At 41.4% G+C, this 128,394-nt stretch overlaps 7 protein-coding genes across 11 annotated transcripts in view; 5 read left to right on the top strand and 2 right to left on the bottom strand.

The window, feature by feature from the left end:
• Nucleotides 1–11,989, bottom strand: part of nav1a (neuron navigator 1a) — a 162,405-nt gene extending 150,416 nt beyond the window's left edge. For 4 of the 5 annotated variants that reach the window (XM_084069045.1, XM_084069048.1, XM_084069047.1 and 1 more), the window contains exons 1-2: nt 11,878–11,989; nt 6,417–6,650 (exon numbers count right to left, since the gene is read on the bottom strand). The gene's annotated coding sequence lies outside the window, so the exon portion shown is untranslated. Of the gene's footprint in view, nt 1–6,416; nt 6,651–7,289; nt 7,412–11,877 lie in introns of those variants that run through there. The other variant, XM_084069046.1, reaches the window with a different exon arrangement.
• A 6,261-nt stretch (nt 11,990–18,250) lies between these two features.
• csrp1a (cysteine and glycine-rich protein 1a) lies at nt 18,251–32,048 on the top strand. The gene is made up of 6 exons (XM_084068037.1): nt 18,251–18,530; nt 27,300–27,409; nt 28,845–29,013; nt 29,634–29,763; nt 29,883–29,979; nt 31,596–32,048. Exons 2-6 carry the CDS (start codon nt 27,301–27,303, stop codon nt 31,670–31,672), a joined length of 582 nt encoding a protein of 193 aa, XP_083924163.1. The 5' UTR covers nt 18,251–18,530; nt 27,300; the 3' UTR covers nt 31,673–32,048.
• A 3,427-nt stretch (nt 32,049–35,475) lies between these two features.
• Nucleotides 35,476–40,572, top strand: phlda3 (pleckstrin homology-like domain, family A, member 3). The gene is made up of 3 exons (XM_084068271.1): nt 35,476–36,251; nt 36,472–36,783; nt 39,403–40,572. Exons 1-2 carry the CDS (start codon nt 36,018–36,020, stop codon nt 36,742–36,744), a joined length of 507 nt encoding a protein of 168 aa, XP_083924397.1. The 5' UTR covers nt 35,476–36,017; the 3' UTR covers nt 36,745–36,783; nt 39,403–40,572.
• Nucleotides 40,573–54,955: 14,383 nt separating this feature from the next.
• tnni1a (troponin I type 1a (skeletal, slow)) lies at nt 54,956–60,061 on the top strand. Its single transcript, XM_084068783.1, has 6 exons — nt 54,956–55,003; nt 56,420–56,551; nt 56,829–56,918; nt 57,907–58,083; nt 59,276–59,401; nt 59,533–60,061. Exons 1-5 carry the CDS (start codon nt 54,995–54,997, stop codon nt 59,378–59,380), a joined length of 513 nt encoding a protein of 170 aa, XP_083924909.1. The 5' UTR covers nt 54,956–54,994; the 3' UTR covers nt 59,381–59,401; nt 59,533–60,061.
• Nucleotides 60,062–64,077: 4,016 nt separating this feature from the next.
• lad1 (ladinin) lies at nt 64,078–77,569 on the top strand. Its single transcript, XM_084068425.1, has 14 exons — nt 64,078–64,272; nt 66,196–66,453; nt 67,665–68,034; nt 69,871–69,944; nt 70,694–70,874; nt 71,849–71,947; nt 72,287–72,330; nt 72,446–72,488; nt 72,671–72,714; nt 73,095–73,161; nt 74,144–74,284; nt 74,527–74,616; nt 76,376–76,499; nt 76,722–77,569. Exons 1-13 carry the CDS (start codon nt 64,238–64,240, stop codon nt 76,469–76,471), a joined length of 1,542 nt encoding a protein of 513 aa, XP_083924551.1. The 5' UTR covers nt 64,078–64,237; the 3' UTR covers nt 76,472–76,499; nt 76,722–77,569.
• Nucleotides 77,570–82,892: 5,323 nt separating this feature from the next.
• On the top strand, nt 82,893–91,945 carry tnnt2a (troponin T type 2a (cardiac)). The gene is made up of 9 exons (XM_084068433.1): nt 82,893–83,024; nt 84,079–84,142; nt 84,631–84,747; nt 84,861–84,938; nt 85,377–85,487; nt 85,706–85,815; nt 85,949–86,039; nt 86,538–86,578; nt 91,649–91,945. Exons 2-9 carry the CDS (start codon nt 84,086–84,088, stop codon nt 91,680–91,682), a joined length of 639 nt encoding a protein of 212 aa, XP_083924559.1. The 5' UTR covers nt 82,893–83,024; nt 84,079–84,085; the 3' UTR covers nt 91,683–91,945.
• Nucleotides 91,946–94,101: 2,156 nt separating this feature from the next.
• On the bottom strand, nt 94,102–123,191 carry pkp1a (plakophilin 1a). Its single transcript, XM_084069336.1, has 15 exons — nt 122,838–123,191; nt 118,762–118,883; nt 108,919–109,161; nt 107,687–107,880; nt 107,099–107,228; nt 106,173–106,380; nt 105,063–105,231; nt 103,688–103,805; nt 100,851–101,018; nt 100,564–100,734; nt 99,713–99,866; nt 99,004–99,190; nt 97,975–98,059; nt 96,709–96,803; nt 94,102–96,493 (listed from the first exon to the last, which is right to left on the bottom strand). The coding sequence occupies exons 1-14, from the start codon at nt 122,983–122,985 to the stop codon at nt 96,729–96,731; spliced, it is 2,172 nt and encodes a 723-aa protein (XP_083925462.1). The 5' UTR covers nt 122,986–123,191; the 3' UTR covers nt 94,102–96,493; nt 96,709–96,728.
• Nucleotides 123,192–128,394: the final 5,203 nt, after the last annotated feature.

The following is a 128,394-nucleotide window of genomic DNA, read 5'->3' as shown; positions in this document are numbered from 1 at the left end:
ACACACACACACACACACACACACACACACACACACACACACACACACACACACACACACACACACACACACACGCAGACAACGCACCCTGCCCCTCTCAAAAAAAAAAGAGGAAAAAAACCCACATACTCTTAACTCCGCAATTCCCTTCCTACATAGCTAAAATCCTCAGTGTTCATTTATCCATGAATTCCCAAGAGTGTGCTAACCAAATGGACCCCTGCCGTACATTTGCTCACTCTCAAGAGTTAAATTAACCACTCAGAATTTTACTACTTTTGACAGAATCAATCTGGGATTATATATCCTCACCTGTGCTGTTTCAGTGTCCAACGATCCAGTGCCTCTCGCCTACTGTAACCTCCCTGCACCCTGCAGTCACCAGCAGCACCCACAGCACCCTCCCAAAGCCCTATAAACTGAGCTCGTCACCAACCACCAGTCTCTCTGGTCTCCAACCAACTGCAGGGTGGCTGTCTGTCTGTGTCGACTGGCTGAAGAAGAACTTTAATGTAATATATTATGTAATTGAACTACTGTACCGGAGGGACATGGGTGGAGGAAGTGGACACGCGGTAGACGGGTGGAAAAGGGGAAAGAGAAGCACGCACAGTGGCAGATATCACACCACCACCTGGGGAAGGGGAACGAGAAGCAAATCGATGTATCTCTACGCCATTCTCAAGAGTCGTACACGCAACTTCTAAACGAAACGCATTCCATATCACCTGAATGAAGCACTTGTCTTCCATACCGTACATGCTTGCACCTCTTATGGTGGCTATTTTTAGTGACATCTCCAAGTCACTAAAAACTAAGCTTCAGAGCTCCCAAAACAAACTGATACGACCACTTCTCGGCCTTAAGCCCACGACCCACCTAATTCCAACACAACACGTCAACCACAGCCACAACACTAGTGGGAGCGACCATGATCTGGTACCACCCAAATTTAGAACAAACATGGGAAAATTCTCATTCTACTACTCTGCCACTAAAATGTGGAATGCCCTGACACCATCCATTTACAAGGATGTGTGACACTGGTTTCTTTAAAAAATTGTCCTGAAAAAATGTCTATCTGACCACAAGGGGATGTAAATGTAAGTTTCCCATCTCTCTTTGCACATTTATTGTTTGTATTTGTTGAAGACATGTATTATTATTTCTTTATTCCAGTTTGGAAGTCTCAGCTTCAGTTTGCTGTTTCTTTATGAAAAGAATGTCATAGAACTATGACATGGTAGCATTCATGATGAGTGCACGTGCGTTCACACAAACTTTAACACACACACACACACACACACACACACACACACACACACACACACACACACACACACACACACTTCACATTATGCCCTATAGTATACCGATCTGTGTTGCCAAGAGACATCTTAAGAAGCTTCTTTAGTGAAGCAGAGATTGTCAAATTAAACCTGTCTGATAACACAAGAATAAAAGTATTTACAACTGTTTGATAGCACTGTTTTTGCAGATCTTCCAGTTGCCACACAGCACTGTGTGAAATTACAAACCAGCGCTTTATATGCAGTTCTTCATACACACAGTGTATTCAATTACACTATACTTCTCAGCGGAGGTGAGTGTGTTCCTCTAGCAGGTATAGGGTCTCTACCTGTCAGGAAGTCTCTCCGTACCTGACAAGACCGTTCTGTACTAACCATGGGAAAGTACACTGTCAAATAATACATGCAATAGACAGTCTCAGATGCACATTCTTCTATTTATTGAGAACACTAACGCGTTTCGGCCTCAGCCTTCCTCAGAGCGGGTAACTTTTCAAAAACGTTTTTTTCCGATTCAAAATCTTTTTTTTTTTTTCGATTCAAAAACATATTTTTTTTCAAAAAGCGATGATTCTTTCCCGATTCAGCCGGGAAATCGATTCTGAATCGTCCAACATGAGAATCGATTTTTGAATTTGAATCGATTTTTTCCTGCAGCCCTAGTGGTTGACCTTAAAACTGTTTTGTTGCAGGGAGTTGCAACTTGGTGCATTGCATTGGTGCGGTTTAGCCATAAGGCTGAGGCCGAAATTCGTTCTCAATAAATAGAAGAATGTCTTGCATCCATTATTTTGGAAAGCTGCTTTTTCCACTTTGTGGTGTCTTTTGAAATAAGTTGTGTCTGTAGCTGAGCACCCACTGCCTAATAAAAAGGCATCCAGAGGAAGCGCGTGTTTCGTACACTGTCAAATCCTCAGTGTCAGTTTAACTATTAGAGTATACAAATGTAACCAAACCATAACCGTAAGGATCCATTTTACATTTGTATAGCCTCACAGTTACAAATGGATAAATGAACACTGAGGATTTTACTGTGTACCTCACCTCCACCACATCATCCTGCCTTCCTCACATATTGTCACACACATTATAGTACAAACACACACACACACACACACACTCTCACATGCATACACACATGTTTGTATTACTACTGTATACTTGTGAGGACATAAACAATTAGGCAATTTTATAAATGCCATTTTTGTCGCACACCAAAACTAGCCGATCGACAAGACCACATCAGGGCACCACAGCATTGCGAGCTTGTAGATTTTCTATTCTTAGTGCATGACAGAGGTACGCAACTAAGAATAAATCCGGCATAACTCCAACCACAACCCCTACCTAACCTCTAATGCCTATAATCCTAATCATATGCTTATCCCTAACCCTTTGTTTTCAACCAGAAAAAAAACAAAAAAGTATTTTGTTATGACCAGGAAAGGTGTCTTCACAATGTGTCTGTTTCTTAAATCCTACTATAGTAGGGTAGGTACCCTCACAAAAAACATGCAGTAATCCTGGTCTCTATACTGCCTCCCCCTGGTCAGCCGGGGGGCCTGATGGAGGGGAAAGGAACTGGTTGGAATAACGTGTTCCTTCCACGCGCTATGTCTTACCGGGGAAACTCCCCCCTGTCAGGTGATAAGAAGCGGCTTGCTAGCTCCTCATGCATTGAAGGAGGCATGAGCTCAGTTCGGGGCTCTCCCTAGGCTGGCAGAGGGAGAGTAGCGTCCAGGATTACAAAGGGTGAAAAAATGGGTCAGAAAATCGTGGGATAAAAGTTTAGAAAAAATATATAATAATTGTACTATACATGCTAGGCCCTCACAAGTATAGTAATACATCTCACACACACGCACACACACACACACACACAGAGCTGAGCGCGCCACACACAGAGCTGAACCCGCCACACACTCACTCAGCTGTCATTCGTTTAACTTGGCACTAAAGATGACTTGATCATAGATACATACATAGACACTGACTTAATAAAGTGTTGGGTTAACAGAGACAGATGTGACTCTATATCACCCTGTAAACCATCCCTGTAAACTCCATCTTCCACTCCTGTCCTACTCTCCTTTCTCCCCATCCCTTCATCTCTCGTTCCTCCTATGGTTCCTCCCCCTCCCCCAACCTCCTATTCATCTCTCTCTCTGGAGGACCAGTGGCACGCACGCACACGCACACACACACACACACACACACACACACACACACACACACACACACACACACACACACACACACGTCATTAATGAGCATCAGAATTCCAGTCTGCCTGATAGAATTCCTAGGAGTACAGCTGTAGTCCTATCTGTATGGAAATGTTCAGTCCCTTATGACCCCACTGAGGTCATACCAGACTTCACACTATTAGTTCATAATGATATACAGAGCCTCAGCTGGTGGTGGTGTATTGTGGCGGTGACGTGTGCGTGTGTGTGTGTGTGTGTGTGTGTGTGCGTGCGTGCGTGCGTGCGTGTGTGTGTGTTTGTTTAGGCTGAGGAATTGCTAATAATATCTGTAGCCTATACTAGGCTATACGAGACAGCAAGAGTGAAGGAAGCCAAACAAGAAAGATAACCTTGTGAAATCGATGAACCCAGCAGAGCTAAATAATTCAGAGCGGACATCACAACTACAACAGTGAAGCTCAATGGAAAATCAGTTATTATATACTGTAGTGGTGATCATAATCTAGAACTGCACAAGCAGAGATCACCTCATCTGCTTGAAGGTCAGTTCTAGTTGTAAAGCCACGTGTGAAATAACGTGAAAATATGTGGGGGGTTTTTACCTTTCCTTGTTGCACAAATTGATCTATAGCAGTGGTTCCCAAACCTTTTCGTGTCAAGGAGCCCAAATTAATATGTATATAAAATATATAATATAAAAATATTCAAAATTCTATTTCGATTGTTATTTTCAAATATAGCTGATGCATATAGGGCTAAAAGTGGTTAAACCAAAGCTATATTGGGGGACCCCCCCCCCAGGTCACCTGGGGGTGGCATGGCAGCATGGCAGCATGTTATGTGCACACCTACAATTGATGCTAATGTTCTAAACTTATACCTGCTACTACAGTACATACACTGACTAGGCCAATCTGTATTTATCTTGATTATTTAACCTGTTTCTATCCTTATCTCTCCAGCTCTGACTACCTGTGCGGCAGTAGCTCAGGAGGTAGAGCGGCCGCTTGGAAAACGGAAGGTTTCCAATTGGATCCCGGGCTCCCACAGAGTTTTAGTGTCGAAGTGTCCTTGAGCAAGACAAGGATTTCACTTGTAAACAATAAACATCTGATGTGACAATAAAGCTGATTCTGACATCTTCATGTGACAGAGTGCAAACGAGTCATTCATTAGGCTTCAGTTATTAGCCCTTAAATCTGTGGCTTAATGTATAAATGACGCTAGTATAATAAATTAGGTTTTAGAGGCTTTGGGTGGGGATGACTTAGCTTATGCTAACTCTCAGTGCTGTCTTCAGAGGAACTGCTGGAACATTCTAATATTGCACAACAAACTTAGTCAACCAACCTGTTTGGTCCCACGTGCTGCCTGTGACATGTCTGGCAACGTAATTTTGAAGATTTGACGATTAACTTGTTTTCATTCATTCAAAAAAATCATGGGTTCACCTCAATCAAAAGAATGTCCATAAAACCTCCATTGGTCCAGCAGGACTGTGCTGCCATCTAGTGGTCATAATCTAGAAGAGCAGAAGCACATCACCTTCTCTCATTGCTTGTCGTTAGCCTCAGAGCATGATTGCCTACGTCATTTATTGGCCAAATTGACATTTCTGCCTAACTCTGTTCTCCTAACACTGCTGCTCCATTGTGCCTTATTGCCTATGTCATCAGCTATCAGAGTGCTTGTTACATTCCAAAATGACTTAGGCAGAAAGTGCTTTTAAGCCAACTTCTGGACTATAGGCAGAAATCTTTGAATGTAACAGGCGTTCTGATGAGAACATAATGCAATAAGGCAGGATGAATCAGCAGTGTTAGGAGAGTAGAGTTAGGCAGATATGAATAAAGGCAGATAAACAGGAACCAAAGAAACTTTGGCAAAAAGTATTTTTTGCCCAGGTATTGAATTTCTTCTTTACTGAAAACCTTAAAAATATGCCATACGGTGTATAGGCAATTATGCTATGTTATGAGGCTAACGTTGTGTTGGTTTCTCCTCTCCTCTCCTCTCCTCTCCTCTCCTCTCCTCTCCTCTCCATTAGGTGTTAGGCTAAATTAGCTGAGGTAATGTATTTTTCCTCATCAGTTCAATGAAACTAATCAGCTTAATGAATGCAACTTCTGAACATTCGAGAAAAGGAGAATAGCATGCTAGACACACACAGAGAGAGAGCAAGAGAGAGAGAGAGAGAGAGAGAGAGAGAAAGAGAGAGAGAGAGAGAGAGAAAGAGAGAGATTTGATTTTCCCCTCATGATTGTATTACATTGTTTTAACAGACCTCCCTCTCTCTCCTCCCTATCCCATGATGATACACTGTGCCTGAACGAGAGTTTAGTCTGATCAAATAGCCACACACCCACACCCACACACACACACACACACACACACACACACACACACACCCTCTGACTCATCACAAAATCAATCAAGGCTGACAGAGGTGGGGGGCAATGTGGGACCTGGCAGTAAACTGAAGGGTGTTAGCAATGCGTGTGCGTGTGTGTGTGTGTGTGTGTGTGTGTGTGTGTGTGTGTGTGTGTGTGTGTGTGTGTGTGTGTGTGTGTGTGTGTGTGCGTGCGTGTGTGTTTGTTTGTGTGCGTGCGCGTGCGTGTGTGTTAGTCCAGCCAGCGGCCAGTTCACATCAAAACGTTATTATTTAAACAACAACAATAGTAAAACTGGCCAAGTGTCTGTCAAAGGTCAAAGTGACACCCGATGATGTCAAAACACTGCTATCTCCCATTGACAGCAGTGACAGAAACACTGAACAAACAAATAGTTTCAGTCAGATACCTTAGACTCCAATAACAATAGCATAACAACAACAACAACAATAACAATATGTTATTAATAAATCACATCCCTGATACGTCAGCACTCAGCAGGGACCTACCGGTAAAGTGTTGCACTGTGTTGGCGTGCGGCCCTCTCCTGTGCTGTGCTGAGCTGTGCTGAGCTGTGCCGTTATAGGCCGGGTGTGGGCCGGGCGGGTGAAGGCTGTGGGGAGGTCACACGTCTCTGAACGTCTCAGGAACAATGGGGGCTGTTTTTTCCTGGATCACTGTTGCATCCTCACCGCTGCCGTCCCATTGGCCCGCGGCGCCTCGCCATTCACAGAGACAGGAAGCTGTGACAAACAGAAACACAAACGTCTTCAGCCAATCGGGAGGGGGTCCACTCCGAGCCCAGGAGGTGACTCGCTTTTTCAAAGTCACTTTCTTTCAATGGAATCAATGTTCTCATCTTTTTATTTTTTTTTAGGAAGGAAAAATGTCATTTGACCGGCTGTTCTGTGTGATTGTAGTGAGTCAGATGTATGAATGGGCCATGAATACAGTTGAGCTGAAGTGACAAATGTTTTTTTTCATACAAGCTGTGACATGAAAAGAGTTCACACACTACGCAGTATGATTATGAAAGCACATGGAGACACAATCGGGCCAATGAGTTCCTAGACTCCACATCACTCACCAACTATTCATCGAACACACACACACACACACACACACACACACACACACACACACACACAGACACCTGCATCCATGGATGTGTGTATACACACGTATGACACACAAACACACTCTATTGTGGCACACTCTAAGCATAGGTACATGAATATCCACATATACAGTACACACACATAGAATTAAGCCTGCACTCAGGCGCGCACACACACACACACACACACACACACACACACACACACACACACATACATACACACACACACACACACAGAGAGAACAACAAAAATTCAGCATACCATGAGCATCCCTTCATTCTAAAGGCGTGCAAGCATCCACAACAAATGGCGATGGAGACTTGCGGTGTGCGATCAGTATTCTCAGCTGAGCTATCTGAAGCATGCACACACACACACACACACACCGCCGCATGCTGCACTGACTCATCCAGCCCGCGTAGCGCTGACTCAGGCCGATCGCATCAAGTCACCCCTGGTTACGGGATACCCCTCTCACCCCCTCCCCTATTTATCTCTAAGCCCTGCCCCTCTCTCTCCCTCCCTCTCTCTCTTACTTTCCCCGTCTGCCTGTATGCCTCCCTACCTCCACCAATTAGATCGCTGTTTCCCAAACATCTTTTAATTATTATTATTATTTCAAAAGATTTTCAAAACATTCCCAAATTTTTTTTTATAAATTAAAAACAAATTCAAACATTTTTCAAAATAATTTCATAAATAAATGTAACAAAATCAAAGAAATTCCATATATTAAAAAACCTAAAAACTTTTAAGAAGTAGTGAAAACAGCAGATATACAAGCTTGTAGATCAGCTATTTTCACTAGTTTCTCTCGGCTATCTTCACATCAAATCTCTCTCTTGGGTCTCGAGCTAAAAAGTTGGGGGAACCACTGCATTAGATTACCTAAGACCACATGAAGACACTGTTAAAATATGACTACGCACACACACACACACACACACACACAGGCCCAAGAGCAAAGCTACAGCGATGACGTCCCAGTCCCAATCACAGTGAGTGACACACAGATACACACAGATAAAAGAACACGCACGTACGTACACATCGGCGTGTACAAGTTCACCAAATGAGAACCAAAACAAGAAGTCGACATACGAACAAGCTGAAGTGAAGACAAGCTCCCACTCACCCTCTGCATGCATCAGGATATAAAAGAGAGGATGAGAGAGAGGAGGATGGTGTGTGTGTGTCCTATCTGTCCTATCATCTGTATGCTACTGAGGGTGTCTGGTGGCTCAATCCATGTGCCTGTGCTTCTGTCTACTTTAGCCTGGCAGGCCTCTGGGATGCGTGTGTGTGTGTGTGTGTGTGTGTGTGTGTGTGTGTGTGTGTGTGTGTGTGTGTGTGTCTGTCTCTCGCCAATCGGCCATAACGTCACCTCGCTGTGCTGCTGCCGCAGTACGCCTGCAGCCGTATCCCCGCCCCTGCACTCTCTCTCTCTCTCCGTCTCTTGATCTCTCTCTCTCCCTCTCTCTCTCTCTCCCTCCCTCCCTCCCTCCCTCTCCCTCTCTCTCTCTCTCTCTCTCTCCTCATCACCTTCCCCATCTCCCTATGCAATTCTACTACCCCACTCTCCTCTCCTCCTGTCCCGTCCTGTCCTCTATCCTCTGCTCTATTGCTCTATTCCCCTCTCCCCTCCTCTCCCCTCCCCTCTCCATAATGGACCTGTTGGCCAGGCTCCTTCCCTCACTAAGGAGTGAAATATGAGCCCAGTTAAAGCAAAGACAGATCCATTAGATGGATGAGAACGTGTCTGTGAGCACTTGTGCACGTGCCTGCTGTTATTGTGAGTGTGTGTGTGTGTGTGTGTGTGTGTGTGTGTGTGTGTGCATGTGTGGGACTGACGGGTGGTAATTAAAAGCTATGTGGCCACGTGTCTGACGCTCAGATCCATCAACCTGCTTTCACACTACAACCTGTGGTCACTGGTCAGGGTGCTGCTGCAGGGAAAAGACAGGAGCGGAGAGGAAAACAGGGTATGCTAATGATGTGTTCACGCAACACACACACACACACCTGATGATGTCTCTGTGTTAGGCACATGCTCAGACAAACAAGCATCCCAAAGGACACGCCAAGTGCGTGTAACATCACATTGTTTTGTTTTGATTGTTCCGTTCGCCTTTTGCTTTGGCAATGTAAACGTATGTTTTTTCACGTCAATAAAGCTCCTTTGAATGAGAGAGAGAGAGAGAGTGTGAGTGAGTGAGTGAGTGAGTGAGTGAGTGAGTGAGTGAGTGAGAGAGAGAGAGAGAGAGGAACAATATCGTTGCTGTCAGGCAGAAACCTCTTATCTCCATGTTTTAACTTTTTGTTTTTCTTCGTAAATTAACGTCCTACTTGATCATACTACAGCATCACACAAAAGCATCAAAAGTAGCAGATCTACAAGCTTGAAACGTGGCGCGAAGCGGCACGTTTCAAGCTTGTAGATCTGCTACTTTTTCTATTTTTGAATTTTAATCTTGAAAAGTAACAGTTTTGGACGTATGAGGTTTCAATCCGACAGAGACGTTATATAGAAGATAAGGGAAGGGGAACAGGACTGGGTGGGTGGGTGGGGGGGGGGGGGGGGTAATCATTTACGGAACAATGACATAGCCACGTGTCACCGATGTGTCATCCCACCTTACAAGCGCGAGGAGGGACGGTAGAGTTGCCACCGATGTGACCTTGAACACAGCCTCCCCGTGCAGCGTGCCTGCCTGCCTCCCTCCTCGTAAACAGCACTCTACAAAAAGGCTCATCCCATCGATCCAGTGTTTACTCAGCTCTCCATGTCCCCGTATTATCATCGCATCTGAAACTGTTTATTGGCCAGAGGCAGTATATGGCGATAAAGATACACAGACACACAGCTGGGACCAACACGGCTCTCTCTCTGGACCTCGAGAGAGAGAGAGAGAGAGAGAGAGAGAGAGAGAGAGAGAGAGAGAGAGAGAGAGAGAGAGAGAGAGAGAGAGAGAGAGAGAGAGAGAGAGAGAGACGCCATGGATCTGATAAACATTGATACAAAGGCCATCGTAATATAATGTTTTTGAGTAGGTGAGATTGTAATGAACACTAGGAGAGGAAAGCACCTCAACCTTATTTAAACCCTCTAGTCTTAGAGAACTGTTTCCCAAACAATATTTATTTTATGGGTCGAGAGTAAATGTACTCTTTTTTTTCTGTTTACTACATAATATATATATATATATATATATATATATATATATATATAATTTCAAGAGATTTAAAAAAGTTTAAACAAAATAATCACAACTTTTCATACATTTAAAACAATTCCCACATTTTTCAAAAGTATTTACTATTTAATAAATAAAAGCAAAAATGTCCATAAAAAACGCTTAAGAAGTAGTGAAAATAGCAGATCTACAAGCTCACAGCGCAGTGCGAAGAGACGCGTTGTGAGCTTGTAGATCTGCTATTTTCACTAGTTTGGGTCGCGGGCAAACATCTAATTTCTCTTTTGGGTCTTGAGCTAAAAGGTTTGGGAACCACTGTCTTTAGAGAACCGGACTTGAGTTACAATTGTACTTTGACTATTTCTTTCTGCCTACACAACAAATCTGTTCGCCACAAATCAGCCTATCTACAAGTAATTCGCACATTTTTTAGCTAATGTTCCCCCCAGAATCTGGACGCTGCTGGGGTTGAAGTGGTTAATTATGTAAGATGTTTTTCGTCACCACTTGTTAGACAGAAAACAGGATCTGATTGCTTTTGTGAACGCTCTGTCCCAGACAGACAGACGCACCCATTTCTCTTCTGGTTCCTCACGCCACGGCATCTGTTATTATTTTCTCTTTGTGAGGTAGAATTCATGTACAGTTTCACTTCCACACAGATCTTCGATCCACATTCTGTCCCCGAGCCCATTCTCTCTGTCTCTGTTGTTACTCTCGTATTACTGCTGTGCTGGCTTTACAGTTCTGCTTTCTCACCCCCCCAGGGATGGGGGCTGAATGCTTTATAAAGACTGTGATACTCAACAGGAAGCCATTTGGGTTCAGATGCTCAAAATAAGAGAATGAAGATGCCACCTACTTCTAAATACAGTTACAAGATGTGCAAACAATCTCCTCTTTGAAATTTTCACTGAATGGCCAGAAATTGACCGTGCATTAATGTATAGCAGTGTTTTTTTTTTAAATTCATGTCCCTCAAATTAGAAAGTGTTTGGCTGCCTGTCTGAAAATATTTTCAGCCAGCAGGAACCCCAATACAAGATACAGTAGAGTTGAAGTAGATTAAACTGATTTGAATGCTTTATTAACTAACATTTGCTGGGGACCCTCTGGAACCCCCTCAAGGACCCCTGGGGGGGGGGGGCAGACCCCACTTTGGGAAGCACTGCATTAATATACAGCGTAAAAGAGCTCTCTGGCTGATCACATACACAGTATTGATTATACAGTACATTGACTGGCTCCATGGAACCCTTAGGGGAGCCGGGGTGGGCCAGAACTGTAAACAAGTACCTCTGTGCAAATCAAATCAATGCATATACTTCAGCTGCTCAACCAAGCACGAGAGATTTATGCACACTGTAAACTAATGAACATGACATGTCCCCTCCCCCCACAGAACACAGGACGCATATGCTATATAATACAGTTTACTGTTTAGCCATATAGCAGACGCTCTTAATCCAGAGCGATTTACAGTAAGCAAAAACACAAGGATAATACATCATAATACATCATAATACACAGCTTTGACCCCCACTGCCCCCCCCCCCTTCTCACACACACACACACACACACACACACTCCCCATCCTTCAACCGTACTGTACAGTGAAAATACAATCACATAACTGCCTACCTCAAAATACTCACCAAAAATATCGTCATTTGGCCTCTGCTGCCGGTCTGTCCTTTCAACTCCTCCTGTGGGTGGCAGAATACTTTATGTTGAACCCATGCTCAGAAGCCAGTCACAAAAACACACACTCACACAACAAAAAGACACACAACCACATGATCTGTTGCTTTGTCTCAGCGGTCATGCTCTTGAAACGGGAAGTGACTGAGGAATTATGGGTAGCAGTGTGTGTGCGTGTGTGTGTGTGTGTGTGTGTGTGTGTGTGTGTGTGTGTGTGTGTGTGTGTGTGTGTGTGTGTGTGTGTGTGTGTGGGGTTGATGGGGGGGTTAATGTCATAGCTAATCTGCTGATGTCCCCAAGGCCATGCTGTCCCCCTCTGGGTAATACACTTCAGTCACAATAGGCCACTTGTGCCACACTGTCACCACATGGGCTGGAGGAGGGGCGGGGAGTGGGAGTGGTCAACGTGCTGTTGATCTGCCACTGAGGGATGCTGGAAATTATGGAAAATGAACATACGAGATTCTAAAATAATCATAAATAATAAACACAAGTCTTATACTGTAGATCGCTGGTTCTCACCGTCGGGTCCAGGGACCATCAGGGGTCCTGTAACTCTGAGAGAATGGACCAGTAAGGGGCCATTTGGGATCATTTGCACTCTCTCAGAGTTAAATTCACACAAAGGATTTCACAGTATAGCTTGGGGTCCGAGAGATAAAACATGGTATCGAACAGGAGATCATGTCATGTCAAACTGGGGCTCCTTGAAATTAAAAAGGTTGAGAATCACTGTATATCTTATTATTACAGACGTAATGCTCTGATCGGCGCCACTGGATTTTCCAGAAGAATCCAGTAGATAATAAGTTGATAGAGTATGTCATTGTACTGACTGCAGTACTCATAACTCATCATACTCAAACACCCTGAATTAGTGCTTTCCCTGTGTTTAAAATAACAGCAGCATGTCTGCCTGAGGAAGAGTTTTGTATTCGAAACGCGTTGCTGAGTAGTCTGTAAGACTTTTGTTTAGGCAAATGTGTTCATTTGCCTAAACAAAAGTTGTAAAAAATAGAGCTGTTTGAAGGCATTACAACTATTATTTTGCATTATACAGTGGTCTCCCTCCTCATATGTTTTTTTTTAGTTGGGAGCTTGTAGATCGGCAATTTTCGTAGAGTTGGTGTAGAGGGAGAAAGAAAAAGCCAACGGTCAAGTTGACTAAATATTGAGGGTTTCAAGGGTTAAATGTCTGAAAATAAATGTTTAACATGAATCCAACATATTGGAACAAGTCTATGAACCTAATACAGTATGAAATCTAAGAAAAATGAAAAATTATCCATATCCTTATATCTGCAACACAATCTAATTCAATATGTAGTGGGGGGTCCCTGCTTCATCTCTCTCTCAGCTAAGGGGTCCTTGGGCTGAAAGACGTTGAAGAACCCTGCTCTAGACTTCATGTCACAGGAACGCCTGCATCCTCACAAATATTCATAATTAGTATTTGCCATGCACACGTGTCAACTCCAATCCCTGCCTCTCTAAACTCTCTCTCAGTGCATTTGACACTGTTGACACTGTTTTGACACTGTTTTAAAAAAAAGTGTCTAGGATTAGTGATTCTCAGCATTTTCAATTCCAAATCTTTCGATCTTTTGATCTTTTGTTTATCTGTGGGATCACTATCATGACCTAGATTAGTAGGACTTGTTATGGAAATGGGTGTGACTGTGTTCACTAACGTGATTCACATCCCTATTTAACTTAAACCTCCCCACTGGGCGGCTTATAAACAATGGCATGACTCTGTAAGAGGACTATGTGAGTGCATTTGACACTGTTTTTAAAAAAAAAGTGTCTAGGATTAGTGATTCTCAGCATTTTCAATTCCAAGGACACCCTTGTATCTTTCGATCTTTTGTTTATCTGTGGGACCACAATCCACACTGTAAATTAATTCAGTATTAATTTAGTCTCTCGAGCCAGACTGTTGACACACACAATGACCAAATGCTTCCGTCATACAGTCTGTGCAAAGGTAGCGCTGAAAACCATCCTGGAGTAAAGCCCCCCTCCACTTCCATTTCGTCTTTACAGTTGTGTAACTTTGTACTGTACTGTAAATCAAATTACTTCAGTTTCCGGAACCGGTTTCATCACACTGTCAGAGCTGGTTTTGTGGACTTCACGTCTGCTATACAATTACAATAGCAGCGGTTCACAAACTTAGAGACCACCATAACTCTCAGGGTTACAGACCTGTAAGGGTCCAAGGACCTCACTTTGAGAACCATTACAATAAAATGTCTGCAATACTGTATGTATGATTGAATTTGTGTTTATCACAAATTTTAATGAAGACAAAAATCATTATTATTATTATTATAATTTTTTGTAAAAGTAGGAATGTAGGAAATGTAGTCTATTTTTGTTATTGCTGTAGCTCTTACTACTGCTGTTGCTACTAGGCTAGGTTTACTGTTTTTACTGCTGCTGCTATTGTTGCTTTTGCTTGTAAAGTCTCTCTCCTCTCTCTCTTTCTCCCCCTGACACGATCAAGGCAGATGGCCACCCACCCTGGAGCCTGGGTCTGCCTGACATTTATTCCAGTTAAGGTGCAATTTTTCATTGCCACTATCGCAAAAATTGCTTGCTCAGGGTGGGACAATGTCGGGTCTCTGGTCTATGAGTATCTTGGTTTTGGCACTATAATAAAATGAACTGAATTGAATGTTATCCACTAATAAAACAAAAACCTATTATTATTCTAGAGTGTATACTGCGTAGGCTTTGTTTTGTTTTATCGTATCACACGTGGTAATAAAACTACCTGGTTAAACGTGTAAGCTCTCTCCCTCTTGCCGTCTCCATTCCTTGGCACAAACAAAAGGAAACTGAGATTTATGTGTAGTTCCTGAACATAAAGACACAATCTCTGCTAAGAGGATGGAGCGGAACTATGATAAAAAACAATAATCAAATAATGTACTGTAATATGAGGATATTGTTTTGGGATTGTCACTAATGGTTGGAATTGGGCTCAGGCTAAGACAATGTTTTTTTAGTAAGCTGTTTAATGGCAAGGGCTAAGATTAGAAAAGGTCCTCAGGGTGTGTTGTTCACTGCCTTAACCATTTGCAAGCTGGCATCCCCATTTTGGGCATGTAATTCAAAAATGTTCAAACATTTTGCAGATTTAAAGTGAAATACCATAACTCAGGGCAGCTTGATCTCTGCAGTACGTACTTACCTGGATGTAGTAGGCCTACTCCTCCTACAAGCTAGTAGAAGGATGAAGCACTAAGGAGTCAGCTCCCAGCCTCCCAAGCTGCAGCTGTTTGATACACACACACACACACACACACACACACACACACACACACACACACACACACACACACACACACACACACACACACACACACACACACACACACACACAAATCAAAAAACATTGCTGTAACAATTACAGACATCAACATGTGTCATTATTAGACCCTTTTCACTGCAGCCATTTTGATATACGAAATAGTAGGTTTGGTAACAGGAAAGGTGGCACCAAGGAAGAGTGGGGACCTCGGTGTTAAATTGGCTATTTTTTCCAAAATGTAAAAATATATGTATATATTTGAAAACATGTTTTAAGTAAAGTAAAGTATACATGATTAGAACATGCTTAAACATTCGGCAATTAAGGTCTAATAGTTCTACAATTGCTACAAAACCTGTATATCCAGTTATTTTGGGGCATAAACAACAAGTTGAAGGATAAAATTAAGTCTGATAATGACGTAGGGCAGGCTACCGTGCATGTTCACATCGTGTATATCTTCTATGGACCCCAGGAAGATTAGCTGTCACCGAGGTGTCAGCTAATGGGGATCCATTTAATAAACAATAAACAATGTATACTTGACATACTTAAGACCATTTTTCAAAAAATAGGTGTCCAGAGAGAAGCCCCTAGTGCCCACCTATCCTGTATCCGTAGGTTTCTTTTACCAATGATACTAATTTAAAGTTCAGGTCAAACTCTACCATGTGGAAAAGCCTGGTGAGGAGAGGTTATAGGTCAAACAGCGCATGTTGTTGGCTCAATGTAATCTCTCAAGAAGACAGATTCTGCTAATAAACGGAAGAACCTGTCAGCACCACGGCCATAAACATGTAATGTTGTTGTTAGTAGGAACTAACACAGAAGCACGGCGCATCAGTGTTGCCAGGTTTAGAGAGAGAATCAAGCAACCGGGTCTATGAAAACAAGCCCAAAAGAAGCAAGCACTTCGTAACAGATATTTCAAAATTATTGTTACGTTCCACGTAGTTTGGTTTGGTTGTCTGGGATTCCTGTGTGTTCTTCCCCCTGTCTCTCCTTCCCTCTATCACTCACTACAGGGTTCCACCTCAGCTCATTCTCTCCCCAACCTTCCACCTGAATGCACCTACATTCTCAGAACTAACCAGCTTAGAAAGTGTTCTACAGTTAACCTTCTATGTGTATGCTGCTGCCTTGGGACAGGAAAGACAGAGGCCTCTGTACATAGCCATCATGTAGGTAGAACATTGTTAAGCACACTAGGTAAGGGGTGTTTGCCACCTATGTATTTTTGACGCTAGTCACTGGTAGAGTAGTTAGGTAGGCAGGCTTTTGTTTTACTGTACTAATGATTTAGTTAAGTAGTTAAGCTGTCTTTTGGTTCCCTAGCTGTTTTGTTTGTTATTTTGGCAACACCCGAGTCCCCTGGTAGTGGCTTACTTTTGTTTTGGTTAAGACCTCATGCCCTGTGCATGCTGGATTGTATATATTGTAATTAACACTGTTTGAGGAGTAAAAGCACATAGCACCTTTTGCTCAACCATTGTTTCGTCTCTATTATTTGCACACCCTTTGTTCAACAGCCTGTTTTTCCATCCTTGTTACAAACCCAAACCTAGACCGTAAGGGTTTTCGTAACAATTATCTTGGAAGAATATTTTTTAAATTAGGAATATCTTTTGAAACATTTTAACAACACAAATCTATGGGGGTCTCCCTGGCTTAAAATGTTTTGAAATTGGGGTCTGCAGACAAATACAAATTTTAATGTGAGGGTCCTTGACTTGAAAATGTTTGAGAACCACTGGTTTAAACAACATTAGGAAGCAACCCGCATCTAATAATATTTACAAGCAACTTTAAAGAAAAACAAGTGTCCTGGGCACAGTAAATCAGAGAGGAAAAGGGGGAAATATTTAATCCATCCATAATGTATATATATATTTTTTTTTTAAGAAAATAATTTGAAGAAAGTACAATTTGCAAAGTAGGCATATTTTACTATGCAGTACCCGGAATGGCCACATGATGGCGGCAGAGGTAAACCAGGCCTCATTTTAATGCAGCGGACTGCTTTATCATTCACTCAACTGACCTTTAAAAGTCATTTAAAGACTCCCTGAAGGCCATGAAAGGTCACAATGCAAGAGTGAAATGAACTTGTGTTTATTAGAGGGAAAGCATAGCTGATTTAATTGCCTCATCCGTTTGAACATGTGTCAAGTTTAGCTTTTTGCCATAGATAACAAGTTATAGTCGGGGAACTTCACTCGATAAAACTCTCTCCCAACTTTCTGTGGTGACACAAACAGTTAATAGCCTAGGAGTTATCTCACAGTCGGTTATCTCGCTCATCTCTAACGTCAGAAGCTTGACTATTTGCTCCTGCCTTACTGCTCAAGGCAATGTGCTGAGAAAAACAAAAGCAACAACAAAAAAAAGTCCAACATGGAATTACTTTTATAGTCCTGTTGATATGATGAGATCTAAAGCACTGGTTCTTAATGTGGGGTTCCATTTGTACTTTTTTCAGAGTTATGGGGGTCCAATTTATATCAAATTGCGGGTCCTTGAAATAAAAAAGTTTGAGAACCACTGACCTAATGTATAAACTCAGGTGTGTGGTCTTACCGTTGTTCTCCAGGGTGGGTAGCACAGGCTGCACATTGGAGAACTACAACTAAACTAACAGTATAATATATGCCTCAAAGACCCTGTTTTCCTCATACTCCCATTTAATATCAGTGGTGCATGACATTATTTTCCAGAACCCAGCATTAGCTTTGACTTAGAGGAGGAGAGAGGAACCGTGCCCTGCACACATAACGCCATCTACCTCCACTTCCCTTTATTTGCTTTTACATTGAAATTCTCTGTGTCACTTGCCCTGTTATCATTCACTGATTAGGCATATCTTATCTGCAAGTCTTTCACAAAGGCTTTTACTTCCACATTTATTCCCCAAGTCGGTCCACTCTTTTGTCCATCTTTCTCTCTGTCTCTCTCTCTCCTGAACACACCCTCTACATTCACAGCCTGTGCTGTCTCTCTCTAGTTACAGAGGGAAGCAGCAAGAGCCGCAAGACTCCACCCTCCTCTCACATCTGGAACTGGAGCACAGAGGCACATATAGTACCACCAGCGTTTCAAGTTTAGACAAGTAACTCTACTGCTATCAAAACAAGAACCTCGGTCTCACTAAGAGAAGCTACTTATAGGTTCTTCCACACAAACTGAACCTCACCAAAGATTGGACAACTGATCTCCCTACAGGACTGTTAGGACCGCTTGGACTTGGGAGTCAAACCTCCAACAGCCTGAAACTATTTTCATCTAACACAGGTAGGCACCCCACAAAACCTCTATTGCTTTTACTCAGTCGCTTTCTCTCTGTCACATATCTTTCCTGTTTATCTACACAGGAAACCCAGATGGACAAAAAATAAGTACTTTCTAATTCTTGCCAGTGTGAAACTTTTCAATAAACTAACTCTAGACATCAGACCAGAGTAGACTGTATGTCTTTGCTTGTGCATTTGTTATGAACAAGAGTTCATAGTGGTGTCATACTGTTTTCAAACAGGGACGTTTGCAGTAAAACAAGAAAAAGCTGCCTTATCAGCCAATGTTTGACAAAACCTATTCCTGTTGTATGGTTCTAAGTTTGTAGGAGTAGTGGTCAAATCTTTCTCTGCCACAATGCTGATCACTGGACAGTTTTATTAAATACAGTGCATTCACATCACACTCACACATCACTTCCTGATTTATTTCAAACATTACACGCCCTCCTGGTCTTTTACTGTTGTTATTTGGCACTGCTGACTCCTTTTTTATTTTTAGGATTTATAGTTTATTTAGGTTTTCAAAATAGATTGTAATTTGTAATGGTCCTGACAGATTGCTACTGAACACTTCTGTCCTGACTCCTGACAGATTGCTACTGAATACTTCTGTCCTGACTCCTGACAGATTGCTACTGAATACTTCTGTCCTGACTCCTGACAGATTGCTACTGAATACTTCTGTCCTGACTCCTGACAGATTGCTACTGAATACTTCTACAGAGACACTATGATGTTGACCAAGTATCAGATGGAGAATTCCTGCAAGATACTGAATTTATTCATTCAATAACAACAACAAAAATAGTACAATTTCAGTCGTGTTTGAATGAATTGTTGATTACAATTAAGAGTAATCATCATTATTACCATTATGTCACATCAGTAAGCTCAGGTCAGAGTCACCTCATAAAGGGAAGAGCAGGAAGCCACTGAAATTATTTTGATAACGATCATGAGAATAACTCTTCATGCCAAAGCCTGAGGGTAGACGCAGGTACACAACATCCCCCTGATTCATTTCCACAATGATTGCATTAGAAACAGATATGTCACCTCCATCATCATTAAATTGAAAATTCCACATGAGCATCTGGTCATTAAGGTAGAGTTTGACACCTGTATACTGAGAAGTACGATCATCATAAGCGTTGAATCTGAAATAGTAGACTCCTGTCGCTGGTGCTGTGAAGACACCTTCAACAGAGAAGATTTATATCATCATTAAGAAACATCCTGTACAGCTTAGGTCAAGACTACACAAGACAAAAAAAGAAAAAAAGCAGCATATACAGTAGGATCAAACAAAGGGCTGTTCACAACAAGCACTATAACTATAAAAATTATAGTTTAAAAAATCACACCCAGTGTGAAGTGGGCGGTGTGTGGTCATCACAGTGGTCATCACAGACCCATGACTCACTTAAAAAAAACATAAATGTGTTTTTTTAAAGTGCATAATCCTATTTATAGGGCTATTCACATGTTTCATGTGTTTCGCTAGCCAATCACAGTCCTGAATAGAGTCAGCCAATCACATTGCAGCTAGTGGTCATCACAGTGATGGAAGCTCACTTAAAGAAAATTATAGATTTGCATTGAATGTGTAGGGGTTAGGGGTGTACAATGGTGGCCAATCACGGTGCAGGGTTATGGGGGTACAATGGTGGCCAATCACAGGGCAGCGAATGTCGATGTCCAAACCTCACATATAGGGGCGGTTACACCGCCCAAAAATGGTTCTAACTCAACTAAATGGAACAGTCCATACCACAACTATAACAAAGACAATGGGGAACAATATAATTATAGTTATAGTGCCTGGTGTGAATGGCTTCTTTTTTTTTCCTTTGTGAATGGCCCTTAAGAACATATACAAATATATACTGCATATATCTTTATCTCTACTGACAAATATTAATGAAAATGACATACATAAAATGCAAGAGCGGCCAATAATCTTGGCCAGAGTTAGACATATAATTAACAAATGTTAATTATATTACAGGAGGTGAAATCAGCATCAGTACTGTACCTGTAGTTTTGTTATAGGCTGAGCCAGTGTTGACATGGACTGTACTGTAGATCAGCGTGGTGTCAGTGTTGAAGGGTCCAATAGTTCCGTGCCCAGTCCAACCAGCAGAGAAAGCCACTTTAGTTGTCCCTGTAAGGAAAGTACCTCATTAATCACAATGGCAATAATATGATTTAATTGAGAGATGCAGTCACGAGCCAGAGTGTTTGTTAGCAAAATGATTTGAAAATGGATGTTCAGATTTCATGGTACTTGGCTGGTATGAATGATCAGTAGGCTGCCCTGAAAAACTTTTTTTTTAAAGGTCTTAGGATAAGGTCACAATCAAGGGCAAGGTAATCAGTCATATCTGAGGTGGATTTAGACATAAAGGCACTCTGCCGAGTGCAATCTCTCTACTTTACATCATCATAACAACGCTACCTGCAATCTCTCTTTCCAAGTCCTCTACTTTTTTTTGCCAGACCCAGGGGGTCGGCCTACATGAGGCTTTGTCTGTCCCCCTTTCGTCCATACATGGAGAACTGTCCCCCTTTCGTCCATACATGGAGAACTGTCCCCCTTTCGTCCATACATGGAGAACTTTTATGTCCCTCTTTTCCTCCCCTGTCCCTCTTTTTGATTGGCCAAGCTTAGCGTGACGTACTGATAGCGTGACGCTCTGATCTTATAAAGTACTAGGAATTTATTCTGCAGAACCAGGTTTCCTGGTCTTTTTTCTTCTGGACGTCCATCTCCATCTCGCTGGTTGTTAGTCTTGCCTCCAAAGCTATGATCAATGACACAGATGACAAGGATGACAGTTATGTTGTTCCGTTTTGCAAGAAGTGTTGAGATTCTGCTTAAAATGTATTTATGTATTATTTGTTTGTGGAAATGTCTCTATCTTCACTTGGTCACCATTTTTTTAAATATGACATTTTTAACAAAATAATCAGAAATACCTTCTGCTAATTTGATCAACTAAAGGGAACGATGCCCCTCTAGTTATGCAGTACCCATTATGACCCTGTTGTCAAAGTACCCCTGTGTAGCCATCTGTATGTGTGTCCATGCTCTTATGGAGTTCTGTGTCAGGCATGCCCTATCTGGCCAGGTCATATATCCAGGCCAGTCTATGACATCAGTACTATGACGTCATATAGATGACATCAGGGTACTCCATACAAGCAGTAACAAATTGATCGATATTCTTTGGACAACCACCGACTCGACCGACTCCCTAATCAGTGCATCACTCCCTTGGGTCCTCGGCGATATTCCCACCAAGTTTTATCGATTGGCTGATTGTCGTGATACGCTCGGGATACACTCACTCACACACACAAAGAGATTGGCATAATTTAAAGAAAGATTGAGTATTGTGCGTGCGTGCAAATACCTGCTTTGTCTTTCTCCAGTTGTTCAACCTTGCTCTCACTTTCCATCAGCCTGGCCTCAATGTACCTCAGCTCCACCTTCTGCTCCACCACAGTGCTCCGTAAGACGTGGACCATGTCTCTGAGGTCTTTCAACTCTGTCCAGATGTCTGGGGCGGTGCTGGTGGTCTGTCTGTCTGTCTGATGGACGGTTGTCTCTGTTGTTTCAATCGCCGTCTCTCCCTGAGCCCATACCCCAGACAGGCAGAACAGCAGCACTATGTGAGCTGTGACACGCTTCATGATGAGAAGAACACAACAAATAGCCACGGACCTTCTTTATATATACTACTTGGTGAGAAGCCAAGTCCAAGGTCCAAGGACTCTGATAAGTGAGTCTGATAAGTCTGATAAGCTCAAAACATATTGTGTATTCACAGTGGGCTCTATTAATACAGCGCCCATCCTTGAGCTTTTACGACACACAATTTAGCTGCAGGCATACAGAAACTAGCCTATATAATTTTGACAGAAAACAAACCTGTCGATGATAAATGTGCCACACGTACAATTGAATGTATTGTTAAGTATTTCTTCATGTTGACGTCGTCTGGGCCTGGGGTAGTGGTGACAATGCCACCAGAAGCCAGAAATCATGTCCTCTTCCTCCATGCAGCTGCTCTGTATTTGTGAGGCCCGTGTCCCTCTTGAGCCATGGTCCACGTAGGTCAGCCTTCTTCTCCCCCTCGAGACAGCAAAGAAAAACTAGAGGGTGGCAAAAAAGTAACAACACACACATTGTAGATCTGCTATTTTCGCAAGGGTCCACATTTACAGTGGTGCAATGCAGATGCAAATCTTACATTTTTATCATTTAAAACTTTATGAGTGTACAGTATTAGTACCACAGAATAATAACCAAGATGTGTCAGGTAAACCCTTGACACAGACATGGCTATACAGTATGTTGAAGAATAATAGAGGCCAACATATGTCTACCTACATTAGACCAGTGGTTCTCAACGGACCTGTGAGTCTGTGGGATTTTTGGGGGGTCCCCAGATGACAGTAAAGTGAAATTTTGAGGACTTTGAAGACCTTTTTAATACATAAAACAAAGAGGATTTTTTTTCTTAATTGAATAAATTAAATAAAAAAAGACCATCAACAGTAATTAACAAACTATACGATAAAAACTGGTCAAACATTGGCCAAATTGTCAAATAATATAAGAGAGGCAAAAATTGTGAAAATGGCAGATCTACAAGCACACAACGCCTCGCGTTGTGAGAGCTTGTAGATCGGCTATTTTCACAATATTTATATGTGGAACCGAATCAAACTACCGTAAATGTAATGCCTCAACTCAAATATGATTATTTTGGGGGGTTGCGGCCTGAAAAGGTTGAGAACCACGACCTTCATCAAGCATGCAAAATATTTGTCCCTGGCATAGATTGCCTTATAAAAGCAGCCTGCATCCAAAAGTTGGAAGTCTCAAGCTTTTTGTGGCTGCATATCCCACTCACAATCACTGAGTTTGGTGTCCAACAAATGCACATTAATAAGAAGCGTGATGGTCAAAGAGAGTATGTCCATGTGAAATTAATTTCATGCTCCTGTTAGGAGAGTGTAGGAAAATTATTCCAACTGGAAAACAAATGGGCATTTGTGTTGGTGACAGAGCTCTTACTAAACTAGTTTCTAATTTCTCCTCTCAAAGTTTGAGATGTAAACATCAGCTCATATGTAAAAAGTGAACCATTGAGTAAAGTGAACATATATATAAACACATTCAGCACATTCTCACACGGTATAATATAATATCACATCAAATTAGCTCAAAATAATATACCTTGCTGGTGCCAACAGAGGTGAGGTCATGTTTAATTTTGGGGCATGACGGAGAGTGACGGAGTATTAATTATATCTTCTTCTCTCTGAGTCACAGAATCACGTTTGAACCATTGAATTTAATTAATTTGTCAAAATAAATAACCATCTGGCACAGAAGTTGTACCCCATTCTATTCCACCTCGTTTGTGACACTATCACACACAGCCACTGTCACTGGTGTAAAGTAACTAAGTATATGTACTTAGTTACGCAAAGCGATGATTGTGAGCTTGTAGATCTGATATTTTCAAACGATTTATGGGACAAACTGCATAATGAGTACTTTTACTTTTTGTACTTTAAGTATATTTTTATGCCAATACTTTTGTACTCTTACGCAAGTAAATTTTGAACACCGCAGACTTTTACTTGTAACAGAGTAGTTCTACATTGTGGTATTGATAGTTTTTCTTAAGTAAAAAATGTCAGTACCTCTTCCACCACTGGCCACTGTCGCTGCATGCCACCCCCATTTCCCAGTTCCTCTGTCCTCAGGGTTGGTTCACCTGTGAAACTCACGGCTGTGCCTGATGCACTCATTCCCAGAGTCTATATTTACCCCGTGTTGACTTCCATTCGGTGCTCATTTATCTGTGTGAGAGTTGTTTTTTTCCCCCTAGAAAGCTGTAGTTAAAGGTTTGCCGTTTTGCCAAGTAAAGTCTGCTGTAAGCTTACTCCCTGTTTCCAGTGTTTGTGTTCAGCTCATGGGTCCTACGTGGGTTTGAGCTCCTGACAGATATATTTTGAGGTTGCAGATCAAACTCTCGAACTGTTTTGTGTTTTATTCTTTTGACAGATCTGTACAAAACATATGATAATGTATAATGCATTTTTATCAATTAAAAACTTTAAGCACTATTCATTTTAAGCAAGCGACACAGTCATACAACTAAGTATAAATCAGGCTTAAACTGTAAGGAGTCTAGACCAGTGGTTCTCAAAGTGAGGTCCAGGGACCCTCAGGGTTCGTTGAGGGAGTTCCAATTGGACCGTTACTCTGAGAGTCTACAAAATGTTACCATATGGACCAGTCCATTTGGTAACATTTGTCCACTAAGAGTAATGTAGGTCAGTGGTTCTCAAACCTTTTTGGCTCAGGTCACCCCTGTAAATAACTTTTTCATCCACGTCACCCCTGAATTACATTACATTGTTACTTACTTACAGTACTTACTCCATTTATGTCATATTCCGGTACTTAAAAATGTAAATGTTTCCGCCTAAGATACAGTATGTCATGAGGAAAACTTGAGAGAATATCAATTTCCATTTGGGCAGGTTGAACATAATTCTATACTTTTACGTTTAACCACTTTGGGTGGAACAGTTGTCAAAAATAGCAGATCTACAAGCTCACAAAGCATCGTGTTGCGATGCGTTGTGAGCTTGTAGATCGGTTATTTTTGCCAAAGAGATTTGGTGTAGGTCCTAAAGTGATATGGATCAATTCCAAATATTATCAAAACATGGACTGGTGTCACGGCACCCTAGGGTGCCACGTCACCCACTTTGAGAAACCCTGATGTAGGTCCTTCAAATTAAAAATGTTTGAGAAACACTGGTCAAGAGCAGTGGTTCTCAACAGTTTCAGGCCGTGACCCCACAAAATAATCATATTCGAACTGGGGATGCCCCCCTCCCCTGACAAGCACTTAGAATTGTAGGAGTTGAGGCATTCAATTTAGTTTGACTCGGTTCCACAGATAAATATTGTGAAAATAGCAGATCTATAAGCTCACAACGCCTCGCAACGCGAGGCGTTGTGAGCTTGTAGATCGGCTATTTTCACAATGTTTGCCTCTTTCTTATATACTTTGACAATTTGGCCAATGTTTCACCAGTTTTATAGTATAGTTTGCTGGTTATTTTTTATGCAGTAATGGTCTTGTTTCGTTTCTTTCTTTCTTTTTTCTTTAGGAATTAAAAAGGTCTTAAAAGTCCTTAAATTGTCACTTCACTGTCATCTGACTCTGGTCTAGAAATACTGGTCTAGACAAGCAAAAGAGATCACATAACATAGTAAAAGGTAGCGGGCAGGGAGTTGGTGGGAGGCTTAGCGTAGCAGACCGACAGGAATGTGGATGTGGACACGCATCACAAGAATGCAATGGGAGGGTCATGCTGGGAAACACTGGGTATGGGCTGGATTCAAGGGATCGGCCCGACCCGACCACAGATTTGAACTTATACTCTGAAGCAAGCAGTGGTGTAAAGTAACTAAGTACATTTACTCAAGTACTGTACTTAAGTACACTTTTGAGGATTTTTTACTTTACTGGATTATTTCCCTTTTTCAATACTTTTACTTCTACTCCACCACATCTCAGAGGCAAATATTGGAATTTACTTCACTACAATTATTTGACAGCTTTAGTTACTAGTTACTTTGCCGATTTAGATTATTATCACAAAACATATATTACATTAACCACTTCAGCCCTATACATATTTCGGCCATTTGAAAATAGCCGATCTACAAGCTCACAATGCGTCGCATTGTGAGCTTGTAGATCGGTTATTTTCAAAAGATATGTATACATCATGAACTTGTGAAATGGGACATTCTGCACAATGAGTACTTTTACTTTTGGTACTTTAAGTATATTTTGATGCCAATACTTTTGTACTTTTACTCAAGTAAATTTTGATTACCGGACTTTTACTTGTAACAGAGTATTTCTACACTGCAGTATTGATACTTTTACTTAAGTAAATGATGCGAGTACTTTTTCCACCAGTGGCAGCAAGTCAACATACAGCATGGCTTTCACCCTTTATTTGCAGTACTTTCACTAACTGTTCTACTTGCTTGTCCACAAATGCTAAGAATGTTATTTGGTATGTTGACGCTAGTTTTGATGTTTACCTGGTATCCTCCTAGTTACTTTGTAGCACTACATAGTTTCATATTTACTTGGACATTTACCCTGATAACATTGCTTTCCCTGTCAGTATTTAAATATGTACCCTGTTTGTTGACTAGGGTTCCTGCCATTTACTCTGATCTTGAACTTTGTAAGTTCCTCTGGATAAGAGTGTGCTAAATGCCTAAATAGTAACTACAGCACTAACATGGCTTGTTTCACTTCTTTTTCCAACGCTTACAGTGATCCTACAATTTAACAAACCCTCAATGACTGAGCAGAAAATTACAGTCTGTCCCTGGCTTGACGTAACCACAAGCACAGGCAACCAAATATGGATGTTTAATAGGTTACGATAGCTTGCACGCACACACACACACACACACACACACACACACACACACACACACACACACACACACACACACACACACACACACACACACACCAGCACCATTATTTGCTGTTTCATAGGAAAAACAAACAATGTGCACCAGGATGATCCTTAATATCAATTTATCAATTTGTCACTCCATTTGTAACAGTGTGTGTGTGTGTGTGTGTGTGTGTGTGTGTGTGTGTGTGTGTGTGTGTGTGTGTGTGTGTGTGTCCAGGATGCCGTTGGGAGGAGGAAACCAGTGTGGCTGTTGTCAGAAGACAGTCTACCATGCTGAAGAGGTTCAGTGTGATGGGCGGAGCTTTCACAAGTCCTGCTTCCTGTGCAGTGAGTAAACCCCTCCCCTCTGCTTCCTGTCATTGTCACCGCTGTGACCCTTGAATTACCCACACACACTACATTCAAGTCCCTCCCATGTTCATACTGGACCTTTCATAGCCTCTATATTGTTCCTACATAATTTAGTATGTATAATAGTTATGCTTTCTGAGAATTTATTATGTATACAATTGTAATAACACAATGAAACAACATCACCACATACAATTCCTTGTATGTGCAAATTTCACCTAAACAATTCTGATTTTATTTGGGCTACATGGCAAATTACTCAATGTAACCACTTTCAAACTGGCATCTCTATTTTGGGCACGTCATTGTAGGCAAAATGTGTTTCCAAAATGTCCAAAGCAGATTTAAAAGCTCACAACACGTCACATCATGGTGAGTTTGTAGATCAGCATTTTTTCCCAACTCGTGGTATGATGACGTATATGTGGCTTAAGTGGTTAAAAGTAAGGCCAAGTGACATGGCCAGCACTAGAGGAAAGAAATGAAAAAGCATGTTGGTGAAGGATAATTAAAGGGTAGAAAGTATATAAGACATGGGTTGATTTAGACAGACAGACATGACCCAGCCTGGTCTTCTTTCCCAAAGACTCATTAGATAAAAAATGTGGGTTCATGGAGTTGAGAGCGGACTTGTTTGTGCAGCGGCAGCCGGCAGGGATTTTGTGTGTGTGTGTGTGTGTGTGTGTGTGTGTGTGTGTGTGTGTGTGTGTGTGTGTGTGTGCGCGTGCGTGCATGCGTGCGTGCGGGATTGGAACTGGCCGTTCTTGTGATGGAATTCATATGAGGACATAATACCGTATTATTATTTCAACACTCATTCCATATAAGGCACTGGTTCTCAACCTGTGGGGATATTGCAAGTGGGCCCTCCAAAAATGTATATGATAATGATATAACAGTACTATTTAAAATAAATTATGTAAAAAAAGTTAAGTCATGGCATTTCTTCTTTCAAACCTTGAAAAGTGATTGTTTTTCTTGTAATATCTGTATTAACGTTGCTTTCTAAATAAACATTTTCAAATCAAATCAAATACCGATAACTAATAATTTAAAGTATAATATGCTTAAGTTGATCCAACTTAAGCTGGAACACAATCAATTGATCATTAAAATAAACATGCTCTGAAAATGTGCACGCCCTGATCCAGAAAAGGTTGAGAACCACTGATGTAAGGAATACAAATCGCATCCCCTCTAATGCAAATATCTGCTCAATAATAACACACACAAATACACACAGAACCAACACACTCATACAAGTCATTCAAAAACATGTGTCTGTGTGTTGTTGTGTGCAATTGTGCACGCGCGCGCGCGTGTGTGTGTGTGTGTGTGTGTGTGTGTGTGTGTGTGTGTGTGTGTGTGTGTGTGTGTGTGTGTGTGTGTATGTGTGTGTATGATTGTGTAGTGGTGTGCAGAAAGAACTTGGACAGTACAACAATAGCCGTTCACATGGACGAAATCTACTGCAAAGCGTGCTATGGGAAGAAGTATGGACCAAAAGGCTATGGGTACGGCCAGGGAGCTGGGACCCTCAGCATGGACAAGGGGGAGTCCCTGGGCATCACACACGCAGAGTGAGTAAGCCTCGGTTATACTTAGTTGCGTGCTGGTGTCGTGCTCAGTAAATAGCAGATCTACAAGCTCACAACGCGTCACGAATGTGACGCGTTGTGAGCTTGTATATCTGCTATTTACGGCAGTATAAATCAGCACAGACACGCACACACACACACTTGTATAACTATACTTGTGAGGACATCAAAAGTTTAGGATGCTGATTTTATGAACGCCATTTTCTTAATATTTTGTCATTTAAAGCCTAAAGCCGAAAATAGCTGATCTACAGCCTCATAAAAGCGTTGCACTGCGACCCCTTGTGAGCTGGTAGATCGGCTATTTTCGGTGCATGACACCGACGCCTAACTAAACCCTAAACTTAACCAATGTCTAATCCTGATGAGGAAAACTGAATCTTTTCCTCATTGTCAGCTTATTTTTTTAAACCATAAAACAACCGTTTCTCCTGTGAGGGCCAGGAAAATGGTCCTCACTATGTCTATTTCTCAAATTCTACCATACTTGTGGGGACATTTAGCTCTCACAAAATAGTATTAAAAGTACACACACACCCCTCCTTATCTCATTCTGTTCCATGGCCTAAAATTCCCAAGCTCTCTCTCTCTCTCTCTCTCAGGCCTGCTCCTCATCGCCCCACCAACAACCCAAACCAATCCAAGATGGCTCAGAGGTTTGGGGGCTCAGACATTTGCCCGCGCTGTGGCAAGGCCGTCTATGCTGCCGAGAAAGTGATCGGAGCCGGGAGTGTACGAAAAACACACTTGCATACATATGTATATATATACAGTAGTAGAGTATTATGCTCAAATGCAGTGCATATGCACTTTTCACATCTTATCTGATCTTTTTTTCTATTTGCTTACAGTCATGGCATAAGAACGGGTGTTTCCGCTGTGCCTTGTGCGGGAAGGGCTTAGAGTCGACAACATTAGCTGACAAGGATGGAGAAATCTACTGCAAAGGTACCACAACACTATTATTACCTCTAGTCTACAATGTCATATGCACTAAATCACTGTTTCCCAAACAGTGGGTCGGGACCCATGTTTCATTTGTGTTTCATTTCCTACATTTAAAAAATACACATTATTTCAAAAGATGTAAAAATGTTTAAACAAAAAAAAACAATCAATGAAAAACAATTCCAACAATTTTCTAAAGTATTTCATAAATAAAACCAGAAAATCTAATAAATTCCATAAATCAATTAATTTTATTTTATTTAACAAGTTGTGCAAATAGTAGATCTACAAGCTCACAACGCGGCGCGAAGCGACATGTTGTGAGCTTGTTAAAACGTTTGGGAACCACTGCACTAAATAGTCTACTCAGAAATGTCAGTACACAGACATCACTGTATTCAGATGCCAGGTCATTGTTGGCCTGGCATCCTATAGTGTGTATAGTTTCAATGTACTGTAGGCTGATGATAGATTCTTGGTTTACGTATGTATTAGCTATTATTAGATTATTGGTTTACTTATGTATTACTTTATTATTAGATTACTATTTTTATGCATTTGATGTATTATGTGTATTATGATGTATTATCTTGTGTCCTGCTTACTGTAAATCGCTCTGGATTAAGAGCGTCTGCTAAATGCCTAAACTGTAAACTGTAGACTCTACAGTTTACAGTTTAGGCATTTAGCAGATGCTTTAGCACATTGGTTCTCAAAGTGGGGTCCGGGGACCCCCAGGGGTACTTGATGGGGTTCCAGGGGGTCCCCAGCTAAATGATGGACACTCTCAGAGTTAAATTAACATTGATTTTACAATATGAATTGGGGTCCCAGAGACAGAAATGCCATTAAATGGGGGTCTGTAGCCCTAATGCATGTCAAACTGGGGGTCCTTGAAATTAAAATGGTTGAGATCACTGCTAGAGCCGTAAAAAAAACTTCTCTTATTGGGGTCCCTGGATTATCTTTTCAAATGGGGGTCCGCGGGCTAATAAGTGTCAATTTGGGGGTCCTTGACATGAAAAGGTTTGAGAACCACTGCTTTAGCAGACGCAGACACTACAGTGTAGACTCTACACTGTAGAGTATGCTGCCACCTACTGCTACTGTTAAAATATTGCAACTCGCATGGCATCAAAGGAACTCCTCCTGGTGTGTGAACGCTGTAGACCAGGGGTAGGCAACCTTAGGCACACGTGCCAACATTAGCACAGGGGAGGGTTATCACTGGCACACTGGCATAAGTGTGAGAGAGAGGGTTTTTATTTAAAAATCATTCTACATTCATTCAAACTCTGATCTCTGACTGGAGAGGGAGTCTGGCCGATAGGTGGGGTTATTGTTGCCCCCAAAAGTCTAATGGTCATTACATCCTGATCAGTGAAAGAAAATGTTTCGAAATGGACAATCAAGTATCTGTTGGAAATATTTTGGGGTGTTGTTGACATGGCACACTGACTAAAATTAATAAAACATGGCACTTCATCTCAAAAAAGGTTGCCAACGCCAACCCCTGCTGTAGACACTAGACAGCATGGAGGATCTGACAACTACAGGTAATGTCAGGAATTTATATCATCATTCATTTCATGACCTCACCTTTCATCTTCTTCCAGGGTGTTACGCCAAGAATTTTGGTCCCAAGGGATTTGGATTCGGGCAAGGCGCCGGAGCACTGTCACATGCTCAGTAGTAATGGACATCGCTCTCCTACCACAGATGTACATGCCAGACAGCCCTTCCAAAAATACTGCACTACTATCACCTACCTAAAGAGGGCAAAGGGACACCATAACAACATGAAATATTACACTTACAATGTAGGCATTACACCAGACATTCACAGCGACTTGATTATTGGTATATTGACCATTGTCATTTCTTTGTGTATTAACTTTTTTTTCCGTTTACAAGGCCTAAAAGCCGCACAATTAATTCATTAATCGCAATTATTTGTATGACAATGAATTGTCAAGTAAAATGTCATGATCGTGACAGCCCTATAACTATGTGTGAATTCAAACATGTATATGGCAGGTCTCTCATGAATATATAATGTGCTTTTTGAACAATAAAACGGAATGATGATCACATTATTTTCCCTGTCAGCATTTAGATATCAGTGTGTGTAAACAAAACTCTCTCTCTCTCTGGCTGTGTATGCAACTACATCCATTCTCTGAGACAGAGAGCGTATGCAGAGACTGGGAGTGACAGAGCGAGAGAGATAGCGAGAGAGAGAGAGTGAGATAGCGAGAGAGAGAAGCATGTGAGAGTGAGATTGTATATAAACATTCCAAGGAAGGACCATGTACTGGGAGTCATTCCATTCATAACAATGACGTGATGCAACCAAAACCGACCTGCCCCCTCGTAACACTGCGGTGACTATGTATGACAAGCATGAGTCAGGCCAATTACAGCATCACACACCTCAACACCCTCCTCGCCCTCACCTTGACTTGTCTGGCAGATCTGAGTTAGCCGGGACTTTCTGGCACCGTATTACATTGGTTTGAGTCGCACTTAAACCACTTAGTGGAGTCCCTCAGGGCTCTATGCTAGAACAGTGTAGTTTTTATTTTCTGTTATTGTGGGGGAAAGCTTTCGCTGAACATAGACGATCGAGAAACTCACAGAGGGTCGCGTTGTGACCTTGTCGATCTGCTATTTTCCGGGGTTTAAGTGGTTAAAGCAGTGGTTCTCAAACTTTTCTGGATCAGGGCCCCCTTAAAAATCTTGAAAGCGGTCAGATGGGTGGGCCGCATGCATTCTCAGGGCGTGTTTATTTTCATGATCAATCGATCGATTGTGTTCCGTCTCAGTGGAACTAACGTAGTATGATGACATCAGGGTATGTCTATCATATCAGTATCACAACCGATCAGTATCACAATGAAAACTCGCTGACTTAATGGACAATGACTACTTTGTGTCTATAGGGAATTAAACATCTGAGCAGACAAAAATGACACGCAGACTAGTTCCCCGAGACTCCATTCTGGGGCCTCTTCTGTTCTCCCACTGGCTCAGATCAGTGGCGCCGGATTGGACCAGGGCACTAATAAAGTCTGATTTATACTTGGCTGCAACTTGCGCAGTGTGTTGCACACGGAAAATAGCTAATCTACAAGCTTCTACAACACATTGCGACACTGGCTATATTTGTAAGTATAAATCAGGCTTACAGGCAACGTAAGAAAACTGGGCCCTTTTGTGACGGGCCTGGTCTGAGGAAGAACTCTGCCCTTTTGCAAAGCGATACATACATTTTTAAAAATGAAGTATCCTTAATTATAATTGCATCTACCCTGTGCAGCAAGCTAACACATACAGAGCGCTCAGATCGATATGAGAACGGCCAAATTGGGCCAATATACATTACAAACATTGCTGCAGAGTTGCAGTTGAAGTGTTTGTTGCTCAAGCCACACTGCGTAAGTGTTAAGGGTAGGGCTAAATAACACAGGGAACTGGCAAACACCAAGAATGACTTTTTATTCCATTCACAGAACGGAACAGAGAGAGAATAGCCGGGGAGTGGAAAATGGTGAAACAAAAACATACAGTATTATTGATTGACGCTTCACTTGCGTCATTTGAGCTGGAAAAAAAGTTGAGTTCAGCTCAACAACAACTGATTTGTACTAGCACGTGACGTCCATCACACGGCGACATGTGGCGGTTCATTCATAAACGTACTTTGTAGCCTCATGTCACTTGGCTTCCGTTGAAAATGACTTGTAGTAACCGCTAGTGTGTAAACACATAAAACCCTGGACAGATCATGTTTTCCTACGTGTATCTGAAAAATCTGACAATTAATAAAAATCAAATATAATATTTAATCTGAAATATTTAATCAAATATTTAAAATGATCTGAATGTAGCTTGTTGACACAACAAAACCTAGATGGGCACAGAGACAGTTAGTTATGTCATCTCATCACTCATAATATTGTGGCTTTGCTCTCTCCTCCCACCACTACCCCCCTCCCTCTTTCCCCCTCATACACATAACTGCACCCATTTGCCTTCTTCAGTCACCCTTGAGCCCTCAACCTCCCACTCACATTCCAACCAGAGAGAGAGAGAGAAAGCAGCAAGTCATATAGAAACACTGAAACAGGTGTGTGTGTGTGTGGGGGGGGGGGGGGGGGGGGAGACAAGATGCTACAGGTTGTGTTTGTTGTCCATAACAAACAGGTGCACATGAGTTCCTCTTAAAGGAGTAGTTCACCCAAAAAATGCCTTATTTTCTATCAATTACACACCCCATCGTGACGTGAAGCCTTGAATTCATGGAGATTTCTTTTTTGTTTTTGTGGCATTCCTGAGCCAATAATCTGATAACCGGGTCATCGGTCAGTGGGACATTCCTGAACCAAATTATTGGCTTAGGAATGTCCAAATTATTGGCTTGGGAATGCGACAAAAACAAAAGATCTCCATGAAATCAAGGCTTCATGGGGTGTGTGTAATTGATAGAAAATAAGTCTTGTTTTGGGTGAACTACTCCTTTAACTTCTATTGTGCAGGGTTGTTGTGGGCTACACAAAATCCATGTCAGCCAAAATAATTTAACTTAAAATAATGCATTTGATGATTCTGTGTGCTCGAGCACTGTGTGTGTGTGTGTGTGTGTGTGTGTGTGTGTGTGTGTGTGTGTGTGTGTGTGTGTGTGTGTGTGTGTGCGCGCGCACGCGCGTGTGTGTGTGTATGAGTGCAAATGAGTTGACAGACAGACAGACACACACACACACACCCCAGTGGTGGAAAGTAACTAAGTACATTTACTCAAGTACTGTACTTAAGTACAATTTTTAGGTACTTTTACTTGTTACTCCACTACAATAATTTGAAAACTTTAGTTACTAGTTACTTTGTAGATTTTGATAATTATTACAAAACATAAACCCACAAACATAACCCCACATTACCCACTTCAGCCCTATATACATTTCGGTCATTTCAATATGGCCGATCTACAAGCTCACAATGTGATGCAACGCATTGTGAGCTTGTAGATCTGCTATTTTCAACAACAACAAAATTATACAATTTATATGTATTTGAAAACTTGTGAAATGGGGACATTCTGCATAATAATGAGTACTTTCTACTTTTGGTACATTTTGATAACAATACTTTTGTACTTTTACTCAAGTACATTTTGAAGTATTTCTGATTGATTGCAGTATTGATACTTTTACTTTAAAGTGAAACAAAAATAGTACTTTTTCTGACACACGCACCACTGACACCAAGCGCGCGCGCGCACACACACACACACACACACACACACACACACACACACACACACACACACACACACACACACACACACACACACACACACACACACACACACACACACACACACACACACACACACACACACACACGTGTAAACGTCACTGTGGGGGCGGGGAGGCGCCAGTGTAAACGGAGAAGAAGGTCCGGATAGGGAGAGAAGAGCCTGGGCATGTTCAAACATATCCAGGCAGACCGGCCAGCCTGCTGCCACAAAACACACACACACGCACACACACACAGGCGTACAATGACACTTCTTTTCCCATGGCAGCCTTCATTATTATTATCGAGAAATTAGGCCACTATCTGCTGGGGGAGAACAACAACAAGAACACTTTACCTCACGTAGGACGCGGAGGAGGAGGAGGAGGGAATATTGACAAGATCATCTGGTGGCATTTAGATCGAATGGATTATTGTTGTTTAAGTTCTCTCCCATAATAACCTGGAGAGAGCAAGAAGCAGAGGACTAGGACTATTGTATCCCCCCTGTCAGAACACTGCTGGGGGGTCCTCACTGACAGGTCAGTCAGTAGGATACGACAGCACTGATCACACAGAAATGTGTGTGGGGAGGAATTAATTGGCGTATTTGACTAAATTGGGGAGAAAAAAGGGGTCATTTGTTTGTGGCTAAGCTCAATTTAGGGGGGAAAAAAGGGGGGGGGGGGGGGGGCACTACGCCTACCTGGGGCTGTGGGAGTGGGAGCGGGACCACCGCCATGTCTTCGCCGGTCAAGGTGATGAGAGACGGGCTGGTGGAGAAGCGGAGCAGCGGGCTCCTCCAGCTCTGGAAGAAGAAGCGCTGCGTCCTGACCGACGAGGGCTTGCGTCTACATAAGTGTAAAGGCAGCGGCGGCGGGGGGTCCGGGGGGCCTGGGGGGTCCGTGGGGGACTCGGACGCTGCCGCTGCTCAGAGCCGCGGGGGTTCCTTCTCCTCCTCCTGCTCCTCCAAGGTAGGCCTGTCACAGTTATTACATAATCACCTAATTTGCAATTATTTGAGATAAATCGCAATATTATTTTTTGCATAATCGTTTCCATGTTGAAAAATGTTCATAACATAAAAAAAATACCAGAAATAGCTGATCAGTCATTTCTTTGTATATTTCAATTTCGCAATTATTTTGTGTGACAATGAATCGTCAACTTAAACGTGTAATAATCGTCACACAGCCCTACTGCTCCAAAGCCAAGGAGCTGCGCTTCGAGCGCATGGCCACGGTGGACTGCGTGGAGTACAAGCGGGGGCTGGTGTACTTCACCGTGGTGATGGCCACGGGCAAGGAGATCGACTTTCGCTGTCCGCAGGACGGCGGCACCGCGTGGAACGCGGAGATTGCCCTGGCGCTGGTCCGCTACAAGAACCTGCAGGCCGTGCAGACCGGCAGGAACCGGCATCTGTCGTCCTCACAGCTGGGCAGCAGCGGGGAGGATGAGGCGCAGTGAGCCGCGACACTCACATGGATCATAGGACACACAGGACAGGTAGGCTACTGTGTAGGTTCTTCTCAAATGTGCACAGCAAGGACCCCCAGATCGATATGTTAGGCTAGTGTTCGTCCGCGGACCCCTAGCCTTGGATCAAGACTATCATAGATGTATTTGATCGATTCTCAATTTCTCACAGTTGCATATCTAAGTCAGACTCATCCATCTATGATTGATAGTCTTGATCCAAGGCTAGCGGACCCACATCTGAAAATACTTTATTCCAGGGACCGCCAGAAGAGAAGCCCCCCCAACATTCCCCCCAACTTTTACACAATTTTGTCAAAAAAAATAAAAAAAATAAAAATAAAATAGATCTACAAGCTCAGAGCTCACAACCCATGGCTATTTTAAAATAGCCAAAGTAGGCCTATATAGGGTTAAAAAGTGGTTACATCTCAAGGACCCCTAGGGCCCCGTCCCTGGACCCCACTTTGAGAACCACTCTATGTTAGCCTGTGTTACCAAAATGCCTTCTGTTCAAAATTGCTGTGAAACCTGCGTAGTAACATAGTCATTCATCCATACATTCTCATGGATTAATGTCCTAGCCGGTTAATTAATAGCGAAATTAAACGGTTCCTCATTTTTCTGGGGACCCCCTAGAACCCCTTCAAGGACACCTGGGGGTCCACAGACTCCAGTTTGAAAACCACTGGTGTGATGTAGCCTATTCATTCATGCCTAAAGGTCATAACCAAGAGGTTTGGGTTTAGACAAGCCCCTATTAAGGCTAATTTATACTCCATAGCACAACGGTGTTGCTTGCCGAAGGAATCGGATATTTATTTGCGGCAAGTGACGGACGGTGATGGGATATACATGTAAATGAAGCCTTACGTTGCTACTGTAGCTCAGATATTCTATTTCCTAGTGGACATTATGTTGCAGCAGTGTGAGCTTCCAAAATAACATCTGCCTTTCCTTCACTTGGCAGCAGAGTATTATTTTTAAACACCCACAACAACTCTCTCTCTTGCACATGTAGCCACCGGTCCTTTAACCGCAGAGAACCATGAGCTAAACGTAAATTATATCCGTCGATCTTGTTCCGTTCAGCTGTTCCAACATTTAGACGTCACCTCACTCCCATCATACATTACAATCATGTGACACCCGGCATGACATTCACAGAGCGGCTGGACGGCTGAATTCCCCTAAGTGTTTCACCAAGAGAGAGTATCTGTGTGAGAGAGTATCTAAGTCTGAACTATGAGCTCACTGCCCGGGAATCCACAGAGAAGCTTCCTTAAGTGAGTAGCAAGAAGTCAAGTAGCCCAAATTAACTTAGTGGCCCTGGTGACAGCGACTTTAAACTCCCAACGGCTGTCTCATTAATGTGGAACTACAACTCCCAAGTGTACATTCTTAAGCGGTGGTTCTTTTCTGGATCAGGCCCCCCCCCACTTGAAAATCTCAAAAGCGTAACAAACACCCATCTGACCACTTAATGCGGCAGCCGCGTGCATTTTCAAGCATCAAACAATCGATTGTGTTCCCGCTTGGATCACTGGAACTAACATCTATATATACAATTTGAATCCTGCGCCATGTCGGTTGTCAGTATGTACGAACGTTGTATGTGGCCAGTGTGACGTAATCTGACATCACGCCAGTGTGACGTAATCTGACATCACACATGACATCACATCCTACCTATAAATTCTAGGATGCCGTCAGATCGCACCAGTTCGACGGCTTCCATAGTGGGTTTTGGTCATTGGAGAGGTGATGCACGTCACCTCTTTCTGAAGTGGGTACTTTCAAAGCCTGCCGTGGATTTAGGAGAGCACAAAACTCTCTCTCACACTGTGAGGTGCCTGTAAGGTGGCACTGCAAAGTGAACGACGCGTCACGCTAGACGTTCGGGCCGCGTAGCGGCCCGAACTTCTAGTAGTATACATTCCTATTTATCGGTATCACAGTGAAAACTCACCTTTCAAAGATTTAAAGAAGAAATATCACGACATATTATTTTGTACATGTTTTAAAATATTAATGTTAGTGTATATTATCATTAAAATCTTAGTGTTCTGTAAATTCTTTGGTCCAGGTGGTGCAGGGGGGCCACTTGCAATACCATCACGGCACACAGATTGAGGATCACTGTTAAAGGGCAAGACCACTTTGATAGAGGCTCGGGTTGTCTAGTTACCTTGCCATGATGTAACTCCAAAGGTGGACAAGAAATCTAAAATAATTGCTCCATTGATTAGAAATTGATAATTAAAAATATGCTCCTCATTGACTTACATTGTACAGTGAAACAACTCTTAAAGTCACTCTTTTGGCCCGTAAACGAACACAAACAAAGTTGATTCAGATAATATAGAACATCACAAAACCCAGTACTTTGGTGATGTTCTAAATTGTCTTAATCAGTTGTCTGTCAGTCTGTTTTACCGTACAATGTAAGTCAACGAGGAGCATATTTTGTAATCAATGGAGCAATTATTTCTTGATTTCTTGTCCACCATTGGAGTAACACCGTGGCAAGGTAAATACACAACCTAAACCTCTACCAAAGTGGTCTTGCCCTTTAAAGCCAGCTGCCCCAACACAAAACTATTAAGTAAAACTCTGTGCTCTACAGTCTGTGTTTCTGTGTACTTTCAGAGGATTACTGCTTTCTGGGACTGGGAGTGGACCAATCGCAGTGGACGAAGGAAGAGGTTCACCGGGACTAGACGACCGCACAAGGCGGAACATCATAGGACATCAGGATTACCTCTTAATATATGGACCACAGGACAGAACCCTGGGGGTACCCTCCCTCCTTCCTGCAAAGCGTGGATTGAAGTGGGAATTTCCATCTTGGTGATTTCTCCAATGACTGCTTTTGAGGTCAAAGTAGAGAAAACTGCAATAGCTAAACATTGAGTAACATAAGGAGTGTGCTTGTAGTGATTGATTGAGTGATTGATTGAATACTTTATTGGTGAGAAATGTAAACAGCACAGTGGTACAGTAAAACATGTAGGCTAAAAGGACAACACAAAAAAGTCCTGGGGACTTGTTTCCATTGTGGACTTATGTATTCAATACTGTTCACCTCCTAGTGCCTTCATCTTATGTTGGACTTCCTCTCTGATGTTTTTTGGAGACATCTCAATCGCATCTTTCCCGTTCCTTTTTTTAAATCAACTATTTTTTCCCCCAATCTTATAAAAGAAATTCTCCCCAATTCAGTATTCTTGTATAATGTATATTGTCACTGCCAACCCCTACTGTTGATCCTGGGGATAAGGTGCGAACAACGACATCTCCAAAACACGTGATGGAGTCACCAGCCACTTCTTTTCAGTTTCACTGTGACATTAAGGAGTTTAACCGGGAGGGCAGAGGAACACGCTATCCCTCCCAGTTCTGATGAACAGACAACCTGTAGCAGTCGCAAACTGTGCAGTGACAGAGATGGCTCTCCCCTGTCTGCTTCCCACCCACAAATACAGTCCGCTGTGTTCATTGAACTACCCAACCAAGCAAGGTGTTACCACAGAGGCGGGGGGGGGGGGGGGGGGATCGAAGCCCTGCACCACCTGAACTCAATCACATCTTTCTTGAAACAGAAGGACTTTGTTTTTTGTTCTTTTCTACGTCTTAATTATAAAATTGTTGCTCCATCAGACTTTTCCGTCTGAGAATGTGTGTTTGTATACAGGACCTCGCTATGTGTTTTTTCAAATGTTTGCACACAACAAAAGAAGCATTTTACTTGTACATGATATTTGCTGAAAATACAAGCCATGGACAGTATTACGATATAATAAAGGTTCATAACTGTAATTTGTCAGGGTTTGCAGCATGTTCAAGCAGCATTGTGAAATGAATCCACAGCTGGAGCTACTAAGATGCTTTGCGTATTGTATATTTAGCTTAACTTGATGTTTCTAATTGTGCAGAATGCTTGCGGTTGTTTTCAGAGGAAAAACACCAAACAAACTATTCTTCCATCTAAACATTGAACTATGAAGTGTTCTGTGTGCGGACTGTTAATAGCTAACCTCATCTGGTTCCAATTGTGGTTCGTCCAACTATGCTATTATAGCCTGTTGAAAGCAGAATGTCTCTCCTGTTCTTGCGTGCATAATGGTGCTCTGCAGCGTTGCCAGATTTTGAAATCAGGTCTATGAAAACAAGCCCAAAATAAGCAACATGAGCACTTCTGCTATTTTCAAAAGAATCTTGAGGGGAAAAAGTGCAAAATGTCATTTTTAAAACATTTTAACAACACAAATAAATCTGGTACAGGGGTCCCTGACACAAATTATAATTCCAGATAATTTGGGGGTCCTTGACATGAACATGTTTAAGAACCACCAACCACCAAATTTGGAAACAAGCCCAAATAAGCAACTACACTTTAGAAAAAAAGACCAAAAAAACGCAACCCTAACAATATTTACAAGCAACTTTACAGAAAAGACAAGCTCAAAGTCGCTTATTATAAGCAGACCTGGCAAAGCTGGTGCTCTGTAGTCTGGCCACCTTTTGTTGTTTATTCTTAGGAATTGTAACGAGGAGCACAGACAGCCCAAAGGCATGTGCACACAAAGCATCCTCCTACGCACGTATGCATACAGGACATACAAGCACCCATGTGCGCGCACACACACACACACACACACACACACACACACACACACACACACACACACACACACACACACACACACACACACACACACACACACACACACACACACCACATGAAACTCAGCAAGGTGTCAATATCCGTAACCAGTGGTGGAAAAATTACTCAAATCTTTGACTTAAGTAATCAAAATATACTTAAAGTATCAAAAGTAAAAGTAGTCATTATGCAGAATTATGCAGAAAGTTATCATATGTCTAAAATGTATAAAAATGCTTTGGAAATAGCTCACAACGTGTCTCGATGCGAAGCGTTGTGAGCTTGTAGATCTACTATTTTCAAATAGTCAAAGTTAGTGTTAAATGGATGTTTTGTAATAATAATCTAAATCAAAAATAGGCGATCTACAAGCCGTCAAAGAGTCGCAACGCAGCACGTTGTGAGGTTGTAGATCTACTATTTTTGGCTAATGTTCCACCCAGAATATGGATGCTGGGGTTGAAGTGGTTAAAGGAGCAGTAAGTGATTTTTATTTTATTTTAGTATTATTTATTTTTATTTATTTATTTTTTCTTTAAATAAGTGTTAAAGGAGACACACCATGAATTTAAAAAAAATATTTGATATTTAATATCATATGGTGTATGTCCCTCAAACCATTTTCAAAAGGTTTGAGCCTAAATCAACACTCAGATATACTCATCCCAAGTCAATTCTCTCAGGCTTATAAAGCACTTTCAGCTGCAATACCAAAACGTCCTGTTGGGCAGGGGGGTGCTGTACTGCGGTACTGAGCAATTCTGTCTGGCAAAATACATGGGCAGAAAGTTTGGTGAGGTAAGCAAACTTGCCATTCTGAGATGGCCTGTTTAGACACGCCCATTCTGAAAATCTCTGAAATGAGAATGAATGACTGAATGTTAACAAAAAATATTTTTTGGGGTACAAGAGACACTGGGGAGCCCAAAAAATACCAAAAAAATAAAAAAAAAGTGAAATTCATGGTGTGTCTCCTTTAATATATTCTGATAATAATCATTGCTATATAGTGTTTGTTCAGGGTCTCCCCATCTCTCCTGCTATATATAATATTATCCAATCAGGAGAGAGAACTCATACAGGATACAGGACAATGTATTTTCTGTTTATTAAAGAACTGGAGAGACGGGAAGACTCCTGTTACTGAACAAACACTCTACAGCAATGATTACTATCTGAATATAGAGCTTTAGTTTTTCAGTAAACTTAGGTCAAGATTTAGAATACGTGTGTATGTGCGTGTGTGTGTTTGCGTGTTTGTGGGTGTGTGTGTGTGTGTGTGTGTGTGCGTGCGCATCATGCTCTCTGTGGTTCTAGAGCCACGCTGGGCACAACCCCAGCACAGGGCCAGGTCAGGGATAAAGGAGTGATTGTGCTGATGTCTCTGGAGAACAGTGGAAAACCCCACATCACATCCACCATCCACACTGCATGAGTCAGCACTGGACCAGCGCCCTGCATGGAGACAAGCAGGCAGACCGGGTTTCGGATCACTGCTATTTAAGACTGAGTGTGTGTGTACTGTGTAGGTTGAATGTGCACACAACACCACCGCTGAGGGGGATGTCTATTGTGTCATATGAGTGACGGTGTATGCATGTCGATGTGTTTGCATTCAGAGAGGGGTGTGTGTGTGTGTGTGTGTGTGTGTGTGTGTGTGTGTGTGTGTGTGTGTGTGTGTGTGTGTGTGTGTGTGTGTGTGTGTGTGTGTGTGTGTGTGTGTGTGTGTGTGTGTGTGTGTGTGTGTGTGTGTGTGTGTGCGCGCGCACACGCTAATAAAATTCCATGGAATTTTCTCTCCAAACATTATGACCTCCATCCCATGGGTCTGCTACTACTACTACTCAGTAGTCTCTCTCTCTCACACACACAGAGAGAGAGAGAGAGAGAGAGAGATCTTAAAAACAGGCTCTTAGCAACGTCCTTTGTTGTTTCAGGGTATTCAGAGTTTAATGTTACAGAAGAGCTGGTGTGAATTACAATCCATTCATTCCAAAATATTATATGCAAAATATTCCAAACACATAAAGTGTTTTTTGTTGAGGGGATTTGAATATTTGGCCATTTCTGCCCAGCCACCTTGACACTCATACCAGGAATGGTACCCAAACATGCCCCGACTTGTGCCCACTGACGTCATTGGGAAATAATGACAGTTACTCGTTCATTTATCAGTTGCTGCTGTGTCCATCTTGACAGAGGAAGAGCGAGTGAAACAGAATGATGGAATGCTGCTTGCTGGCGTGGTCTGAATGTTATACTCTGAGCTTAGGCTTTGACCAGGACTGTTTTCTCTCTTTTATTTGTTCCCAATTTAGTCGTGATGCCAATTTCCGATTCCTCGTGTATTCTAGTCCCTTGCCACAGCTAACTCCTACAGTTGGTCCTAATGAGAGCACAGACCAGTGGTGGAAGAAGTCCTTAAGTAAAAGTAGTAACACCGCAACATAGAAATACTTGAGTAAAAGTACAAAAGTATTGGCATAAAAAAAAAACTTAACGTACCAAAAGTACGTAAAGAAAAGTTTTCAAATAATTGCAGTGGAGTAGAAAGTACAACATTTGCCTCTGGGATGTAGTAGAGAACTATTACGTATGACATACTCAAGTAAAGTAGAAGTACATGAAATGATACTGTCGGACGTATTGCAGGCCAGGAGGCAGGAGCTCTACCCCTGCACCATCCAGACACCCAGCCAGTGTTGTGTTTATTTTACAGATAGGAAGGAGGCGTGTTGCTCCCCCAGACCTACTTACACTAACAGACACATTCCTCTCTGATTCTGCTGGACAGGGCTACTCTCTGCTGTTTAACTGTAGCACCACTAGAGGGCTGTCAGCCCTTCTGTCAAGTACAGTTAATCTGAGTGTGTGTGTGTTGGGGGGGGGGGCAGATTGTCATTAGTGACCATGCATGCAGTGTCACCAAGTCCGCTTATTACAAGCAAATTTGGGTTTGTTTCTCCGTAAGCTCGCTCGCAAATATAGTTGCGGGTTGCGTTTTTTTGGCCTTGTTTCCAAAGTGTAGTTGCTTAATATATGGGCAGTGGTTCTCAAACATTTTTATGTCAAGGAAAATTATGTGTATTTGTCCGCAAACCCCCCCATCTGAAAATATGTTGTGCCAGGAACCCCATGTAAGATTTGTGTTGTGAAAATGTTCAAGAAATATTCCATTCTTTAAATTTTTGTCAAGTTTTTATTTTTTTGGCAGATCTACAAGCTCACAACGTGTCGCACTGCAACGTGTTGCGAGCTTGTAGCTCGGCTATTTTCAATATTTAAAAATTAAATCTTGAATGCATTGTAAATCTCTGAAAACCTTTTCAGATGGGGGTCCGCTGCCAACTACATATACACTTCGGGGTCCTTGACATGAAAATGCTTGAGAACCACTGCTATAGTCACTTCTTTTGAGCTTGTTTTCGTAGACTTGTCCGCTTGCAAAATCTGACAACCCTGGCAGTGACCCCTATCCACTGTCCAGTAACTGTAAGCGGAGTCAACACCTCATTCATCTTGCTCATCATTTGTGTACACGTGTGAGGTTATGTATGTGTGTTGTATACATTTGGCTCAAGCAACTTAGGCAAGTATTTGTCTTTTCCTGTTTACGTTTAATTTTCATCACTTTCGACAAGTCGACCGCCCCCGTCCACCAGCAGCGTCCTAATCTGAGTTCCCAGAAGTTCTCGCATAAAAAGGGAGGGGCAAGAAATCAGCGTCCCATCACACACTTTACCTTCCAACTGCATGTAAACTGCAAATACCATAGCACTGTGTGAAATGTCTCACATTCTCTCGCTCTCTTCTCTCTCTTCTCTCTCCCCTTTTCTCTCTCTCATTCTCTCTTTCTGTCTGTGGTGGTACCAGGACTGCAAAGGGTCTAAAACTGTCCAGTGAATGAGGAATATAGAAATGTAGCCTAATTTCAATGACAATTCTTTACCTTATAATAGTACACACATAAAGGGCAATACGAGGTCTTGTGCATTGGTTAAAATATCCCCATATAATAGGAATCCAGCTGAATTGCAACCGTGAATTCAACATGCTGTATGCTAAATACAGCATGTTAAATTCACGGTTACATGGAGCCAGCATTCCATGTAATAGAATTTCAGTAACTGGACCGATGCCCGTTGGAAATGCATTCCCATCGGGTTATGGACTATCCATTATCCATTATCATAGTACTTAGAGTCCAGGCTATGACATCATGCTATGACATGTGTCGTATTGATGAAATCAAGTTTTTTTTTTGTGAAAAGGTTAAAGCACTATATTCTGATAGTAATCATTGCTACAGGGTGTTTGTTCAGTAACAGGAATCTCCCTGTCTTTCCAGCTCTTTAATAAACAGAAAAAAAAATTCAGGTGGGTTGCAAAATTTCAGCCAATCAGGAGAGTATCCATTTATCAGCTTAATTTTGTATATAGTTTTCCAGTTCCAATTTTGTCTGCTCGTTTCTTTGTGTCATCATTTCCAATTTAACTTGTTTAATCTGTATTCTGTCTGAGTTCTCTATCCTGATTGGATAAAATTGGTAACCTGAAAATGTCTCTCCAGCTCTGTTTATTAAAGAGCTGGAGAGACATGGAGACTTAACCGGTTACTGAACAAACACTGTATAGCAATCAGAATATAGACTTTTAACACTTATTTTAATGAAAGAAAATCACTTACCCTACGAAAAAATATTTAAATATGGAGATACAAGGTTTCTGCCAGACAGCATTAAATTGTCCCTTGGCCGTGCACAATACATTCTCCCATTACATGTGCAGAGCACTCTTTCATCACAGATGATATTCTCAGAACCTTGCACACTGATGGGGTGCTAAGCCTGATTTATACTGAGCCTTTATACTTAGCCTGATTCATAAAATAGCAGATCTACAAGCTCACAACGCATCACAACGCAACACGCAGCTGGTAGATCTGCAACTTCCTGCACGTGACGCTGGCCTGCAACTAAGTATAAATTAAGCACCCCTGCGCCCGCACTACTGTAACGTCTGAGCCAAATGACCAGTGACAGGATCTGTATCTGGCTCTCCGACAACAAACTATCACTACACCTGGGTAAAACTGAATCCATCCTCTTTGGGTCCAGTTCTAACCTTAGCAAGGCTGAGAGTTTCACAATCAAAGCGGGTGATAATGGGCCTCATGCAGAAACCGTTCTTAACACATTCACTGCTAGGAGCTTTCTAATGCTGGTAGGTAGCTTTCTGCCAGCATTTTTAAGCATTCTGACAATTTTTTCAAGAACCAGAGAATATTTATCTCCAGTATGATAGATCCCCTGATGGTTGCTAATCACAGAGGAAATCACTGTGCTTCCGTGAAAAAATAAAAATGTCATTATGACCTCCCATTCTCTTGTTATACCCAGTTGAAAATAGCATGTTTCGCAAAAAATACATAGTAAAAAAAAAGTACACAGGGGCCGAGATACAGGATTTTAAAGTAATAAGTTAACCAGGAAGTGAATGGAGCAGTAAATCTTCGGATCACGTTATCTTGGGTTCTGGGTTTATTTTTATTTTTTTTATCATGGACATATCCGTGAATGGCGGTGAACGGGTGGATTTTAAATCACGGATATGTCCGTCAATAGCTACATTCTGGCAGTGAATGTGTTAAGAGGAAGTTTCTTCTTAAACCTTCTTAAGAAGTTTTTAAGAAGATTTTGGTATACTCCAATGTTTTCTTAGTAGTAGAAGTAAAAGTACTGATAATTGGAAATACTCCAGTAAAGTAAAAATACCTCAAAATTGTACTTAAGTACAGTACTTGAGTAAATGTACTTAGTTACCTCCCAATGTCCCCCCCCTGTATGAATGAATGAACCATTGTAAAGTGCTTTGAGCACTTGGAAAAGCGCTATAAAAATGCAATTCATTATAAAAATGCAATTCATTATAGTTTTATATATATTTCCGGTAACTATCAAATAGTAGTCTAAAGCTACTTATTCCTGCAAAGTTAAGCTAAATAATTAGACAAATGAGCATGAGAATGCTCATTGTAGGTAATTACATAATCTCCCAATTCCCTCTACACACAATTTGCATAATATGAATAGGCAATACAAAGAAAAGATTGACCTACAGTTGTTGTTGCACTTGTATCTCAAATTATTCGTTGGGATCCCAAACTTTCATTATTCCTGTTACTTCCCATAGTTTCCATTTCATTTCCCCAACATTTTGCAACCCTGTATAAGGAAATGATATTCTAGAGCTGGATTGGCAAGGAATATTCCAGACAGTACATTGACTTTTGAGTACATTTTTTGTGATGATTTCAGTATTCTATTTTATTTTATTGCACTGTTGGGTCTTGAGCCCTTGGACGTTGAAAGCCTTCTCTGTTGGATCAATACATCTATCTGTCAATCCATCAATCACTATCACCACGTGACATACATGCCACATTGTCACAACATTGTCCTGGCATCACAGTAAAGTTGAGATCAAGTTTTAACATAGGTGCTGAAACCTAACCATCCCCTGTTGGCAGAAAACAAGGGATAGAAAATAGAAAGAGAGAGAAGAACTCAAACACGATGAGCTCAGTGGAACAGTCACAGGACAGAGGACAAAAAGATGAATTGCCACTTGGATGACTGAATTCACCACGGACATGGTTGTTTTGTGATCACATCCAACAGTGAAATCTGTATGGAAATATGCTTGTGTGTGGGAGGAAAGTTTATTATATTTGACGAAAAGGAACGAAAACAAAGGAATGAACATTTATTAGAAAGTATAGAAACAAAACATTTTCATTTAACTGAAATAAAAATATATAGCTTTACAAAAGAGAAAGGTAACTTTAATACTGAAACTGAATTTGTGTTTTTCAAAGGCTGCATTTTCTGGACTGTTGTTGGTGTCTGTTGCAGTGTTGCCAGATTTTGCGAGAGAAACAAGCGGACAGGTCTATACTGTCCAAAAGTAGCGACTAGGCCATGATCACACACAGATGGGGGTCCGTGGACAAATACATATTAATTTAAGGGTCCTTGACATGAAAATGTTGAGAACCACTGGTTTAAACAACAATAGGAAGCAAGGTCAAATATGCAACTACACAAAACGTTGAACGTGACTGATGTTGTGTTTATGGACGTCTTTAACATTTTTGAAGTAGTTAGAATAGAATAGAATAGAATAGAATAGAATAGAATAGAATAGTCCCCACTTCTTTGGGGTGGTATTTTGTCACATTATGTGTGCATATATATGCACATAGGTGAAATTCGTCCTCTGCTTTTAACCCATCCTATAACAACTAGGAGCAGTGGGCAGCCTTCTCCCTCCATTGGCGCCCAGGGAGCAATTAGGGGTTAAGAGTCTTGCTCAAGGAAACACACGTCGACACATTGCTGTCACGGCCTGGAATCGTACTTGGGACAACCGGGCTAACTAACCACTCAGCCATGGCCGTTTGACAGGTACATGGGTGTCTTTGTGGTGTAGTGTATCTTGTAGACCAGGGCCATATTGCAAATTGCTGTACTCTGTCCTCTACCCTGAGCCATCCCACCCTAGCAAAATGAGCAGACAGACAGACAAACAGACAGACAGACAGACAGACAGGATAACCATCGACCCTACAACTTCTCAGGTCGGCCTCTGCTATATCTACGCCGAGTTTGAAATCAATAGGTCGGCCAGTTCTCCAGTTATGCGGGAGACAGGCACACACACACACAGAGAGAAAGAGATTCCGTGCATGTATAGATACGTAGATAGATACAAAATAAAAACTAGTCCAAAAATCATAGAAAAAACGCAGGGTCCTATAGTCTGGTCCTGACTCGTGACCCGTGGCAGCGGTGGCCTAGTGGTTAGAGGGGCGGCCTTGATACCGGAAGGTCCCTAGTTCGATTCCCCAATTCATCACATCAATCATGAATCACCGCTGAATAGCCCTTGAGCAAGGCTTCCATGCAGGGTCCGGCTGGAAACAAGCTTCGTGCTTAGTCCGACACCCTGGGTAAACAACAAACTTTGCTTTGCTTTGCTTTACCCTGCAGATACTGTGTCATATCCATCTATATGACACGTGAACCCTAATGGCCAACAGATCAGTACAGCTAAACCCCTCTTGAACCATGCTAGGCATCTTGATCTGCCTGTTTAGAGAAGAATTTCATTAAAATGGTTCAGATCCTATCGTGTGTGTGTGTGTGTGTGTGTGTGTGTGTGTGTGTGTGTGTGTGTGTGTGTGTGTGTGTGTGTGTGTGTGTGTGTGTGTGTGTGTGTGCACGCGCGCGCGCGCGTGTAATAAATAGTATCAGAGGTTCAAATGAGAAAGAAAACATGTAATATGGTAACAAGGTTAACCCTCTCACTAATATGGGACAGGTGTTTTATATGTGTGACACATTTGTATGTGCACTCACACATGTGCGTGTGTGCGCGTGCGCACACACTCTCACACACACACACACACACACACACACACACACACACACACACACACACACACACACACACACACACACACACACACACACACACACACACACACACACACACACACACACACACACACACACACACACACACACACACACACACAAAATACTTTCCTTTCCGGCCTATATCACATTTCTACTTCACCCAGTTTATTTTGGCACAGTCCCGGTTCCACAACAGCCCTCAGCCCAATGCCACCTTCCTCCATCTTGCCATCTAGTTTGTGTATATTTTAATTTCCAGTCTTTGGCATTGTCCTCTTCCTGCCAGAACCAGAAAACCCAATGCCCCAGACTTCATGTCCTGACCCGACCAAGCTACACAGGCTCTAAATGCCCTTTTTTTAAAATTGATTGAAGTTTTTATTGACAAAGCGTGTGTACACATATATCTGTCAAAAGGATAAAACGCAAAAATGCTTGAGAGCTTATTTCCATTATGGTCCTTTTAATGCAAATGTTTGTAAACTGAGTGCCATATAGCGGAGACGTAAAGAAAGATATAATCCATAATAAGTACCGTCATACAATTTTAACGTACTATGCAAGTATAAAATAGCAAAGAACAACAAGGGTACTGCAAAAGGAACGTGTTACAACTCAACTAACCCCGTCCCCTGCTTTATAGACCGTTTCTGACTGACAACAGTCAATGTTCCAGATCCATAATGAACTTAAGTTCTTTTTCTTGGATACCAAATGAAAATGCCATGTTGGTAAGCCGTTAGTTTAGCTAGACACCAGCAACAATGCCCAGTAGTTACTGTACTATGGTGGGGGGAAAAGGGAGAAAAAAATGATGTTGTAGACATCTCTCTCCAAAGCCCCAGCCCTTCCATTGTTACCTAACATTACCTAAATCTGGTCGATGACAGCTAATGTCGTTATCCCTAATTAATAAGATAATATTAACCACCCAACAGCCGCCTGGAAAGATTTAGGCTGGTCTCTCCTGGCCACTCCGCAGCATTTGGATGAAACCATCTAAAACAGTGCGAGGGACAAATGAACACAGGAGGATTTAGGCAGATAGAAAAAGACGAGTGAGACTAATAATAGCCTCCACTGACAGAAGAGAAAGGGGTGAGAGAGGTGTGGTTAAATAGGGGGACACACTCATCCCTCATCTGTCCCATCGGGCTCCTCCTGTCTTTTGTCTCATCTCTCCATCTCTTCCTCTCACTTCTGGTTGGCCCGGATCAAGACTACTACAGCTTGCCTTCCTGACACTGGTAGAGTATCCTTGAAGTCTTGTGAGGCTGTGTGAATGTGCTGCATCAAAGCTAGACATGATGTCACAGGATGTACAGTATACAGGGACGTCACAGGCTCTCAGAAGGTGGGGGGGATGGACTTTCGGTGGACTATCACTATACCCCTTATTTTACACTTAGATCTGCAATTTTTGAAAAATCGTGAAAAACATTTGTAACTGTCAAATGTAAACACATTTTGTATTTTCAAAATGTTGCGTTTTTTGGGCAGATGAAATCACGGATCTGTGAAAGTGAGGGTGTCGCGTCGTACGCACAGTGAATGGCCGTGACGCCCCTGACAGTATACAGTATTATGTAGGCTAGTAGGCTACAGATTTCAAGATGTGGTCAATAGGTCATCCCTTTGCAGACTGCTGTAGTTCAGTGTACTGTATATCTAGGAGGAAATTATTTGTTTTGCATGTTTGTGCTCATTTGTGCATTCTAACTGATGCTGGTTGTTTGGTTTAACCTTTTGATTGGATTAACTATGTCAAATGTAATCAATGAACTACAATAGTAATAGCAATTGAATAGTAGCCTAATGCAGGCGTAAGACCATTGTGTTTGTATTGTGTTATGGGTATAATGCATAGTTTTCTATGCATTTCGGGGGTTTTGGGGGGTTTGACCCCCAACAGTTTTTTTCAGCCGCACGGCTTTGCCGCCCGCCCAGGATAGGTGTCCCTTATTTTAATCACTGGGAGTTGGCAACCCTAACCTTGCCATACCTTAGCTTTTGCTGAACTGACGCCACTGTGTCAAAGGCATGTAGATGAGAGCCATATAATTTGATGCCTCTTGATCTAGTGCTCTAGAGTTCTTCACAAACTGAACAAAAGCTGGTCCAGTGATAATTGTAGCATCAACAGCGCTGCATTACTGTAATCCCATGATGACGGTGAGCAGAATTTGCCAAAACGCTGTTTCAACGTTCAAACAATTGGTCCTGGTTACAGATTGCAGAGTTGGCTGCACCATTGAACTCGACCGTGACAGCCCAAAGCGACTACAGATAAATCCCCAGTGAGCCTATAGGCACCCCAGTAGACCACAATCCCTCATGTCTATCAGTTGTCCCGCGGTCTATTTGGGGAGACCTGCCACTCTAAATTCCTGTCCCCCCCACCCCCCTGAGATAATCGTGAGGAGAAAGATGGAGATGAGAGAAGCGGTGACTATCTGTGTGGAATTTTCCTAATCCACTGAAGCAGCCCGTAACCCTCGTCCTGCCTGGAGGTTATAGCAGGATGTGATCCATTACTGGACACTGACTAGAAGGAACAGTAGAGATGTACCGATACCATTCCGATACCCATAACTTGTGTATCTGTTGCTACCGAGTACCGATTCCGATACCAGTGAGTCATTTAAACAAATCTAGGACAGTGGTTCTCAAAGTGGGGGTCCAGGGACCATCAGGGTTCCTTGAGGGGGTTCCAATTGGACCCTTACAGGTCTGTGTCTCTGAGAGTGTACAAATGGACCAGTTATGGTGGTCCGTGAAACTAAAAGTTTGACACTTATTGGCCCGCGGACCACCATTTGAAAAGCATTTTCAAGCATTTAAATTTCTTGGACCCCCAGTTTGACATGTATTAGGCTACGGACCCCCATCTAATGGCATTTCTATCTCTTGGACCCCAATCTATATCGTAAAATCAATGTTAATTTAACTCTGAGAGTGTACAAATGATTCCGTGCATGTATAGATACACAGACATTTGTACACTCTCTGAGTTACAGACCCATAAGGGTCCATTTGGTTCCTAACTACGATTTAGCTGGGGACCCCCTGGAACTCCCTCAAGGACCCCTGGGGGTCCCCGGACCCCACTTTGAGAACCAACGCCCTATATTATCTAGGGTGAACATTCAAGGGGAGCCGTTCAAGGTTCAAGGTTCAAGGTTCAAGGTTCAAGGTTGTACTTTATTGTTACATCTTGTGTACAGGTACATAAGAGTAAAACGTATTTTGGTTCGGCTTCCTTCAGACAATGCAGCAGCAACTATCCCAAAAAAAAAAAATCATTTGATGACCGGCAGCGGTTCTGGTAGGAAACACAAAGCTTCTCCTTTGTCTCTCCTACCGGAACCACTGCCTACCGGTCCACTGGTCATCAAATTATTGGCTTAGGAATGCGAGAAAAACAAAAACGTATCCATGAATTCAAATCTCTGTGGGGTGACTAATCGATAGTAAAAAAGTCATTTTGGGGGTGAACTATCGCTTTAAGTGTCTCGCTCAGCTGGACACTTGTTTTGACACATAGACCAGAGTCGGGACGCCACCTTTGTCTTACCAGACGGCCTCTTCAACCACTAAGCTACGGCTACCCCAAACTAAGTATAGGGGTTTAAGTGGTTAAGTGCAGCAACGGCTGATAAAAGAGACAGGGGTTCAGGATAAAGGGAAGGGAGAGAGAGAGAGAGAGAGAGAGAGAGAGAGAGAGAGAGATGTACTAGGATAAGGCTAATTCAATCAGAGGGGGTGAGAGGCATTATTGGAGGTATGTGTTGACATCAGGAAGCAAGAAGTTGGGATGGGAATTAAGTTAAGTGGCTTTAAACCAGGTCCCCAGCTCATGCCTTGTCAAATCTGTTACAGATTAGCAGTCATTGTAATGGTCCTAACATTGTCCGATGATGAACACCAGAAGATAAAAACAGAATGATGAGGGAAATCATCCCCTCAAAGTCATTTCAAGTGATTTTAATTTGTAAAAACACAACTTGAATGCACATTTTAACACTGTGATGCAGCCATCTTCCACATGCCTGCTACATTAGTGTTGTACGTTGTAACTGCAAGAGGAACTGCTTTTAAAATGTCCTGAGATACTATTACAGAACAAGCAGCAGGATGATTTGGTTTGGAATTGTGGGGCGGCTAACAACACGTCTACAATGGCTTCTGTTAAAAGTGTGTTGCTGTGTCAGTGTTCCTTACAAAGCGTGCCCTCTGCACTTGCGGAAAGCATACAGAGGATTGTGTTAACGAGCCAGACCAAAGAACTGAGAATGGCGAGAGTTCTGGGTAATTGGTCTGCTGACAGTTTTTTCAGGAGACTGACTCCAAGTTCACTTCTATGATGAAAGCTCTCTGTCACGCGCGCGCGCACACACACACACACACACACACACACACACACACACACACACACACACACACACACACACACACACACACACACACACACACACACACACACACACACACACACACACACACACACACACACACACAGAGAGAGAGAGATGGGAAAGATGATCTTGTCTAGCGCTCCAGCAGCTGATGAGCACTGACAACTGGTGTGTGTGTGTGTGTGTGTGTGTGTGTGTGTGTGTGTGTGTGTGTGTGTGTGTGTGTGTGTGTGTGTGTGTGTGTGTGTGTGTGTGTGTGTGTGTGTCAGCCAAACATCTAACCTCTCTTGTCTGTCCTCCAGTTTGAAATCTCATCAGCAAGATGCCTGAACAAGTGTGAGTGAATAGGCTTTGTGGTCTTTTAATAGAGCACACACGCACGCACACGCACACGCACACACACACACACACACGTTGCATTTGTCAATGATCAGTATTATGTCTCATACTGTATGTAATTCCTGCCTAATTAATTAATTTTCCTTCTTTTCTTTTACAGGCAAGAGGTAATACACTGCATACAACACAGATGATCAAATTATTTGACATTTTTCTAGCACAGTAATGGAGCTTATTATTTTCTAGCCTTTAGTGAAACTGCATGACCTTTTGTTATAACAACATTCTGTGTCTCGCTCTCTGACCAGGGGAAATCCAAGATCTCAGCATCCAGGAAGCTGATGCTGAAGGTAAGGAAGGGCAGTGAGTGTATGCTGTCATGCTTTCTTTCCACTGTTCTGCAGTCCACTAGTTCAACCACAAGAGGGCAGCACAGTCCTATTCAATGTTCTGACTGACACTAGAGGGAAGACGTAGTGAGCCAATCTTTTACAGTACTAAAAGCAGGAAGGCCCTCTTTAGATTGCTAAACGCTTGAACCCCAGCATTCATAATCTAGGGCAGGGGTCTTCAACGTTTTCAGGCCAAGGACCCCTTGGCTGAGAGCGAGGTAAAGCAGGGACCCCCATTATATATTGTATAGAATATTTATTTTTTCATAGATTTCATTGGCAGCTTCATAGACTTGTTTCACAGCACTATCATGTTGGATTCATGTTAATGTGTATTTACAGACATTTAACCATGTTCTTAAACAACACTTAGTAAACCTGACCTTTCACTCTGTACTTAGCCTGCTCTTTTTCCCCCCTATACTAAACCACTTTGCCGAAAATAGTAGATCTACAAGCGCACAACCGCGAGGCGTTGTGTGCTTGTAGATCTGCTATTTTTGGCTAAAGTTCTCCTCAGAATAGGGATGCTTGGTTGAAGTGGTTAATGTAAAAATCACACAAAGATTTGGCAGACCCCCTGTAGTAACTCGGAGGACCCCCTAGGGGTCCCCCTGTTGAAGACCTCTAGGGGAACACAGATTTTTAGTGTAGACAGAAAAATAAGCGGTCTAAGTACAGAGCCAACTCAAGTCCAGTTTACTAAGTCTAGAGCGTTTAAGTGGTTAAGAGGAGTAGACTACTAAAACAAGAAGGGTAACCTTAACACTTTCTGATTTAACAACAGAAGGTCTATGTGAAGAGGAAATCGTGTTGATTTAAAATTTCATGATCAATAAATATGTCAATCAATCAAATTGATATACGTACCTTGTGCCATGAAACACACAAAAAAATAAAAAGATTTGTAAAAGGGGTGAAATGTTTAATTGATTAAACGAAGACAGAGAAATAATCAAGTAAATGTTTTGTGATTGAATAATAATTTCAGTGATGTATCATGAAGAGCCTCTTTTCTTGAAAAACAATTTTAGGATCTACAGTACCATCATTTGTACAGATTATTTAATTGACAGAAAATGCTCGTTAGTTGCAGGCCTATTTGAAATACATATATTTCTCTTTCTGAAGACAATTCAGTCAGTGCATGCACTGAAATGTTCTGCCTTGAAGAAAAAAAGGTAATTATGTAACTATACTTAGTTGCACGCTGGTGTCTCACACAAAAAATTGTAGATCTACATTACAAGCTACACAAGCTCTACACAAGCTCTCCCAACGCATCGCTTGTAGATCAGCTATTTTCAGCATGCAACACGATGAATAACCAAGTATAAATCAGGCAGTGGAAGATGATGACTGGTGTTTTTACAGAGTCTGATGGTGGCTAAGGCTAAGGAGGAGTTAGAGCAGGAGATTCTGGATAAAGAGGAGGAGAAACACAAGTACCTGGCAGAGAGAGCCCCCCCGCTACACACTAGTGGCATGAGCCTGGCACAGCTGCAGGTAAATACTCATGCCCACATGACTCGTGAAATTTACTTGGTTTAGTCTAGATCAGCACTACTTCTAGCTTTCTATCTTGCTTATTACAGTCCAGGTCTAATTAATTAGCCATTAATTAGACACCGACATATAAAATGACAAGCACACCTAGTGAATCCATATTGTGTGTGTGTGTGTGTGTGTGTGTGTGTGTGTGTGTGTGTGTGTGTGTGTGTGTGTGTGTGTGTGTGTGTGTGTGTGTGTGTGTGTGTGTGTGCGTGCATGTGGGCACGTGTAGGACTTATGCCAAGAGCTCCATGGCAAGATCGACGTGGTAGATGAGGAACGATATGACATCGAAGCCAAAGTCACGCTCAACACACGTGAGGTAGGCTACAACGTTTAGCTCAATGTCACGGACGTGAACAAATGAACACATTTATCTGTAGCCACCATAGAGGTACTTCTGTTTGCATGCACTTGCAGACGTTCCAGTGTCAAGATGAACTGTTTACAACAGTGGTTCTCAACCCTTTCAGGCCACAACCCCCCAAAATAATCATATTTGAACTGGGGACCCCCCACCCACAAGCACTTGTAATTGTAGGAGTTGAGGCATTACATTTAGTTTGACTCAGTTCCACAGATAAATATTGTGGAATATTCTACAAGTTCACAACGCCTCGCCTTATATTATTTGACAATTTGGCCAATGTTTGACCAGTTTTTAGAGTATAATTTGTTGATTACTTTTGATGCAGTAATTTATTTTTCTATTTTTTTAGGTATTAAAAAAGGTCTTAAAAGTCCTTAAAGGACGACTTCACCGATTTTCAACCTATCTTCATATAATTGGTCCTCACTAATACTCATGATAAAATGGTACAATTTGTTTCTACTCGGTCTCTGTCTCAGAGGAGGGCTGTGGACAGTTCAGAGTCCCGTCTACCAGTGACATCATCAATGGGAAATCCAAGCTAATAGAAACTGCAGGCTTTCTATTCCTGGAAAGTTGCAATGCAATAAAAGAAGCCATTGTTCTTGTGTTAATAAAAATCTAAATAAAAAATGTGAAATAAAAAAAAAAATCATGCCTAACGATGATGTCACTGGTAGACGGGTTTCTGGACTAGCCCTCCTATGAGACACAGACCAAGTAGAAAAAAATGGTACCATTTTATCATGAGTATTAGTGAGGACCAATTATATGAAGATTTGGTACTTTTGTACTTTTAAATTTTGAATTCTGGACTTTTACTTGTAACAGAGTAGTTCTACATTGCAGTATTGATACGTTTACTTAAGTAGAAAACGTGAGTACTTTTTCCACCACTGCTCACGTCTCACCAATGAATCTCCCACCCTGGCCCATGCAGATCAAGGACCTCAACATCAAGGTGTTGGACCTGAGGGGGAAGTTCAAGCGGCCTAGCCTGAGGCGCGTGCGCGTGTCTGCCGACGCCATCCTGCGCTCGCTGCTGGGCTCCAAGCACAAAGTGTCCATGGACCTCCGGGCCAACCTCAAGTCGGTCAAGAAAGAGGACACTGAGAAGGTACTCTGTGCAGAACTAGGGGAGCAACACATGATCGAACTGATCAATTTAATCGGATTAAAAAAAGGGAATCGATAATGGATTTGTATACAAATGATCGCTATTGTGGGGAAAATAGAAACTTGGAGATCTGCTATATTTGCTATTTTTGCATGACACCGTTGTACGACTAAAAAGTGGTTAATTAGCCTGATTGATTATAAAAAAAACATATTCACATTTTTGTCAGGCAGAAACCTCATATCTCTATATTTCAACTTTTTATGCTTTGTTGTAAATAAAATGAATGCCCTACTTAATCATACAAGAGTGTCGCACAAAAGTAGTGAAAATAGCACGCACGCACGCGCGTCATGAAGCTATAATCTGCGTCCTCGGGCAAAGTGCCCATGACTTAAGACTCAAGACTCATATAAACATACAGTATGACATCAGTGTTCAAGGTGTCATGGGAAACCTTCACTGTGTGCGTGTTTGCGTGTGCACGTGTGCACAGTATGGCGAGGGTGTGTTCGAGACTATAGCCTACTGTATCTCCAATGGAGGAGAGAGCAGGGCGGTGGCAGGTGTGTGTGCGTGTGCGTGTGCGCGTGTGCGTGTGCGTGTGCGTGTGTGTGTGTGCCATACACGAGACAATGATCCCATTGTACACAGGGAGTATAGAGAAGCTCTTTTGTGACCTGTTCTGTTCAATGGTCAGTGGATGTGTGTGTGTGTGTGTGTGTGTGTGTGTGTGTGTGTGTGTGTGTGTGTGTGTGTGTGTGTGTGTGTGTGTGTGTGTGTGTGTGTGTGTGTGTGTGTGTGTGTGTGTGTGTGTGTGTGTGTGTGTGTGTGTGCGCGCGTGCGCGTGCGTGTTAGGCTCTGTGTAAACCTGTTAAACTAGTGTGATTATGCAGTATTCTCTCCTGGGGGATTCCCAGCTGACAATATGGGTTTCAAACACTCAAGCATAACAATAATTCATATAAACTTCTCAACCCATTAAACTGCCTGCTCTCTTAAAAACATATAGTGTACAAGCTCTACCCCCCCCCCCCCCAAGTTATGTCCCATTTTAGAATGCAATCACCTTCTAACTATGTGACTGTCACTCTTCCTGTCTGTCACTCTTCCTGCCTGTCTGTCTGTCTGTCTGTCTGTCCGTCCGTCCATCCGCCCATCCATCCATCCATCCATCCAACCAACCAACCAGAAGAAGACAGTGGAGGATAGTGATTGGAGGAAGAATGTGGAAGCCATGTCAGGCATGGAGGGCAGGAAAAAGATGTTTGATGCTGCCAAGGGTCCCGCCCAGTGAGACCTATCTTCCAATCAAATGGTGAGTTTTAGATGTAATAATTAACGATAAAACTTACAACTTACTTATAAACCTACAGTAGCCTACCTTTGAAATCGCTTTTTTTAATTTATTTTTGCCTGTTTTTAATCACCTGCCACTTGCTTTCACAGGTACTTTATACAACCCTGCTGACGTTTTGAGAAGATGTAGTTGACGCCATTTTCAAAAGACGTTCCTCTCTCAAGGACTGACCAGCTGACTCTTTGAATGTTTTGCCGTTTTATCTATCAATACGTGTGTCAAATAATCAAATTACACATTGTTGCTGTCGGGCAGAAACCTTATATCTCCATATTTCAACTTTTTTTTTTTTTTTTTGTGAATTCATGTTCACACAAAAGTAGCAAATATACATATCTACAGTATTTGAGAACATTTGAAGTGAAAGTTAAAGTGGTTAACTCTGTCTGTGGGTTTTATAAATATTTAACTAATGAAAACAAGAGCTAGTGACTAAATAATTACATTGGATCCATTGGAATACGGGTTATTTTTTCCATTTCATGAAAAGTAACAGTTTTAGGTTTCCACCCAACTGCGACAACATGTACTTTAATATCAAGATATCCATAATGCAGTATATAATACAGACAGGTACAAATTAAAGGAAAAACCTGAATAAAGGAGCAAAGAAATATCCAGGTGTGCACTGCATGATTCTATACCTAGCATGCTCAGTGGCATGTATAACAATGCTGAGCAGGCCCAGTTGAACTAGACTATAAAGGATCTAGATAGCAAGAGAAAAAGATCTAATGACTCTGACATTGAGAAGAGTCATCCTTCATCATTCTTCATAAGTGTGAGAGTTCATTTGTGACGTACACCAGGAGAAAAGTACAGGTCTAAATGCTTGACTCCTACATGTCATTTTAAAATCAATTCTATATTTCGCTGATAGCCAGACAGTGCAATTGTGCCAAAACAGGAGTCTTTTCTTTGTTCCAGTTAACAGCAGCTGCATTTTGAACCATCTGTAAACAAGACAGGTTGAACTGAGTCAATCCCAAGTACAAGGAATTACAGTAGTCCAGTGGAGAGGTCAGTGGCATCAGTTCAGCAAAAGCTAAGGTATCGCAAGGTTAGGATTGCCAACTCCCAGAGATTGAAATAAGGGACACCTATCCTGGGCAAAGCCGCGCAGCCGAAATGTTATTGGGGGTCAAACCCCCCAAAATGCATAATAAACTATGCATTGTACCTATTATGGTCTTACACCTGCATTAGGCTACTATTTATTTTTGGAGCCAAGGTATGGCACCTGCCCTACCTTGCCATACCCAATTGACGTAATGAAAGCGTGGATAACTGCTACAAGGTCCTTATGTGATAAAACCGGCTTTAATTTGGCTATGGTTCTAATAAAACAACACTACAGACCTTGTGTATGCAGTATATAGTGTATGTATGGCATACTCTGTAGGTCCGGCCACAGTGTAATTCTACCTGGGGACAATAAACAACAGAACGATGACATGATTTTATGGTATTGATCTTGACAGTGTGCAAACGTCAGAGAGTGTTTGACAGATCCACTCACACACTGAAAATGGTGCCAGCTGCAAGGCTGTCCAGTCCAGCATCCTGCCTGCGTTGCTTTACAGCGCTATTCATAGCATCCTGGTGTATTTTGCATGTGCATAAAGCACTCTGTGAAAGGTGCTTCCTTTATCTGGTTATCTGGTTGGATGCAAATAGCCCCTTGTGTGCAGCAGGTGGACAAGAGTCACTCCATAAAGGATGACAAGCTTAGTTGTTGCATTGGGAACATCATCCACAACAGAGCATTTCAGATGAGCTATGTTTCTCTCTTCTTTTTTTACTTTGACAAACAGTAACACCCACAGACATGCACGTAATCGTAGGCACTGGCGCTTACGATAGTCCCCAATACCATGCAAACATTCTGCCTTAGCTCTGGGTAGGGCATGTATTTGGAAACATTACAGTACACCTCCATAGAACATAAAGCCACAATCCGTAAGTCTTATCTCCATTGTCTCCCTCTACCGATGGAAAGAGGTAAATGCAACGATGTCTGAACTACAACAAAGTTGGTGGCGCATCCAATCCAATAACTCTAATGACAACAATATCATGAAGGCTTATTTGACCTTTGAGACAAATAAGTCAATATAACGTGTCCAAAGATGTACTTACAGCACTTTGGCTTTGTATAGGGCAGAATGGATTACCTGCTAAAGCCCAGAACTTGCTCAAAATCCTTGGTGTATCTCTCCAAAGTAAATATTTATGTTAATGGAGAATTACAGTGCAGTTCTTTCTACACCTCCTGACTTTCCTGTCTGTCGGGACACAGATTCTCATCCACATCACAATGGATACGATATCTTCCTCTTCCCTTCATTGGTGAAAGGCAAGATTCAAATATAATATGCTTGACAGATTATGACAGTTGGTTCAACCATTTTGCACGTAATGAACTCATGCCATTATTTTTGGGGGGGGGGGGTAAGAGTATTCAACAGGGAACCAGTAAAATACATTTTGATCATGATTGCTTATGTCATATAAGGAATTAGTCATATAGGAAACAGCCAGCAACTATACACATGTTGCACATGCCAAAGCATGTGCAATTTGTTTTAAAAGAATGATGATGTGCACAAGTGACTAAATAATGTGGAAATTGAACAAGTAGTTTTGAGAATTTCAAGTGTGATCTGAGAAATGTGCCAAAGTGACTGAGGAAAAACTGTAAAATAAGTCCTAGATCGCAGCTTTTGACAGAAGCTTAAAGGACAACTTTGGTTTTTCACAACCATGGTTTATATTTTAGCTTGTAATTAAAGTAAATAAAAGATGAGTGTATTTTTTTTTCATTTACTGCTTTCTATAGTTTTTGCAATGTTCGCGATCTTTTTTTTACAGTGGGCGGGGGCATTCTGTCCGTTGGCTAAATATGTATTTTTTTTACACAATAACTCTGCGTTTTCTTTATCATTAATTACAGTAGCTCTTCTAGCCCCCAATAACTCACATCTGGCCATCAAAGACCATGGGACACATGGGATTGTGTAAAAGACATATTTAGCCACCGGACAGAATGCCTCGCCCACTGTAAAAAATATCACTAAAATTGCTAAAATTATTGAAAGCAGTAAATGAATAAAAAACAACACTCATCTTTTATTTACTTTAATTACAAGCTAAAATATAAACCTTGGTTGTGAAAAACCAAAGTTGTCCTTTAAACCAACTTAAACCCTCTAGACTTAGAAAACTGTACCTATGTTGGCTCTGTACTTGAACTGCTTTTTTCAGTCTGCACCAAAATTCTTCGCCAAAAATAGCCAATCTCACAACGTGTCACAAAGGCTATTTTTGTCTGGTCCGGGGACCCCCCCTGGAACCCCCTCAAAGACCCCGTGGGGGGGAGGTCCCCATATCATTTTGGGGTCACAAAAAAGTTTGAGAACCCCTGATATAAGGAACAGGAAACATCCAATACAGCTTGACGGGAAGGTGTTGAATTGAACCTAAGCAGAGGGCAGAGTCCAACACACCTGTAGTTCCAAGGAGGCCGGGTGTGGCCTGACACAGCACAGCAGAGCAAATAACATGAATCAGACCGTCAAGAAACTTGTACTGGCCAGTCCCACAAATACAGGCCAAAACACACACGAGGCCTCTCTATTGTTCCCTATTTTTAGAAATAGGCAACTTAGAAAGCATATCGTTGCTGTCGGACAGAAACCTCTTATCTCCATATTTTATATTTTTGTGTTTTTTCGTAAATTAACGCCCTACTTGACTTACTACAACGTCACACAAAAGCATTAAAAAAATAGCAGACCTACAAGCTCGAAACATACAGCTCAGACCTACAGGTGGAATAAAAGTAGGCTACAATATTTGGTAGTGGAGCAGAAGTAAAATTATAGAACATTTGAAATGCTTCAGGAAAATAAATATACCTTAAAATTGTACTTAAGTACAGTACTTGAGTAAATGTACTTTTTACACCAGAGCTAGCCTTGATACAAGACTGTTATATATTATATGACAGTCTTGGACTTTATTCAAAATAGTGTTTGCACTTTTTCTCTTTTTGGTCCGTATATCACATAAACGTTCAAATTTCAAATATAAAGTGCTTACCCTATATGTCCTCGGATGTTACAATTATGTACGAGTCCTCAAAAGTACCCGTATCTTCCGTATTATTCAATAAAAAGCATTTTAATCCGATTGGTGGCCATTTTCTCCTTATGCTTTCAACTGCGCGACCCTATCGGTTGGGAGGTGTATTGCACTGTGATACATAATAACTCTATAAGAAAATCGCCTCCAATCGGATTAAAATGCTTTTCATTGAACAATACGGGAAACACGGATACTTCTGAGGACCCGTACATAATTGTAACATCCGCGGCCATGGGGTCAGCACTTTATATTTGAAATCTGAACGCTTATGTAGATGTACGGACCAGAAAGGGAGAAATTGCTAACTCTATTTAGAAAAAAAGTCCAACATCATTATGACCGATGCGATGACCATCTTGTGATCCAAGGCTACACCAGAGAGCCGTATACGGCTCTGCTTTACACCACCGCAGGTAACCTACTACAGTTCTGTGGTCATGTGACCTCCAGCGGGGTAAAGGTGGACTGCTTGTGATTGCCTCCCAGTGAGCAGCCAGTCCGTCACGCCTTGTGTTCAACTGAACTCAAGTGCATCTTGACTTTTATATTGTCTCTCCCTCCCTCTCTCTCTCTGTCGCTGCCAGTAAGATTCCACTTGTCGTTCAGTTGGACTTTATTTTTTATTTTTTATAACAAACAGACCGAAAAATGTCAGCTCGGAAAAACTGGTCGGCTTTGTCCAGGTAAGGTTTTAAAGTCCGTGTTTTATTTTTATTCGGATCTCTTGACAGTTGGCAGACACTATAATATAACCTAACGTAACTGAAACTGAAAGCTGCACACATACAGCCTAAAACTAATAAAATATTACCGAACAAATATACACATTTGTCATGCTAATTCTGTAACGTAGGCTTCTATAGCTGAACAAAGAGAAATCTAAACGAGACATCTTGGCAACAATGTGTCAATTTATCAAGCTGACCATCTAACACATGGCAGCCATTAACAACTGGGTTGTTATATCTGTGTAATAATACACGATCAGGATACTGCTGTACACCTGTACATGGGTAATGCCACTCACTGTCAGTGGTGGAAAGTACATGTACTCAAGTACTGTACTCAAGTACAATTTTGAGGTATTTATTACTTACTACTAATGGAGTATTTCCAATTTTCAGTACTTTTACTTCTACTCCACTACATCTCAGAGGCAAATGTTGTACTTTTTACTCCACTACAATTATTTGAAAACTTTAGTTACTATTTAGTAGATTTGTATTATTATTACAAAATACACACTAACGACTTCAGCCCTATATATATTTCGGCCATTTGAAAATAGCAGATCTATAAGCTCACAATGCCTAGCCTGGGAGCATTGTGAGCTTTTTTTTTTATAAAAAATTATACAATTTATACATTTGAAAACGTGTTTAATTGGACATTCTGCATAATGAGTACTTTTACTTTGGTACTTTATTTTGAGTACCGGACTTGTACCTGTAACTGAGAATTTCTAAATTGCGGTATTGATACTTTTACTTAAAGAATGTGTACTTTTTCCACCACTGGTCACTGTGATATTCAACGTATTTCCACACACGTGCTGCAGAGTCAGACTGTAGCTCTACTGTACAGATATTACCTCATAAAAGATGATGAACGAGTCAAGCAGGTTCTGGCTGGGTAACCGTTAATACTGGCAGGATTAGCAGTGCGTTATGATCTGTAATCCAAAAATGTCTGTGATGTTTCTGTGTAGAGCTCAGCATATTTACATCATTGCTGTCAGGTGAAAACCATGCATTTATTTTTATTGAGCCATTTTCACTACTTTTGTGCAACACTCTTGTATGCTAAAGTAGGGCATTACTTTACAACAAAACATAAAACGTTAAAATGTGGAGAGGTTTCTATATTCAATATTCAGATTGTACATAGTAGGCCTCTTCAATTGGATTTTCACGCTTTATATCTTTGTGATATCCATGATTGGTCCATAAGTATGAATGTGAATGTCATGAACAGCTGTGTCTGATCAATCACCTTTATAATGAGGATAATACTCAATCATTATTTAGAAGTAGGAACCATTCACACAGCACATTAAAGCACCTCAAATTGTGCCACTAATGTAGGCCTACACACTATTTTTGTTATGATTCTTTTTTTTTTTTGTGACCAACTTTTTATTTTATCTTTTTAAAAGCTTGTCAAGGGAAGAGACATAACATTATATCACTATGCTGTATTGACAAACAGTTCACACAAAGTCCCACAATAACTTACAGAAGATTTATCTTTTCAGTATGTAGATTGTCCGTCAGTGGTCATTAATGCACTCATGTACTCTATAGTTTGCCTGCTAGCGATATTAACTTCCTCTGATCTGGCGGCCCTGTGGTTGCAAAACAACCCAGGACGCTTCTATGATTCTTTCTTAATGCTACAATGTTGAGGAACCAAAAAACAAATAATTTTACTCTTGTGTACACATAAGATGTACACATAAGATGTAACAGTTTGAACCTCTGCCATTAGAGGTACACTGTAGCTGATAGATAAGTTGTGTGTGTGTGTGTGTGTGTGTGTGTGTGTGTGTGTGTGTGTGTGTGTGTGTGTGTGTGTGTGTGTGTGTGCGTGTGTGTCTATCCTGACAGCCTAGCACGCCAGTGGACCGTGGAGGATGAGGAGGAGGTGGAGAGGGAGAGACGGAGGAGGGTGAGGGGCTCCAGTAGCACCACAGACCCCGACGATGACCTCTCACCTGACCGCACGCAACCCACCCCCAGAGACACGCCCGCCCCCAGAGACACGCCCGCCCCCAGAGAAACGCCGACCGCCAACAATGACAGCAGCACCCGCCGTGGGACAGAGCGCGCTAGCAGTGACAGAGCCACGGGCCAGGGAGTCAGCAGGTTTGTCAATTCACACCAAAAACAAGTTCTACCAAAACATGATCTTACAATCCTCTGAGCAGCAACGGCATGGTTTGTGACCCGGCTTGTCTACTCCCGCTCTTTCTCTTTCCCTTTCCCTTTCTCTTTCTTTATCTCTCTGTCTACATCTCTCTGTCTATCTCAATTCAATTAAAAATGCTTTAATGGCCAAAACATACGTATAACATAAAACAAGTCACAACATTACGTATACAGAGACAACAAGGGAATAACATGCGTGAATAACAAGTGATATAGTAATAATGAAAACAAGTGAATAACAAACAGTGAGACAATGATTACAGTGATATGCAGCAGTTAGTGAGTTTGTCAGCCAGATGTACTCGGCTCTTCTGTCCACTGGCTGTCCCTCAGTTGAGGGACATAGGGTGTGCTTTATCTCTCTCTCTCTCTCTCTCTCTGTCTCTCTGTGTGCGAGTGTGGTGTCTTTCTCTCTCGCCCACTCCTTTTCAGCTTATCCCTCTCTTTCACTTCACTTTTAATTGTAGCAACAGGGGTTCCAGTGCCCCGTGGGACTACGTCAGTTCAATAGCCTACCATTGCCTGCACATTGGAGAACCTGATACTATGCAACAACAAAAAAAGATGAAAAGTGAAAAGCTGTCAAAAACATCAGTGGCCCTAGAGTCCCTAGAGCAGGCAGAAACACTCTTCAAAGAGTGTTTAACCTGGAGAGAGAAACTGTGAAGCCTTTCATTGCAGAAACCTGATCAAAATGCTGGAAGGGCAGGTCCCTTCTTCTCTCTTTAGGACCAGTGTCACTTACAGGTCATGTTGAGTGTGCAAGCTGTGCATCACTGTGTGACTGTGTACTTATATTACTATACTTCCCACACACGTATGGTAACATTTGAGAAATAGACAGCTGCGAGGAGGATCATTTTCCTGGTCCTCACCAGAGAAATGGTTGTTTTATGTTTTATGGTCATGCCTGACACCCGTGCCTGTAAGTTTAACTCTGGCTTCATGGTTAGGGTTAAAAAATGACATTCATAAAACTGCCTAAAATGTTTATGTCCTCACAAATATATCAATATAAACGTGTGTGTGTGTGTGTGTGTGTGTGTGTGTGTGTGTGTGTGTGTGTGTGTGTGTGTGTGTGTGTGTGTGTGTGTGTGTGTGTGTGTGTGTGCGCGCGTACTTGTATGCATACGTGCATGCGTGTTCAGCGAGGAGCAGACACAGCTGGACTTCATAGAGATGCTGCGCAAGCGTGACGAGAAGCGAAGGCTGAGGCGCATGGAGAGTCTGAGGAGTCAGAAGGAAGAGGATGAGGAAGAGGTGGAGGAGAACGGAGTAGGAGGAGGAGGAGCTAGGGTGGAGTCACTGGGCCACATCGACAAAGAGGAAGGGAAGCGCGCGCCTCCACCTCACGTGCCGCCCAAACCTACACATGCCCAGACCCCAGCCGCTCCCAGTCCCACCAGCACCAGCACCATCTCCAGGACCATCAGCACCACCGCCAGTCCCACCAACTCCACCACCAGTACCATCAACATCACCTCCAGTACCACCACTTCAACCATCGTCAACAGACAGGTGGGACGGGGGTATTAGATGTTTTTCTTTAACTGGTATCTCAATGGCTCTGCTAACTGGAGTAAGGGAGATATTCGCTTTGACTGTGTCCAAAATCACTCCCTTCTCACAATCGTGTACTATATAGTGATTACGGCATTTTGTAGTGGTCTCCGAATATTTAGTGATAACTATTATACCCTATAGACTAGAGTGGACTTATCTTATCTCACAGTGTATCGCGAAATGTAGGCCGATGGTCACAATCACAAGCCCTACATACCATCATGCATTGCGCTGAAATAAAAGTGCTGATGTTTCTCTGGGAAGTTTTAATTGTGCGACAGCAACGACGTGATTAAAGTGACATTTCATTTTCAAATAAAATCATCAACATAAAAATTATATATATAAAAATATATATATTAAAAAAATATATGAAAAATGAAAAAAGTCATGGAGATTAGAAGGACATTCTAATACGTGAGGGGCCGTGATGTTTCCATTACTTTTTTCATTTATTTTTTATATATTTTTTGTTTATTTTATTTTAAAGTGAAATATCCCCAGCGACCCAAGTAGTGTCCGAAACGTGTTTGCTGATGAATTCAATATTGGTCAATAGCCTTACCTTCAGCCAAAGCATGAACGGAAATGTGAATGTCCCTAAGATTAACTGTCAGCGACAAATTATGAGATTCTCACTTGAATCCAAGCTATTAGCATTAACCTTGGCACCTCTATTTTGAGCATGTCACTATAGGTGAACATTTTAAAGAAAATACCCCAGGGTGATGTTATATCAAATGTATACTCGTACGACGGTGTCATGTGCTGAAAATAGCTGATCTACAAGCTCACAAGGTGTCGTACCGCGGCGCATCGTGAGCTTGTAGCTTGGCTATTTTCTACGTGCCGTGGTGTCAAGCTCAGGTGGTTAATTGTTTACTTGGTCATGATGACGGAGGGCTGCCAAAAATTCCACCCCACGGTGCGGTTGTACAGTTAGCTGTTACCCCACGCAGACTGAGAATGGCGTTAATCATTTCCTAAAATCCAAATTACCGCCAACACTGACATTTTCACTTTCCCTGGAGCACCAACTATTGACCTATATTCCCACACAGTCACATACCTCCTGGGGATATTTGCCCAAACAAATCAACACAAACAAATACTCAGACAATTAGACACACACACAGAAAGTCTTTTGTTTAGCCCAGTGGATCTCAAACTGTTTCACGTCAAGGATCCCCCCAAATTGACATGTATTTTGCCGCAGACCCCCATCTGAAAAGATTTTGGGCCAGGGACCCCCATAAGAGAAGATTTGTGTTGTTAAGATGTTATTTTCAAATGATTCTACATTTCTAAACATTTTTCCAAATCTTTCAAAAATAGTAGATCTACAAGCTCACAACGCATCACGATGCGATGTGATGCTGTTTTCGAATAGCGAAAGTACACATGTTTAGCCTACTGTACAATAGTTATATTGCCATACTAAAGTCAAGTCAATATATACTATACGCTACATCCTGTTATGTTACTGAATATGCCTCTACATGATACTTCTTTATGAAAGGCTTACAAAGTTCTTCAGATAATCTAAACATCTATGCAAATAGACAATAAAAGATGGAAACTGTGGGCATAAGGTCATGTTTTTCCACCTTATCTTTTATTACACTTACTTTAAACACAGCAATTCATTATAGCGGCAAATGACTCAGTAGGCTATCCATGTTGGGTTATGTAATAAAAGGTGTGCCCCATGTCTATACTATACCTTGTTTGGCACTAGCATTGGCCTGTAGTTATACTGTATATTTATATGTATATTTCTGTCTTTTCCAGCAGGGAAAAAGAGACTCACTGGGCAAAGACCCAGATCCCAAGCCGCCATCTACACGATCCAATAAGTTTGTCAGGTGAGAAAAACCTGAATTAATTTCTGAATGTCATCTGGATAGAATTCATGGTGCATTTGTGGTTCAGCAGTTTGCTGGTGTGGTCTTTGGCATGTCTGCCAGTTTGGCATCATTATCAGTCCCACAGTCTGACGCATCCAAATGTCAGTGTCCACTCTTGTTTGTGAGTCTCTTTGTGACCTTTTGTCGCTCAAAGAGAATTTGCTTTGCATCCTTGAATAAAAAGAGACGTGTTGAATCTACCAAAATGTGTTACATGCAGACTAAAAGGCTAATAAATGTGGTAATATTTAGGATGTACATGGCAAAATACTGCCGTGCTTCACTGCTTGCCACTGTGCTCTCACACTTTGTTGGATGGACCTGTTTGCCTTCAACGCGTCGCATCGCGACGCGTTGTGAACTTGTAGACCTGCCATTTTCAAACACTTTAGTACTTTTACTTTTGGTACTTACAAAGTACATTTTCATACCAATACTTTTGTACTTTTACTCAAGTAGATTTTGAATTCCAGACTTTTACTTGTAACAGAGTACTTCTACATTGCAGTATTGATACTTTCACTTAAGTAAAACATCTGAGTACTTATTCCACCACTGTTGACAGTACAGTCAAAGGCTATGCTAAAAGTATAACACAAAAAGCCCCAGGTGCCTTGTTTCCATTGTGGTCCATAATGGTCAACTACAGTAATAGCGTTTAAGTGGTTAACATTTCTAATGGATAAAAAATGTTTCTTGCCCTTTAGCTCTGTCTCCATCTCCCTGGACAAGAGTCTCTCTTCCAGTGAGAGGAGTGGGCGCACCACTCCCATGAGCCCCTGTTCTCCAACAGCCTCTCTGTCTCCCAGAGAACACTGGCCCTCTCCCTGCCAAAGTCCTTCTCCTAGAGGCGCCCAGAGCCCTGTGCACAATGGCCATACTCAGGAGGTACTGTGCCACACGCACACGCACACACACACACACACACACACACACACACACACACACAGTGATGGAAGAAGTACTCACATTTTTCAGTAGTATCTGTCTGAAGTACAAGTTCGGTATTCTAAATTTACTTGAGTAAAAGTACAAAAGTATTGGCATCAAAATGTACTTAAAGTACCAAAAGTAAATACTCATTATGCAGAATGTCCCATTTCACAAGTTCAATATATCAAAATCTTTTGAAAATAGCAGATCTATTTGCGAAGCGTTGTGAGCTTGTAGATCGGCTATTTACAAATAGCCAAAGTACATAGAGGGCTGGTTAATTTACGTTTGAGTTACAGTAACTAGTATATAAAGTTTTAAAAGAATTGTAGTGGAGTAAAAAGTAAAATATTTTCCTCTAAGATGTAGTGGAGTAGAAGTAAAAGTATTGAAAACTGGAAATACAGTACTTGAGTAAATGTACTTAGTTTACTTTCCACACACAAGCACACACACACACACACAAACAAACAAACGCGTGTGCACGTACATGCACACACTGAACTTAGTCCAGCAGCCAACTTCACAGATGACATCATTGTCACTGCCCACTAACACACCTCTGTGTTTTGCATGTCATGTCCTCCTGGTGGACTTTGGTATAATTATCACTCAGTGCCTGAAAGACAGTGAAATAATGAAATAGTGCCACCTAGTGGTGACATAATAATCACCACAAGAGACTGCAAGATGCTGAATGTTGAATAGTTCAACCACTTCAACCACCAACTCTAGCGTCCTTATTCTGGGGTGAACATTGAACGAAAATAAACGATCTACAAGCTTACAACGCGTTCCGATGGCTATTTTTGCCTAAGAGATATGGTATGGATTGAGGGGAAAAAGCCCTGGGGGACCCCGGTCAGCTAAGTACTGTATAAAGGTTTTAAATAGGTATAAGTGTTGTAATAAGGTTTTCTGCACCCTAGACCAATGCGACTGGCTCTCCCTCCAATGGCTCAGTCAACATAGAACAGACGACCAGGCCTGCCTTCACCAAACAGAGCTCCAGGACGGCTTCTTTCAGGGTACACACACACACACACACACGCATGCACACATATGCATGCATGCGCACACGCACACACACACACACACACACACACACACACACACACACACACTCTTGCCTATTTGACTATCAACTCAAAATGACGGCAGATTATGAGGGTCATTTGCTTGTGTCATCCCAGCTCCAAGTTCATGAGAGTTGATATATCTGTTCTCAGTGTTTACCAACATTTCCACTGACATGACTGACTGCTTTGTTACTGTACTGTGAGGAGGGATGAGCATTAGTTGTTGACATTCAGAAGACAGCGATGTCTGCCGCTAACACATACTTACACAACCTTGAACATCTACAGATGCTGCAAAAGAAGGAAGAGGAGAAAACGCCACTGCAGAGGAGGTAAGATAAACTCTTTATTTCTAGGGTTCGTTCTGTTCCCCCATCTCTCTCTCCCTCTCTCTCCCACTCTCTCTCTGTCTCTGCATTCATAGCCCTGTGTTTATTTCTATTTTAGCATGAGTGTCCGGCTGGCCTCTAAGAAGTTTGAATCCAACACAGTAAGATATATCTCTAAAGTATATTACTGTGTATTCTTGCCTGAAATAAAATGTAACCTGTAAGTTATTATGGACAAATAAATAGGTTATATTTAAAACATGTTTTAAATATAATGTGCAATATATCTAAATTACATAGATGTTTTACAGTGAATTAGATGTTAATCAACTATTCTCACCAGGAGCAAAGTCCAGATGAAGACAAAACATCTCCTTTCCAGAGGAAGTGAGTTTAAATGTACCGTCCTTCTCCGCATCTCTTACATTACAAAATATACATAATTATTCTAGATAAGACACTGGCTGCTTTGTCATGGCAGGCATCGCCGTGTGCGTCACAATGCAAGCTCACAATGCGTTGCGATGCGGCGCATTGTGAGCTTGTAGATCTGCTATTTTCAAATGATTTGTATACATTTTAAAACTTGTGAAATGCGACATTCTGCATAATGAGTACTTTCTACTTTTGGTACTTTAATTACATTTTGATACCAATAATTTTGTACCTTTACTCAAGTACATTTTTAATTCCGGACTACATTGCAGCATTGATACTTTTACATAAGTAAAGAATTTGAGTACTTTTTTCACTTCTGTCCTTTCCAGCTCCAGACAGAGGATGTCCTCCAAGTCCATCCAGGAGATGATGGAGAGACTGGCCCACGCATCACAGGTCAGACTTTATCATCACTTTATGAGTTTTGAAAATGTTTTGAACTTTCAAAACAAAAGTGTCTGTTTTATCTACAAATACCTACATGGACTGGCTCCCCCTCCTCTAAGGGAAGTTATTCGTAGGAAGAGGGACACGGGCCGTGGCACTAGGTCAGACTCCAGAGGGGACTGCGAGGTCTAACATAGGCGGACGGACCACCTTTGGACAAAATGTCCATCAGAGGTTGTTCGGACTGGAACCGTCTCCCAGTTACCCTAAGGGAGAGCCCCTCAGCCTTCAAAGGACAATTAAAACAGTGGTTGAAAGATAACCAGATATGCGATCACGTATAATATATATTTGATAGACTAGGCCCACTCTAAATTAGTTTTTAATATATGCCTATTGTTGCTTGTAGAATGTAGATGCACCTTGAGTGTTGTTGTTAACTTATGTTGTATCGTTGTATGTCTGTATTGTTTCTTGTTTTTTGGAGGACTACAGGTGGAAAGTAGCTTTAGCTGAATCGGGGATATTTACACTTGCTCATGCGTATGTATTACACCTGTACTTGTGCTCATCAATGTGCACTGTCCCGACAAAAATAAATGAATGAATAAAGAAAGACAGAAATGCAGCGCGTCAACGACACAAGACATTTCTATAAGAGCAACAATGAGTTCTTGTAATCTTACTCACTACTCAATCTTACACTAATAATGTTCAGTAGCTGCTCCGTTGATTAATCCGGAATAGTCTCCCCATTGCGTTACGTTTCACACAAATTCACAGTGAAACGGGCAGCTCTCAAAGCAACTCTTAGCACACAAACAACGCAGATTCTGGCAATCCTACAAAATTGCAAATACCGACCCAGCATCTTTTATTTTTCACGCATAAACAAACACAGTGATTCTTTCTTCTTTTAATAATGCTGTCAGGTTTTGTGATTTGTACAATAATGTAATTATTTGTAATTTGTGTGTGTATGTGTGTGTAGAAGTCTGATGTGACAGGGATACGTTCCCCAGACGTGGCCCAGAGGACTCTGTTCCTCATGGATGAAGTGTCCAGGAAGAGAGGCTTGTTTGAGAAGGACCAGCAGGCTGGAGGCTCCGCTAGACCTGGGATCTCCAGACAGGTACAGTATATACACCGAGTTTACAGCTCTTTATCAGTGTCGCTAACTCCTAAAAAATCCAGAATTACAGCATATCCCTAGTTGAGGTTCGCTCATTTTACATACATGCACAAGCGCGCACACACACACACACACACACACACACTTTTTTAAAACCAGGTGTACAGTACGTGATCCATCATGGATGCATACATGGTGTGGTACGACAATGGCGTGTGGATTTACATCTGTGATGTCATCAGGAACTACGCGGCTTCGCATCAGGAATGTCGGACCGGATCAACCTCTGGCTCAACAAGACCAACCAATCAGGCACCTCCCCAAATCCCACGGTCAGTTGGCCTTTTCTGCTCACACTTTATTCACCATGCAACTTTAACCACTTAAAACCCTCCATTATACTGACTGGAGTCCCCCAGGGCTCTATACTTGATCCTTTCCTTCATTCCTTCTACACCATGGGTCTTCAACAGGGGGCCCGGGACCCCTAGGGGTTCCTCCAAACCTTTGTGTGATAGGAACTTTTTTGTTTTGTTTTGTTACATTAACCCTGGCATCCCTATTCCCGGGGGGGAACATTCGCCTAAAATAGCCGATCTATAAGCTCACACTCACACGCGCATAATGTGTAAACAAACACGATTAATTTACACTTATGGTCAAACAAGGCTATGAAATCTATGAAAAAGTTAAATCTGCAACACAATTTCATATAATATGTAGAGGGGGTCCCTGCTTCATCCGTCTCTCAGCTAAGCGGTCCTTGGTCTGGGAAAACGTTGAAGACCCCTGCTCTACACCAAACCCCTCGCCATGAAAATAGCAGATCTACAAGCTCACAACGCATTGCGTTGTGTGACACTATGAACTTGTAGATCTGCCATTTCTGCAGAATGTTTGCCTACTTTCTCCAAATGTTCGCCCGCCTGTTATGATGACATGCCCAGAATAACTGTAGGCATATTTGTTTTCCAACTTCTGGAAACACAGGACTGTACAGTTATTAGCCTATCGGGATGCTAGGGTTCATCCATTCTATATTTCTGACCTCCTTAACTCATATGTCCCCTCGAGGTCATTGAGATCAGCAAGCAAGCTGCTACTAGTTTCACTGTGGCTGCCCCCCCCCCCCCCCCCAAGCTCTGGTATGAGCACCCCCTCCATGCTAAGCTGCCCCCCCCCCCACCCTTTGATTTCATGAGTTTTATGAGTTTCTATTTGATGTGTTTATTTGTGTTTTTCTTTTTCTTATTTGTGATTTTCTCTGGTTTTATTGCATTCCTTGTAGTCTTATTTGTGTCTCTTTGACATGAAAGCACTTTGGTCAACTCTGTTGTTTTTAAATGTGCTCTATAAATAAAGTTGTTTTGGATTCATGTGGTGAAGGATTCGGGATTCCAGTATGCATGCCTGGGAAAAAAGCATGGAAATTGTAAGTGTAGAATTTGACACCTAGGTGGCAGTAGTACTCTGTCAGCCTCGTTCTGACTGCTCCTGATTGTGGACATAATCAGTGGTGGACAATAACAAAGTACATTTACTTGAGTACTGTACTGAAGTACATTTAGGAAATATTGTACTTTTGACTCCACATGTCCAGGAAGAGACTCTTGGGACTCAAATTTAGAAAAATATATTATAAATTAACCACTTAAGCCCTATTTCAAATATAGTGAACATAGCCGATCTACAATTGCATATTATGAAAATGTCCTAATTATTTTTGGGAAACATTCTAAATTTCAATACAGCAATATTAAAATGTACTTTTGTAATTTGTACTTTTGAATACTTGAGTATTTACTTGAGTATACTGTAGGCCTATACGTTGTCTACCACTGGACATAATCCATGATGGGCAGATATTACCCTGGAAAGGTATCAAACCTATTCTCACTGCCAATCAGTTCTCAAGGCCAATACCCCAGCTGGAACTTAACAGCCATTCCTAAAATAGATTTCCATTAGCTATGCCCATGACTAATTCACACATACCGTTGAGGCCATGTCTAAACAGGTATAATGTCAGTTTTTACTACTAGGTTTTCAGATGGCACAGATTGTCTGAATTCCACCACTTTCTGTCCATAGGACCTGAGAAATGTGGACATCACCACTAAGAGAACCCTGTTTGAGGGCAGAGGGGAGGAGGACGACCTATCAAAAAACGCCACGGGCAAGCTATAATGTGAGACGCTAAATTAATGCCTCATAGGTAAGACCGTTCTTCCAGCATTCCAACATAACTTTATTGCCATTCTATGTAATATGACCCAAAACAAATACAATTCATATTTGCTTTGGTATAGGACTGAGAATAAAACTTGATTAAAGTAATACAGAGTTAACACTGTCAACAGGCTTTACTTCAAGAGTATAAAACATCTATGAATGTCATTAGCCGAACCCATAACTTTGCCCATTTATTTATTTCTAGGGATTATGACTTGAAGATCATAGAAGATGGATAATACGACGGATTGAAGAGAGGAAGATGAAAGAATGCAGTGACTGATCGTTTTCCGTTTTTTTCATGTTTTCTTTTGCTACGCAAGCCTGTGCATGAGCCTGGCGATGAATGTACAGAATACTGTAAAGCCTGATTCACACTTTGTTTTTGGCGTGGTGTCCCACGGCGAAAACAGCAGATCTACAAGCTTGCAACGCATTGCAGTGCAACACATTGTGAGCCTGTAGATCTTCTATATTCTGGGTGGGACACCATCGCACAACTAATAATAGATCACGCTTAAGTGAGGGCAGTGAAAAGGAAGGGATTTGAAAGACTGAATGAGAGGATCACTTTTCAAGGTAGTTTGCCGCTGTTTGTTTGCTTCTGGTACCTTTGCTAAAAGGTGTTTTTTTAAATGTTGTGTGTCAAATGTCAGTGGTACAAATTAGTTATGTGAGTTATGAAAACATTGCTTTAATGTCAGAAAGGAAAGAAAAGAAAATACTGCTGCTGTACACACAGTACAGAAAAGAAAGGAGTGCGTTGACATTTCTTCTAACACTTTTACTTTTACGTACATCGTTTGACTTCAGGTGATTTTTCAAGCACTTTAAACAGGTGAAGGTCTTAACGGCTGATAATTGCCCTGTTCTAATGAACTACAGAACAGGGAATTTTGGGATTGTAATTGAATGATGATGATGATGCTGAGTATCATGCTTGTTTTGTTTTCTTCCTGCATTTTGTTTTAGCCATCCTCAAGATTCTCTCATGAAATCATTCCATAAGTAATGGTCTGTTGGGGGGAAATAAAAGTTTATTGTTGCTATAAACTTCGATTGTAAATTTCTTTCATTGCCTGCCTGTCACTAAATCAATTATGTTTGCTTTAGTGCATGTTTTTCTTGGCATACACAACACCAGAGGTATGTCCAGTGGAGGCAACGTGACTCTTAAAAAGCAGTCGTCTTAAGAGGAGGATGGATGCTGATAAGAGTACCATGCCTGTGTTTCATCTGTGGCAGCATGGCACTCAGTGCTGTGTGTGTGTGTGTGTGTGTGTGTGTGTGTGTGTGTGTGTGTGTGTGTGTGTGTGTGTGTGTGTGTGTGTGTGTGTGTGTGTGTGTGTGTGTGTGTGTGTGTGTGTGTGTGTGTGTGTGTGTGTGTGTGTGTGTGTGTGTGTGTGTGTGTGTGTGTGTGTGTGTGTGTGTGTGTGTGTGTGTGTGTGTGTGTGTGTGTGTGTGTGTGTGTGTGTGTGTGTGTGTGTGCGCGCGCGCGCGCGCGTGTGTGTGTGTGTGTGCGCGTGCACGTGCGCGTGTGTGTCCTTTAGACACAGTGGTGGCACACACACTCCTGTCCGGGGCATCTGAAGTAGCCTTTTTTGGGAATGGTGATAAGAGAGTGAACAAGCTATCTAAGAAGTTATTAATAAACACAATGGGGTCCCAAGAACTCTAGACCACACTATACATTCCGTCCGTCCGACTGTCTCTGTCCCCGTTGCTCACATAAGTTCCTGCTGGTCCCCAGTCACACTGGGCACATCCCAGTTGAACGGACTCTTCTGCTCTGTGACTTTCTCTGTCAGTTCTCTCTTCCTCCCTCCATCCCCCTCAGGTATGTTTCACTGATGTTATGATATTAAGGGTCGATATATAATTATAGAGCATGTATAGACTGTATGGAAAGAGCATTTATTGACTGTATGAATAAAGCATTTAGTGACTGTATGGATAGGACATTTAGTGACTGTACAGCTTACTGCCAATATGAACTACAGCATGAACTGTAATGGCAAGAACCTATCAGTGATTTCAATGGATGTATAGTGCTGAGGGAATTGAGTCAAAGGTTTTATTTTTTCGATAAAAAGAAACATATTGTTTTGCTAAAAGGTTAAAGCTCTATATTCTGATTGTCATCATTGTTATAGAGTGTTTGTTCAGTAACGGGTATCCCTGTGTCTCCAGGTCTTTAGCAAACAGAAAATACATTTTCAGGGGAGAGACACGTATTTGTTTCATCCTATCAGGAAAGCGAACACATTTATCAGCTTCAATTTGATAGCGTTTCAATTTACAGTTACATTTAGCAGACGCTCCTATCCAGAGCCTCTTACAAGGGAGACCCCTGTTATTGAACAAACAATTTATATAGCAATGATTACTCAGAATACAGAACTGTTTAACACTTATTTTAACACACAAAACAATAATCCCTTACAGCAACAAATGGTATAGATTAGCACTGTGTAGAGCTGAGTGAATGGAGTACTTTTTTTGGTTCTTGATGTCCAGGTTTTACTGCTGAAAGACTGAACGCAGACAACCAACCATGTCAGACACAGAGGAAGTGATTGAGGAGCAGGAGTGAGTCAAATATATGTTCTGTGTTTTTTGTTTTGTTTTTTGGTGCATCCTAAATGTCTTACAGTAATAATAATTAACCAATATCACGTATGCCTGTGCAGCAAAATCTGGAACTCTCTGTAAAAAATGGTGTGGATTTTACATACCTTGGCCTTGCCAGACTGCTTTTCGTCATTGTAACTGAACCAGCCTCCCCTTATGAATTTATATCTCTGTGACTTTCAGAGGTAAACATTTCTGTACACTTGTCTTTATTAACAAAAAAACTGTGGATAGACAGATAAGAATATCATATCCTTTCTACGGTATATTATTGACAGTCGACAGATACAGAAGTGTAGTATCTCTGTTTTGTAATGACAGAAACCAATCATTCATCATGTACGTGTCTCTCTTGTTGGCAGGGAGGCAGAAGGTAAGAACTGGAAGCATGACTCACTTATCTATGAGACCCATTTGTTTACTTAGACAGGTGGTTGCTGGGAAAACTCAACTCAACTATCTGTTAAAATGCATACTAGTTAGTTACACAGTAAAAATCCTCAATGTTAATTTATCCACATGTAATGTAATCACATGGACCCGGGTCCATTTGGTTACATTTGTAACCAAATATACGTCTGCATGATGTAGAGATATATACATACATACAGCACATCTAATGCCTTCCTTTGCTTGTATAAGGTTTGGGTGTATAATAAGGTATGTTCCTTAGCTGTAACATACCTTGCCTCCCAAAGAGGTCAAGGCAACAATAACCTCTCTGTGTTCTAGTATAGTATTTGCATTTCCCACTGTTCATGTGACTAACAACAGTACATTCATATTCCTTCTCTGTATGTTCACCTGCTACTTGAATCAGAAGAGGAAGTCGCTGAAGGTATACAGTATATACTGTAGGACAACCTCTCTGAGAACACTGTATATCTAGATTGTGGAGTCACTTGCACATGTTTGAGTAGGCTTTGTTTAATGCCATGAATGACTTAAAAGCAGTCACTTCATTTTCCTTTGCTGTCTTACATGCATGTGGTACTAGAAACCAATTTGGAGCTATTTGTCATTGTTGTGACATCACTGTGCTGCTAGTGATAACTTGTTGTTTATCACGTGCATAAAGTTTTAATTCACGAGGCTGTTTAGTGACTCACGATTGGTTCCATTTGAATCAATCTTGCAAAAGGATCTCTCATCATGTTGCCATGAGGATGGAGATGGGTGTTTTCTCTCCTAGCGAACTTGCTGTTAGGGCTGGGCGATATGACTTCAAATCAATATCACGATTATTTCAAACATTTGCCTCGATTATGATTAATAAACGATTATTTAAAAAAAATTGAAAACAGCAGCACGCCTATTTTCACTATTTCTTTTACACCACCATCGTACAACAAAGTATAATACAGGGTAAGTGGTTAATCGTATGAAACGATTTAGTCGATAACAAAAACAATTAGACTTTTTTGTGCCATTTTGTTAATTTCCCAGCCCTACTTGCTGTACTAATCAAACTCATGCTTTGCCCAGCAGAGGAGCAGGGGGTAGAGGAGGAGGTGGAGGAGGAGTTGGAGGAGTTGGTGGAGGAGGTAGAGGAGGAGGTTGCAGAGGAGGAGGAGGCTGAAGAAGGTATTGCTTTGCTGCTACGTTCACTAATGCTGTTTTTCATTCAAATCTATGATTTCATACGGATGGTCAAAAGACAGACTTCTCTCTCCTCTCTCTCGCAAAGTGCGAGTGCGCACGCGCACACGCGCACACACACACACACACACACACACACACACACACACACACACACACACACACACACTTTAGTGTTATCTCTAATAAATGCCAGAGCTAGGTAGCTCATTCTGAAGTGAGCAGTCAGATATTCTGTCAAGGTCACATAGCACGTACATACTGTACAGTAGAGTATATTACTCAGTCACAATGTGTCAAACCCCACAGTCATTGTGGCATTTCTCTCCCCAACACCTGCCATCTTGTCTCAGAATGTGCAAAATGACGCCATGCAACATCATTAGTGTGAAACAGCCAACTAAAAAGACACACCCGTCCATTTCCGCGGCCACAATGAAAACTCAAGAGAGGTCACTGAAAGGGGAGACGGTGTATTTACTGTCAATCAGTCAGCGAGTCATTAATGCAAAAGCTATCAGTTATCAGGATATATTGCACACACTGTGATCTCATTGCTGTGCATTTCCTTTTCCCCCAGAGGCCCCGGTAGAGGTAGAGGAGCCTGCGGCGGAGGACGAGGGAGCCGAGGAAGAAGAAGTGAACGAAGAAGAGCAGGGTGAAGGTGAAAGGAAGCATTCACATGTACAGCCATGAAATCAGCAGCAAGACATTTTAACAGGATTACAGACACCCCTCACAGCGGTGTTGCTAACGAGACGAGAGTGCATGCCTGAGTCAGACAGACACTCAAATTATCTTCGGTCCGCACGCGCACTGCACTGTGGAATGTGACAGTTCTGCAGTTATATAACTCAGGCGGAGTCGTGCCTATTTTCTCTTCTTATCTGTGTGTACCTGTTTGTCTGTCTGTCTGTCCGTCCTACTAATCCCTCTTGCATTGTTTCGCTCACACTCAATGTTTAGTCACAGTGGCTACAGTCAGGGTTCCCATCAGACTACACCCAACGCGGTTGTGCTCTGAACTGGGAGTAGATCAGTTATAATGAGTCAGTATCGTTTCCCGTTCAGGTATCGCACCACCATACTGTACATCTGATAAGAAAACAGAAGGACACACACCCACGTGTGTGTGTGTGTGTGTGTGTGTGTGTGTGTGTGTGTGTGTGTGTGTGTGTGTGTGTGTGTGTGTGTGTGTGTGTGTGTGTATGCGCGCACGCACACACGCACACACACACACAAAAACACAGTCATAGTCCTTATCATTGTTCTTATGATCTTTCTCCTCTCATCATGTTCTCTGCTCTAACATCTTATCTGTTCACATTCCTGAAAACCAGCACTTACCAATACAATGGTCAATGTACCCCTATGTCTCTACCCCCCCCAAACACACGCACCGCACAAACTAAAGGGCTGTATACTATATCGATATCTACGTCTACCGGTATATCATTCAACACTGTTGTCATCATAAATAGTTTGGTGTGGACTCTGCCATCCACTTGAGTTATAACACTTTTTAAAACAATATCTATATTGCTTGGTGTGTTTCATTTCAGATGGAGGAGAGGAAGGAGAGGAGGGTGGAGGTAATACTGTCTCTATCTGAATGGTGTGGTGCAACAGTTAATCCAAACCGAAGATAATCGATTAATAGTTGATCCCTATTTTAGGCATGTCATTATAGGTGAAAAGTTTCCAAAAGAATAAATAACAGTGACAATATCAGATCTACAAGCTCAAGTGTCACAGCATTGAGCTTGTACATCTGATATGTTCACTATTTTTGCATGACACCATTCAACGGCTCAAAGTATAAAATAGGCCTACTGCTTAAGTTGTTAATACATTTGTTGATATAAAAGATTAAAAAAAAACATGCTTCTTGATTATTCGATTAATCAAAAAAGAAAGATAAAAAAAGAAAATAATGCATAGCTGCAAGTTGCAACCCTAGAATGGTGTATCACAGTTAAGGACTTGTTTGGTTTGGAATGTCCTCATCATGGCTGTGTATACTGCCAGGTTCAATCATCATTCATTATAATCAGTCATGTGCAGGCAACACATGTCACGCTGCATGATTGAGTATGTGTGTTTCTCTGTGTAAAACACCTACAGTACAACTACTGCACAATGTGTGATTAATCTTGTCAGCTCTGTGTGAGTTGTATTCGATTGTCTGGAATGGATTCCCCACATACATGGAATGAATCCTGTCTTTCTTATTCTTATTCTCAGAGGGAGAGGAAGAGGCTAAACCCAAGTTCAACAAGTGAGTAATACTGTAGGCACACACAGACGCGCGTGAATTATAATCTATATAATACCGATAATATTGCCCAGCCCTATTTATGTGTGTATGTGGACTGTAGAGTATGTCTATATTGTATGTCACTCGGTAACCTGTATGTATTGTTCCACTTTTCTTTTTACTGCTGTTACAAACCCAATGTCCTCTGGGTTACATTAAAGCTTTACCTTACCTTACCGTACACACTGACTGTACACGTGTGCATCCCACACATGCACAGACATGCACACACATGCAATTACATAAAGGGTGGATTTTTTTTGTTGACTTCTTTCATTTACATATGTCATCCACGGAGATTAACGACCGGCCGTATTATGTTCTCTCACAGTACATTCCCTTCCTGTCTCTATAGCGCGCTCACATCCTCCATTCACACTCGACAACAACCCCTCCTTTAAAAACATCAACCCTGTATACTCTATACTATACTATACAGTGTATATACTGTATAAGTCATTGACCGGAGTCCCTCAGGGCTCTATACTACAGTATAGGCCCCCTCCTTTTTTCCCACCATACTGTATCTCTTCTCTGAAAATAGCGGTACAAGTGAAACTGGAGCCAGGTATGCGTCTTCTGTTTTCCTTCCATGGCCGTGGGTGCTCAGCTGACAAGATAAACTCAATAGGATGAAATCCACCAAGGTGAAAGGAAGCGGCACTCCAAAATAAAAGTAGCAAGACACTGTCAGTCAGCTAACCATATTTCTTTATTCTGACGCGTTTCAGCGTTATGCCTTCATCAGAGCAAGTTAAAATATATATAATAGCTGTACAAAGGAACTCACAACACGTCCCAACGCAACGCGTTGTGAGCTTGTACATCAGCTATTTTTGCCAAATGTTCAAGGGTCAAAACTCACTTTCCTGTTGCAATCTTGCATGGTTTCTTCTTTCATACATGCAGTACATTTATTTATCTCCTTTAATTTTACTGGCATGCATTTTTACTTTTTGCAAACCCTGTTTGTAACAGTTGTTTTATTTGGGAAGTTTTATTTATTAATCTGCAGGCCGTTCATGATGCCCAACCTCATCCCACCAAAAATCCCGGATGGAGAGAAGGTGGATTTTGATGTGAGTACCAGACTAGAGACCTAAGCAGAGGCTTGCTCAAGAACACTTCAACACTAACTCAGGGGGAGCCCGGGATCGAACAGGGAACCTTCCGTTTCCCAAGCAGCCGCCCCAATCTACAAGCTCACAATGTGAGCTTGTAGATGAATAGCCAAAGTAAAATATATAGTAGGGATAAATATAATAGGGGATAAAGTGGTTACATATAATAGGGATAAAGTGGTTAAAATGTTAAAAAGTGGTCCTCCTGAGATTGCCTTGTATGATTGTCCATATAACCTTCCAATCAACTTAAGTTAGAACTCAACTGTCCTTTAGTTTCCTTCTGTATTTTTGTTAAATGAACAATCAATTAATTGATTTGTTTATCATTTAAATCTAGAACTGACTATGAGTCTTTTCCTCTTGAGGGAGCCCCTAAACATAATGGGCAGCAACCCCTGGTCCGAGAGACAAGAGACCTAGTGAACACCTATCTGTTTCAACAGGACATCCACCGCAAGAGGATGGAGAAAGACCTGACAGAGCTGCAGACACTGATCGAGGCTCACTTTGTGAACAGGAAGAAGGAGGAAGAGGAGCTCATTAATCTCACGGACAGGATTGTGAGTGACCCACCCACACCACGATCTGACATCAACACACATACTGTACATAAATGTACGTATGCATCTAAGGATTGGGATTTGATCTTAAAATTGAATGATGCATTCTGCAGGAAAAGCGCCGCTCAGAACGTGCGGAGCAGCACAGGATCCGCAGTGATAGAGATAAAGAACGACAGAAGCGTCTCGAGGTACAGTACGGTTAAAGCCAAGTTGCTGTATCATGCATTAGTGTTCTCTGCACAGACTGACCACCCCTACATTTTAATTTCTTTATTTGGATTTTCAGTTAAAGACATAATCATGTCAGGAAAAAAAAGCAATGTAAGATCATGATCACAATTGTCTGTATACACTACTAGACACTAAGCAGACTACCAGTTATGGGTATACAGTAGGAGACCACATCTTTTCCATGTAAAGTTACTGCCAATAATGGCAAACACAGAACATTAGTACACACACACACACACACACACACACACACACACACACACACACACACACACACACACACACACACACACACACACACACACACACACACACACACACACACACACACACACACACACACACACACACACACACACACACACACACCTCATCTCTATCCCTCTTCTCTCCAGGATGAGAGGACTCGCAAGGAGGAGGAGGCAGCCAAGAAGAGAGCTGACGATGATGCTAAGAAGAATAAAACTCTAACCAGCCTCCACTTTGGAGGCTACATGCAGAAGGTGGTGAGTAGGAGGAGGGCCAGTGAACAGCCCTGGGACATTTGCTACAAAATAAATGTACTTTCTGGTACAACAACGCAGTTAGCTGAAAATAACAGATGTTCAACTAAAATTGCAACGCTTTACATCACCTTTTTCTTGTATTTCCACAGTGACATTATTAGTTATTATCATAAGTACAACCGAGACCTCTATTACCCTCCTTCTACCTCTTCTCATAGGCAGCGCAGCGGAGCGGCAAGAGGCAAACAGAGAGAGAGAAGAAGAAGAAGATACTGCACGATAGGCGTAAACATCTGGACATCGATCACTTGAGCCAGGAGGCACTCAAGTGAGTGGAGCACCACTGTGATAAAATAACATGCGTATAAGGCTTTTTTTGTTCTTTTTTAACGGGACTTGTATTTTGATGAAAATAACACTTGACCTCAAGATAATGATCTTCTGTGTCATGTTGTCCACAGGGAGAAAGCCAAGGAGCTGTGGGAATGGATGCACCAGCTAGAGGCAGAGAAGTTTGATTTCCAGTACCATACTACCAGACAGAAATATGAGGTCAGTAAAGCAACATATACTGTACAGCAGGGGTCTTCAACAGAAGGGGTCCTCAGAGTTACTACAGGGGGTCCGCCAAATGTTTGTGTGATGGGGAACATTAGCCGAAAATAGCCGATCTACAAGCTCACAACGCCTCGCGCTGCGAGGCGTTGTTGTGAGCTTGTAGATCGGCTATTTTCGGAGAGTTGGTGTAGAGGGGAAAAGAGCAGGCCAAGTACAGAGCCAACGGTCAAGTTGACTAAATATTGAGGGTTTAAAAAGTGAACTATATGAAAATACACATTAACATGAATCCAACTATCTATGAAAACTATGAAAAGTTTAATCTGCGACACAATTTTATTCACTATGTAGTGGGGGTCCCTGCTTCATCTCTCTCTCAGCTAAGGGGTCCTTGGGCTGAAAAATGTTGAAGTCCCCTGCTGTACAGTACAGTGAAGTGCAGAATAGGATGGAACTCAGTCGATTGACATTTTGTTTCCCTTTGTGTTTCAGATAAACGTGCTCAGGAACCGTGTGAGCGACCACCAGAAAAAGTGAGAACATTTTCAATGCATCACTCAAATGCAAAACATTATACATTAGGAAGGAAGCCACGGCAGGCCACATGAATTCTACCCTCTTGCCACAATTGGCCCACAGGCTAGACTTTGGACTATAGCCCTAGATTATTTTTCTTTTGCAAATTAGCCTACATGTTCATATCTACAAAACCTATAACTTTACTGAAGGGGGTGTCCCCAGATGACAGTGAAGTGACAATTTAAGGACTTTTAAGACCTTTTTAATACCTAAAAAAAAGACCATTACTGCACAAAAAGTAATCAACAAACTATACTATGAAAACTGGTCAAACATTGGCCAAAATTTCAAATAAAATAAGAAAGTGATTTTTTGGGGGGGAAAATAGCCGATCTACAAGCTTGTACTGTAGATCTGCTATTTTCACAATATTTATCTGTGGAACCGAGTCAAACTAAATTTAAAGCCTCAAGTGCTCAATTCCAAGTACTTGTCAGGGTGGTTGGTCCCCAGTTCAAATACGATTATTCTGGGGGGTCCCCAGTTCAAATATGATTATTTTGGGGGGTCGCGGCCTGAAAAGGTTGAGAACCACTGGGCTAGCCTTCCCAGGCCAATGAGTGTACTGCTAGACCATTGGTTCTCAAAGTGGGGTACGGGGACCCCCAGGGGTACTTGAGGCGGTTCCAGGGGGTCCCCAGCTAAATGATGGATAGGAACCAAATGGACCCTTATAGTTCTGTAACTCTGAGTGTAACGGGTCCATTCGGTTCCATTTGTACACTCTCAGAGTTAAATTAACATTGATTTTATAATATAAATTCGGGTCCAAGAGGTATAAATGCCATTAAATGGGGGTCCGTAGCCTAATACATGTCAAACTGGGGGTCCTTGACATTAAAATGGTTGAGAATCACTGCTAGAAAGCCGTATAAACCTTCTCTTATGGGGGTCCCTGGCTTATCTTTTCAAATGGGGGTCCGCGGGCTAATAAGTGTCAATTTGGGGGTCCTTGACATGAAAAAGTTTGAGAACCACTGTGCTAGACATGATGGGGTTCAGTTCAGAGACTCACCTCATGCAGGGTTGGGGGACGGACGGACGGACATGGTGGGGTTCGGTTCAGTGCTGCTGACTTTCTCCACTGCTGCAGTCTTTAGGTGGATGGACATCCTTGTTGGGAGGTTCTGTGGCACTGTCCGACTGCTCATATTCATATTGGGACCCATTCCATATGGTACCAATATGACTTAAAACAACTATAAAACATTTGGCCTCTGTCAGACTGTCACTCACACAACACAACTTCTGGGGGGTCTCTCGGCTCGCGCTTCCCGCACGCAGCATCTCTAGATGCTCGTTTCCATGGAAACCGAGCTGGGCCAATTGAACGAAAATATGGCTACAGGCTTCTTCGTCTACTGCAAAAAAAATAGCCCGTGTAGGCTACTTTGTTAATATATTAATGTATCAATTTAGTATGAAGGCTTATGTAGCTACACTGTATGTGTTAAGATACTAAAATAAAAATGTTATGCCGAGTTTTCGGCATGAGGTCTAACGTGCAGAGGTAAAGGCTTCTTTGTTTACATACTGTAGCCTAATAAACCCCCTATTTTAAACTCTATGAATAAACCAGTCACTTGAGACAGAGATGTTTCTGGTGTTAAGTAGAAGTAATAGTTCAAAGGTGATAATAGGCACAACGCGCACGACGTCGTAAATCATACAACAAACGTCTGTTCTGAAGGGGTTTGTTTGTCGTGTTGTCCTTTCAGAAAACCGGAAACTCAGAGCAGTTCAAAGAGCGCGCGCTGCGAGCCAGTGTTGCCATATATTGCGAGAGAAACAAGCAGCCAGTTGCTTCTTTTTGTTCGTTTTCTTAGACCTGAACGAGTGGCCGCTTGTTTCTCTTGCACTATCTGCCAACAATGGACATAAAGCTAGTGTGTGTGATACAGGTCAAATGGTACCTAAACATTGTGGGTACCCACTACCTACTACTACCTCAATGTTAAACTGCCAGGGTTTTTCACCAAAATGTAGCAATAATTAGTGGGAAGAGTTCCAGTCGTTCTCAAACTATTTGTGCTCAGGCCTTTAAAAAAGTTTTTATTATTATTATTTTATTCACAGCACCCCTCAATTACATTGTTACTTTATCACCTCATATTCATGGAATAGTTGACTACTTTGACACACAGTATGAGAGGCCCTAGGCCAGCGTTGTCAAACTGGCGGCCCGCGGGCGTTTTGCGGCCCGCGGAAAGGTCCATGGCGGCCCGCAAAATACTTTTTAAAATAGTAAATTGATACTACATCTAACACGCGTCCAAGCAGCCCCTCCCCCACTCGCTGCAGCGAGTAGCCTACCGCTGATGGCCCGCTCTACAGAAGTATTGTCTCTCCCCAGCTGTGGAATGTTCTGGCTGATTGGCTCGTTAAGTGTATTCAACTACTAGTCGAGTAGTAATGGCTATACTCTTTGATCCTCACACAGGAGTCAGCATAGCACGGTCTCTCTCTCTCTCTCTCTCTCTCTCTCTCTCTCTCTCTCTCTCTCTGTCTGTGTCTCTCTCTCACACACACACACACACACACACACACACACACACACACACACACACACACACACACACACACACACACACACACACACACACACACACACACACACACACACACACACACACACACACACACACACACACACACACACACACACACACACACATACACACACACACACACGTTGGTTAAAGCAGAGAGATGTCAGGTGTCTGGAAGGAGCAAGTGATTTAGATGACATTTCATGCTGGCTACATGTAAATGAGTTTAATTAATCATATATGTGTATGTATATGTGCACTGAGTGCCTCACTATGAGCTTGTAGATCTGCTATTTTTGAAAAATCATGGAAATTTGTGCAATTCTTTACAAATGTCTTCTAAATCCTAACAGTTTTCTGAAACACTTATGTTATATATATATATATATATATATATATATATATATATATATATATATATATATATATATATATATATATATATATATATATATATATATATATATATATATAATCTAAAAAGACACAGTATGCGTTCCCGGATTGAATGCTCCTTACAAACTGCATTTTGTTTTTAAAGTCAATAATTAAAGTAGCTATTCTTCTTCATAATAACATGTTTTTAAAGGTGATATACTGTAGTTAGTAGCAGTGACTGAGACAACAGACTGAAAAACAATGCTGTATAACTGAATGCGTGTGAGCGCACATGCACGTCCGCAACTGGTTTCGGCCCACATCAAGTCACCATTTGACCAATGTGGCCCGGACCCCAAAATGAGTTCGACACCCCTGCCCTAGGCCCTGTATCATTGTGTGTCCCTGAGCAAGACTCTTAACCCCTAATTGCTCCCCGAGCACTGCACAATGACTGCTCACTGCTCCTACTGATTATAGGATGGGTATAAGTGCCGAGGACAAATTTCACGTATATGCAAATATAGGCCTACAGTGACAAAAAACACCCCAAGGAGTGGGGACCAATATTATTATTATTATTTTTACAGTGATTATTGTTATTAGATGTCAGATGATGATGATGTTGATGATGGCGACCACAACATTGCATAATGTCATTAGGAAAGCTTGAGAGAATATCAGTTTCACCGTTAGAAGACCTGATTGAAAATAACTTTGCACTTCACATTTAAACTGATACAAAATAATTGTTTAAATGATATTGGTAAACCCCAAATATTATCAAAGTATTCTGCGGCACCCCTGGAGCCCTGGACTGATGCCTACTTTGAGAAACCCTGGTGTACAATGCAGTATTATAAGTGAGTGGTCTTTGTGTTCGGTGGTTTGAGTTCAAAGGCACTCGCGCAGAAATCTGTCCAAAGCGTTTCATTACAGGTAGTTTGATTCCAGAGAAAATGCACACACACACAAACACACACCGACTAAATATCAGTCTTAGACATACTCTACCTGATATAGACTGCAATCAACACTGAACTGAACACGGCCACAAATAGAGGCCTAGCTAGAGAGAGAATATCACTGCCTCTCTAAAAGTCTGACTCAAACTGTATCATAAGCTTACATCTCTGCCGGTACACAATGTGCTTTTACGTTCACCAGACAGTGTATTATGTCTAGTATACAGACCCCACCGCTCTACCAGTTGTTGTTAAGAGTAAGCCGCGACAGTTGTGCATTCACTGTGCTTAGCATGCCACCGTGAGTGTGTGTGTTTCTGTGGAATTAGAGTATAACAGTTGTTATCTTTCTCGTCAGTAATTTACACTTTGAGGTCAAAGCATTCCCCTCCAACACACCACATTCTCCCACCTGTCAATCTGCACGTATTCAAAGGCCTTAGGCTCCTCCATCCCTCCCTCCCTCATTAACTTTACAATAACAATACATACGTACATTATTGTCTGAGTATTATGTCTAAGGCCGTGTGCCAATATGTGTGTGTGTGTGTGTGTGTGTGTGTGTGTGTGTGTGTGTGTGTGTGTGTGTGTGTGTGTGTGTGTGTGTGTGTGTGTGTGTGTGTGTGTGTGTGTGTGTGTGTGTGTGTGTGTGTGTGTGTGTGTGTGTGTGTGTGTGTACTTGTATTACTATACTTGTGTGGGTCAAATGTTCCCACAAGTATGGTATAATTTACTTAAATAGATATTGTGAGGACAGTTTTCCTGGTCCTCACAAGAGGAATCGTTTAGTTTTTTGGGGGCGGGTTAGAGTTACAGTATGCCTGATGTATACTTAGTTGTGCACCAAAATAACATCTATGCAATTGCAGTCCTAAACTGTTGACATTCTTAAGTATTAGTCATACCAACGTGTGTGTGTGTGTGTGTGTGTGTGTGTGTGTGTGTGTGTGTGTGTGTGTGTGTGTGTCTCTACGCGTGTTATTTTTGTAATGGCTGGTGGGGAGATCCGTGGCCTCAAAATGTCACTAATGTTCATTCCCATTGTTCTCCGTTTTGAGTGTGATCCTTTGGAAGTCATACGTGGGAAAGTGTGTCTCTAGTCTCCGACAATGAATCTTTCTGTTTACGACAGCTCCAAGAGGACCAAGAGAGCCCTGAGGAAATAAAACTCTTTGCTGACGGAGCAGATCAACCACCTGCCCCGCCCGAAACAGCCGTCGCCTCTTCCAAAGCCGTGTCTCACACCAGCGCAGCAGCTCCACCCTGGCATCACCTATACTGCCCCGCCTGGCCTGCCCAACATGGCTGCTTTCCAGACAGTTCCTCCTGCTATCACGTTCCCTTCTGTCTTGTTGTGGTTTCCTGTTCTGTACTTTAATTAAACTATATGACTGATTAATCTTTCCTAAAGTGTGTGAGAGTGTAAATAAAAAAATAATTTCAATTAAAGGTGTTCAATTGTTGTGTACTTAGCACAGTGATGTCCCACCAACATTGTGCTGCTTATACCTGTATGAGTGTGTGTGTGTGTGTGTGTGTGTGTGTGTGTGTGTGTGTGTGTGCGTGCGTGCGTGCGTGCGTGCGTGTGTGCGTGTGTGCAACACATTTATTTTTTGTTATGTTTGTGTCGTTGTTTATGTTTTATGAACATTCAAAGCTAAAGGCGGTCATATCATGTGACATTTCATTATGGTCAAATCATGCATGAAACCAGACAGAGAAGCAGAGACGGAGAGACACCTTCCAAAAAACTCAAGCATTGACATGTTTTAGACACAAATGTGCTTGCAGGGGAACACCCAGGCCTCCACCCAATCACACACACAGCCAAATAATTAGACATGACACACACACACACAGATCAGATGAGAACAAATGAGTCACTTTCGTTTAGCATTTATTGCTCTGGTGAAAGTTAAATTGGTGATTCTCAGAACTTTCTGTCAGCTACTAAAAAAGGTATTCCAGTCTCCTAGTTTCAACGAACAACTGACAATATTTTGAAGTGACAACAACACAATTCCACAATTTTAGAGACTTCCAAGATACTTGATCAGACCTGTGGTTGTGGAACCACAATATATTCATTGGCATGGATCTAGGGTGGTATGAAACTATTCTGATTCTTGGAAATATTATGGCCTCCCTCAGGGGTGAAACTTGATCAGTTTTGGTGGTATGATAGGCCCTAAACCTGTGGTTAGACAACTTTGTAACTGCAATTTGTGGGAAGCTTGCACAAAAGCTATTTCACAGACTATTTTATACATGGTGTGTATACTTGTGACCAGTGGTGTAAAGTAACTAAGTACATTCACTCAATTACTGTACTTAATACAATTTTGAGGTATTTTTAATTTACTGGAGTATTTCCAAATTTCTGTATACTTTTCCTTCTACTCCACTACATCTCAGAGGCAAATATTATACTTTTACTCCACTACAATTATTTGAAGACTTTTCTTACTGGTTACTTCGTAGATTTTGATTATTATTACAAAACACAGACTTCCTTAACCACTTCAGCCCTATATATTCCGGCCATTTGAAAATAGCCGATCTACAAGCTCACAATGCGTCACACCGCAACGCATTGTGAGCTATTTTCAAAAGATTGCTATTTTCAAAAGATTTGTTTACATTTTACACATTTTGAAAAATAATGGGACCTTCAGCATAATGGGTACTTTCTACTTTTGGTACTCTAAGTACATTTTGATGCCAATACTTTTGCACTTTTACTCAAGTAAATTATTGATTCCAGATTTTTACTTACTAACAGAGTATTTCTACATTACAGTATTGATACTTTTACTTAAGTAAGAAATGTGAGTACTTTTTTCACCACTGGATGTGACACCACTGGATCCACCACTGGATGTGTGGTTCTAAAAACTTACCACATTCCTCCACAACATTATTACACAACAGTTAGGATGGGTAAAATGCAGCGGAAAAAATATACATAATGTGCAAATGTACATGATAAACAACCCCAAAATAATCAAAACAAAACACGGGGAAAAAAACGCTGTATGGGAAAGACATCCCGTACATGAAAATGTGCCCAGTTCACAGAATTATGGTGTATTAAAGAAAGGTGGCATTGTATGTGCATAGATAGACTTTTTGTTACCCCTTTATTTTTGACTGCTCTGGTGCGACATCCTCTTAGTTTGTCCTTCATTCTAAAGACATGGAGAAGAAATAAAAAAAAATCACTTTTGTGAATGGTAGTAATGGTATAACGTTTCTGCTATCCACTGACGAAGGCTGGATAGACGAAAATGTTTGTCCTTCATCGCACATGAGACATGGAGAAGAAATAAAAAAGTTAACTCACTCTTGTCATTCTGAGCGCGACCCATCACTTTTGTAAATGGTATTGTATGTGCATAACAACCACTTTGATTTCAATTGTTACAGTCAAATATTCTGTGTCTGTCTCTACCACAAACTGGTGGTGTGTGCATGCAGGGTATTTTATAATAGCCAGAACTTAATAATAGATCAGTATTGCTGATTCTTCTAACCTGTATTCACCCAGACAGACAGGCGACTGGAAAGACAACAAAGAGATGGAGATGGTATTTGGTGGAAAAATAGCTTCTCACACATTTAATCAACATTAAAGAATAAAGGTGCTGCCATAAAAAGAAACATTTTAGACATATTTACAAGAATGTAGGTCAATGACAAAGGCAAAATCGTGTCTAGAAAATGTCACTAATTGTTTGTAAATTCATGCAAGTGGGCTTTATTATGATACATTAGTCCCGCTCCTAAAAACTGCTAATCTGAAAGTAGATGTTATTTTAGATACTTCTCATGGTACACAGAATTTGGCACGGATGAAAATGTAATACATTCAAGAGATCTGTTTTCAACTGACTTGGTTTCCAAAGAAACGCCATTTTCACATTTAAGATTAGGCCCAGAATATGTAAATATATACTGTAATATGCACATGAAAAGTTTGGTTATTTTGAACATGGTGGAAATAATAATGAAAGACCACTGACAAATTATTTTGTACATAGTACAGTATATTCTACATATTGTTTTCTGCATGTTTTAGATCTTACAAGGCAACAGATACAGCTTTCTCCAAAATTACATTCCACACTTCCACTCACTCTTACCATAAAACCTACAGATATAGACTGTCTGAGCATCGTTTTTCAGAACCTATGTATGTCTCAGCAAGTCTCAGCAAAAGGTGTATCATTAGTTTTCATAAGTTTTCATAAGTATTCATACTGTAAGTTTTTATGATTTGATTATGATTCACAAATGTATTAGAGTTCCATGTTAGTCCCTCCCTGGTAACAATTAAGTCTCCTTTAAAAAACAAAAACAAAACAATGTTCAGTAGATTATTTCTGCCATTTATAGTTATGATTATCTTGAATGAGAACAATGCAATTAATATTGGGGGCACAAGAAGCAGTTTTGGTTAATTATAAAAACTAACATAGTATAGACAACATACAGAAATGGAATAATAAACAGCTAGATCAATGAATGATGCATACAGAAAAGGTAAGAAAAAGATCATTTCCATACACTGAGTATTTTAGAAATGGAATATTTACAGTGCTGTCGTGTGGCAACATCCTAACTACAAGTTTTGTATTTTTCCAAGACTTGCCGTTATTGCCAAATTATGAACAGCCTACATTAAAAAAAAAACATTGCTGTTCTCTAGAACCGACTTTTTGTATCATAAAAGGGTTTACATCTATGGTCGCAGGGAAAGTAAAGTAAAGAAACATAACCTGTCTGACCCAAACCCCCTTTTCTCTTTTAAACATGCAGCCTACTATTTACTTTCCTTTTCGGTTCGTTTATCCAATGGCGGCTACTGAAACCTAGACACCTCCGCTGATCCCTCTCTAACCTATTCAAGCATGTTTGAAAATAAATTCACACAACTTTAGAGACATGTCTCGCTCCTCCATGCAACAATACTTGGGCAGTCATTTGTGGCTCTTTCCTTTGCATAGCCTCGGCTCGGCACGCCACCGTTCTACACAATTTTGTTGCCTTTCCATTAGTTCCTGGTACATAGTACCAGTGCCAAGAATGTATGTGTATGTGTTGACAACGGGTATTGTATAACCGGGTGGGGCATGCATTACCAACTTGCATTGCTCTCGAGTAGGGCGTTTAGTTGTTTTATATTTGTATTTTGCATATTCTCTTTGTGAGGATGTCTTCCGTGTATAATTGCTGGTGTTAGAAATTTAGCTTTTCTCGTAAATATAAATGTCACTGTGACACTTTCTTGCACTTATTTCTCTTTGTGTTGCACTCTTTTAGATCCACAGAATCGGGGATTCAACTATTAACAAAAAAATAAACTAGATATTGTAAATGAGAAATGAATAAATGTTGAGTAACTGCAAAGCAAACCGAGGCAAGTAGGACCAGAGGCATGGTGAGCTGGGACTATATGGAAACGGGCCCTTAGTCATTCTTTTTGGACAGTTTTACCAACGATGCCCTTTGAGAATTTGACCTTGTCTGCAGGTAGCTTTGCCCATGCAGATAAGATGGATTCTTTTAACACTGGATTTCATCACAAGCGTGCTTTAGCCTAATTTATACTTTGTCGCATGACCGCGTCACTCGCCGAAAATAGCAGATTTTCAAGCTAACAGCGCAACGCAATTAAATTAGGCTTTATACTTCCCGTACACACTCACCATTATGTACAATTACAAATACACAGATATGTCCAAATTAATTATGTACACTACGCTATAAAAAAACAACACTTGGCAAGCCTCAAGATGATTGTGTCAATAAAAGCTCTCTTTCATCTACAGTATATAATTTACAGCAATTATGATGTACATCATTGTATCATAATTGACAGGTACTTTCAACAGGCATTAAGTGAATGAATGAAGGTGATTATTGCGACAATGGCTCTTGAGCTCTCCACATGGCACGGGCGCATCCACCGCAGTATCTAAACATGATGGAGCAGGGCCACACAGGGAGGGAGGGGGAGAGAGAGAGAGAGAGAGAGAGAGAGAGAGAGAGAGAGAGAGAGAGAGAGAGAGAGAGAGAGAGAGGGGGGTTGATAATTAAAGACAGTTTCGAGGAAAGTTCAAGAAAGTTCAAGAATGCACAGTGTTCATGATAACATTTTAACTGTGATCCCAGAAAGAGAGCTTTCAATACCTGTGTGTAATGATGATGACTCATTCGATGACCTGTACCGACTTGTGTGCTGCGGTGGTGGCGTCATTGATGAACAGAGCTTTGGCCATCCCCAGCTGCACATGGAAAAGAGTTCACAATAACACATGGTTAGAATAGCAAAGCAGATGTACATACGCACACACGCAAGTCTAATTTAGCTAATCAGATTACATTTACATTTTCTTGATCACTTCCTTGTAATCTATATAATTATTATACTATAATTCTTCATCACACGACGGTGTCTTGTGCCGAAAGTAGCATATTGGCTATTTCCCGGCGCATTACACCATTGTACGACGAAGTATGATGAGCATTAATCTATCTTCTTCTCACCCTTCACTATCCCTCAACTAACAGACAAGTGAGGAATGAGAACCGGTCTCACGGGATTCCAGTGGGGCACACTCTGTGCCCAGAGTGTGGGTGGGGCAGTGTGCAAGGGAGCGGGGGGGAGGAGGGGAGGGTGAGAGAGGGCCGGGAACGTGCCCGCACAAACCATACTGTACGGTACAGTACATCAGTGGTTCTCAAACATTTACATTTCAAGGACCCCCAGTTTGCTATGCATTAGGCCACGGACGGACCCCCATAACTCTGAGAGTGTACAAACTGAACCAAATGGACCCCTTTGGTTCCATTGCTACGCTTACGCTCTCAGAGTTACAGACCTGAAAGGGTCCATTTCATTTGGTTCAATCATTTAGCTGGGGGCCCCCTGGAAACCCCCTCCGAGGACCCCTGGGGGTCCACTTTGAGAAAGCACTGCAGTACATCACCTGCACATCTAACCCAGCCCCTCCCAACAGGTGAAGCCATTTGTCTGTATAGTCCGCACACAGATCTACAAGCTCATATGAGCTTGTAGATCTGCTTTGAAAAATCTTTGAATATATATTTTTTTTTTAAAGCGACATTTTCTCAATCTTTGCTTCTGGGGATTCAACAAATGTCAACAGACCCCCCCCCATCTCAAAATATGTTGTTCCAGGGACCCCCACCAGAAGCAAAGATTTGAGTTACAAATGTTATGTTAAATGTTAAAAAAATATATATTCAAAGATTTGCACACATTTCCACGATTTATTTAAAAAATAGCTGATCTATAAGCTCATAGCAGGCACTCTGTGCCACGTTATGAGTTTGTACATCTGCTATTTTTGAACAGCCAAAGAAATCTTAAAATGACAAAGATGCGTTCCCGGATTAACCTGTGTGCTGCATGTTGTGTTAGAGTGGTGTTACCTTTTTTAGAGTCCCCTGCAAACTCTTCTCGTGCCATAGGTTGTAGAGCAGTAATGCTGCTGCTTTACTGCCTTTAGGAAAAGACCTAGAAGGACAGAATAATATTGTGTTTCTGTATAAACAAGAACAAAATAAAAATAAATAGGCGATATGCGTGTTACAAGAATGTTGCAATATTGTGGCATTTTAAATACAAAGCCACACATTTACATGTGTCACTCTTGCACATTGTCATAATGCACACTGTCGTGGAATTCTGGATCAATCGGTAATTGATGAGGCAATAGGAGTTGAGACAATATTATAGGAGGTGATGGTTATGCTTTACTGTACATGATATCACAGGGAGAAGTACAATAGCACTCAGGTCTGTGTAGTTCTGCCAAGGAGCACAGGTCTCAGACCACACTGAGACCTGTAGCTGTAGCTGCTTCAAGGACAAGCCGAACCATAACAAGACAGGGTGTAACTAAAACAATAGCTATCAGACCTAGTGGAGACATCTAGGCTCTTACAAGCAACCAAGTATCATCATGTATCATCATGTATTATAAAAGTACTATAAGTTGATGGTAAAATATAAAAGTTAGATATAAACAACCCTAATAACAACATAGTATAATGCATAATTCTTCTGCAACACACAGGAACACACACGCGCAAACGCACGCACACACGCGCACACACACACACACACACACACACACACACACACACACACACACACACACACACACACACACACACACACACACACACACACACACACACACACACACACACACACACACACACACACACACACACACACACACCTCTGTCTGTCTGTCTATCTATCCTTCTACCTGTTTATATATACAGTGTATGAAAATGGTCAATAATTGTATTTCTTTTTAACGATCAATATTTGCTACACAAATTCTGATGAGTATTGGTATTACAATGTTCGGTTCTGCTTTACAATATCTTGCAGTCCTTGCTGCATTAGGCTACTAGCGGTAGGTCGTTGCACTGCAGGGCAAATCTTACTCGTTCTCACTCATGTCGGTCAGTGACGTCACCAGCTCGTTGTTGAGGATCTTCTTGCTGACCTCGGCATCGACCGGCAGCAGGCCGCGTACGGTGTGACACGTGGACGCTATGGTGTCGTCACAGTTGCCCATCTCTTTGGCGCCAGAGGTCAGGCGACCGGCCAGCTCAGGGAGAAGCTGCCGTGCTGAACGGGACAGACAAAGCACACAGCATGGACTTTAAGAGCAATAATGGTTATCAATCTTTTTTTCATGTCAAGGACCCTCAAATAACAATTGTATGCACAGTATGTATTCAGCTGCGGACCCCCATTTGAAAATATTTTGTGCCACAGGAACCCCCATACAAGATTTGGGTTGTTGAAATGAGATGTTCAAATGCTGCACAATGTCTGTGAATAAAATTGAGTAAATATGTATATGTAATCAGATTTTACTTTCCACGATTAATAGGCATAAAAACATTTGGCATATCAGCCACACCAACTTGAAAAGAGTCATTTGCAGTAGCCTTACAATGGTTGGTGTAAATATCAGGTTTGGGTAAGACAGAAAAATATTAATAATAATAATCATTTGATGATGATGCCTTTTCTTTTCTTTTTCTTACAGATTCTTACAGAAATAAACCATGATCACAATATCTGGGGAAATAATCAGCTGTGCAGCTCTAATATCCATCCTGGCTGTGTGATGTTTGTCCATACCCATGGAGATCTGGAGGCTGCTGGTCCGTGACAGGTTGCCCATCAGAGACATAGCGGCCTTCTGCAGGCCCTGGTTGGGAGACTGAATAAGAGGGGAGACGTAATGCAGAGCCCCCAGCTTCTGAACCATGACCTGGCTCATGGCATTGGACCCCTGGAAAGTAAACCAAACCACGAGGGGGTGAAAGGTCATTTCTCCTTCATAGTTAATGTAGTAGTCTCGCGTAGCCAGACAATTATTCCATCAATCTCTGAATGCTCACGGAAGCATTTGAAAATCGTGGATGGCAACAGTCTGGCCACTAGTTAGTTAGTGACTTTCTCACACTCTATCTGTCTGTCTGTCTGTCTGTCTGTCTGTCTGTCTGTCTACTCCCTGTAAAACATCCGTACACACATGGGCTGCAACTATCGATTATCTTATTAGTGGTTATTCTACTTTTACTTTTTCCATTCATCGAGAAGCAAATTTCTGGGTAATTACTTAAAAAATGTAATCCTACATCAACGTATCAACACAGATCTACAAGCTCAGATGTACAAGCACAGATGTACACCAGCCCCCCCCCCCCAAATACGTGGCAATGTGACAGTGTCACATTGCGTGTCACAGTGTGCGTGGGAACTCATTTTAAACAAGCTTAGTGCTTTTATGTGTTATCCAGTTTAGTAGACCTTGTATTGTGAATTGTACTTCCACGTACTGTTTCTCATGTCTTACTAAATAAAGTACATCAATCAATCAGTACATCAATCAATCTCAAGCTTGTAGATCTGTATTTTCTGTGCTTTTGAATACATTTTTTTATTATCGATTAAACTGATAATTTCTATTAACTGTTGCCTCTCACCGGCCCCTTGGTGGCAGTGAGGTTCTGCAGGGCCCCACAGCAGGCCTCCAAGGTGGCATCTTTCTGGGAAGAGCCGAGCAGTGACAGGTAGGTCTTCAGTGCCTTAGGATGGCACAGCCAGTGAACGCCCGATGGGTTAGTGTCTTCAGGGTCCTCCAAATCAATCTTAATCTAATAGTTAAGAGAGAAGAGGAGAGGAGAGGAGAGGAGGTGGCATCAAAGTTTCCTCTGGATTTAGGCAAGACATTGGAAGTGTTTTGATTTGATAAAACCCTGTGATTCCTCACCTCTTTGGGGATCTTGCTGCTCTTGGCACTGAAGCAGCCAATGGTGGCGATCTTTTTCACGACAGAAGTGTCTTCTTCTGGTGGGTTGTACTTTGCAAAGCACTCGGGGGACTCGACCTCCAACTGGTAGGTCAGGTTATGGAGGATGCATGCACAGTTCTCCACTGACTACATGGAGGAGAGGACAGGACAGGACAGGACAGGACAGGACAGAACAGGAGAGGAGATTAATTACTTTAATGCCCTGTGCTGCTCAATTCTAGAAACCATGCCCACATGCATTCTAACCCGTGATTGTCATATAATTACAACAATCCGTAGATGTTTTAGCATTCCCACGGTCGCGATGAATCATCTCTGGAATCTGGATACAGGCTAGACAAACTAACCTCTAGTCAGGTGTCAACTATAAACACAGCATGTTTATTCAGCACTCATCAAACACTGTTTCATTATGCCAACCTTTTGCATGGCTGTTTTAGCTTGTAGGGTCTGTACATCATGTACTGGATTCAGATCAGAAAGAAATACAAATACAATTCTATGGAGAAAAAAAACCTTAACCTCTTTCAAACCTTTTTGGGCATATTATAGGCAATTCATGTTTTTCTAAAAATGTCAAACCATTTCAAAATCTTTAAAAATAGCAGATCTACAAGCTTACAATGTGAATCATTGGTCATTGATGGGAGGTTGCAGCTATTTTAAGTATATGGGGTTCAAGTGGTTAAAGGTAGGGTAAGTTATATATTTTTTTGTTAAAAGGTTCAAGTGCTATATTCTGATAGTAATCATTGCTACAGAGCGTTTGTTCGGTCACAGGGGTCTCTCCAGCTCTATAGTAAACAGAATATAAGTACATTTGCAGGTATGTGACAACATTTAAGCCAATCAGGAGAGAGTACTGAAAATGCATTTTCTGTTCAATAAAGAGGAGAGACATGGCGACTCCTTTTACTGAACAAACACTCTAATAGCTATGAGTACTATCAGAATATATAGCTATTTAACACTTATGTTAACCAAAGTAAATATAATACTAAATAAAAGATTAGCCTGAGAACTTAAAGGTACCCTACCTTACCTTTAAGTTCTCAGGCTAATCTTTATGGGCCTCTAGGCAGTTATGGACTAGGTTCACTATTTTACTAGGTTTTGGTTTGGTTCAGGTTTTTCAGACACGCTTCATTAGCTTCACTTGTTGCGGAATGAGCAGATACATAGCTGTAGTTTTTTTCTTAGCAATTTGTTTTTTTATTCTTAGGGGGTCAATAAATTACTCTTCTTGTGCACACACACACACACGCACACGCACACGCACACGCACACGCACACGCACACGCACACACACACACGCACACACGCAATCATATTTACTATGCTGTACTGTACGTGTGCCTCTATCTGAAAGCTCATGTCTAAATGTGTGAATATATACTGTACATGGGTTTGCATTGTGAAGCATATATATCTAATAGATGGGCATCTTAAATGCTACGCTGGAACCCCAGTCAACCCTGTAGAGAGAGATAGAGAATGTGCACACCACGTATGTGTGTGTACAGTACATGTGTTTGTTTTTGCAGATGGGTGGGTATGCGTGTACTCTATGTCCTCAAGGCACGTCCTATTAGGAAAGATCAGATCAGTGAGAGAGAATGCAGAATGAACACATTCTGAAGTGCATCAACAACACACATGCACACCAGCAGACACCTGATACACAACAGATAGGAGGAGTTTGTTATGAGATCATAGCTGCCGTGCTGGCCTCTGTCCACAACCACTTATTCATTTAACCACCCTATTTCAGTGATTCCCAAACTGAGATTTTAAAGTGGGCCCTGCTCCAGAAAGGTTTTGGAACCGCTGCCCTATAATCTTAGTTGAACAGGGGTCCCCCAGGGCTCTATCCTAGGCCCACTACTTTTATGTCTCAACACCAAATAGCCTATAAATAGCCTATCTGTCACAATGCCACATGTTTGCCTCAGAATAGTGAAGCAAGGTGTCATGTGGTAGTTTGTGAAAAGACAAGGACATTCCGGCATAGTCCTTTAAAGATTAAACCACTACAAAGGTAAGACAGCCATGCTGTCACTGCAGTAATTACATGGAGTTACACTTCACATAGTTGGCCATTATAGATTTACTTTCTAGATAACATAATTGAAGATTAGTTTTAGCCCATTAAGACCAGGAACGCATCTGTGTCATTTTCAGATTTCTTTAGCTATCAAAGAAATAGCAGATATACAAGCTCATAGTGCCACGCTATGAGCTTGTAGATCTGCTATACTTTTTTTAATCTTGAAAATGTGTGCAAATCTTTGAATATATATATATATTTGTATATATATCAGTGGTTCTTTAACCTTTTTCATGTAAAAAATGATATGTATTTGGCCGTGGACCCCATGCTCAAAATGTTTTGTTCCAGGGACCCCCCCCCCCCCAGAAGCAACGATTTGAGTTAAAATGTTCGCTTTAAAAATATATATATATTCAAAGATTTGCACATATTTTCACGATTCTTTAAAAAATAGCAGATCTAGATGCATTACCGGATTGAATGAATTAACACAGTGATACAAAGTGCAATATGTATGCACATATCCTCCATTCGGTTGGACCATGTAGATCTGCCATTGTCACCGAATATTCACCCCCAGGATAGAGTTGAAGTGGTTTAACTATCACTATTCTCCAACGTACATGTGTGATAGTTGGAGATAGGCTGGAGGGAGTTAGTGTGGGTGTGGTGTATATAGAGCAACACCAGGCTTACTGAAGTGAGATCTTGTGGGTTTCTCAGACTTAGGTGTGGAGTTTATTACCTTGTCATCTGGATTTTCTTCTGCCACACAAGACTCCACGTAGCTCATGATGGAGTCAATAAGACCACGACAACCTCTCATGGCCTGCCTCTCCTTCATCTGTGCGCAGCTCAGGTTCCTACACACACACACACACACGTTTGTATTACTATCAACATTTAGGACATCAACGTTTTAGGATTGCAGACAAAAGACACACCGGGTGCTCACAGGAGAGAAAAAAAAGTCTTAAAGGTGTATGGTGCTTCTGGGATCAGCGGGACTTGTAAACTTTTAAAAAAGTATTTAGAGATCCGAGCACTCAAAAGATGTGGAGGCGAGGAAGTGAAGTTAAAACAAATATTATTCTATAAAAATGCCAACATGTTTCGACCGGTTAAGGTCTTCATCAGGGCGAGAACTGAACCAACAAACACAACAACCCATTAAATAGTGTCTATTCACGTGTCGTTACAAATGAACAGGCAATTGATAACCATGGTTACCAAAGACACACCCAACACCACAAGTGTGTGTGTGTGTGTGTGTGTGTGTGTGTGTGTGTGTGTGTGTGTGTGTGTGTGTGTGTGTGTGTGTGTGTGTGTGTGTGTGTGTGTGTGTGTGTGTGTGTGTGCATAGTCTGCATACACACTGATTGTGTGGTCTGCACACAGTCTGTGTGTGTGTGTGTGTGTGTGTGTGTGTGTGTGTGTGTGTGTGTGTGTGTGTGTGTGTGTGTGTGTGTGTGTGTGTGTGTGTGTGTGTGTGTGCATACACACTGATTGTGTGGTCTGCACACAGTCAATTCCTACTCTGGTAGGGACATGAGCATACTACAAGACACAAAGTCAAATGACACATTGTTTTAGGATTGCAATTTTGTAAAAGCCATTTTTAGCTGATCTGCAAGCTCACAACGTGTCATGCTGCCGCACATTTTGAGCTTGTAGCTATTTTCAGTGCACGACACACACACACACAACCATAAAACAACCATTTCTCTTCCGAGGATGACGCAAATTGTCCTTACAATATCGACAGTATTTCTTAATCCATTAAAACCGTGAAAGCATCTGTGTCATTTTAGATTGTATACGCTGACTATTCAAGTAAGTGTTTGAAAGATGTTGAATCATTTTTAATTAAGAAAAAGTGTGAGAAATACTCATTTCGAAGGCATTTGGAGAATCGGCCTCAGGTCTTAATGGGTTAAATTCTACTATACTTGCGGGAACATTTGGCCCTCACAAGTGTAGTAATTCAAGTACACAACACAAACACAAGGCAGATGTCAAAAAAGTACAATAGATTTACAGTGGTTAGCTCAACAAAGGCACAGACTGTGAGTGATACCACATGGATTCAAAGCGTACTACTGGGGACAGGGTGTCCTTACCGTAGGCATCCGGTGGCACTGAAGTAGACGTCAGGGTGGATGTTGTTGTTGGCGCTGCTGTCTGACCAGCAGGTGAAAGGCACCACCACGCTCTCAGTCAGCACAGGCAGCGCTGTTGCTATGAGCTCCTCCTTGAGTTCATCAGCCGAGGACAGGTTCCACAGCAGACCTGACACACACACACACACACACACACACACACACACACACACACACACACACACACACACACACACACACACACACACACACACACACACACACAGGGGGTTGGCCCATTAGTCCCAACCAAGGTTATTATAGTTAACGAAAATTAACGAAATAACAAAAACTAAAAACGTTTTCATAAACTGAACTAAATAAAAACTAAAATAAAATAAATAAACGATAGCTAGCTGAAACTGTATTGTGTGTTTACAAAAAACTAAAAAACTAAAACGAACTGAAATTATAGACGAAATGACCTTAGTTTTCGTTTCTGGATGGTTGGTGGTTCATCTGTAACTGAACTGTAATCTTTTGTTAAGTTTTTATTACACAATACTTACCTTTTCAATCCTGCACCTGACGAATAACCTAAGATATAAAAAAAACTAGAACTAACAGTAAAACTAAAACTATTAGCATTTTCAAAAATAAAAACTAATAAAAATGACCAAATCCGCTCTAAAAAACGAATTAAAACTAACTGAATTAGAAAACAAATATTCAATATGAACTGAAATTAAACTAAAATGAAAAATCCAAAACTATTGTAACCGTGTTCCCAACAGCTCAGTTATAATGCATGCCATCAGACCAAGTACACAGAGAGACCGAGCACTGAATCAAGTAAGAACACAGTTAATTTCCAAGCTTGTTTTCAAAGAAAAGGGCTGGCGAGGTGAGCTCTGTGGAGCTCACATTTCTAGTCTACCATCTTCCTAACCACTTAAACCCAACATACTTCATTGACCGGAGTCCCCCAGTTGTCCCTATACACCAAAAGCTACAAGCTCACAAAGCGTCACAAATCAGCTACTGTACTTTCACCGAATGTTTGCCTATTGTGAATGGGGACAAAAAACAAAACACAGATATCTTGAATTCTTTGCTTGTGTGCATTTCTACCTGTGAGTTGTCTCTGGGTCTCTGTGGAGTCTGTCTCCTTTAAAAGCTTCAGAGCCCAGGCTATCCCCCCAGACTGCTGAACCTCCAGCTTGTTGGCCTGGTCCCTGAACACCAGGTTCCTCAAGGCAGCGGAGGCACTCTGGCTGACGTCAGCGTTGGGGCTCTGCAGCAAGGCCACCAGCGCAGGGATGCCTCCTAGCTCCAGGACCTGAGGGGGGGGGGGGGGGGTATCGGGTGTGAGGGGGTGCACAGAGAAAGCACTGGATAAAATATCGACAAATAAAGCAAGTAGAAGTAGAAGGCACTCCGGGAAAACAGCGGATAAATACCCGTACCTGTTTTCTGATGGTTCGAATCATGTAGTTATTATTTAGTCACAAGCTCTTGTTAATTATTTTCATTGGTTAAATATTTATAAACAGACACACTTCACCACTTTCAACCTGGCCTACTTTGGGAATGTCATTACAGGTGGAAACATTCCAAAATAGCAAAAATATCTTCATCCAGATCTATTGTGAGCTTGTCAATCAGCTACATATTTCCCTATTTTTGTGTGACACTGTCACCGCAAGGTTTCTGTGTGACAGACATGACATGTGGTACTTTCCTGCTTGCAGACATGGTCACAGAGACAGCACAATACAATGATTACAAGCAGACCATGAAGATAAACCAGATAAATAAGGTCCTCACGTTCCCTCAGGGAAAGATGTACAAAAGGCTCAACATAAAGCATGAGAGGGAAAATGAAGTACCTTTACCTGTGGCAATTCTGTACACAGTTTTGTTGTGTACTGAAAATATCTGACAAGAGTGGACACTTGTACAGAATAATATGAGAGCATTTGTAAAAATAGACTGAGAAAGTGTGTGTGTGTGTGTGTGTGTGTGTGTGTGTGTGTGTGTGTGTGTGTGTTGCTGACCTCCTGTTTGGGTGGCTCCTCCTTGAAGGTGGCGTGCTGGATGAAAGAAGCCCCACACAGCTGGTAGTTCTCCTCCGCGTGAGACAGGAACTCCACAGCCTCCTTCAGGGTCAGGTCTGACATGTTCACCCTGCATAAACACACAGCCAGGTCCACGTAAAGATGAATGGGTGGAGAAAAAAGGCAATAATAAATCCTTAAGATTACTATTAAAAAATAAAATCTACTATAGTATGCTGCAGGGTCCAAGTACGGTAGATATAATAATAATACACTATATTCTCATCTTCTGGGACAAATCTTGAAGAGCTTCAAAATAAGAAACGATAACAATAATAAAAGGGTGGAAATCAAGGGTGTTGGCCACTATAAAAACTAAAAAGGTTTTGAGATCAACAAACTAAAATAACCAAAATGAGCAAGAGGGAACTAAAACATGAGTGGGCTGCTACAAACAATACTTACAGGGCGTCTTGTCAATTAACACCCGTTTTAAAAACCTTGATGGAAGGAGCGGTTCTGAGATATTGCGGGAGCAACACAGACTCAGTTATTGTATGTACTGTATGTATGTGTAAATGAACTCACGATGATTGCTGCTCTATCTTAGTTGTCTTGGCCAGTGACAGGACAGACGGCGGGCGGCCGCTGCTCTTTGTCTGGGTGTTGACGGTCTGCACGGTGCCGTTGGTCATGGAGTAATTAGTGCTCTGTCTACTGCTTCGTGTCTGACTTGACTGCATGGTGGTCTGCTGGCTCGACATCGTGTGTCCTTTGGCCCTCTGCAATGAGACATGTAGCATTTCACAAGGTTCATGTAACTTAGATCAGTGATTCAATTTGATATGAAATAGGCCACAGATCCCCATTTGATAACTGTTCTTTATCGCTGGGACCCCAATCTATACTGTAAAAACATTCAGTCTTAATTTAACTCTTTGGTTCCATTTGGTTCCACTCTCACAGTTACAGACACATATGGGTTCATTTCATTCCTGCAGTAACTATCAATCATTTAGCTGGGGACCTCCTGGAACCCCCTCAATGGCCCCTGGGGGTCCACGAACCCCACATTGAGATCTATAGTGACTTAGATGATTCATAAAGAACTTCCAAAGTTCATACACACACAATAATAATATGATACAAGCAGTGGCGTGTTCTAGGTTTTTCCGGAGGGTATACGATACCATACGGTATCGTCGTGGGTATACGCTCTATGCGTTTTCAATGGATGAAATGGTTATTAGACTGTATACGCTTCTTCCCAAAATAATCTGGACTGTGTACGCCGTATACAGCGTATACAATGGTAGAACACACCACTGGATACAAGCTAGCTTGTATCATATTATGGAAATGTGGTGGAAAGTAACTAAGTACATTTACATTACCACCATTTTGATGTATTTTTACTTTACTGGACTATTTCCAATTTTCAATACTTTTACTTCAACTCAACTTCGTCTCAGAGGCAAATATTGTACTTTTACTCCACTTCAGCCCTATATACTTTGGCTATTTGAAAATAGCCGGTCTACAAGCTCACAACGCGTCGCAAAGCGACACGTTGTGAGCTTGTAGATCGGCTATTTTCAAAGGATTTTATTTATTTGGAAACTTGTGAAATGGGACATTCTGCATAATGAGTACTTTTACTTTTAGTACTTAAGTATATTTCGATGCCAATAAGTTTGTACTTTTACTCCAGTCGTTTTGAATACCGGACCTTTACTTGTAACAGAGTATTTGTACATGGTGGTACAGTATATGTATGTACATAATACATGTACAGTATGTATAAAATACTAAATGGTCACCATAAGGAGTGCGACCCCCGGACCACCGGCAACAGGAGCAACTGGAGATGCTGGGGCACGTGGAGGAGGTGCAGCGACAAGTGGCGCCCCCGCCAGGGCGGGGTCACTGCGGCTGGGCTTCAGACCGTTAGGGGGCGACGGCCAGTTGGACGTGCTGAATCGCTGGTCCCACTGGCCGGAGGTGCTGGCTATTCTTCGTCCCATCGTTTTACAGGAGACGGAACGCGCTTTCTGATAGTTCGCCTAGAGAGAGAGAGAGAGAGTGACGGGAGAGAGAGAGAGGACGAGGAATAGAGAGAAAGAGTGAGTGAGTAAAACCAATGCAAAGAAAGAACCTAAGTAAAAATGCTAAAAAGGCATGTCTTAAGATTTGCCAGACACATGACATCTCAGATAAATAGACAGATGCATTGCCATTTTAGTGATTTAAAAAAACAATAAAAAAAGATCTTCAGATCAATTCCAAAACTATGTCCTGCTGTATTCTACACACACAAGTTGTAAGTGTCAAGCTGCTTTTTTCTTTTTTTTGTAGACCAGACAGGAGCATTACAGTAATCATGCTGCTAATAAAAGAGAAAGTCAAACTCTGGATATATTCCTTGAAGTGTTAAAATATATAAAATATATAATTTTGTAACATTTCAGATGTAGGACAAATTTAAATCCGAGTCAATAATGACACCAAGGTTTCTGCCTCTGTCCTTGGTCCAAGGTTTAAGATTCAATGTTGTGCTTTATTCTACACACGTACATAAGAGTAAAACTTATTTTTGTTAGGCTTCCTTCAGACAATGTACTGTAGCAGCATAGGTAATAATGAAAATAAAGAAAGAAATAGAAAGAAGAGACAGAGACAGAGACAGAGACAGAGACAGAGACAGAGACAGAGACAGAGACAGAGACAGAGACAGAGAAAGAGAAAGAGAGCTAAAAAAAGAGTCAATAGTTTTATACTAATAGGATAATAAAAATAGACACCATCAGCATTCTTCTCCCTGGAGGAAACCTAAGTCATCCATGCTTTAAGTCAGCAAAACAATTGACTATGGTGTAAATGTGGCAATGCATAACTACATAAATCTGCATGACTCTATGTAAATGTATTTTGTGCTTTCTGATCACAGTCAAGTGCTAACATGTACATATTGAAGAGAATGGGGCCCAGGAGCCTTAGGGAACACCATGCACCACATGTCAATGTCTACTTTTCCTGCTTCAATTGATAATGTTAAAAACCACAAACCTAGTAAAAAACCTCGGTGTAGTCATGGATTCAAACCTGAATTTTAAAAGCCACATTAACACAATTACACAGATTAAAGGACTTATGTCTCAGCAGCAGGCTTTAGGAAAACTTGTCTATGCATTCGTCTTCAGTTGCCTAATGTCCATACCTTACCTCCCTGTATGTCAAACATTTTTATTTCAAAATATGAATGTTGGTTTATTAAAGCATTGAATTGTTTAGGGCCAAAATACTTTTATGATCTTGTACGATATCACAAACCATCCAGACCTCTCAGGTAATCTGGGAAAGGTCTGCTTTTTGTTCCTAGAATCTAAGCTAAATCATGTTTTTGTTTTGATTCTAGGGAAAGCAGCTTTCAGTTTTTATGCACCACATACAGAATCTGGAACAAACTCCCAGAACGGTCTGAAGGTCTGCTACAACTCTCAGTTCTTTAAAATCACAGCAAAAAAAAAACTTTCCGTGTCCTGAATAGGTGTTTCCTATAAAAGGAGAAAGGTGTGTCAAATGTCCTGTTATAACATGTTTCTTACGTTTAATGTTTTATATAAAGCACTTTGAATTGCCTTCTTGTTGAAATATGCTACAAATAAACTTGCCTTGCCTTGAAGAGTGATCACCAAGTACCACAAATATATAAATTAGGATCTGAACCACTGGGGAACTCTGGCAAATACACCAACACAGATCTCAAGTCTGTCCTGAAGGATATTATGATCAACCATATCAAAGGTGGCGCTGATGTCTAAGAGAACAAGGACAATGAGCGTCTGCGTTCCCTCTCAGATCATTTACTACGTTGAAAGATAGTGGAAACATAAGACCTGTCTGTACATTTGACCTCACTTTCTCCAGAATAATTCCAGAGGATCCATTTGAATCTTCCTGGACTCACCGACATCCAAATCTACACTGTTGATTTAACTCTGAGAGGAACCAAATTGCAGTGGTGTAAAGTAACTAAGTACAATTACTCAAGTACTGTACTTAAGTACACTTATGAGGAATCTATCTTTTGCTGGAGTGTTTCCAATTTTCAATACTTTTACTTCTACTCCACTACATCTCATAGGCAAATATTGTACTTTTTACTCAACTACAATTATTTGAAAACGTACTAGTTACTTTGTAGATTTTGATTATTATTACAAAACATGCATTAACCACTTCAGCCCTATGCATACTTAGGTTATTTGAAAATAGCCGATCTACAAGCTCATAATGCGCCGCTTTGCGACGTGTTGTGAGCTTGTAGATCGGCTCTACAAGCTCATTGGTGCTTTTACTTAAATACAAAATGTGAGTACAGTACTTCTACCACCACTGCCAAATGGTTAAATTTCCTGTTACAGACACATAAGGGTCCATTTCAGTCCCATCAATCATGAACTATCAATCATTTAGCTGTAAACCCTCTCAAGGACCCCTGGGGGTCTAGTTCCCATGTTGAGAACTAGTGACTCTCCAGGGTAATTCTGAGGATCCGTTTGAATCATTCTGGGATTCTCCCAGGCCCCAAATCAAGTGCTGCGCACCATTTGACAAGACAGACTGTGCAAGTTGCACTTTTTCATTACAAGCTGTTGAACCGAATACATATGCCATCATTCTAATCTACATGCATATCATACAGAAACAGCGGTAGCAGCTAACAGAACCAAACTAAAACTATGAACCAATAAGTATTAACCTATAAATCACGGTACATATCTTGAGACTTCTAAACCAGAAATCCGGGTCAGTGAGACAGAAAGTAGGTAACCCATTCTCCATAAGAATAGCTTTCACAGAAGCCCCTGTAAACGTAACATAAGATGCCGAAATTTGACCTCACACAAATACCTTTGCACTTCCACTGTGTTAATGTTAAAGGCCACCTAATATACCGCAGCGCACAATCAAAAAGCCGCATCTCAGCCAAGGTAATATGATATTTGTCATGTGTTGTTACAAACTCAAACTCCCATGCTATATGACAACCTTCATTGAGAGCGGAAAAAGTTTCTCACAGTGTGTGTGTGTGTGTGTGTGTGTGTGTGTGTGTGTGTGTGTGTGTGTGTGTGTGTGTGTGTGTGTGTGTGTGTGTGTGTGTGTTGAGACAAGTCAGAGACGCCACCCGTTAAACCAGTCTGCCCAAACCTGGTGCTCTGCGACTTTGCTTGATATAAACATTACTTCTATGCTGTGAAAGGCTCTTTAATTTACAGTATTTACTTCAATTTATGTAAGTGCATGTACATGCATGCATAAGTGTGTTTAATATGACACGCCCCCTTGAAGGGAAATGAATCCAGACCACGCCCTGCTAATCCCCTAATGAGCCCTTCTCACAACACTCCACTATTGGCTCGTTTAATCGTTTGAGGAAAAAAAAAAACATGTTGAAACAGTGCAACAGTACAGTAGCTCTTCAAAACAGTAACTAAGCACATGCAATTCCCATTTGACGGCGGGACACCTTGTAGCATTAAGTCTGTGCCAAATGCAATAATGGGAACGGCAACTTTCTCTTTCAGCTTACCAAAACATCAAAGGAGTAGTTCACCCCAAAAATGACTTATTTTCTATCAATTACATACCCCATGAAGCCTTGAATTCATGGAGATTTTTTCTTAACCCTATAATTTGATGACCGGCGGAGACTCAAAGAGTCTCAAAGAGACTGAGACTACTGAGTCTCCTATTTGAGTCTCCTATTTGACTTCCAATCATCATATGCATTTATCGTTTTGATACGCAGAATATCAAGTGAGATATGCCATTAGTTAGGAATGTGATTGTGTATGGGTACATGTGCCTTTGTGCCAACTTGCCAGTGTGTTCCCAGGTTGGGTTGATACTGCATTGTGTTCCCCAGTATGGTGCAACAGTGTTTCCTGTTCCAAACCAAACAGGCTGTTCAGTGCCAAGTGTCAACAGTGTTACTCAGGGTTAAGACACAAACGTGTGAGGGAAGAAACATTTTGTCACTGTCGGGTGGAAACCTTGTAACTCCAAAATGAATACTTTTCAGGAAATGGAAAAGAACCTGCGTTTCAATGGATCCAATGTAGTTAATATTTAGTCACAAGCTCTTGTTAATAAAACATTTTTATTGGTTTAATATTTATAAAAGCTACAGACACACTTAACCACTTTCACTATAAAATGTTTCAAAAGTAGCAAAAATAGCATATTTACAAGCTCACAACAGGTCGCGATTGCGATGTGTTGTGAGCTTGTAAATATGCTATTTTTGCTACTTTTGTGCAGATGTTTTTTTGTTGTTGCTACTTTTAGTTTCAGAGTGAAACTAACACTCTGTGTAGAGCAAATACAACCAGCATGGAAATAAAAAGCCTGAAACAACAACAAATACAACCAGTGGTTCATTTAACATATTATTTAGTCTGCGAACATGTCCCATCATGAGGAGAAGTTCTGTCTACCAAACTTAGCCTAATACAATAAAACAATAGGCCTACTTGCATTTCTCTAGCAGTTTAATATTGGCCTATAGACGGATCCACAGAGCCCTGCGGTGTCAGTCTGCTGCTGTGGTGTGCATTCTGACACCACAGCTATGATTGCACCAGGGGAGCGCTCTGTAGATTCGTCTACAGGGCAATATATCTATCAATATTGTGAAATGAGATTAGAAATCATGGGGGATTTTGGATATCGTACTATCATTATATGGCATAAGTGTTGTGTTTTCCTGATTTTGATCACTCATATTTTAAAACAAAAATCAAAAAAATGTTCAGTAATAGCAAAAATAGCAGATCTACAAGTTCAGAACATGTCACGACTCATGATGCATTGTGAGCTTGTAGAAAGGCTATTTTCGCGTATTTCTTTTTAAAAAGAATTGAAGAATTAAAAACTAAATTGACATTATTGTCACCTATCGATGTATTTAGTGAAAAATATCATTGTCTCCGCAGGCCGAAAGGCATGGCGAGAGAGTATGTCTTCCACCCCGTCCGTCCGTCCGTCCGTGTGTGTGTGTGTGTGTCCGTCCGTCCTGTCTGTGTGTTACCAGCTAATCTCCGGCACCGTTGGCCCGGTCGCTCCGAAACTGTGCACACACACTCCCTCGATGCCAATTCAGAACCTCTGCCCCAATTTTTTCACATGGGACTGTTATAGCGCCACCAGGAGGCAGATTTGTGCGAAACCCATTTTTTCCCATTACTCCTACAACTTTTAACTAAACGTCATGCAAATCGGTAGACAGTATCTCTATAGTCATGTGATCAACCCGGATCTGTTCAATTTCCCATATTCCATCCTCATTGGCTAAGGTTGGCTTCCAAAGTTTGCAGGATTGGTTAGTTTTGAACAAACTGCCTCAAATCATGAACGCAGCTTGCCATTTCCATAAAATTGCACACGCACATTCCCACTAGGCCGAGGAAGAAATGCCACTTAAAGTTTTTCAAATCAGCCTCATGGTCTCGCTATAACCGGCCGATTTGCATTTTTAAGTATAACTGCACGGATCTTCGTGAAACTTTGCACGCACACTCCCTAGAGGCCAAGGAAAAACATCTGCACTGCATTTTTCACATTTGCTTTTTACAGCGCCACCAGGAGGCCGACTTATGTCAAATACATTTTTGGATATTAATCCTTCAGATTATGTCCAAAAATCACGCAAATTGGTACACAGTATCTCCATAGGCATGTGATTCTGATGGATCTGTCCGATATTTCATATTCCATCCTACTTGGCTTACAGTGGCTTCCAAAGTTTTCAGGATTGGTCAGTTTGGAACAAAATGCCTCAAAACATGAACGCAGTGTGCAATTTCAGTGAAATTTTGCATGCACATTCACACTAGGCAGAGGAAGAAATGGCCCCCTTTTCACATTCACATTGGCCTGTTATAGCGCCACCAGCAGGTCTAATTTAGTAAAACACATTCTTGGAACAAAATGCCTCAAATCATGAATGCAGTGTCTGATTGCCGTGAAAGACCTAAGAATAAATGGCACCCTTTTCACATTGGCCTATTATAGCGCCACCAGGAGGCCAGAATAACATACCTGACCTGGCGGAGACCTGTGCTCCGAGGAGCACTTCTTCTAGTTATATTTGATTTTGTCCATATGAACCAACACAAATAGTTGCAGATGAAGAACAGGACCAAAGTAGATCACTGCTGACCACAGTGAGATATACAGTACATGCAGTGATGTAATGCTGATGAGGATCATAATGGATGATGTGTGTCTTCATCAGCAGCACTAACACATTATCACTCTCACTAGACATGCCTCAACTCAAAGTCACTAGGTCAAGCCAGTCAGCCCAACCCTGCACAGTGTGCGTGTGCACATACAACCCTGCAGTGTACACACGCGCACGCGCACACACACACACACACACACACACACACACACACACACACACACACACACACACACACACACACACACACACACACACACACACACACACACACACACACACACACACACACACACACACACACACACATAAAAAAAGCAGTGAAGTCACCCATACTCCTCTGTGAAATTTGAATGATGACCTAGAATTCAGCATTGAGTTCACCATGCCGCCTCACCCTCTTTTAGTGACTATGAGACAAACAGAAGGCCAACTGCCTGAACATTACAACATGAACCCTCGTGCCCCTATTCTGGCACGACCCTTCGGCGCGATTTGAAGATCAATAAGCTCACAAGAAATGTGGAATAAAAAGGAAGGGGCCTGGTATAGGGCCTATAGTATGGGGGCGGCAGTGGCTCAGGGGTTTGGGAAATGGAAGGTTCCCAATTCGCTCCCGGGCTCCCCCTGTGTTACTGTCGAAGTGTCCTTGAGCAAGACACTGAACTCCTAAGCCAAAGCCAATATGAAAAAAAAAAGAAAAGAATTGGCCCATACAAGCTTCACATTGCTAAGTAAGTATATAGGGCATAAATGTTTAATGCAAACAAAAACAAAAAAAGCAGTCCTATTCAGTGACTATTTTACAATACCCCGGATGATACTTTCATTCGGTGTATGGATTACAATAAACAAACATGCTGAGCGGAAGCCGGGGAAAAGTGGTTACATGGTTTCATTCTCAGCAGCAGGGGAACAAAACCCGGGGAGAACCAGAGCTATTGACACAGAGAGAGAGACAAGAGAGAGACCCGAGCTCACGTCCCTCAGGGACTTGCATACCACAATACCTTCACCTGTTCACCTGTGCTACGCTTACACACTTCACAGGAACACAGCCGAGGAGGGCTTTCTACACGCTGGATGTGACAGAAGCAGAGCCTCTGATGCCCTGAGGGCTGGATATACGATCACACACACTTGTGTAGTCAGACACAGTCATGGGCACACATTCAATCGCATGCACGCACACACGCACGCACGCATGCATGTATATATTTATTAAGTGGTTATCGTTACCTAGAAGTTGCCCATGTGTCTCTCTGCATCTTTATTACATCATAGATTAAAGACCACATGTCGACTAGTCAACAACTGTTATGAAAATCTTGGCAACTGGGAAAACTTTGTAGTCACGAAATGGAGGGAATTCAATGTTGAAACGTGAAGAGGCATGTACATCAAAAACTAGTTACAGGTGCATACCGTAAAGGGATTACACTAAATCAGTGGTTCCCAAACTTTTGTCCTTGAAGCCCACCATTCTTACATCTGATAACAGCTGAGACCCCCACACGTGTGCGTGTGTGCACACAGACACACACACACACACACACACACACACACACACACACACACACACACACACACACACACACACACACACACACGCACTTCTGTTTTTCAGACTAATATACTTTCCTGTATCGCAAGCTCAAGCTACAAGGTTTGTTTTTACTTTTTGAACAATTTTGAAACAATGTTGACTATCTCTGATAATATAATTGTAATGTAACAAAGTGGTTAAAATGTTCAACGGGCGTCCGCTGGCCTAGCGGTCCAAAAAAACGATGTTCAACAATATTACTGTGCTTCACAATGATGTTCCATGTGGGAGTATGTTAAAGTTACAGGATAGCAGATTCTGTAGGACAAGTTTGACAGATATCACATTGAAAACATACAGGCAGACACTGGGTGAAAGCTATGTTATGATTTTGCGCAACATATTTAATATGTTGGACTACCTCCAAACAGTAGAGATGTACCGATACCATTTTTTCCTTCCCGATACCGATACCAATAACTTGCGTATCAGTCGATACCGAGTACCGATCTGATACCAGTGTGTAAATTAAACAAATCTAGGACAGTGGTTCACAAAGTGGGGTCCAGGGACTCTCTGGGTTGGGGGTTGCAAATGGACCCATACAGGTCTGTAACTATGAGAGTGTACAAATGGAACCAAATGGACCCTTACGGTCCATTTGGTTCCATTTGTACACTCTCAGAGTTATGGGGTCCTTGATATTAAAAGGTTTGAGAACCTCGGATCTAAGAATAAATACAAATTCCAGTATACTGTAGTATAAAAAAGTATAAAACAGTCGTGCAACATCAACTGAAGCATTCGAAATATTATGACTATAAATGAAACATCATCATGTGATAAATGACGTGGTATCGGAATGGCATGGAGTAGACTGACATACTCGCCGATATCGGTACGAGCATTTTAGGCAGTATCGGCAGCTTTTCCGATACTTCCTATAGAAAAGCTAAGTAGCACTTTCTATGCATCCTATGTGCACTAGATGAGAGGATTTGTCCAAGTAATGGTGAAAAGAAGAATACTCCAAAAGAATGACAATAGGAAGACATAAGTAGACAGATGATATGGATGCTGTCTTCACAACATGAGCACAACTGTCAAACAACAATGAATGAGCAACAAATGGTTGCCTCACCATGGCTTTGGATCACATTTCACAAGTGCTTATTCACAGCAGTAGAGCAAGAACAGACACACACAGTGAGAGGAATAAGGTTTGCTTATTGAGTATCTTCATGACAGGTAATGTGTAAGGTAGGACTGGGCGATACATGGACAAAATCTAATATCATGATATTTTTGTAGGGATGTAACAATATTGTCGTTATCATGGTATCGCCAGAGTGGCACAAAAGTGGCTCAAGCAAGCAGAGTGAACCATGAACCATAGCATCCCTATTCTGAGCATGTCATAATAAGTGAGCATATGGAGATTTATTATTTATTATTTATTTATTTTATTCATTTGTTTATATCGTTGATAAATATCTTATCATGGACTTGTTATCATGATTGAATAGAATCGTGAATTTTTGGTATCGTTACATTCCTATATTCTGACCAAATACCTGAATATCAATATTGTAATATTTTCCAAATAATTTTCAAAAATAGTGGAAAAAAAGCCAATCTACAGTACAGTATAAGCTCACAACGTGTCACAATGCGATGTGATCTTGTAGAATATTGATTTGTGCTTCTTTTTTACATTTTGGAGAACTTTTTAAAGTATAAAATAGAGCTTAAGGTCACAGAGTGAACCAGGATAAGATAACACTTAATTATGCCATATCACAATATCCCAAATCCCAGACAATGTCTATATATCACAATATCGATTATGTGAGGGAAGTTGTTACTAACCCTTTTGTGGAAGCTTGTGTTGTAGTTGCTGCTCTGAATGATGCTTCCATTTGCTTTGGATGGAGCAAACTTGAAGGAGCCAAACTCTGTGAACACACTCAACACCTGAGGACCTGTTGGACCTGAGGAGAGACAGATGATGACCAGAATGAGAGAGAGGAAAAATCTGACAGAGCACCAGATCACTAGGACAGTGGTTCTCAAACTTTTTCATGTGAAGGACCCCCCACCCACCCCCCTCCCATCTCAAAAATATTTTGTGCCAGGGATTTTTCAAAAAAAAGAACTTGTATATCTGCTATTTTTGAATAAACAACACTCAAATCTAAAATGACACTGCTTTCCCGGTTTATTAAAGGTCAGTCTATAATGCATTATAATCGCATTTATAATGCATTACAATGCACTTTATAATGCATTACAATGCAGGCTTCATAACAATTGTTATAAAATGCTTATAATAATTATGCATAACAACTTATAACAAGGTTTATGAAGTATTGTATAAGCGCTGGTCATAATGCATTATAAGCTCAGCGGAACAGCACATTATAACTACCATACATAGTCAGTTTTAAAGTGTCTGACAGTTTATAATGATTCTAGAGAACAAAATCTTTCCACGCCATTAATTACAGCAAACACAGCTGTGTCACACCCATATGGACCGGGGTTGGCATGGCGATTATCAGAGGAAGATAAGGTCGGAGATACACAGCCTTTCTTGTGGGCTTCACACTACCGATGTTAAATGCATTAAGGATTAAGGTTAGGATTATGATCTAATTACCCGTTGTTGTTTTTTTACTAGGAATTCATTGCCATTTGAAGTGTTTTTCATTTGGTTTGCCAATGTCAGATGCTGTAAATTATTATGATCAATTCTATTGATTGGTTGAATTCAACGCCCTTAAACCCGATATCATTGCTGTCGGGTGGTTACCTCATACGTTCTTAAGTCCAAAACAGTTACTTTTCAGGATTCAAATTCATTTGTGAAGGAGGCCGATGCACACCTCAAGGGTTGGCAACAGGTGCGTAAGTAAAAAATGCACAATTTAGGAGGAGATCTCTGATGGTTAAACAAAGAATAGGACCCGCACACCGTCTGAATCTTGCAAAAAAAATGGAGCTCTTTATTCGACGTTTCGGTCGTTAGACCTTCATCAGGACAGACTATATATACATATAGTCTGTCCAGACTATATATACATATAGTCTGTCCTGATGAAGGTCTAACGACCGAAACGTCGAATAAAGAGCATAATGTTTTTGACATGACATGAAGGAAATAGCAGGCTGTTTTTGTTCCTTTTGTGTGACACTGTAGTATGACAAAGTATGGAATTAATTTACGGAAAAACATAGAAAGTTCAAATCTGGAGATAAGAGGTTTCTGCCCAACAGCAAGAATGGTTGACCGGTTCAACCAGGGCTCTATATAAGATCCACTAATATTTTGTTCTACATCAAATCTCTTTGACACGTTGTGAGCTTGTAGATCGGCTATTTACGCAGAAGGTTTGCCCCCCCCGAAACATGTTGGTTTAATAAAGGCTGCTCCTTCTTTTAACTCTGAGTGCCCGGATATCCCATTTTTTATCAACTGAAACGTGTTTGTCTGCTAATCTTCAGACTTCAGGCAGATGATAAGGTTATGTCACTCAGTTAGGCTGTCTGTGAACTTCAATCTAGTCCAGCAATGATGTTGATGAGCGATCATTGAATGATCTCTCATCAACATGTAGCACTTGTCTGTCTTTGTCTGGGGATTATCAATGGGAAATTGCCATGCCATGAGTTTTGGAACTCACCATTATAGGCTTAGGGTTGTCTCTAGTAACAGCCAAATAGCTTTAATGTGGCCATACCATTGATAGAGCCGAGAGTGGTAGAGACACACGATAGAGCATAGCAGTGGCGGTCATTGTGTGGTGCCACAGATCAAAAGCCCAAATATTTTTTGACACAAAATCAAATGTTTTATGGTCACGATTCACCAGGAGCCTGGATGGCTTGTTTCCAGGCTTAAAATAATGAATATAAATATTTTCGGAAATCTCTATGTGGGCTTTCGATCTGTGGCACCACAAAATGGCCGCCACTGCTACGCCCTATAGTGTCGCACTCGCTTGCTGAAATTACTGATTTGATGTCCAACACCACAAAAAAAAAGGCTTTACAAAATGACTGGGGGAGTGCAGAGAGGCATAAAAAGATGACTCATGCTTAAATGAGAAATTAATATCCTGTCTTCAATGGGAAAATCCTTTCTGGCCCAGGACCAACAACTGTTAGAGATAGAGATCTCCTCGAACTGAGAACTGAGGTTCATTCTGTCAAACAGCCATAAATCAGCCTGGATCTGACTCAGTGCACAGTTAGGCCTCAGAAGCAAACATCTGAATCATGATTGGATGAGGGAAAAAGCCCATAAGACACGTGTGGTTATGTTATGTAAATGTTATGTTGTCTTATGTTAGCTCTTTATGTGAACGTGTAACTTCAAATTACATTTTGATTCATAATTTTGTTTTCCTTGTGAGGCTTTAAGGGTGAAGTAACTGTCAAGTGATATTTCCTTTGGTTAAAATAAGTGTTAAATAGCTCTATATTCTGATAGTTATCCTTGCTATAGCGTGTTTGTTCAGTAACAGGGTCTGTCTCTCCAGCTCTTTAAGTAAACAGAAAATGCATTTTCAGGTTGGAATACCAATTTTATTCAATCAGGAGGGAGAACCCATACAGGATACAGGATAAACAAGTGAAATTGGAAGTGATTGACACAAAGAAATGAACAGACAAAAAAATTGGATCTGGAACACTATAAAGCTGCAAGCTGATAAATTGGTACTGATTGGCTGGAATTGGCAAGTGGCAACCCCCCTGAAAATGTATTATCTGTTTATTAAAGACCTGAAGAGACAGGAGGACCCCTGTCAGTCTACTGAACAAACACTCTGTAGCAATTATATAATTAGAGATAATTAGAGAATATACAGCGTTAACTTTATAACACAGGGGTCTAAATACAATTTACAAGAACAACAAGATGTTGTTTTGAAATAGTTGGAAGGAATTTCTTTTTTCAGTGCAGCAAGGCTTTGCTGTTAGGACCTAACTGCCAGTACGAAATGTATGCATCAGTGTTTTGTTGTGACATTGCAAGGCTGCAAGGCCACGGGCTGAATTCCAAACTGACACATGGGCCAATGCCTATTACAAGTTGTAACTTACAACACAGGTATGCACGCACGCTCTCTCGGTCTCTCTCATACTGTTATGAATACATGGATCGAAGACGCCAATACGGTCATGTGATGGATGAACTTCAACATAGTTCTCCCTTTTTGATCTACATAAACGTTCAGATGTCACATATAAAGTGCGTACCCCATGGCCAAGGATGTTACAATTATGCACGGGTCCTCAAAAGTACCCGTATCTTCCGTATTTTAAACAAAAAGCATTTTAATCCGATCGGTGGTCATTTTCTCATGGAGTTATAATGTATCAGAGTGCAATACACCTCCCAACCGATAGGGTCGCCTAGTTGAAAGCATATGGCAAAAAAACGGAGAAAATGGCCACCAATCGGTTTAAAAATACTTTTTATTGAACAATACGGAATACGGGTACTTCTGAGGGCCCGTACATAATTGCAACATCCGTGGCCATGGCATAAGCACTTTATATTTGAAATTTGAAAGTTCATGTAGATGTACGCACCAAAAGGGGAGAAAGTGCAAACACTATGTTGAAGTTCATCCACGACTGTCATGTGATAAACGACAGTCACGTATCAGGGCTGTGCCATTGCACTGCAAGCCCATTGGGTGAATTCCAAACTCACTGACACTGAGCCAATGTCTGTTACAACGCAGGTATGCACGCACGCATTCTCTCTCTCATACTGCCATTTAATAACAAACAAGAATAGTATTAGCTACATTTAGTAGGCCTATTATGCATTTCAAAACTCAATCGTAGCTCTTGCATTCCACAGTAATAGCCAACAGCCCAGCACAGACAGTAGCCTAATGATCAGCAGGGTAAAGTTCTACAAGTTGTCCTACTTGTAGGTGACAGTGATCCGTTCTGCCTGGACTTGCTCCTCTTGATGGTGTGAACCTGATCCAGGACGCGCTGCTGTCCCGTGTTTAGTTTGTTATCCGAGGGCAGCGCCAGAGACGTCTCCCCCACGGAGCCCATGGTCATGTTCATCGTACTGTTGTACCACCACGGCTTGGAGGAGGAGGAGGAGGAGGAGGATGTGGGGTCGGAGGACAGGTCGGGGGGAAGCGAATCAAGCGATCACTGTCTGTGTTTCCAAAAAAGCGCACAGGAGAGAAGAGAAGAGACGCGCGTCAAGGAGGAACTGCTGCAGCTGCAAATTGAGGTAGAAAAATAGGTAGAAATGTTCCCACTGCTGCTGCCGTGGACTGACTCCACCCCCTGTGTGACTCCACCCTGTAGGACCGCGCCCTGCGGTCCTAAAGGGTGGAGTCATAGAGGGTGGGACAGTGTCAGTGTGGGTGGGGCAGCCACAGCTGACAGCTCATATGCATAAGTGTTGACTGACTGACATGGGACAGTGATGGAAGAACTTGGAAGTTGGCTACAGGAGTTGGCTACTGCTACTCAAGTTTTTACTCAAGTAAAGTATAGAAATAAATACCACAATGTAGAAATAGCCTCCTCTGTAAAAAAAAAGTCCTGCATTCAACATTTTACTTGAGTAAAGGTATACAAGTATTGGCATCAAAATGTAGGCTACTAGCTGCTCATTATTATGAAGAATGTCCACTGTGCTCACAAATGTGCCTTGTGAGCTTGTACTGTTGTGTCTTGTAATAATAATCTAAATCTACAAAGTCACTAGTAACTAAAGTTTTCAAATAATACTTTGCTAGTGGAGTAAATAGTTTAATATTTACCTCTGAAATAGTGTAATAGTATAGTATACAATATCAAAAAATGGAAATCTACTCAAGTAAAGTAAAAGTACTTGAGTAATGTACTTAGTTACTTTCCAGCACTGCAGATGGATGACAGTGAGAGAGCATCAGGAGGGTCACGCCTACACCTGTACTAATGTACACAGAGGACTGGGGCCTCAAAAAAAAAAAAAGGCAAAACGATTATGTTCTGTTTAAGTGTACATTCCACAGTGATTAGCACAATCTAGATCTGATTCTCCTCCCTTTGAAGAAGTGCCAGCCATTTATTAACCTTTTACCTATCTTCTGCATGTGGTTCCCTGGCAGCATGTACTGTGGACACTAGAGACAGTCACAGGCTCACACCAATACATAATTTACACTGTTGGGCATGTGATCCTTCCTTCAACTCTCTGGGAAAGGATCTAACAGCAGAATCTGCAATTCAAAGTGCTTAAGCAGAATATAAAGATCAAGTGAAACACAACAACAATAAAAGAGGTAAGATCAGGTAAAAAGTCAATAGAATAACATTTGGAAAAGATTCAATCAATTAAAAGCAAGGTCATAAACATTTGTTTTTGTAGCTGTCTATTAAAACAGTCAACTGAGGTTGCCTGTCTAACTCAGAGAGATATATGAGTTAAATGGCACAACACATAGCTCTGCAGTGTTTTTATGAGCCTAAAGGGTGCCATGGCAAGGCATAAATTACTTAGATTTGTGTCAGACTGAAGTTTTGAGGACAAGACAATCTGTACAAGATTAATGGGAGCATTTTGTTATTTGTTGCACAGGTGTTTGGGGAACGAGTTGAGAGATGGCAGCTCTATAATGCTGCCATCTTGATCTAGAGATGCTGTATCTCAGCGGGGGCCTTCCTGGATAAATAAAAAATAAGGCGATTAAGACAGGGTGGAAAGGATCATAGGACTTAACTAGTGAGAGGGAAATAACAGAGAGCGATGGGAGAAGGAATAGTGAGGATAAATAGGCGATTATATGACATTTTTTTGCTACAACTAGATTGGTTTGGCTGGAGTTTCTTCAGAAGAGATTCCTATCACACCCTTTACTATAGCTTTGTGCCAAAGAAAAAAAGGCGTGCATGTCTGGGTGTGATTTACATAATGGATGTTTGTTTGTGTGTGTGAGATACAGTGTACAAAGCAGTGAGTATACAGATAAACTTTGCCACTCTTGGAACACTGCTATCATGAGACCTACCAGGTCTTATCTGGGTGACAGTGAAACATTTGCTTAGACCACTGATAGTGTCAATCCACGTCAGGACAAAGCATGACCAGAATGCTGAAGAGCTCACTGTCAAAAAGGAGGAAAGGACAAAGGTGCACAGAGCGAGTGAGGATAACGTTGATGTATTGTTTTGAAGTGCAGATGAGCTTAAAGATATGAGTTGCGAGAAAGCTCTCTGTACTGCATTATGCAGACGGCTTATGTAGGTAGGCATAGGTTTTTTATTTCATGGTTGCATATGTTATTTGCATTTGTGAATTTAATAAAACAAAGTTAGAACAAAAAAAAAAACATTCTGAAAACATACCTTTTTGTTTAGCATTCACTTTTAACCTGATCTTGATTAGTGTAATTATTCCTCTTTCTTTTGTCAGTTTCATCGTGCTCTCTATTCTACTCCATTCTTAAAATAACGCATAATATGGTATTGTCTAAAATGTCTATAATTGGTCTATAACTAATGTATTTTACTAGTTTCACTGTAGTATCTAGTTTTAGGTTAAGCACTTTTGTATTGCAATCTTACAGAAAAGACAGTATATAAATGAAGTTTGATTTGACCTGTTCCACTATAACTATCCCATTGGGCCAAACCCTCAACTCTTGCGTGTCATTCAGTGATTTGTATACGTTTAAAAAGATATACAACCCACGAGGTACATCACCCCACCTCCGGCAGTATGTGTTCATAGTCATACTGTGTATTACTGTGATGTTGGCCAACTTGCATATCAAATTAGTACCACACCCAGCACTATAGGTTTTGAGTGTGTGTACGCTTCTTGTAAGCGCATCATTGTTTTCAGCTTTGTCAGCAGTGTGAGTACACGGTTGAATGACATCCTGACTGACATATTTACCAAGCTAAAGATGCCAGCTCTCTGCATTTGATTGAAAGCACTAAAGCGAGTGATTAATTTTAAATGCAGGTTCTTCACTGCCTCAAGAAAGTCGCATTCAAGGCACATTAGCCAAGTTTCAGTCTCAAGGGCCCTTTTCTATCATTCTGTATGAATATGAGCTTCTACATATAATTACATCTACATATAATTTAGGCATCTAGCAGACATACAGAGCGACTTACAAAGTGCATGAACCCTACTCAACATATTATTGGTAAATTGTCAGCGTGAGAGAGTGCAAAGAAAACAACATAGTGCTACAAAGTAAGTAGGATAGGATGAAACAAAGAGAACAAGTATAGAGTATAAGTAGTAGTAACAATAGCAGGGTAACAATACAATATAATATAAAAGACAATATATGGATGATTTAACATCCAACTGGCCTTCTGCACCTGGTTTGGACAGGTGTGCATAGTGTATACTGTAGGCCACCAGTAGGTAGAAATAGTTCTATAAACAATAAGAACAGCATATACAAATTGACTTAAGACCTAGGGACTGACACGGAACACATTAATGAATAATGTCACATAATATCATGTCATATAATATCACAGATGGGCATACAGCAGTTATGTATGTACAGAGTATATGAACAGTACTACGGTGGACAATAAAGAGTAATGAAAAAGAAGAGTGTTGAGGGGATCCTATATAAGCGAGTAGAGTCATGCAGAGTAGAGTCTAGTTGAGCCGGTTCTATGCAATGGAAAAGTGTGGGAAGGGGTGTAGGAGTGTATGTCCTGAATGTTAGTTGCCATCATGCCCTTGATTGCCTTGTAGGTCATCATTTGAATTGGGTGCAGGCAGAGGCAGCAACTGGAAGCCAGTGTAGGGAACACAGAAGGGGGAGATGTGAAAATGTAGGCAGGTTGAAGACCAGGAGTGGCGCAGTTCTGGATCAGTTGTATGTTTGAGTGAGCATGCTGGCAGACCAGCAAGGAGGGAATTGCTAAGCCTGGGGATGACCGAGGCTTGGATAAAGAGTTGGGAAGACTCCTGTGTGAGGAAGTGTCTGATCCTCCGGATGTTGTACAGTATATTACAAACCTATTAGGATCAAGTGATGGCTGCATTGGGTGCATTGGAGCACAGCTGACTATACCGGACTACTCCCAGGTTCTCGGCAGTTGGAACAGGAGCCACCAGTACAGGGTGTTGTCGATGGAAAGTGAAACATCCTGGCAGGGTGCAGGACCTACCAGGGAAGAAGAGAAGCTCAGTCTTGTCTGCATTAAGCTTGAGGTGGTGGGAAGATATCCACTGAGATGTCAGCTGGGCTAGACATGCACTGATGCACTCTTCAACCTGTATGGCGGGAAGGGAGGGAAGGAGAACAAAGATCAAACATTAACTTGCTCGGCTGTAGAGTTAGTCATAATTAATTCAGCTGATTTGAGTCATTATAGACCAGTTCTCTTATAACCTGAGAGGAAAAAAATTACTGGAGGGAAAGTTTTCTTTTATGTTTGACACGCCCTGTGAACGTTAACACAGTGAGCCATGTCACTGTACCTGCAATTGTTGCCATAAATTTAAAACGGCTATAAACAAGCATGACATGTGTGTGTGTGTGTGTGTGTGTGTGTGTGTGCGTGTGTAAGTGCATGCATTTTATTTACATGCACAGTACACTATCAGACCTCATAGATACACTCCTGCCTTTGTATGCTCTGCCTATGATAATAGCCAGTCCATATAAAACATATTTTTAGGTTTTAAAGCTTAAATGGATGTCATTTCCCATACATGTGTGAGTGAACTACACTAAGAATCACAGTAATTATGCCATGCTTAGAAAAAAATGCATATTGTAGATCTGAATACCAAAACATGTACATCTACAATAATCCACTGCAATAATACAATATTTCAGTGTGCAATTCTACAGTCCTGAGGGGCAGCAAAAGCAGACGTTGATAAATAAGTCCAACCATTGATGCACTGCCAAATATTCAACTTAAAAAAGGATTGGATTCCTCAGTCCAACCCCTTAAGTTAAATATAAGGTTTGGACGTAGGGTGTGGTAACCCCTCGTTACGATATCAACTCATTGTAAGGGTGTGGTAGCCCCTTGTTATACGATATCGACATACATCCTGAACAACATCATGTCTGTCTGAGGTACACACAGTGACACTGATAATACTGATAAGGCCTTTGTTGTAGATAAATGTTAACCTTTGACCTACAGTGTCTTTCCTGATATTCCAGCATGAATGAAGGCATTGTGTTATATCGTTGTCGGGCGTAAACCTTGTATGTCCAACACCGTTTTAACATAGTGGGGGAAAAAACGATCTACAAGCTCACATGCGACACGTCGTGAGCTTGTAGATCGGCTATTTTCACAACTTTTGTGCGACACTCCCAGTTGAAACATTGAGGTACGAGATTTCTGCCCTACAGCAACGATGTGGAACTTCTGTGCAGTGGCAGGAAGTAGGAGAGCACATAATATTATAATTACATACTAACTACTTGGCAACAATCTAATGCTAATGGCTACTAAACTAATCTGTACAGGGAT

This window comes from Gymnoscopelus microlampas (genome assembly GCF_963454915.1).
Source record: "Gymnoscopelus microlampas genome assembly, chromosome: 10".
NCBI classification, from domain to species: Eukaryota; Metazoa; Chordata; class Actinopteri; order Myctophiformes; family Myctophidae; genus Gymnoscopelus; species Gymnoscopelus microlampas.
The sequence above is the reverse complement of the archived record's forward strand: the minus strand, read 5'-3'. Positions and strand labels throughout refer to the sequence as shown.

Bases quoted from the DNA above. Each gene is read 5' to 3' on its own strand.
- csrp1a (XM_084068037.1), top strand. From the start codon at position 27,301: ATGCCGTTGGGAGGAGGAAACCAGTGTGGCTGTTGTCAGAAGACAGTC. The intron at 27,410-28,844 runs GTGAGTAAACCC...ATGATTGTGTAG, and splicing joins CAAGTCCTGCTTCCTGTGCA to TGGTGTGCAGAAAGAACTTG. The intron at 29,764-29,882 runs GTACGAAAAACA...ATTTGCTTACAG, and splicing joins AAGTGATCGGAGCCGGGAGT to TCATGGCATAAGAACGGGTG.
- phlda3 (XM_084068271.1), top strand. From the start codon at position 36,018: ATGTCTTCGCCGGTCAAGGTGATGAGAGACGGGCTGGTGGAGAAGCGG. The intron at 36,252-36,471 runs GTAGGCCTGTCA...ATCGTCACACAG, and splicing joins CCTCCTCCTGCTCCTCCAAG to CCCTACTGCTCCAAAGCCAA.
- tnni1a (XM_084068783.1), top strand. The intron at 56,552-56,828 runs GTAAATACTCAT...GGGCACGTGTAG, and splicing joins TGAGCCTGGCACAGCTGCAG to GACTTATGCCAAGAGCTCCA. The intron at 56,919-57,906 runs GTAGGCTACAAC...TGGCCCATGCAG, and splicing joins TCACGCTCAACACACGTGAG to ATCAAGGACCTCAACATCAA.
- pkp1a (XM_084069336.1), bottom strand. From the start codon at position 122,985: ATGAACATGACCATGGGCTCCGTGGGGGAGACGTCTCTGGCGCTGCCC. The intron at 109,162-118,761 runs GTTAGTAACAAC...CTCTCTCTCTAG, and splicing joins ACACAAGCTTCCACAAAAGG to GCGAACTATCAGAAAGCGCG. The intron at 98,060-99,003 runs GTAAGATTTGCC...CTGTCCTTCTAG, and splicing joins ACCGACATGAGTGAGAACGA to GTCTTTTCCTAAAGGCAGTA.
- lad1 (XM_084068425.1), top strand. From the start codon at position 64,238: ATGTCAGCTCGGAAAAACTGGTCGGCTTTGTCCAG. The intron at 64,273-66,195 runs GTAAGGTTTTAA...CTATCCTGACAG, and splicing joins AACTGGTCGGCTTTGTCCAG to CCTAGCACGCCAGTGGACCG. The intron at 72,331-72,445 runs GTAAGATAAACT...TTTCTATTTTAG, and splicing joins AAAACGCCACTGCAGAGGAG to CATGAGTGTCCGGCTGGCCT.
- tnnt2a (XM_084068433.1), top strand. From the start codon at position 84,086: ATGATGCCCAACCTCATCCCACCAAAAATCCCGGATGGAGAGAAGGTG. The intron at 84,748-84,860 runs GTGAGTGACCCA...TGCATTCTGCAG, and splicing joins TTAATCTCACGGACAGGATT to GAAAAGCGCCGCTCAGAACG. The intron at 85,816-85,948 runs GTGAGTGGAGCA...TGTTGTCCACAG, and splicing joins TTGAGCCAGGAGGCACTCAA to GGAGAAAGCCAAGGAGCTGT.